The sequence below is a fragment of the Tasmannia lanceolata genome, unplaced genomic scaffold (assembly GCF_043159265.1).
Source record: "Tasmannia lanceolata isolate RefF3 unplaced genomic scaffold, GAP_Taslan_0.1 ptg000006l, whole genome shotgun sequence".
Lineage (NCBI taxonomy): Eukaryota > Viridiplantae > Streptophyta > Magnoliopsida > Canellales > Winteraceae > Tasmannia > Tasmannia lanceolata.
In genome coordinates this window covers 5,641,209-5,785,089 of record NW_027518683.1, presented here as the reverse complement: position 1 = coordinate 5,785,089, position 143,881 = coordinate 5,641,209, and the positions used below count along the sequence as shown (strand labels likewise).

General features: G+C 38.6%; 8 protein-coding genes and 1 pseudogene across 9 annotated transcripts in view; 5 read left to right on the top strand and 4 right to left on the bottom strand.

Moving 5' to 3' along the window:
- The window catches only part of LOC143879419 (glycosyltransferase family protein (DUF23)), a 2,260-nt gene extending 2,086 nt beyond the window's left edge, over window positions 1-174 (bottom strand). Inside the window, exon 1 of the mRNA XM_077381796.1 lies at window positions 1-174. This exon is cut by the window's left edge and continues 360 nt beyond it. The gene's annotated coding sequence lies outside the window, so the exon portion shown is untranslated.
- A 7,066-nt stretch (window positions 175-7,240) lies between these two features.
- Window positions 7,241-9,139, bottom strand: LOC143878152 (uncharacterized). Its single transcript, XM_077380459.1, has one exon. The coding sequence runs from the start codon at window positions 9,137-9,139 to the stop codon at window positions 7,241-7,243; it is 1,899 nt and encodes a 632-aa protein (XP_077236574.1).
- A 9,976-nt stretch (window positions 9,140-19,115) lies between these two features.
- On the top strand, window positions 19,116-26,680 carry LOC143878151 (ABC transporter B family member 15-like; annotated as a pseudogene).
- A 10,766-nt stretch (window positions 26,681-37,446) lies between these two features.
- On the top strand, window positions 37,447-44,429 carry LOC143879418 (putative multidrug resistance protein). Its single transcript, XM_077381795.1, has 9 exons — window positions 37,447-37,988; window positions 38,114-38,168; window positions 38,240-38,418; window positions 38,546-39,003; window positions 39,513-40,053; window positions 40,286-40,754; window positions 41,017-41,438; window positions 42,290-42,690; window positions 43,104-44,429. Exons 1-9 carry the CDS (start codon window positions 37,749-37,751, stop codon window positions 44,080-44,082), a joined length of 3,744 nt encoding a protein of 1,247 aa, XP_077237910.1. The 5' UTR covers window positions 37,447-37,748; the 3' UTR covers window positions 44,083-44,429.
- A 3,928-nt stretch (window positions 44,430-48,357) lies between these two features.
- On the bottom strand, window positions 48,358-53,045 carry LOC143878267 (spindle assembly checkpoint component). 2 transcript variants are annotated; one of them, XM_077380564.1, is made up of 9 exons: window positions 52,919-53,045; window positions 52,619-52,788; window positions 52,456-52,518; window positions 52,273-52,292; window positions 51,862-51,906; window positions 51,165-51,232; window positions 50,465-50,607; window positions 48,815-48,903; window positions 48,358-48,655 (listed from the first exon to the last, which is right to left on the bottom strand). In XM_077380564.1, exons 1-9 carry the CDS (start codon window positions 52,989-52,991, stop codon window positions 48,544-48,546), a joined length of 783 nt encoding a protein of 260 aa, XP_077236679.1. In that variant the 5' UTR covers window positions 52,992-53,045; the 3' UTR covers window positions 48,358-48,543. The 2 variants fall into 2 exon arrangements, with proteins under 2 accessions (XP_077236679.1, XP_077236680.1); XM_077380565.1 differs by having other exon boundaries at window positions 50,465-50,604.
- Window positions 53,046-58,169: 5,124 nt separating this feature from the next.
- On the top strand, window positions 58,170-82,642 carry LOC143879417 (paired amphipathic helix protein Sin3-like 3). Its single transcript, XM_077381793.1, has 23 exons — window positions 58,170-58,496; window positions 58,855-59,001; window positions 59,090-59,267; window positions 59,697-59,795; window positions 59,931-60,113; window positions 60,189-60,270; window positions 62,478-62,614; window positions 66,866-66,941; window positions 67,043-67,072; window positions 67,364-67,653; window positions 67,760-67,914; window positions 70,142-70,269; window positions 70,403-70,657; window positions 74,865-75,479; window positions 75,607-75,704; window positions 77,262-77,891; window positions 78,058-78,158; window positions 78,242-78,380; window positions 78,457-78,609; window positions 78,738-78,901; window positions 79,270-79,381; window positions 79,538-79,722; window positions 82,348-82,642. The coding sequence occupies exons 1-22, from the start codon at window positions 58,423-58,425 to the stop codon at window positions 79,697-79,699; spliced, it is 4,008 nt and encodes a 1,335-aa protein (XP_077237908.1). The 5' UTR covers window positions 58,170-58,422; the 3' UTR covers window positions 79,700-79,722; window positions 82,348-82,642.
- A 2,211-nt stretch (window positions 82,643-84,853) lies between these two features.
- On the top strand, window positions 84,854-112,509 carry EMB25 (DEAD/DEAH box helicase). The gene is made up of 16 exons (XM_077381792.1): window positions 84,854-85,406; window positions 85,766-85,941; window positions 88,654-88,767; window positions 91,633-91,741; window positions 91,838-91,924; window positions 93,071-93,189; window positions 94,489-94,669; window positions 94,801-95,400; window positions 95,673-95,951; window positions 97,368-97,568; window positions 100,658-101,023; window positions 101,185-101,421; window positions 104,574-104,794; window positions 105,889-105,988; window positions 106,086-106,232; window positions 112,331-112,509. The coding sequence occupies exons 1-16, from the start codon at window positions 84,924-84,926 to the stop codon at window positions 112,427-112,429; spliced, it is 3,519 nt and encodes a 1,172-aa protein (XP_077237907.1). The 5' UTR covers window positions 84,854-84,923; the 3' UTR covers window positions 112,430-112,509.
- A 4,333-nt stretch (window positions 112,510-116,842) lies between these two features.
- On the top strand, window positions 116,843-118,911 carry LOC143879415 (uncharacterized). Its single transcript, XM_077381791.1, has 3 exons — window positions 116,843-117,091; window positions 117,184-117,250; window positions 117,434-118,911. Exons 1-3 carry the CDS (start codon window positions 117,020-117,022, stop codon window positions 118,303-118,305), a joined length of 1,011 nt encoding a protein of 336 aa, XP_077237906.1. The 5' UTR covers window positions 116,843-117,019; the 3' UTR covers window positions 118,306-118,911.
- Window positions 118,912-128,741: 9,830 nt separating this feature from the next.
- Window positions 128,742-133,461, bottom strand: LOC143879413 (protein EDS1L-like). The gene is made up of 3 exons (XM_077381790.1): window positions 133,023-133,461; window positions 130,585-131,382; window positions 128,742-129,518 (listed from the first exon to the last, which is right to left on the bottom strand). Exons 1-3 carry the CDS (start codon window positions 133,356-133,358, stop codon window positions 128,805-128,807), a joined length of 1,848 nt encoding a protein of 615 aa, XP_077237905.1. The 5' UTR covers window positions 133,359-133,461; the 3' UTR covers window positions 128,742-128,804.
- Window positions 133,462-143,881: the final 10,420 nt, after the last annotated feature.

The window sequence follows — 143,881 nt, the reverse complement described above, 5'->3', positions numbered from 1 at the left end:
GTCTAGGAAAAGGTTTGCTTTTTTGTGCTCTTTATTTACAGAGAGAGAGACGATTGGATTTTTTTTCTCTATTTTTTATGCCAGATATAACAGTGAACAAGGAAAAACGAGAATTTGTACTAGAAGACAATTGATTCTGTGGAAAAAATGTTTAACGGTGCGAACATGGGTACGAAGGAGCAACAGACAGGGAGGTTTGAGTGGACAGCGAGTGCCCATCTTCTTTCCAATCTCCTTGTCCCATGCCTTCGCTTTTGAGTTTTGACTCACACACGGCCTACCCTACCCCACTCTCACACGAGGGTAAAAAACCCCATTTACTTGCAGACTCCAAAAGTAAATGTTGCAAGGAGGAGGCTAGAGCCATGAATCTAGTGGTCAAGATTAATCTCACACGAGCTAAATAACCCCTCTGTTCGATTTGAGAGAATGGCTCTCATACCATTATTTAATTACTCCTTGTTTACCATGGTATCAGAGTCATTGCTTCGTAGCGGGTTCAAAACCTAACAACTCCTTAATATTAAAAATTCATGAGTAAAGCCAACCCAGAAAACAAGGGGCCATACTTAAAATCCATGAGTAAGGCAAACCTAAAAAACAAGGGGCCATACTTAAAATCCATCAGTCAAGCAGGGGCGATGCCAGAAATTTTGCACAAGGGGGGCAAAAATTATAGTAATTTTTTTATCTATCTTAAAATTAAGATAGAAAAAATTTCTATCTGAAATTTTGCACAAGGGGGCAAAAATTATAGTAAATTTTGCACAAAAAAGGGAGATAAAAATGGTAAAATTAAAATTTTAAACTTATTTTCTATCTTAGGGATGATTGGAAAGGGGGGCATATTTTTTTAAAAAAGGGGTAAAGATAAAAAAATATTAAAACATGAAGGTATTTTTTTTTTTCCAAAAAATTAAGGGGGGCAATTGCCCCCCTTTCCTCTCATGTGGCATCGCCCCTGCAGTCAGGCCAACCCAAAAAACAAGGGGCTACACTTGAGGTGAGTGTCCAAGTGTAAATGAGTAGATAACAGCAACTGTAGCAGCTTAAGCTTTTGGAGTAATTGGTTGTTTCACATTAAAAACAAAAGATAATGGACATTAGTTTTCATATACATAAGTAGAACAACATTATAGCAAAACGGAGAGGTTTGAATCAAACATTGGCTCTCATTCATAGTGACGGCAAGGGACGGGCAAAAAACAGCTGTTATATTGGCCTCTCGATTAAGTATGAGGAACCCAGCAATGGTATTCTTGAAAGAGAGATCCAGGCAGCACTCCTAAAATATTTTCTACAGTGTGATTTTGTTGTTGATAGCCCTAAAGACGGTTGAGAATAGGGGTTTTGACTGATCCACTTCGGATCGGATCCACAAATGCCTTAGTCATGATCCATTCAAATCACTTATCGGTCGGATTGGACTCGGAGCATTCTTCAAATCCTACTTCCCATGTCTTGGTGACGATATCCATTGTAAATTGGACTGCCCATCATTGTGTCCTAGTAGGACCTGTTGGAAACATGGTTCCATAAAGTGGCCTATATTGACAGGCCTAATGTAATTAGGAAAGTCTTATAAGTTTTCTAAATGGGGGTTTAGACTAACTATAGATAGCTCTCAAAGAAGTCCTAAGTTAGTAAGAGTATTAGTGGAAGTGGGAAACTAAACTAGCCCATTCCCTAAAGCTTAAATACATGAGTTGCTTAATGGGAGCAAATATTCCATCAAAAAATTAATATCAGAACCGAGTTCGTCGTGTTCATTGTGTTCATCGAAGAGCGCTATCAACCGTCAGATCACGCGCATCATCAGAGCGTCAATTTGATCATCATGGACTGAGGTAATGGTCTTTCCATTTAAGAGTTAGGTAAAATTTTTATAGATCCAACTTACATTGTAAACAATTAAAATTTTCATAAAAGGGCAAGGGTGAGGCCGATAGTGAGCATGAGCCACAATGAAAATGGTGCAATGGGTTAAAGACGGGTTAGAGAAGGAAGAGAAGAGAGAGACTTAAAAGAAATGAATGACAAAATATTACAAATAGAATTATTTGAAAAAATACATGACTTTTTTTTTTTTTACTAAAATACCATTGAAATAATACTTAAATTTATAAAAAGATGGTGGGTATTTTCTGTGAAATAGTATAATAAAATTGGATTTAGGATTGTTCCACTGATTTTTGTTAGATGTTTGGATTCAATCCAAAAAAAAAATTCAGATCCTATGATAGGAATCCGAAATATATCCATGGATCATGGTACTTTGCATAGAATAGGATTGTCCCTCTCAATTTGCACATTCATTAGATTTAGTTTTATAAATGATATAGGTTCTTACAGAAGAAAGCCCTTGACAAAGAGCTAACCATCTAACGATATGGTTGTTATGGGTGAATAGGTAGGTGCTAAAGGCCACAACAAATCTACCATTGTTTTACTTGATAATATGTCTAGCTCCAACGTGCCCAAGTACGAAATATTCAGATATGGATTGTTTTGAACTTATATTTCAGAAACAGGATAAGACGTTAAGGGCACGTTTGGCTACCATGATTTTTTTGTATGATAAACCAGTTCTTCCGAATGGTGTGAGTGGCGAAAAATAAGGAAACAAAAATGAGGAACATAGTGTCTCTAAGTGATGAGAAGTGGCTAAAAATCAGGAGACAAAAAACTCTACTCAAATTATTATCCGCTTTTTACCTAATTTTTAGCCGCTTGCCACCTTCGCCTCAATCATGCCCTCCCAAAAAACACCAATAAAAAGACTTCCATTGAAAAAGCACATTAATTCTGAAATCAAAGTATAAACTCTTGTTTTTATGTATAGACCAAAACAAGAAAATCCAAAGAGATCCACATTCGAAACCCACAAAATTAAAAAAGAAATGAGACCAATCAAACAACACTAGGAACAAATGTTCCAAATAAATATATAAAGACAGATAACAACTCCTAATGGATGAAATTCATTAGGAAAAACAGAGACTCCATCACCTTAAACATCCCGAGTACAATCGAGCAAATCCCTACATGCCCCCATCGCTCTACACATCAGGGCCCCTACTAAGATGATTTTTCACTTAAATATAGCCCAACAAATGAATGGTTTAATTCATCTAATAATATCGGGGCCCAGCAAACGAAAGATGGGCCCTACACTGTTTTGTTTTTGTGGGTACCGAGTTTAAAAAGAATTAGGGCCTAGGGTTTAGAGAGATCGAGAGAGAATGGGGGGAGGAAGAAAGTTGGGGGACCTGGCTTTCAAGGCTTTCACCGCGGGGCTGGGCGTGGCCACTCTTTATCTCACAGCCACTTTCTCCGTTAACGTTTATAGAGGACTTGCTTGGCACAAAGCCCAGTCGGTACTACACTCTCCACCTTTCCCTCTCATACTTCTTCATCTTTATTTCTTCATTCATTTGTTTCTCAACCATGCATACGGAGACTTATAATACAAATATATAAAATTTTCTTGCTTTTGCTTTCAATGCCTCCTCATTTGAATCTCTAATCACAATATGCCCTTCAATGACGGATTTTCTTACTTTCATGTAAATTCTTAGATAAGCTGTTCCTGGGATAATTTTATCGTGAATAAACCCCCCCCCCCCCCTGTTTGTATAGCATACCCTATCAATTGGGGCTATTTTCGACGTGAACTAGAGGATAGCAAGCCCAATTTCCCTCTATCATTCCTCAAAATTGTATATTTACTTTTGCTCCAACAAGTCAATAGCCTTGGAAGACTCTCCATCATACTCTAGACCCCCCTTCCTACCCGACTCTGTTTTCCTTTTTCAGCCTCAGGATCTACCTATTGATGATGATAGCGTTTAAGCCTTCAATGCCCTTGTTCTGGTCATCTTACTATTTTATAATTCTCACTCTCAGCTATCATATTTGCCCTTTATCAGCCTCTCCAATCCTCCAAACTTACCTAGCCAGCTAAGCCCTATTCACCTTTACCTCACTTGTTACTTGTGCCTGCACAATGCCTCTAGCCTACATTAAGTGGAATTTTTGGCTGGTGCCCCTTCTCCGACTCAAGAAATATCGTTGAATATGCTCTAACTTCTTGGCTATCACGCTAGAAGTTCGCAATAAGAAATAGGCTTGATGCCAACGCTTAAAAAGGGGAGGTTTAGTGTGGGTAATATGTCCTACAAATGAATGACACTAGCTGATAAGGACGAAGATACCAGATTTTAGGGTTTTTCAGAGAGGAGAAAGGAAGAAGAAGAAGAAGAAGATCAGAAAGGAATATTTCATTCATGATTCTTCTCCTGATGCCACTAACATTTATAAAAACAAATCCTAACGGTCTATCGTATCTGTCAGACCTTGCACCCCACTACTGTATTCTATTCCCTTTATACCCTCTAAAGGAATACAGCCCAATACATCGATTATAACTCTACCTTCTACTAACAAAAGTACTGTTATGGTTGACATCACAATTACCAGTTAAGACCCACTTATTAACAAGCTAATCCTAAGCGTAATCGTCCATCCATACGGGCTTACACCTTACTCTGTTTCCCTTGTTCTGATTAATGCATTCCGGCGGATTCACTTCGAGCTCTTCCTCAACATTGATCTCTGTAATCAAGTCATCTTCCTGGTTCCTCTGAGTGTCTGAGTTGCTATCATTGCCTTCCCCATCAAAATTAACCTTGTCCTCAAGGTTCAATTGGGGATACACCAGCTGAAGGTTTCTGAGATCTTCCCAAGATGTATCTTCAGGGAGGAGGCCTTTCCACTGAATCAGCACTTGTTTGATAGGCTCCTTCTCTCGTATGATAGTTCTTGTTCCCAGAATAGCTAGTGGTGAAATGAGAGGGTGATTATCGAAACTTTTCTTAGGTAAAGTACAAACTGAGTTGCAGAGAGGACCCTGGAATGGTTTCAAAAGTGAAATATGGAAAACGGGGTGAATTTTGCTATCCTCAGGTAGTTTCAATTTGTATGCCACTTTCCCAATTCTTTCTACAATTTTATATGGGCCATAAAATCTTTTGCTCAGCTTTTGAGAGGGTCTGTTAGCGACGGAATGTTGGCGATAGGGTTGGAGCTTCAGTAAAACCCAGCTGCCGACTTCTAATTCTTTGTCAAGTCGTTTCTTATCTGCTAAACATTTCATTCTTGATTGGGCTTGACTCAGATTAAATTTGAGATTGGCCAAGATCACATCCCGTTGTTGGAGCTCAGAGTCCACAGCTTCGATATGAGAAGATCCAGGTATATATGTTGGGATAGATGGTGGTAGACGCCCATATACTGCTTCAAAAGGAGTCATTTTAATCGCTGTGTGGAAGGATGTGTTATAGGAATATTCAGCCCAAGGAAGCTGTGAGTGCCAAAGTTTTGGGTTATCTTGTGAGAATGCTCTGAGGTATTGTTCCACACATCTATTCAGGACTTCAGATTGACCGTCTGATTGCGGGTGATATGCTGATGAAAGATTTAATGAAGTCCCACTTAATTTGAATAATGCTCCCCAAAATTTGCTGATAAAAATGGGATCCCTATCAGAGACGATGGATTTGGGAAATCCATGTAATTTGACTACCATCTCTGTGAACAACTTCGCAACCTTCACTGCATTGTGGTTTGTTGGTAAGGCTCCAAGGTGAGCATATTTCGACAATCTATCAATGACAACGAATATAGTAGTGAACCCTTCTGATGTTGGTAAACCTGTAATGAAATCCATGGTGACATCTTCCCAAATCAACTGAGGAATAGGCAATGGTTGTAATAATCCCATCGGAGGAGTAGTAGAGTACTTGGTCTGTTGACAGACAAGGCAGTTCTTGATGAATTGTTGAACATCCTTTCGGATGTTGACCCAATAAAAACTTGCAGAAATTCGTAAGAGTGTGCGAAGGGTTCCTCCATGGCCGGCTTGTGGAGTATTATGACATTCGTGAATAACTCTGTATCGAAGTGGAGATGTGGAGCTGAGAAATATCCGATGCTTATGAAAAACAAGCCCATTTTTCACTGTAAATTCTGGAGTGGCAACGCCCTTTTTGAGTTGATCTTGTAGCTGAAGCAATTGTAGATCCGTAGCATTTTCCAATTGGAGCTGTGATGAAATGTCAAAAACAGGTTGTGAGATAGCCATTTGGAGTGACTTGGTAGATTCACTTGCTGGGCAGTGTGAAGTCTCTTCGACTCTGGATAATGCATCAGCGACCTTGTTCTCTTTTCCGGATTTGTAAACAATTGAGTAATTATAACCCAATAATTTACTCAAATATTGTTGTTGTGCTGGAGTTTGCACCACTTGATTCATCAGATTTTTGAGACTTCTATGATCAGTATATATAATGAACTGCTGGCCGAGTAAATACTGTCTCCATTTCTTAACTGCTTCGGTGATTGCAAACAGTTCCTTCACATATGCGGATGCAACGGACATTGTGGGGTTCATTTTCTTACTGAAATAAGCAATGGGGTGTCTCTGCTGCATTAAAACGGCGCCAATTGCTATGCTTGAGGCGTCAGTTTCAATCACAAACTCTTGTGAGAAATCTGGTAATGCGAGAACGGGAACCTGAGTCATCAGCTTCTGCAGATTTTCAAATGCTTCTTGAGCCTCAGAGGACCATTGGAAAGAATCCTTTTTTAAGAGGTTTGTGAGGGAAAAAGCTACCGTAGCGTAATGCTGAACGAACCTTCGATAATACCCCGTAAGACCAAGAAAGCCCCGTAATTGTTTCAAATTGAGCGGTGGTGGCCATTGATGTATAGCTTTGATTTTGTCTGGATCAGGTTGAACTCCCTCTCCTGATACTATATGTCCTAAATAGTCAATTTTGAATTTACAAAATTGGCATTTAGACATCTTAGCATAGAGTTTGTTGGTGGATAAGCAATGAAGAACAGAGGCTAAGTGTTTGATGTGATCCTGCAGACTTTGACTATAGACAAGGATATCATAAAAAAAAACGATAACAAACTGACGAAGAAATGGTTTAAAGATCTGGTTCATTGTATTTTGAAAGGTAGATGGAGCATTGGTAAGGCCAAAGGGCATTACCAAGAACTCGTAGTGCCCTTCATGAGTTCTGAATGCGGTTTTGGGGCAATCCTCTGTTTTCACTCGAATTTGATGATAGCCGGATCGTAGATCTAATTTTGAAAACACTCTGGCTCCATGAAGTTCATCCATTAGCTCATCTACGGTAGGAATGGGAAATCTGTCTTGACAGTGATCGCATTAAGGGCTCTGTAATCTACACAGAAGCGCCATGTGTGATCTTTTTTTTTTTACTAGGAGAACAGGGGATGAATATGGACTGTGGCTGGGAACAATGAGTCCAGAATTTAACATTTCCTGAACTAATTTTTCGATTTCATTTTTCTGGAAGTGGGGATATCGGTATGGTTTAACATTGACTGGTTTAGACCCTGGAAATAGGTGTATTTGATGATCCCATTCTCGGTGAGGAGGAAGTTCTGTTGGTGATTCAAAAACATCATCAAATTGGTGTAAAAGATCTGAAATAGGGGCTGGTAAGCTGACTTGTTTTTCCATAGGTTGCGACTGTAGAGATGGTGGACTAGTAGGATTCTCATTGAGACAGATCAATGTGAAACAAGATGCAATTGAATTGGTTTTTGTTAGGCTTTTGAAATGAGAAGCTGTGAGCGGAGAGGGGTTTAATTCTTCTTCACCTACCAATTTGACTGGTTGACCCTTCCATTGAAACTCCATTGTTGAGAGTTTATAGTTGGTGACGATGGAACCTAATTCCGCGAGCCACTGAATACCCAAGATGACATCGGCTCCCTTAATAGGCAGAAGGAAGATATCAATTGAAAACTCAGTGTGTTGAAGAGATAAGTTGACATTAACACATTTTTTTGTGCAAATCAGTGATTCGCCATTTCCAATGAGGACTTTGAAGGGAGGTGTAGGTAAAATAGGCCAATTCAATGTATGGGCGATTTTCTCCCTAACAAAATTATGTGTAGAGCCGCTATCAATCAAAACATGAAGAGAATGTTGTGCACTTACCCCTGTAACTCGAATTGAATTTGGGTTTTGGTGGCCCACCAAAGCATAGAAACTCATGTCACCAGAGTTATCTTCCTGTAATGCATCTGGAATTTCAGGTCGCTCAATAGGTATATCTTCAGCTAGTATACCCTCTGAATCATCATCAATGGCGGAGAGATGATATAATCGCCGCCTACAATCATGGCCTGGAACATACTTCTCATCACAGAAGTAGCAGAGTCCTTTGTCTCTTTTGATTTTCATCTCTTCTTTGGATAATTGTCTGGTACGAATGGGAAATTGGCGTAGCGGTGGGGCGGCAATAGCTTTAGCCGGAGGATGAGGAGGTGTAGGCAACAACCCGGGGCCATTCATGGGTGGAGACCAAACTGGTTTCCATCCTCGCTTTAATTCTTCATATTTTTGCTCAAACATTCTAGCTAGTGAAAATGTTTGCAACAATGATGTGGGTTGAGCGATTTGCAATTCTCTTTTCAAATCAGGTTTAAGGCCTGAGATGAAAAAACTAATGAGAAAAGCTTCTGAAAGGCCGCTAACCTTGTTTGAGGCTGTTTCGAACCGTGATTGGTAATCTGCAACAGAGGATTGTTGGTGGAGTTTGGAGAGCTCTCCTTTGGGATCTTCATACAGCGATGGCCCAAAACGCAATTGAATGGAATCGAGAAATCCCTTCCATGAATGTAAGAGATTGTTGGCTTTAGCCCATTGAAACCAGGATAAAGCCGGACCGTCCAGATGAAACGAGGTTAGTGCTAAACGTTGATCCTCAGGTATGCTATAGTAATGGAAGAATTGCTCCACTTTGAAGGTCCATCCTGTTGGGTCGGTGCCATCAAAATGTGGGACATCCATTCGAATGAACTTGTTGTAATGTGGTTGAAAGGGGATGATTCCATCGTCAGCTGCCTGTGAAGAAAGATCATCAGTGTTTGTTCGAACTGAGGAGGACGGTGGTTGGTTTGGTTGGAGCTGTTTGATCATTGCAACTAACTCGTCATGCTGCTGAGTTTGTGCTAGGCGGAGTTCATTGAGTTGTTGCTGATGATTTTTCAATTGTTCATCGATTTTGGCTTGGGCGCGCGTATTCTCAGCCATGAATGGATGTTGAGAGTAATCAATGGAAGCACCAATGATAAGGACGAAGATACCAGATTTTAGGGTTTTTCAGAGAGGAGAAAGGAAGAAGAAGAAGAAGAAGATCAGAAAGGAATATTTCATTCATGATTCTTCTCCTGATGCCACTAACATTTATAAAAACAAATCCTAACGGTCTATCGTATCTGTCAGACCTTGTACCCCACTACTGTATTCTATTCCCTTTATACCCTCTAAAGGAATACAGCCCAATACATCGATTATAACTCTACCTTCTACTAACAAAAGTACTGTTATGGTTGACATCACAATTACCAGTTAAGACCCACTTATTAACAAGCTAATCCTAAGCGTAATCGTCCATCCATACGGGCTTACACCTTACTCTGTTTCCCTTGTTCTGATTAATGCATTCCGGCGGATTCACTTCGAGCTCTTCCTCAACATTGATCTCTGTAATCAAGTCATCTTCCTGGTTCCTCTGAGTTTCTGAGTTGCTATCACTAGCCCTCTCACTCACGAAGCTAATCGTCTTTAAATCTTTCCACCTTCATATCGCCCAATGCTTTTATGGATTTCCCAACGCGTAGTAATTATAAGTTTGATATAGGATTTAGGCAGTGCACCTCTTTTAGCGTCCTAACTTGTATTGGAGTATGCTAAATGTATGTTCTCAAACCACACTCTTAAAACCAAACCTTTATCTCTGATTTACTGGTCAACACTGCCTCAGAACATATTTTTGGATAGATTGTAGGTCAATACATGTTGAAGAGACGCATTGTAGAACATATGAGTGTGATAGGCAAATTAAACTCGAGAAATATGAAGTCCTATTGGGTCCACACTAAAGCCCTCAACTAGGTAAGCCCGCATTGCTCCATCAAAAATAAATAGAGGAATGCAATTATCAGAACAGTTGGGGTGCAAAATATTTATTTATTCATCTCTTTAATCAATTAATTCCATGTTACTACTTTTCTTACAATAGGTGGTTTGCAAGCAAGACCATGTTTTCCAGCTTGACTTTTAACAAAGAGAGGAAAGAGCTACTGAAGATAATTCAAAACTTTGGATCCCTTGTACAGTTGATACACTTTGACACTGATACTCAATGGGCGATTTGAACACCCAATAGTAGGCTACTCTATGAAAATAGCTATTGCGAAAGATATTTTCGATGCCAAACCACCATTCCGATGAAGGATAAGCACATAATAGACAACCACTAACAAGAAGCGGCAACCTTTTATTGAAATTTCTCTTAGTGAAAGAGGTACAAAGAGCAGCTAGTTTGATATCTTGAGAAAGTAATTTGTTACTCTCTGTTCTTTCAATACAAAGGGTAAATATTTAGGGATAGAAGGAACACAATGACATGATCATGCAGGGTGTGGAAGAAAGGAATAACGGAAATGGGAAAATACATGTTTAAAGAAAATAAAATATACTGAATGGCTTGAAATGTTGTAAAGTTTAAAGCAATGGAAGAAGAAGAAAAACCATAGGAGAATAGAACGGAATCGTGGAATAGGGTTCTATTCCCATCATAGGGCATTCCATTCCCTCTTCTAAGTTCTAATAACAAAAGGTCATAAAAGTCTCTAACTTAAGTTACATCAATTATAACTGAAATAAATATGTACGTTTCTACAGATTTTTTTGAATATGCCATTAAAAAAAATGTGTTTCTACACTGCCTCTCAAGCTTGCGCGTGAATGTCAAACATGTCCAGCCTGCCAAGAATCCTTTGTAGATGAATTCTAGGAATAGCTTTGGTGGGAATGTCAGCAAGTTGATCATTTGATCTTACATTGGAACTGTACAGTATTATTTTCCACTTTATCTCTCACGAAATGACAGTCAACTGTACACGTTTTATTCTTTCATGAAGAATGGGATTAAAGGTTATGCAAATGGCTACCATTCAAAAAAGAAAAAGAAATCTTTCTCCCATTTTTATGAATAGAATCTTAAGCCACAAAAGTTTGCAGGTTGTATGTGCAATAATCACAACTTCACAATAGAGTTTCATGGGGTTGTCCCCTCTTACTTCCATTTCTAATAATTGAATCTTAAGCCACAAAAGTTTGCAGGTAGATTTGACTATCATAGCTTGTTTATTATCATCAACGTGACTAGATTACTCCCAAGAAAAAGGTGTAATATCCACTTGTAGATCACCTATATCAGTGTTTGAGCTTTCCCAATCTGTATCAACATATGCCTTTGTTTTCAAATGACCCATGGTACAGACTACATAACAATTTTGCCTTTTGCCTAGTGTTCCCTTTTAGGTATCATAGGATCCTCTAAACAACTTCTAGGTGCATGGTCCAAGGAGAGTGCATAAATTTGATAACCATACGTCCATACCTACAACAGAAGTAATGTTGATCGAGTGATGTTGAGATTAACAAGTTTTCCAACAAGTCTCTGATAGACTCATGGATCAGTGAGAGGCTTTCCCTACTAATTGTCCACGCTTGGTTCTATTCCATGTTGCAATTAGCGGGCTTTGCTCCTAACTTATCAATCTCCTGTAGTAATCTAAAATATATTTCCATGAATCCAGTTACTTCAATTCGGAGGAAATGTTTGAGAGGGTCAAGATCTTGTATGACCTTGCTGTCATTGTCTGTTATGAATATGATTATATCATATATGTATACCACTAAGATTGTGTTACCATCCCCTGCTCATTTCATCAATATGGAGTGATGTGATCTGAACCTCTTGAATCACTTACTAAGACATGAATGTAATGAAAGAAAACCATGGTTATGGTTACATCGCCATGCTTAGCATATTCTGCACGACTCGTGTAGAACCCCAATGTTTGTGACATGCACAAACTACTCATGTTGTTTAGGGACTGCTGACTGTATGTTTGGTTGGGTATATAGGGGACATGGTTGCATCATAGTGCTGGTTTGCTACTTTCCGGTGTATGTGAGTGTAAATTTGAACTTTGTTGAATCATAGTATAATAAGCTCATAAGGGCATACCTGTAATTATTACATAACGACATACTCGTGATTATATTAATTATGCCATTAATAGAGGGAGATGATATTTTCACCCCTCTACAGTGTTAGAGTCAAGCAATGTTGCTTGAAGCAATACACCCTAGGTATCTAGTTTGGAATACCTAGACTGCTGCCTCCAGCCCCTATATATAGAGATACACTAGGGTTATTGACTGGTTAATGGACTCTAGCCCTTGTAGGCCCACAACACCGGTCCATTATCTTATTGGGCTTATATTAGAACATACATAGGGTTATATTATATACCCAACGTGCAGTACGCATTCGCCCCCTTTTAACGTGATTTGACGTCAAAAAGCGTTGAAGTTGCCCACTGTTCCACCTTATAAGGGGGCGAATGCGTACTGCAGAGGGGTGAAAATATCAGCTCCCTTAATATAATGTTGATTTATAAGAGTGGTTTCTCACTTACTCGGTTAGATTTATGGGTCCAGAATCTTTGTTTTTGCTGCTTACAAGCAAATGTTTGCCTGGCAAGATCTGTTTGTAAGTCTCTTTAAAGCACTTTAAGCCATTTACTTTCTTCGTCCAGTCTTATATTATAGTCATTTTCTGTTTTGAGTGACTGGATTTGATAACTTTCTCTTTTTTTTAATGAAAACTTTCTCTTTTTGTTTGTTTGTTCGGAATTTCAGTATTTTGTAATTCCTTATTCTGTTGCTCACCCGTTTTGTACTTCCCATTGGTTTAATTGTTACGTGGTCTATGATCTCTGATTATGGTACCCATACTTCTTAACACACTGCAGAGTCATCAAATGCTTTTTTTTATTATATTTTCAGTTCTAAACTCCAATTTCTCGAACTGGCTTTTATTCTATACAGAAAATCGAGAAGGAAGAATCTGATGCCCAAGGCCAATGAGGGGAGCTTCTCATAACTCGAACACATGTATGGTTTTCTTCTTTCCTCTTCCTTTCTCCTTTTCGCTTCATGAACATTAGATGAGGCCTAGGAGAAACCAAAACACTGCCTATTTTTAGGCCTCAAATGAGTGGATTATGATCAGAGAATTTTCTCCAACACATTATAAGTAGTAACAGACTAGCCATGTTACATGTTACCTTATTTTCTGTTACAAGTGTGACACCCACCTTTTTTAGGTTCTGTAATACTTTATGATTGTCACAACTGAAAAGCCATGTTAAGGGAAAATTATTGATTTTTTGTTCACTTTTAGATTAATCTGATTATTTGATTATAGTATCTTGGCACATCCAATCCAAGTAGGGCCCACTATATGGATGGTCTGGGTCGTCTGAATGTACAGCCATCCATAAGGTGGTGAATCTGAGGGTGTGCACGTGCCCGGGACTTTCCTCATGGTGTCCTCGCCATCTCCTACCAGGGGTTTGGGTTTGGGTTTTAGTTTTGGGTACAACCTACAAGATATTAATACCAAAAAAAAAATCTAAGCTTTGGATATGACACATGCAGACAAGCTATTAATGCCGAACCATGCTGACTTTTTGGAATGGCAATTATTCTGCTCTAACATGTACCCTGATTGCCTGATAATTACCTCATGAATCTACTTACACAAAAATAACATTACAATCATTGTCCAGTATGACCCCCTCAAACCAGCCTCACGAGAATCAACATTGTTAAACGAAGTAATTTTGTTGCTTACATCAAAATTCAATTTAATACAGCCCTGGTCAGGGGCCACCTTAATGTCAGGAGGTTTTTGGGGAGGCTTGTAGTTCTTTCACACCTCAAACCAGCCATTAATGATATCACGAAGAGGAATGCCAGTAACTTGACGGGTCTTCAAGGCTCACTTAGCTACTTCCACAATGATTTTGTTGATTATTGTTCCAGGATTAGAACATTTTCTATTGAAAATATGACTGTTAGAGTGTTAGGTTCTATCTATAATCCAGGATATAGAAGCGAATAACAATTTCCATATGTGTGAAAGCCTTTGGGTATTGAACCTATGATCCATCAACAAACCAAAGCCCAATCGAGTTGGAAACATTATAGTGGATGTTGATATTCTTAAATGCTTTCTATGAAAGGCCTCGTTACAAAAAGAGCAGACCACATGTGAAAAAGTAGAAAAGACTAGGTAGTTGATGAATTGAGACTGAAATTATAAATTTGGATTCTAGCAGAGAACTAGGAGTGTTTTAGCACTTGGTTCAGCAGCGATAGCTGAAAATTCAGCTATATTGGACCCATTTGGACTGAGATCTTAGAATTCGACCTAAACTTGATGAGATCTTTATAGATCTGGTAGAATTAGGTGTAGAAAATTCTCTAATGACAAATGGGGGCACTTTTGGGAAGGAATTGAGCCAAGAGGGAACAAATACAAGTAAATATGGAAATATTGCTGCCTCAACTGTAAGATAAAACTGTGAATGATCATTCACAAAAAAGAAGAAGGTAAGACTGTGAATGGGATGACCTATGTATCTGCAACTCTCACCTTGATCTAGAGGAATTTAGCATGAATCTCTTAGATCTATAAGTGTAGGCGTCCCAACATCAACATATAACAGGTGTTAAGAACTGATGGAAAATGAACTTAAATGAGGCCCAGGGAAGGAGGGATTCCTCCAGAAGAGCTGTGGAGATGAATTTTTCCCTTACTTTTACTTCTTCAGCTCTCAAAGTAAGATTAACAGGATCCTCAGCACATCTTTTCTGAATCTCTTCAAGTTCACTATGCACTAATGGAGCTTGGATATCAATTCTGCCAAAAACTAGAGAATTCCAGATTTTAATGTCTTGCTTGACAATTTTCAACTTTTGGTAGAGTCTGAACATTGGGTTGCCTATAATATTTCCATTCCAAGCTTTTTCTACAGTGATGTATAGGGATTGATCTTCTAGCCACATGTTATGGAAGCGGAAGGGTTTCCCCCCCGAATGATGGTGATTTAGGAGATTCACAATAATGGCCTAATGGGGGAATGGTCCTAAAGGCCAGGAAGGAGAAAATTTGAATGAGAGTGGGGGAAAAGGTTTAGCCAGTCTTGGTTGACTAGGGATCTGTCCAACCTTCGGAGCTTAAATTTTCATTTGAGGATCATTTGCGGATCTATCATTTGAGCTTTAAATTTGGACATCTACTATTCCACCGAGGATAGTAGCATTTGCATGGATAGTGGCGCACAGATGTATAAATACTCAAGACCGATTGAAGAGGAGGAGCTTTCAAATACCAAGCATGTGCATTCTCTGTTTGAAGGAGGAGGAATCGCTTGATCACTTGCTTCTTCATTGCCCATTCTCTTATCAGGTATGGTACAATGCAATGAGAACTTTTGGTGTGGCGTGGGTCTGCCCTAAAAAGATAAATAGGATTTTAGTAAATTGGTATGGTGGCTGCTTTGGGGAAACTGGGCAAGCATTATGGAATGAGCTTCCATATGCTATCGTTTGGAGCATTTGGAAGGAAAGAAACAGTCGCATATTCGAGGAAAAAGCTTTGTCGATGGAGAGGGTCACTTTATCAATGAAAATCGAATTAATTTCATGGGTGAGAAACAAAAAGGGTCTGACTTACGGAACTGGTGAAATTTTACACAATTGGAGCGCTGTAATTTGGGAAAGAAAGATAAAGCCAAAAATCTCACCGAAATGGATAACACCGCCTGCGGGATGGATGAAGATGAACTTTGATGGAAGTTCCTTTGGGAATCCTGGGAGAGCTGGCATTGGAGGGGTGATTAGAGATTCTAGAGGGCAGATTAGGATGACCTTCTTAGGTCCGGCTGGTATATGTGATGCAAATGAAGCGGGAGCGAGGGCTCTTTGCTTCGGCCTTCGGTGGTATTTAGGAAACAATTTGGGTTCATTAATAATTGAGGGCGATTCTACGAATGTGGTTGCATGGGCAAAGAATGTATCTCCGGGACCATGGGAACTTCACAGAATTATTGCAGAAATTAGGGACCGGATTCGTACGATTTGCCCCCAAATTTCCCATCGAAGGAGGTCGGCAAATAACCTAGCTGATCAATTGGCAAAAGAGGGGGCATTCTTGGAATCGACCGCTATAATCATACCCGACTTTCATTTGGAGGATGTTAATGGGTAGTTTTGGATGTACTCTTTTTGTTGTTCTATGCTTCTGATGTAATACTTGATGGTGACAACTTGTCCCTGGCTTGTATTTTTCATCATTAGTAATATACAGTCATCTTTTAAAAAAAAATTCCAGGTTAGTTGTTGACCCAGAAATTTGAGGTCCACCAAGGAGCAGTCAGAAAGGCAATTGTTAAAATCTTCTAAGTCTGATCTGATTGGGGGAGCTCCACCTAGTCTTTCATCAGAAAATCTAGTGGTATTGAAATCACCTAGAGCTATCCAAGGATTAGATAGACCAGTGGCAATTTGCTTCAGATCTTCCCAGAGAACTCTTCTGTAAGAACCAGAATTAAAGCCATAAATTGCTGTAAGAAGGAAAGAGTGGGGGGTTTGCAGAAAAGATACTTCTCCATGAATGAATTGAGAGGAGTGGGAAATATACTGAAAATGAATGACCTCTGGATTCCACATGATCCAAATTCTTCCATTATCAGAATGGGTATAATTATCATAAGAACTCCATCCATCACAGATATCCCTGGTATATTCTTGCACTTTTTCCTAAGGGGCTCTTGCTTCCATGAGACAGATCAGAGGAATTCTTTCCTTGTGGAGTAGGTTTCTAATTTCCTCCCTCATTATTTGAGCCCCGAGACCCCTAACATTCCAGGCTCCTATCCTGATCATCATGAACAGAGGATATGGGGGTGGGGGAGTGCCCTATAAGATTTTGAAAAGTGACCATCTCTTGTTCATCAGAACTTGAAATAGAGTCATTTGCTTCATCCAATTCTCCCAGAATGGAGTACCGGTTGGAAGTGATGGGTCTAGGGGACGGAGATAATCTCTAAGATTTTGGGCTCGCATCAAGGATGAGAGGAGTTGAGTGGGAGGGGGAGGTGGGTTTATGTGAGAGAGAGCAGGGTACTGTTGAAGAAGGTGGATTAGGATTGGAAGCCTCCTCAGATTGGGTGATCGTGAGATCACAAGAAGTCTGAGGAGCTTTTGAGACCTGTCTCCATTGCATTTTTGCAGGGGGCATTTGGGATTTTTCTTTGGGGACTTTTGGGCAGGAGTTTGGGGCATGACTAAAGGTATTACAAGAAGGGCATGGCATGGGTTTCCAGTCATATTCGACTGGTTGTTTAATAATTCCTGAAGGGGTTTTCAGAGTAATGTGTGTAGAAAATTCTCTAATGACAAATGGAGGCACTTTTGCGAAGGAATTGAGCCAAGAGGGAACAATACTACTAAATATGGAAATATTGCTGCCACAACTGTAAGATAAAACTGTGAATGATCATTCACAAAAAGAAGAAGGTAAGACTGAATGGGATGGCCTATATATCTGCAATTCTCACCTTGATCTAGAGGAATTTAGCATGAATCTCTTAGATCTGTAAGTGTAGACGTCCCAACATCAACATATAACAGGTGTTAAGAACTGATGGAAAATGAACTTAAAATGAGGCTTAATATGGCCAATTCTTCTCTATGGCAGCGGGATCACATTATATAAAGCCTGAATTAAGATCAACTTAGATCTGTGACGATTGACAACAGATCTTATTGGAACTTTGATTAATCTTAAAGATCTCTGTATGATGACAGCCCAGGGAAGAATTTTGGGAAGAAACTTGGTGAAAAGTGAGCCAAATCAGAGCTTGGAGTTGACATTTTGCTCTCATATGTAAGCAAGTTCAGATTCATGAACTGATTCTGCCATATGCCTTTGGTTTCCCTCTCTTTGATTATAACATGCATCAATTAAGCTTGAATTATTCAGAAAACTATGCTTAAAAGCTGTGTTTAACAGAAACTATCCAAATTTGAGAGAAAATTGGAAGATCTTTCCGGATCTAGTTTCCGAATAGATGGATCTCAATCACAGAACCTGAGGGCAATGTTCTGTCTGGTTTTCCATAATTTGAGCGACATTGTATGGGGAATTTTCACAAAATCTGAGACCAGCCGTCGTTTTCTGATTTCTCGCCCTTCTTTCCATCGGCAAAAGAGTAGGAGATCATCCCATGTTTCCAAGTTTTTCGAAATCTCAGGATGGGGGAGACATTTCTAAAACCTGGATTTCTTATTTAAAATCCCAGATTCTAGAGAGAAGTCTCCTTATCTTTTCTCCCATCTACGATTTTGAGGAAATCCAAGATTCTAAAATCCACATATCCAAACGCCCACTTGGTGATCTTTAGTAAGCTAGAAGACGGCTCGAAAATTCACCAATTTGCACTTGATTTCCAGCACTTTTGCATAACTACGTGGGAAGATTCGTATGGTACTTGCTATACATTGAAGATTTCTTCAATAGAACTTGATGATATTCAAGGAGGGGGCATCGGCATCTTATAGAGTAGTAAATCCTTGAGTCAACAAGGGAGAAATGAAATAATGGAAGAAGAAAAGCTGAGAAATTCAGCTTGCAAGCCTTCCTTCTCTGTGCGGCTCCGTGGGGTTGCCCAATCCTGGTGGCTATTAGGGATTTTCTAAGCTTCTTTGGGGTGCCACGTCAGCCTGATTCTTCATTTGGTTGCCATTGAAGATCAAAATCCCCAGGAGACTCGCTGGGATGTCGGGAGCCTGTCGGCTGAGGTGGTATCTTGGCCGGTTCCTTGAGAAGTACTTCAAATTTGGTAGAAGTTTTCAAGTAAACCTCGAGATTTACTCGGGTTACGGTAGAAATCTCAGAATAGTGGAGGTAGACACATAAGGGGTCGATTTAAGATGTATGGCAGAGAGATATAGACACATAGGTCGATTTATCATGTCATTTTCGGGGCCCGTGGGATCATGCGATGCCAACGAAGCAGAAGCTAGAGCATTATTCTTCGGACTGAGTTGGTTTCATCAAAACATGAGGGGGCAACTGATGGAGGAGGGTGATTCGGTAAATGCTATATCATGGGCTAATGATCGATGCAAAGGCCCGTGGCTTATTCATGATTTGATTTCAGAAATTAGGGACCTGGTGCGAGCCATTCAGCCTCTAATCTCTCATCGGAGGAGAACAGCGAATGAAACAGCAGATGGGCTGGCAAAGGAGGGCGTCTGGCGGGAGGTGATGTCTATGATACTTGAACCAGACATAAAATGCACTACTTTTTGACAGCTTTTGTAACTTCTTCTGTTTTATTACCGGGAATGTAAGTGCTGTACGGTTGGGACATCTTGTCCCCCGATTTTCAATTCTTGATTAATATAAGAGTGCTTAGACAGAAACCGGCTGCCTAGCTGACCGAACAAATCCCTACATGCCACATGGCATAGCGTGTATGTCTTAGTCATGATTCATTCAATTTTTTTTATCAGTTCAATCTGATTTGAAGTGTTTTATGGATCCTTTGTTCCATGTCTCGGTCACAATCCATCCATTTTGAATCGGCCGTCCATTGGAGTGTCCTAATTCCTACTACTTACACTGTACACAATTAGAATTTTAAAAAGAATTTATAACGTGAAGTCTACTATTATTGTGTCTATGCACTTTATAAATACAAATGGTGTTTTACCCATGATTTATTTTTAGTAAATTACTGAAAATGGGAATAGTTAGAAAAAAACGCATATGGTTTATTTTTACTAAAGCATCCTTGAAGTAATACTTAACAAGTTAGAAACAATTGGAGGGTATTTTTGTAAAATAGTAAAATAAAATTGTTGCTGGATAAATAATAATCTTGGATCCTATGATAGCGATCTGAAATGTGTCCATGGATCCTGCTAATGTGTCTAGATCCTATCTTTTAAAGTTCGAATCGGGATGTTCCATTGTACTGTCAAGGTCCACATATCGGAAAAAAGGTAAATCTAAGAACATCCCCACCCACTACTCTTCTTGGCCCCACTACACCATTTTGGGTTTTTTTTTGTGTGTGCAAAGGACAGCGTACTCAATGAGATATTCTTAAATAACCATCTCTCATTTCAAAGTATATGAAGGGCACCTAACATATTTCTCGTTATCTGACTAACTTGTAGGGGTCCCTGCCAAATCCCAGCTTATCCATCAAAAAAAAAAAAAAAATCTCACAAGTAGGGTTTTCTTGATTGTTGCACGTTTCCATAAGTTTTTAATTCCGGGTCAATGCAATCCGGTTTTTTTATATAGATGATTGTGACTAATGTAAGCCATTCTCCTGGTCATACTCTACTAAAGAAATTATATGGAGCACGTTACAAAGATACACCAAATATGCCAAAACTCGGTGTTTTTTTATATACCAAATACACCATACTTGATGTGAAAACTATGGATGTCCAAAACCAGGTGATTTTCATGCAGACTTCCTGAATGAGAATTCCATGGAATATAGCGCATTTCTTTACATCAAGTTTGCCAATTATGATGTAAAACCAGATCTAAAACCCAAAAGTTGATCATTAGCATTAAACCCAATTATGACTAGGGAAGTGATATTTTCGCCCCTTTTTATCACCAGGGACACCCAGTGTCAGTGTATCAATGACAAAAATAGGCTTAATGTACTTGATGTCAGAAAAATCCTGTGGCTTTAATTGCAAAGTATATTGGCAATGGGTATCCCTGGTGATGAAAAGGGGTGTAAATATCATTTCCCTTCTGACTATTCCCTTTCGCATTTTCTTTTCAAAATTAAACTTGGGGAAAATACAGATAGACCCCTTCAACTATCAGACATTTTCACTTCTAACCCTATAGTTTCGAAGTCACCAACAACACCCCCTAAACTTTATGACACATTTAAGTAGACCCCCTGCTGACGGTCCGTCACTTTAACATGACAGAATGACTCAAACTAATCTGGGTTAATATTTTGAGGACAAAATTACCCTCCTTATTGATTTTAAGCCATTTGCAAAGCGAATAGGATTACGCTATTTGCTTCCAAGCTTGTTTCTTCCTAGTTGACAGTTCCTCCTCCTCAATGGCATCAAGTGGTTCTTCTTCAAGACATCCCCCGCCACAGACAACGAAACCCCACTCCATGGCTACATCAAACCCCGCATTTCAAGAAAAAAAATACTGATAAAGATAAAAAATGCTCTAAGATATTAGGGCTTATGTCCAAAGCATGATAATGATGTGAATGAAGACAAATAAAACCCCTCCATCGAGGGTTTGAATCAAACCCTAATTTTTCAGTTTTCAAGTATTAAACCCTAATTTTTAGTTGGCGAAGATGAGGGCATTATAGTCATTTTTTGCTCTTCGTCCACTCCGTCACGTTAAAAAAAACCAAACGAAACCTCAGGAAGTGTCGTTGGTGACTTCGAAACTATAGGGTTGGAAGTGAAAATGTCAGATAGTGGAGGGGGTCTATCTGTATTTTTCCCTTAAATTTAACAAAAGGGTGTTTTAATTCATTATTTTTATTTCAGAAAACGACAAGTCGTGATTGAGAGAAAAAATAAGCCTAACATTTTGTCAATACTCTACATTAAGACGGTAAAAGTGTTTGTTTGAGAACCCATTGCGAGTCAGAAAAATCATTGGTGATGATAAATAATCACAAAAATCATTCGCACCCCTTTTAACGCGATTTGACGTCAAAAAGCGTTAAAGTCTGCCACAATTCACGTTATAAGGGGTGCGATTTATCCTACTGGGTGTGCAAATTTTTCATCTCCCAAAATCATTATAGGATTCAAAAATTAAAAATAAATTAAAGTCCATTAATCACTTTTGAACTCATGAGGTTCTCAAAATCCAAAACAAAATTTGGGTCCTCTAATCAGTTTTTGAAAGGGAAATGATAAATGTGCCCCTTTTCATTATTTGGGACACCTAGGTGCAGTGCACGATGGCAATCAGGTCCCTTCAATCCTTCCCATGTGATGTACAGCTACGATTTGCAGTCATAGATAAAGTGCACCAGAGTGTCCTAAGTGATGAAAAGGGGCGTACTTATCATTTCCCTTTTTGGAATCCAAAACTAATTTCGGGTGCATAGTCATTTTTGGACCAGTTCTCAAAATACAAAACAAAGAGGGCTAACATTACTACCCTGTCTACCTGTATATAAATGAATCCATCTACGTAGGGCCCACTTCAAGAATGCTCGATATGTCTCTATCTTTGCAATCAGCACATCACTCTCTTTAGAAATAGTTATGAAGTCTTCTATCTCCTCCTTTTTTATTTCTTTAAATAAGCAATCATTTAAGCACTCGTAGCACATGCAAGGTTCAACTCACTTATTTTCATCAGCACCATTGAGTGCGAGTATTTATAATCGGGTAGCTCAAGGTAAGCAACCCAGAAAAAGAAAGAAAGAAGCATGGCCTCTGCTAGGGGTGCAAGTTTGGCCTGTCAGCCCTGACCCGCCCTGAGCCCGAACAAGGTCAGGGCTGGATTTTCTAACCCTGATGGCGGGTCAGGGTTCATTTTTTTTTACCCTGACTCAGGTCGGGCGGGTTTTGGGTTAATGCCTCGGGTACCCTGACCCGGCCCGGCGCAATCAGGGCCAATCAGGGCGGGCCAGGGCCAGCACAATACCCTGTAGGGCGGGTAATGGGTTGAGGTTTTCCGGCCCTGACTCAGGGTCAGGGCCGAGATAATGGGATCTAGGATTGGGCTAGGGTTTTGAAAAACCCAACCCGACCCTGTTGCAGCCTTAGCCTCTGCTCTGCTAAAACCATATCTGATCTTCTATTCCTTCCTTCTTTGTAGCTACACAAAGGGCGTCATTAATGACATTACACTAGTAATCAAAAGTCAACTTCAACCCTACACATATTCATGGAAATTAAAATCATCTAATAACTAAACTAAGCTCTTATTTTCACGGATTTTTTTAAAGAATTGCTTTCTTGGACGTATATAAATGTAACTGGGTTGGACCCGAGAGAGATAGAGAGACAAAGAAACGAAGAATGATGAATGACAGTGACAAAGGAGAGGTAATGGAAAGGAGAATGAAAGAGAAGGGGAGTTAAAAGCGGTGTTGAGGCAAGACGTTGGATACTTTGATCTACAAGTGGCGAGCACTTCTGAAGTTGTTACAAGTGTGTCTAGTGACACACTAGTAATACAGGACGTTCTCAGTGAAAAGGTATTGAAAAAGTCTCAAAACATGTGTATATGTCTCAAAACATATGTTATAAATTATGTTTTGAATGCTCCTTAGGCGTTAGATGAGTCTTATGTCTACATTATTTCTCTCCTCTATTGCTTTAATGGCTTATTCTAACTCTCGTTTTTTGGGTTGTTTGTGAATCAGGTCCCTAACTTTATTATGAATGGCGCAACTTTCGTGGGAAGTTATGTGGTGGCTTTTGTGTTGCTATGGAAACTCGCGTTAGTTGTGTTTCCTACTGTGGTACTTTTGATTATCCCAGGCTTGATGTATATGGGAGGATGTTGATGGGTATATCAAAGAAGATTCGTGAAGAGTATAACAAAGCGGGGAGCATAGCAGTGCAAGCCATATCGTCAATCAGGACGGTTTATTCCTTTGTAGGAGAAACCAAAACCATGAATGAGTTTTCAGCTGCCCTTCAAGGGTCTGTGAAGTTGGGTGATGAAACAAGGGTTAGCCAAGGGATTGGCCATTGGAAGTAATGGCGTCACATTTGCCATATGGTCTCTTATGGCTTGGTATGGGAGCAAATTGCTCATGCACCACGGCGGCCAAGGTGGTAACATCTTTGCCGTCGGAACTTCCATCATCCTCGGCGGCCTGTAAGTTTGCACCCTACCCTCCTCTATTATCTTATTTCATAAGCTAGTAAATGGGTGGACTCAGTTAAATGAGTTACTGAGTCGGTAAAAATTCAAGCACAGATGTAATAAATAAAACATACTTTTGAGAAATGATAGATGCAAGGGCCCTCTTTATGCAAGGGCCAGAGAAGGGCCCTTGAATAGATCCACATCATTAATTAAGTACCTCACCAATAAGCCAAAAGCTCCATAGCTGTTGAAACGTGTTTGGCAAGGCCCTTTAAACCTGTCACATACGAGGCTGGGTCCAACTAGACCCATACCTATGCGGGCCCCCACTCAGGACCATAACATACCACCATCCATGTCATTTTTAAAGTTGGTTGAGAAACTGAATTCGGTTGTACTTAATGAAGCGGATCTATTCAAGAGCCCTTCTTTAGGCCTTGCATAAAAAGGGCCCTTGCGAGTGTCATTCTTCACTTTATATAGGGAAATGATATCAGCACAATCCCATCTTTTGTTATTTGCACAAAAACATCTTGTCTTTTAGTATTTAAATAGCTGTCCAAAGGATATTACAGTGCAAAAAGCTTTCACAAGCCAACTAATTAAACGAGAGAAGAAAAGCTAGGTCCGTATAATTATTAAAACATGGTTATACGGTTATCATTTTCCTTTATATCTTAGTATTTCCATTCTTAAATTTAGGTGTAAGTCCTATAGTCCAGTATTTTTCAAAAAGCATTGTACGGCTTACACCATTCAATGATCCAAACCGTCCATTTGATGGACTACAACTTAAATAGGTCATGCCCCAAAAATCATTTCCATAGGATGGTCCTAGCCGCCCGATCTATAGAGGAATTGCATATTATGGAAACCTATATAAATAGGAGGGTTGAGATGTGGAAATGATTTTTGAGGCACAACCTACGTCACTACGTGCTTTATAGCCCATCAAATGGATGGTTAGGATCATTCTATGGTGAAAGCCGTAAAATACTCTGAAAAAATACTGAACAATACGAGCTTACATCATATAAAAAAAAAAGCTCCAAGTGTTGAGAGTCATCACTGACTCTCTACATATACACCGGAGGGGCAGGGCCGGCGCGGCCGTGATGCGGTGTGGATGCAGACGGCACGAACGGGCTGACGAGGTGCGGGCCCACATGGGTCCCACTTTAATTTGAGTAGAAGTTAGTAGTTGAGTCCTAGCTTAAATAGGAGTTCTACTAGTTTTAGGAGTTGGGTTTCCTATAGATAGAACAACGACCACAGAAGTAGTCGTGGGCAATTTAGAGTTATTTTAGAATTCTAATTAAATTCCTTTTCAAAAAAAAAGAATTCTAATTAAATTAGGAGTCCGGTTGTGTTTGAGTATAGAGTTAGAGTTAGAATAGGATTTGTGCCTAGTCTATAAAAAGAGGCAAAGGTGCACAAACGTACAAATAGAGAGAGAGAGAGATAGAGAGAGAGAGAGGCGAGTAATAGTGACGTTATTTGCAGAGAGTCCAAAACCTGCAAAAGAGGAGTGTGTGCTCTGTATCGTTGTGTTTAGAATGAAGTTATTCAAAAACAAATTTCTCTCTCTTTCTCCCCATCTCCTGATTGTGCTTGGTGTTTTCTTTTCTTTTTGCTTCTTGCTTTGTAATCTTTGAGTGAGCAAGGGTATCAAAGCTTGGTTTTTTGATCTCTTGTATTCTACACTAAGGGAGTGTTCATTTAAGATTGTGGCAACCGATTGTGAGTCCAATCTGATTATTGGAATCAAAATTACGTTTAAATTTGAGTCTAATAATTAGTTTAGCACTCACACTCACTTCTCAAAATCTCCAACCAATAGGGCCTAAAATCACATAATTTATTAGTTAAATAATGCAATATGTAGCAGTTTAGAAGGGAATTGCTAGCTTCCATCGCAAAAGGCATTTCGCAGCTGGTCTGTCACATGTGTGTCGCCTGTCAGACCAGCCACCTCGTGGAGACAATCTTCATTCACGAGATAGCTGATCTGACAAAGACCAGCCACAAAATGCCTTTTGTGCCTTTTGTGATGGACCCTAGCAAATCCCAGTTTAGAAAGTGAGTTTTCGTGCTGGAATCTTTTCCCTTGGTTTTCACTTTCACAAAGTTGATAAACTCGTTTTCATAGATAGTCGAGTCAACTGGGACGAGTTTTGAGTTAAGTCGACGGGTTTTAATATTATGTTTCCTTTTGGAACAGGGCATTGGGTGCAGGGCTTTCTAATGTGAAATACCTATGGGAGGCTTGCACGGCCGGGGAATGGATTGCAGAGGTGATAAAGAGGGTACCAAAAATCGACTAGGAGAAAATGGAAGGAGAGATACTGCAGAATATAGCAGGAGATGTGGAATTCAGGAACGTCGAGTTTGCATACCCATCTCGACCAGACAACCTTATCTTCCATGGATTTAGTCTCAAGGTTCAGGCAGGAAAAACGGTGGCATTGGTCGGCAGTACTGGTTCTGGAAAATCAACCGCGATTGCATTGCTAGAAAGGCTTTATAATCCCCTAGCTGGAGAAATTCTCTTTGATGGAGTCGACATTCAGAAGCTCCAACTGAAATGGCTGCGTTCCCAAATGGGGTTGGTGAGTCAAAAGCCAGCTCTTTTCGCCACCTCCATTAAAGAAAACATCCTTTTTGGAAAAGAAGATGCCACCATGGAAGAAATAGTAGCCTCTGCCAAAGATTCAAATGCCCACAACTTAATATCTCAGTTGCCACGACGATACAACACGCAGGTTAATTGGTTTTCTTTGTAGTAAAACTCGTTGACCCAACTTAAAACTCAGTTTTTGCGACTCTTAACTCGTCATTAGTACCTTGTGAAACAACCAACTACTCCAAAAGGTTAAGCTGTTAAAGTTGTTTGTGTTATTTGATCATTTATACTTCAACACCCCCCTCCTTTAATATGATGGCCGGAGTTGTTCAATTTGGAACCCAAGACCTATCCTAAAGCTTAAGTTGTTAGAGTTGGTGTTATTTAATCGTTTATACTTTAACACTACCCTAACTTCCGCTCTTATTAATAATAATAATAATATTATTATTATTATTATTATTATCATTATTTAACAGGAAGGAGTAGTTGGGTATCGAACCCAAGACCTATCATGAGAAAATAGCACCGATACCGTGTGGAATGACTAATCACTCCAAAAGCTTAAACAATTAAAGTTGGTGTTTCTCTTGGGTTGAACGTACACATGGATTTTTAATGTCTAGGAGTGGGGGGTTTTGAACGGACGAAGCAATAGCTGTAATAGAAGGTGAAACAATCAATTATTGTAAGAGTTAGAGTTGGTATTGTCTAATAATTTATACTTCAACTTGGACAAGTGGGTGTGAGGGGTGTTCAGATGTCGGGTGGCCAGAAACAAAGAAGCGCGTTTGACTCGGAATCAGAAAGAATCGTTCAAGAAGCGCTCGACCTCTCTCTCTCAATTTAGACAAAGAGGTAATCGCAAATGACATAATGTTAGGTGAATCCGCTCATGTGGGTTTGTCTTGATCCTATTAGGTAAATAATAGATTGAAAAGGACGGAGTGCTCACTTCCATGGGTGGCAATGTCAGTCTCTGCTCCTGTCTTTCTGTAACGTCAATGTTGGAAAAATGCTTTTTTTTCCTTCCTAAAAAATATTATCAAAAGGTTTTATTAGCCGTGTCCTTTCCTTCATCAACAAATCAGGAACCAGTATCTTCGAATGTCCCACCAAGCCCATGTGTTCCTTTGTCCTTTTTAAAGGCTGGCTACAGATTTCGTCATTCTCTTTATCAAACTAGGAATCAGTATCTTCGAATAAATAAGACAAAACTGCGTCCTTTTCAATAACCATTGCCATTACAGATTTTTCTATCCTTTTTATAGAGGAATACAAGATTAAAAAAGGTCCAAGCATCTCCACTACTAGCTTAGGGACTTCAACACATTGATTAGTCAAAGAGCTAAGAGACACATTCTTCTAAAATAGCTACAACTCACTAACCACTTGGCCAATTTGGTTGTGTAAATACTAGTTGGAAACAACTTTCAAAGGGCTACAACTTCCTAGTTTATGACATTTTCATATTCATCCATTTAATAGTCCAAAAGCGGGCTTGAAAATCGTGCAAAAACATTGTGGCAGGAATGCACCTGCATCAATCTACCCGGTTGAACATCAACTCATCCCAGTTGTAGTCAAAAGTGAACGATTTTCACTTTGATACCATTCGGATTAACAAATCGCAATCCTTTGGGTTGTGGAGGAAGAACAAGAAGTAGAATTCTGCCAAAATACTTAAAAACTTTTCTTTTTCAATATTCATCATCATTACCAATGTTTGCTATCCTTTTTATAGAGGAATACAAGATAAAAAACGTCCAAGCATCTCCACTACTAGCTTACGGACTCAGACACATTGACTAGTCAAAGAGCTAACAGACACGGTCTTCTAAAATAGTTACAACTCACTATCCACTTGGCCAATTTGAGTGTGTAAGTACTAATTGGAAACAGCTTTCAAATGGTTGCAACTTTCCAGTTTATGACTTTTCCAGATTTATCCATCTAATAGTTCAAAAATGGGCTTGAAAATCGAGCATAAACATTGTGGCGGGAATGCACTTACATGAAGTTGTATATTGGACCTCTTTGGAAATCACAGGTTGAAATTCTTTCTAATAGCAAAGTTTCATCAAGTATAATAATCTGATTGGAGTATCACATAACATCACTGTGCAAAGAAAACATTCATCCCAGCCTCAGTGTTCATAACATGGAGTATCACATAACATCATTGTGCAAAGAAAACATTCACCCCATCCTCAGCGTTCATAACATGTAGTTGTGCACAGGTTATATTCAGTTTAAGTTTAATCAATTAGAAAGAAAATTGAATATAAGATAAAAAAATAGAAAGTAATGCATTTGAATATAATCAGTCTAGTCAGTGTACAGTTAATGTAAAGCTGGTCATGTCTTTTCAAGCTCTACAAAATTGATGTTTTGAATGCTTAATGCCCCAAAGTAGAAGGTTAGTTTAATTATCTTCACAAAGAAATTGTAACCGTATGCAATAGCAAAGATTACTTTATATAGAATCCTTTTCAAGCTCAATAAAATTGATGTTTTGAATGCTTAATGCCCCCAAAGTAGAAGGTTAGTTTAATTCTCTTCATAAAGAAATTGTATGCGATAGCGAAGAGTACTGTAGAATCCCCAGACTATACATAGACAAATGAGAAATCTTGCATAAAAAGAAAAACGAGTTGAGGTTCCCAAGTTTATTGGTGCATTCAACAACTGCACCCAACTTTTCCTTGTATTCAAACGATTTTCATCAACAACACCAAAAAGTTAATTATTAGAATAGTAGAGAGGCAAACACGTACAATATCGAACCAATCGTCCATGATTGAAGTCCTGTAATTGAACGTAGGGCTGGCAATTTCACCCGGACAAGCGGGGATCCGCCCCGCTTGGGGAGGGGAGTCCCCAATTTGAGTGGGGAAGGGGAAGGGGAAGGGGATTTAAAAAATTCCCGGTGCGGGGAATGGGAGGAGAAGGGGATGGAGTTCGCCCCGCCCCGCCCTGCATTAATGCCATTTTTTTAGGTGTTTTTTTTTTTTTCTTTTGGGAAAACTACTAGAAACCCCTTGGATCAAAACATATCTACAAGATTCCACCAAAATTTTCATAATTTCCATTAGTACAGTTTTGTCCATGAAATAGCTTTTTATGTTTTCTTTTACCCATAATCCATTGGGCATTGTCCCTCATTATATTAGCATATTACCCTTAGAAATCCATAAAATCTCTCCATCGAACCATCACTGTAAAGCAACATTAAATTCTTTGAAAATCTCCCTCCCCCAAATAAAGGCAACATCTCTCTGATGAGTGATGAGATTTTATACGGTGTGCGCTCGTATAGTCCATTATTTTTCAAAAAGTACTGTATGGGCTACACCATAGGATGATCCAAACCGTCCATTTGATAGGCTACAATTTAAAAGTACTTTATAGGCCACACCATAGATCATCCAAACCGTCGATTTGATGGGCCACAACGTAAATAGCTTGCGGCCCAAAAATCATTTCCATAGGATGATTGCAACCCTCCGATCTATAGAAGGTACCATAATATGCAATTCCTCTATAGATCAGAGGGTTGGGATTATCCTATGGAAATGATTTTTGGGCCACAACCTATTTACGTTGTGGCCCATCAAATGGACAGTTTGGATTATCCTACAATGTGCCCATCAAGTGGAAGGTTTGGATCATCCTATGCCTATGGTAGTATGGTGTGCCCATCAAATGGACGGTTTGGATCTTCCTATGGTGTGGCACGTACAGTACTTTTTGGCAAGTGGGATTGGGAATTAGGGATCTACTAGGGACTATTGATCAATTAAATGAATCTAAGAGCAACCACCTTTGTCCCCATGTTAATAAAATGAATAAGACAAAATCTTAGCCAATGTGGGTTGTGTGGCTACTCTCACATGCAACAGCCAAGCCGCAACATGCTTGAAGTGATTGTCTCTAGCAAATCTTTAGTTTTAAACCTAACATTTAACAAAGTAAAGTGATTGTCCCCAAAGGATGCGGGGTGGGGAAGGGAGGGGATGGGGATTAGATATTCCCCATGGGGAGGGGAGGGGGATTCCCCACCATCCCCGCAGTGGGGAGGGGAAGGGGAGGGGGAAAATTCCCCGCAGAGGGGAAGGAGTAGGGGACCCCAACATCCGGCCCTGACCCGCCCCGTTGCCAGCCCTAATATTTGAACGGTTAGGATCATCTGATGAGTGTCATTTTTCGTGTCGGCCATTGTGAGAGTACCATAATATTGCAAGTTCATCTTTTGATTCCATAAATACATTAAGAAAGCAACATACATATGGTGGATGTACACTTAATTTAATTTGGTTTCATTACAGTCCAATATTCATGCATAGCCCTTACATAATCTGCAACTTGTTAGGATCTTTTATACGGACAGCATGGTAGCTTAACTTAGCTTAACTTGACACTGCTATCTAGCATTCAAACAAGAGGTACGCTTAATTTCTTTTCTTTTTTGGGTGAAATTTCCTAACATTTTCCTCGGTTATGATACCCTCTAGCTCGTTCATGTTAATTTTTTTTCAAAAAGATATAATAATAAAAATGAGAAATGCCATGGGATAAAAAAAAGGGCGGCCTAGTGCATGAGACTCCTGCCATTGCAAGGTCTAGGAGGGCTAGATGTAGGCAGCCTTACCCCTGTTTTGCAGAGAGGCTGTTTATGTGACTCGAACTTGTGACCACCAGGTCACCATGGAGCAACCTTACCGTTGCGCCATGGCTCGCCCTCTAGAAGTGCCATAGGATCGGAAAAGGAAATCCCCCCTCCCCATCAAACCCAAAAAAAGATGAGAACTATAAATTTGGCATCTCAGCCTACTCCATTACCTTTGTACATGGCATCCAAAAGTTGACCAATTAATTTTCCTAGAGTTTCTTTCGCAATGAATATGAGAAAACGAAAAAAGACCCCTGAAAGACTAGCCAAACATCGTCTGATGTCACAAAAAAAACAAACCTTACCGTGCACAGAGGGCTAGACTCGTTCCTAAACTAAGGAACAGTAACACTAGAGTCGCCCTCAATATAAGCTTTGGATATGCCACACATCGACAAGCTATTAATGCCAAACCATGCAGACCTTTTTTTAATGGCAATTATGCTGATCTAACTTATGCATAATTGCCTGACAATTACCACACGAACCTGTTCTGTGGGACACAGGAATGTTCCACATAATTGGGGAAATTATATCAAAACCAGTCTTAAAAATAGCATGAATGGATTCAACCTGATAGACTTCAGATTGATTGGATTTCCAGATAATCTCACCCCAATAGTCTTCATCAGGAATGCTTACTGACATCCTGGCTAAAAGATGGACAAACTCTTCAGAGACATGAATGGGCATGCCCTCACGAATAATCAGAGTTATCAATACGTTGTCACCGACATAGGATAGATAATTCTCGGGATAATAGCCCTCTTGATTTCTATGAAAGGCTTCATTACAAAAAGAGCAGACCGCATGTGAAAAAGCAGAAAACACTAAGTAGTTGATGAATTTTGGGAAGGAATTGAACCAAATAAAAGGGAACAAATACAACTAAAGATGGAAATATTGCAGCAGCAACAGTAAGATGAAACTGTGAATGTGATGGCCTATGGATATGCAATTCTCACCTAAATCTAGAGGGATTTACTATGAATCTCCTAGATCTATAAGGCTCTCTGTTCATTTCAGATTGTGACAACCGATGGTGAGGGCCCAACCGATTATTGGCCCAAAATTAAACATAATTTTTGGCTAATAATCGGTTGGGGCCTTTACCATCGGTTGTCACAATTTGAAACGAACAGGGCCTAAGTATAGACGTTCCGACATATAACAGGTGTTAAGAACTCAACTCAACTCAACTAAGCCTTTGTCCCAAACTAATTGGGGTCAGCTAATGAATCCTTCAGAAAATTTTCATGAACTGATGGTCAATATTTCACATTAAGATCACATTATATAAAGTCTGAGGTAAGGTCAGCTTAGACCTGTGACGATTGGCAGCAGATCTCATCTGAACTTTGATTTATCTTAAAGATATCTGTATAATGACATCTCAGGGAAAAATTTTGGGAAGAAACTTGGTGCAAAGTGAGCCAAAAGAGGGCCTGGAGTTGACATTTTGCTCTGCCATATGCCTTTGGTTTCCCTCTGTTTGATTATAGAACCTGATAGTATTCAAGGAGGGGACGTGAGCATCTTGTAGAATAGTAAATCCTTAATTCAACGAGGAAGAAATGAAATAATGGAAGAGAAAAAGCTGAGAAATTCAGCTTGCAAGTCTTCCTTCTCCATGAAAGTTTTGAAACAAGAACCTTCTTGCCAAGAAGAAGAGGTCCCTCCAAATTCCCAATCTGAGATCTAGTCTAGTTTCATTCAAATTCAAAATCAATGTAAGCCAATTACAAAAATGAGAGAAGGGCCTTTTATAGGCAGCCCATACATTCCAGATGACTAATCTACGCTTTCTTAAGCTAATGACTAAAAAGAAAATGACTAAACTACCACTAGCTAATGAGAGAGAAGAAATCATATACTAATAAGCTAGGATGGGAGGGGATGCTCCTGCATCATCCTTATGGCAGCATACTGTTAAATGGATTGTGCAACGATCTAAACTACTCATTTAGTGTTCTCCATCGTGGATAAGATGTGGTACCAAAAACTTCTTAAGATGATGAGTGTAGCCCTCTAATCTAATTGGTGTAAAATGGACGGTTCTGAAAAAGTCATACATTTACACCCTGTGATATGACATTGGAAACCAAATGCCCCCTATACATTGGAACATTGAAAATTAAATCAAGAGTAAACCTAGAGAAGGTAAGTAGATTACTCTAAAATGGTTTACCCTGAAATGGATTACTCCCTCGCATTTACCCTCAATTGGAACATAATGAAGAGTGGACTCAATTGGAACATAATGAAGAGTGGAGATCTCCACTTTTGTACCTTTTGCAGAATTACCAAGCTAAGTAAATTTCGTTGTTTTTGCTCTCTCTCTCTCTCTCTCTCTCTCTCTCTCTCTCTCTCTCTCTCTCTCTCTCTCTCTCTCTCTTGTTTTATTTATTACTCTAATCGTGTGGGTTTTCTGCAAATCTTTATGATTTGTCTTAAATAGGCAAAAACTAGGAAAACTGAAAACCACGAATTCCCATGTAGTCTCTTCTTTGTTTAGCTGCTGAACCTAAATCTGTCCTCATAGATCTATTTATTACAAAGTTGGCGTTAGGTGGGTTTTAACTATTAATACGCCTGTTATCTGAAGGTGCAACAACACGTCTCGTATGACTTCATCTGCTGACAAAGAAAGAAAATGATATTCCCACGCCATATGAAAGGTAAAATATAAGAGTGCTTCGACGAAAATGATTAAATTGCTCGTAAACATAAGAGTGCTTTTGTTCTCCTATTTTTACTAAAGCATCCCCGAAAAAAATGCATATGGTTTATTTTTACTAAATTGCTGAAAATTGGAATAGTTCAATATTTTAAAATCTTAGATTTCCTCCAAATCCTGGATTGGAGATGAGAGAAGGAGGAGACCGTTCGTCGTTTTCTGATTTCTCACCCTCTTTTCATCAACGAGTTAGGAATCTCAGGATGGGGTAGAGATCTCTAAAACTTGGATTCCTTACTTAAAATACAAGATAATGGATTGTAAAATTCAAAATTTTACACCGCTTTCAAACTAAAACCCGGATTCTAAAATCCACGCATCCAAATAGCCCCTCAGGTTTAGTATTCTTCTATCCCGAGTTTGGATCTCTCTCTGACTCTCTCTAGTGTTCCGAGCTAGGGATGGCATATTATATCCATAAATGTAACGTCTTTCTCTTTATCTGACTACCTTCTAGGGGTCCCCTACAAATCCCAGCTTACCCATAAAAAAAAAGGAACATCTCTCACAAGTAGCCCCACCAACTTACTTGGAATATTTTTTCATGATCGTTGCACGTTTCCATAAGTTTTTAATACGGGGTCAATGCAATGCGGTTTTTATAAATAGATGATTGTGACTGTGTAGGGCATTCTCCTGGTCATACTCGAGAAATTATATGGAGCACGTTGCAAAGATACACCGAATATGCCAAACCATCGCCTTTAAACATTATATGCAAAAATAAAAAGACCCATCTTCGTAAGAGCCCACCTCATGAATTACCCATCACACCTCATGAATACCCCATCATTCAGCCGCGTGTAATTTTGAAGGTCAGTACCGAATCTTCCAATCAGCATATTGTGTTCTCTTGGGCTAGGAAAAAGACAAGTAGGAAATCACTCACTGCGCATGCTTTGTTCGACTTATGTAGGGAATCTAACTTGGTAGAACTCGCCCCTAAAAGCTATCGGTTAGAGAGAGGGTTCCCATTCCCTTGTAACCTATCCACATCAATTTCAAATGTCCGATGTGGGGCTATTGCTTTTGCGTGGAACCTCAACATTTTTGTCATCCGCACTACTTAATGCGAATATAAAGTATATTTGGCCTTGCTACGGTCAAACCATATATCTTCTACTATTCCTTGGATTGGGTATGTTGCTTTACTCAAGGGCTGCTTGTTTTAGATTTTAAGGGCTGTCTGTTTTAGGTTTTGAGAACTCCGATTTGGATACAGTGAATCCTAGTTCAAATAGTAAGTGGGGTATGCTTTAATCCATATAGAGCTTTGTGCATACACCATACTTGATGTGAAAACTATAGACTGTACAAAACAGGTGATTGTCATGTAGACTTCCTGAATGGGAATTCCATGGAATATAATGAATTTCTTTACATAAAGTTTGCCTATCCTTTTCAGAGAGCTAAGATAATAATGCATTTTCACTGTAGTCAATTCTTACTTCTTTGATTGAATCCTTTTGCCACTACCAAGCTTTATATTACAAGTGGTGTGATCGGCCATTTACAGTCAATAAAGTAATGATGATGTGGTGAGTATGAAACTATGGACCACGGCCCCTTGGAGATGAGGGCATTTTATACAAACAATAGACTTAGCGCTAGTAAATCTCTTTTAGCTTGAGATGGTGGATGGAGATTGGAATTAAAAAATCGATTGTTGCAAGTTCATAGGTGTTCAGATCAGCACATAGATAAATAAATCGATTTTGACAACCGACTGCAAGCCCCAAACCTATTATTGGACTCAAAATTACATTTGATTTTGAGTACATAATTTTGAACCCAATAATAGGTTTGGGGCTCATAATCGGTCATCACAATAAGAGGAAAGGTCTTGAGTGGATGGTGAGGAGCGTAGGATAGATGTAGGGATTGTTGGGGAGAGGGTATTGTTGAAATGGGAGAGGGGGTATGGTTATGGGTAATGGAATATGTGTAGGTGTAGTTAGTAACATGACATAAAGGAGCTATTGCAATAGGGATGGTGATAGTTGGAACATGCATATTGACGATGAGAGATGCGTGATATTTTAGGCTTAGCAAAGGGAAATGTGGGCTTATCAAAGACAACATTCTGAGTAATAAAAATTCGGTTAGTGTCAGGGAGAAAGCATTCATAACCCCAATAGCACGTAAAACAAGCAGACCCGAATACATTGAGTTAGGGGAAGACGAGGGCATTATAGTCATTTCCTGCTCTCCGTCCACTCCGTTAAAAAATCCAACGAAACCTCAGTGGGTGTCATTGGTGACTTGGAAAGTATAGGGTTGGAAGTGAGAATGTCAGATAGTGGAAAGGGTCCATCTGTATTTTTCCCTAAAATTTAGGGCGATGATATTTTCACTCCCCCTGCATTACGTGCATGCTCCCCTTGTAGTGTGATTTGACGTGAAAAGTGGGCAATTTTAACGCTTTTTGACGTCAAATCACGTTATAAGGGAAGCGTGCCCGTAATGCAGGGGGTGAAAATATCATCTCCCTAAATTTTACATGAAGGAGTTTTAATTCATTAATTTTATTTCAGAAAACGACAGGTCATGATTGAGTGAAAAAACAAGCCTAACATTTCGGCACATACTCTACATTAAGAGTGTAAAAGTGTTTGTTTGAGAACCCGCCATTGTGAGTTGAGAATTCATTGGTGATGATAAATTATCACCCCGGATAATTCACACCCTTTTTAACATGATTTGAAGTAAAAAAGTGTTAAGTCTGCCACAATTCACATTATAAGGTGTGCGAATTATCCTGCAAGGTGTGAGAATTTTCAAAAAGTGTTAAAGTCTGCCACAATTCACGTTATAAGGGGTGCGAATTATCCTACAGGGTGTGCGAATTTTTCATCTCACAAATTCATTATAGGATTCAAAGTTAAAAATAAATTAAAGTCAATTAATCACTTTTGGACTCATAAGGTTCTCAAAATCCAAAACAAAAATTGGGTCCTCTAATCAGTATTTGAAAGGGAAATGATAAATGTGCCCCTTTTTGTTATTTGGGACACATGGGTGCCGTGCAGGGATGGCAATGAGGTCCCTTCAATCCTTCCCATATGATGTACAACTTCGAATTTGCAGTCATAGATAAAGTGCCTCACAGTCTCCCAAGCGAAAAGGGGCGTACTTATCATTTCCCTTCTTGGAATCCAAAACTAATTTGAGGTACATAATCATTTTTGGACCAGTTCTCAAAATACAAAACAAAGAGGGCATAACATTAATACCCTGTCAGCAGTATGTAAATGATCCATCTACGTAGGGCCAACTTCAAGAATGCTCGACATGTCTCTATCTTTCAGCCACTGTTAGTTTTGATGAACAGTTGCAATCAGCACATCACTCTCAATATTAGTTATGAAGTCTTCTTTTTTATTTATTTAAATAGGCAATCATCTAAGCACTCGTAGCACATGCAAGGTTCAACTCACTTCTTTTCATCAGCACCATTGAATGCGAGTATTTAAAATCGCGTAGTTCAAGGTAAGTAACCCAGAAAAAGAAACAAAGAAGCATGGCCCCTGCTCTGCTGAAACCATATCTGATCTTCTATTCTTTCCTTGTACCTTTTTTTTTTCTTCTTGTAGGCCCCTGAGCTACCCAAAAGGCGTCATTAATGACGCTACACTAGTAATCTAGAGTCAACTGGAATCCCTACACATATTCATTGAAATTAAAATCTCTTCTTAACTAAACAAAGCTCTTATTTTCACGGATTTTTGTTTTTTTAATTTTAAGAATTGCTTTCTTGGACGTATATAAATGTAACAGGTTGGAACCGAGAGAGATAGAGAGACAAAGAAGAGAAGAAGGATGAATGATAGTGACAAAGGAGAGGTATTGGAAAGGAGAATGAAAGAGAAGGGGAGTTCTGTTTGGATCATCTTTAAGCATGCGGATGGTGTGGATTTCTGGCTCATGATTTTAGGATTTATTGGTGCTGTTGGAGATGGGTGTACCACGCCTATCATGCTTTTAATCACGAGTAAGATTTTTAATCATATGGGGGGATTTTCCACTACAAATCCGTCCTTCAGTGAAAGTATCAACAAGGTATATATATATATATATATGTATATTATAAGGCTAAAGGTCTAAAATCTCCTAAAATACTTTATACCCATCTCTTAGTTTCTCTGTTCTTTGATGTTGCTGACATGAACAGTTAATTTGGACAGAATGCTGTGAATCTCTTGTACTTGGCTGCTGGAACATTCACCTGTTCTTTCTTAGGTATGTAATTCTGGGTTTCTATTTTCTCTTTTTGGTAAGAATTATGTTTCAAAGATAAAATTTTGTTGCAGAGGGATACTGTTGGACGAGGACGGGAGAGAGACAAGCTGCGAGAACTAGGGCGAGGTATTTAAAAGCGGTGTTGAGGCAAGACGTTGGATACTTTGATCTACAAGTGGCGAGCACTTCTGAAGTTGTTACAAGTGTGTCTAGTGACACACTAGTAATACAGGACGTTCTCAGTGAAAAGGTATTAAAAAAGTCTCAAAACATGTGTAAAAAGTCTCATAGATGAGTCTTATGTCTTCATTATTTCTCTCCTCTGTTGCTTTAATGGCTTATTCTAACTCTCGTTTTTTGGGTTGTTTGTGAATCAGGTCCCTAACTTTATTATGAATGGTGCAACTTTCGTGGGAAGCTATGTGGTGGCTTTTGTGTTGCTATGGAAACTCGCGTTAGTTGCGTTTCCTACTGTGGTACTTTTGATTATTCCAGGCCTGATGTATGGGAGGATGTTGATGGGTATATCAAAGAAAATTCGTGAAGAGTATAACAAAGCGGGGAGCATAGTAGAGCAAGCCATATCGTCAATCAGGACTGTTTATTCCTTTGTGGGAGAAACCAAAACCATGTATGAGTTTTCAGCTGCCCTTCAAGGGTCTGTGAAGTTGGGGATGAAACAAGGGTTAGCCAAGGGTTTGGCCATTGGAAGTAATGGGATCACATTTGCCATATGGTCTTTTATGTCATGGTATGGGAGTAGATTGGTCATGTACCACGGTGCACAAGGTGGGAACGTCTTTGCCGTTGGAGCTTCTATTGCCGTTGGTGGCCTGTAAGTTTACACACTTCTCTACTCTTTTTATCTTATTTCATAAGCTAGTAAACTCAAATGAGTTAGATATACTATATAAAAGCTTAAGCACAGTTTCGATAAATAATACGTACTCTCTACAGGTTACTGATATTGGCACTACTTTGTTTTTGTAAGTGCTCTGATTCACCTTGTCTTTTCTTTTTTAATTAGCTCTCAGAGATGATTTGAGAATTGTGATAACCTTTGACAGCTGATTAAATAGTAAAAGACAAAGTGAGTTAGTGCAATTATCAAGAAATGGAAGTGCCAATATAAGTAGCCTTTCTATTTATATTATTGTAATTTAGTAGTTAAATAATGTAATCTGTAGTTGTTTGTTATGTTAGGTAAGGTTTGGTGCGCGAATCTTTTCACTAGGTTTTGCCCTTCAGTGAGTAGATAGCGACTCATTTTGAGTTGGACGAGTTTTGAGTTGACTCCTCGGGTTTTAATACTATGTTGTTTTCCTCTATTGTGGTGTGGAACAGGGCATTGGGTGCAGGGCTTTCTAATGTGAAATACTTATCGGAGGCTTGCACGGCCGGGGAACGGATTGCAGAGGTGATAAAGAGGGTACCAAAAATCGACTCGGAGAACATGGAAGGAGAGATATTGCAGAATACATCAGGACATGTTGAATTCAAAAACGTCGAGTTTGCGTACCCATCCCGACCGGATAACCTTATCTTCCATGGATTTAGTCTAAAGGTTCAGGCAGGAAAAACGGTGGCATTGGTCGGCGGTAGTGGTTCTGGAAAATCAACCGCGATTGCGTTGCTAGAAAGGTTTTACAATCCCCTAGCTGGAGAAATTCTCCTTGACGGAGTTAACATTCAGGAGCTCCAACTGAAATGGCTTCGTTCCCAAATGGGGTTGGTGAGTCAAGAACCAGCTCTTTTCGCCACCTCCATTAAAGAAAACATACTTTTTGGAAAAGAAGATGCCACCATGGAAGAAATAGTAGCCGCTGCCAAAGATTCAAATGCCCACAACTTCATATCTATGTTGCCTCAAGGATATGACACGCAGGTTCGTTTTCTCCATAGTAGTAACTCGTTGAGCCAACTCAAAACTCAGTATTTGTTATCCTTAACTAGCCGGTAATATGCATCTTTGGACTGTGAAACAACCAATTACTCCAAAACCTTAAGTTGTTAGAGTTTGTGTTATTTAATCATTTATATTTCAACACTCTCCTCGCAAATATCAAAGAATGGTTAGAGTTGGTGTTATTTAATCATTTATATCTTAACTTGGACAGGTAGGTGAGAGGGGTGTTCAGATGTCGGGAGGCCAGAAACAGAGAATAGCCATTGCAAGGGCAATTCTAAAGGCGCCTAGAATCCTTCTCCTCGATGAGGCAACCAGCGCGTTGGACTCAGAATCGGAAAGAATCGTTCAAGAAGCGCTCGACTCAGCAGCCATTGGCCGAACTACCATTGTAATTGCACACCGACTCTCCACCATCCGAAATGCAGAAATGATCGCCGTGGTGCAAGGCGGTCAGGTCATGGAAACTGGCTCTCATTATCAACTTATTCAACACGAAGATGGATTATACGCTTCCCTTGTTAGACTCCAACAAACAGCCAAGGCAACACAAGGAGAGAGCTCTGTTTTTTCTTCTTCTCCAGCTCGTTTTGGAGTTCAAGACTGCTATAATACTAGTAATAGGATGTCCATGGCAAGCAGATCTAGCTCTGCAAATTCCGTGAATCGATATGAATTTGGTAATAAAAGTGATATGAACAATCAATCATTCCTAAAGTTTAAACTATTAGAGCGGTGTGGCTCTTCGCCATACCACATGTGGCCCCTCTTTTGGGCTGGTCGTACAAGTGAATTTTTATTATCAATTTTAAGTATCAAGATCATGTTGGATTTTGAACCCTAGAACTGTTGTGAGTCAATAGCTCTATTGTGAAACAACCAATTACTCTAAAAATTTAAGCTATTAGAGTTGGTGTTATTTAATCATTTATATTTCAACAGGTGAAGAGTTGGAGCACAAGCAGGACCTTCCTGTTCCTTCTTTTCGAAGATTATTAATGATGAATTTGCCAGAATGGAAACAAGCTAGTTTTGGGTGCACTAGTGCTGTTTTGTTCGGGATGATCCAGCCTCTTTATGCATATGCTTTGGGTAGTATGATATCTATATACTTCTTGAAAGATAATGGGGAAATCAAATCCAAGACAAGGGAGTATTGTCTCTTCTTTGTCGCTCTGGCCTTCTTCTCTTTAATCATTAACATTATCCAACACTACAACTTTGCGGCCATGGGCGAGTACCTGACTAAGAGGATTAGAGAGAGGATGTTCTCTAAAATCCTCACCTTCGAAGTGGGTTGGTTTGACGAGGACGATAACTCCACCGGAGCCATCTGTTCAAGGCTTGCCAAAGATGCCAATGTGGTAAAATCTCTCTCTCTCTCTCTCTCTCTCTCTCTCTCTCTCTCTCTCTCTCTCTCATTTCAGACAAAGAGGTGATTCCACTGGTAATGACAAAATTTTAGGTGAATCCACCCACATGGGTTTGTCAGTTTGTCTTGGTATTGGACAATTTGAAATGGAAGGAAATGCTAACTTCCATGGGTGACAATATCAATCTCTTTCATTAACAACTAGTTTAATTGCTTACGTCTATGTGTAACGTCAATGTTGGCATCTTTACTAAAAGAAAGTTGTTAAGAGGTTATACTAGGCGTGTCCTTTCCTTCTTTAACAAACTAGGAATCAGTATCTTCGAATCTCTCACCAAGCCCAAGTGTCACCTTGTCCGTTTTAAAGGCTGTTCACAGATTTCGTCATTTTCTCTTATTATAAAGGGAGATTTCCCATGCAATTAGGATGAGTGACCGTTCTATTCCTTACAAAGTACTTTCCCTAATTTATATAGATTAAGAAATCAGTACTAATTTCCAAGATGCTCAAGCCGCTATCAAACAATTGATATTCACACTCCCTTGTTTCAGTAAAGGCACTCCATTCTTAACTTTGTACTTTTCTGAGCAGCATAAAAAAGCAGTTTTACTTTCCAAGATGCTCAACTCCCAAGTAGAATTAGAGGTTAATAAAGTATTGAGTTGGAGTGCAGACATCATTCCCCATTAAATAAAGAAGTCGCTAGCAAAACCCAATAAAGAAATCACATTTACCAAATGAAGATAGATTTGAACTTCCTAATGGAACCTGTCTCCTGCCCCCTTTTTAGTAAACAAAAACCATAAGAGACAAAAAGGAATTGACTAACTGTTTATGCATAGGTTCGAGCCTTGGTGGGTGATAGGATGGCGCTACTCGTCCAGACATTCTCTGCAGTAATCGTGGCATGTACCATGGGATTGATCGTAGCCTGGAGACTGGCTGTCGTCATGATCGCAGTGCAACCGTTGATTATCATCTGCTTCTACGCAAGAAAAGTACTCCTCACGAGCACGTCAAACAAAGCCATTAAAGCCCAAAATGAAAGCAGCAAACTTGCAGCCGAGGCTGTATACAATCTCCGAACAGTCACCGCATTCTCCTCCCAGAGTCGGATCCTCACCATGTTCGATCGGGCTCAAGATGGGCCGAGAAAGGAGAGCATTAGGCAATCGTGGTTCGCTGGAATCGGACTTGGTCTCTCTCAGGGTCTCATGATTAGTACATGGGCCCTTGATTTCTGGTACTGTGAAACAAGATTTTATATGGTGCACAGCCATGAAGTACAGTGTATGTGGTACAGCCTGCGATATTTGATTCAACAGCAACTTTTTAATAGTCCTGCTATTGGATCAGACATCAAGGGCAGTACTAATGTTGTCAGGCCTGCACTAGACAACACGGCCACTCACCATATAATTTCTCCTACGAAACAGCCAATTGCTCGAAAAGCTTAGGCTGGTGTTATTTAATCATTTATATTCAAACACTCTCTCACGTATGACTGCTCCATACACATAAATTTTTACCCAACGGAACTCGTTAACAAAACTCTTTTTTAATATCAAGGAGTTATCGGGTTTAGAACTCAGCACCTAACCTCTTACCATGTGAAATTACTAAGCTAGTGTTATTTAATCATTTACACTTCAACAGGTACGGAGGAAAGCTCATCTCCGAAGGACAAATTACAGCCAAATCCCTTTTCCAAACTTTCATGATTCTGGTCAGCACCGGCCGAGTCATAGCCGATGCCGGAAGCATGACCACCGACTTTGCCAAGGGCGCCGACGCAGTTGGAACCGTCTTCGCGGTGCTCGATCGATACACCCGGATCGAACCGGAGGACCCAGAAGGAACCCAACCAGAGAAATTAACCGGTAGCGTGGAGTTAAGGGACGTACACTTTTCCTACCCTGCAAGACCAGACGTGATCATCTTCAAAGGCTTCTCGCTCAACATCGAAGCCGGAAAATCAACCGCACTAGTCGGTCAGAGTGGGTCAGGAAAATCAACCATAATCGGATTGATCGAACGGTTCTACGACCCACTAAAAGGAACAATCAGAATCGACGGCAAGGATATCAGATCATTCCATCTGAGAGCACTACGTAAACACATTGCATTGGTGGGCCAGGAGCCCACACTCTTTGCAGGGAGCATATGGGAAAATATTGCTTATGGGACTGAAAAAGCGAGCGAGGGGGAGGTTACAGAGGCAGCGAGGGCGGCAAATGCCCATGAATTTGTAAGTTGTTTGAAAGATGGTTACAATACGTGGTGTGGGGATAGAGGGGTTCAATTATCGGGCGGGCAGAAGCAAAGAATCGCCATTGCTCGGGCAATTTTGAAGAATCCGGCGATCCTTTTGTTGGACGAGGCTACGAGTGCTCTTGATAGTCACTCTGAGAAGGTGGTGCAAGAGGCTCTTGAGAGGGTGATGGTGGGGCGGACGAGCGTGGTGGTGGCCCATAGGTTGAGTACCATCCAAAATTGTGATCTCATTGCAGTGCTCCGTGATGGAGCCGTGGTCGAGAAAGGGACCCACAGCTCGCTGCTGTCGAAGGGGCCCACCGGTTCCTACTTCTCGCTCGTTAGCCTACAGAGGCCGGTGGGCAAGGAAGGTTCCAACTAGAGAGAGGAAGAGGGGGGGGGTGTGGGCAACAAAGAAGTGACACTCAAAGAGAAAATGTTTTTAGGTTTTTGCTAATTTTTGAGTTTGGAAAAGACTTTTCCTTTGCTTTTAGCATCTTTGCTCTTTGGGCTCTGTAACTGTTGTTCAGTGGTGGAAAAACAGTCGGATGGGTAGGCGTTTTTCTCATCCTTTCCCTCATTATCTTTCTTTTGACTGTATGGGAAAAACCAACTATGTACAACTGTTTTCTTGGTGGATATGGCACCCCACATGGACGAATAGTGGTGGTACTTCCACTAAATAATGTACTCCATAGTTCAACTTCAAGAGAATCAGCTTTATCTATATACTCCAAATGCAAGTGTCTCACTCACGCAATTCCCGGATTGATATGGCACTCACCACTGCACTCTTGGTCACATAGCTTTTAGTGAAATTGATCTCCTACGCCACTGTGCTGATTGCATGAAACTTTGTCCTACTTGGATGCCATTCCAAGAGAAAAATTTTGTGCTTTGAGATGACTTCTCGATTAGAAAGCATGTATAAACACACAGATGAAATTTTGGTATAGAGAATTAAAAGACGGAACAAATATCAATCGTATCCTATGCAATCCTAAAAACACCATAACTAGCATGGGAAATCTTAGGAGGAATGGTGACTTCTCTCTCTTTCTCTATCTTCCCTCTCTCTCCTCTCTATATTAGTAATGAGTAATGACATGCTTTACTTACTCCCCTACTCTCCGAGCCTATGCCGTGCAGCCAAATATTACTTACCATTATTCTCCGAGGTAATTTCTCAGGCAAATCATCTTCCCCCTGCTAATTACTTATTCCACTACTCTTAGTGCCCATGCCGTGCATCCAAACAGAATTATTAGGAATCTCGTTCGGAACCATTATAAAACCTCACGAACTCTTGAAATCTCAAGAACCCTTGAAACCCTGAACCTTTTTTTTTTAACCATCAAGAGTTTGCCGTAGGTCGGCTGGAGATAATTTAGTGTATACATAAGATTGCCATTAAATTGTGACTTATCAAACTTCCCTCCCCTTCCCTCTTCCTCTAAACTAGAGAACATGATAGAACCTGCCATAAGTTTGTGTCTTTCACTCTAATACACATCCATCAATTAAAACCCTTAATTCAAGCTCAAACCATCGTTTTAGCTAAAAAATTGCTTAAACTTTAGTTTAGGGCTCTGTTTATTTTTAATTCTGACCTATTTCTCAATCTAAGGAGCCAGTTTGTAGCATGAAAATAGAGAAACAAGACAAGAAAAATAGAAAGAAATTAGTGAGAATATCTGAAAAGAAATTGTTCTTCCAGGTTCAACCAATACTACTTCCACTCCTCCAGCCTTTGCTCAAGTGAGAGTTCAGTAGGTGAGTCTTATGTCATTTTCCATGAGAAATCACTACTCAAGACCATGTCCAAAAAGGTAGTCAAAACCCAAAACGAAAGCAGCAAGCTTTCCGAGGCCATCTCCAATCTTCAAACCGTGATTGCATTATCTTCCCAAAGCAGGATCCTTAACAGGTTCTATCACACTCAAGATGGCCCTAGGCGGGAGAGCTATATGAAGTCGGGCTTATGAATCAACCTCTCAGACCCTCATTGGGAGCACGTGGGCCATGGGCGCTCGACTTCTGAAATGAAGGAAAACTAGTCTCTGAAGGAGGCATTACAGCCCTCTTTCAGACTTTCGTAATCCCGGTGAACACACTTGACAGTCAGCCGATGCTGGTAGCATGACCATCGACTTTGACAAGGGCACCGATGCAGTGAAAACCATCTTTGCAGTTCAGGATCACTCAATGCGCATCAAGCCTGATGACACAGATAGACAGAGTCCTAAGTATAGAGAAAGACGGATTTCACAACACCGGAAAATCCTCTCCTCAAATAGTGAAACCAAAGTTTACACTAGCCCAAAATCAACAACCAAAGTAGAAGAAGAACAATGCCCAAACAAGATGTAAATCCAATATATATGATAGAAGAATACAATACAAGATAAGAAAAAAAAGAGAGAAGAAAGTTTCAAAACTAGGAGAAAATATGGGAAAGCTTCAAACACTAGCTTGCACACAAGAGAGCTTCAATGGAGGTCTAGGTAGATAGTGGAGAATCTCTACCAAAATGAAGTAAATGAGAATAGGCTTAGTCAATGGAAAGTAAAGAGAAAATAGATTAGGTAAGTGGTAGTGGGTATGAGAAAGTGGTGGGTTTGGAGTTCCAAGTAAGGGTTTGAATTTGAAATAGGTAGGTAGTGGGAAAAGATGGAGCAAACATGTGTGGCTCACACATGTGCAAGCTAGGCAAAATGACCAACATGCCCATGGACACAAAATTACAAATTTGTCCTCACTACATCTCTCAAAATAAAACAAAATAAAGCTAACCAAAAGATACACTTTAAAATTAACACTAAGAAATTGACTTGTAGTGTATAGCTCAGGGATGTAGACTTTGCTTACCCTAGGCTTAGCTCCTTTCACAGGTTGCCCTTTCCGTGACTCAAAACACAAGACATTTTTACCCATCAAAAAAAAAAACACAAGGCATGGAGTTGCCTCTGATATCAAATGTTAGGTGCCTAAACAATATGCCAAAAGCACCAGCACTGGTTGAAAAGTTAGGCTAGGCTCTTTAAACCCACTCTATACAAGGTTGGGTCCCACATAGTCCCACACCTAGGCAACCCCCACTTAGGACCATAACACCTAGAAGGCCAAACATGATCATCTTCGAGGGCTTCTCTCTCAACATTAAAGCTGGAAAATCAATCACACTCTGATGTGGGATCAAGTCTCTGTCCAACAAGTTCAGTAAACCAAGTGTTTTTCGACAAGCTGTATAGAGAAACAAGGACTAGCAGGCCTCTGCCGGCAATATCACTCCGAAGAACAATCACACTCCTGAATTCAGTGGCAACCTGAAGGTTCTGTTTGCAACAGACGTGGATAGGTTGAAATTCTGAATTCTGGTTGCTGCTGGTAAATCAAAAGGGATGGAACTGTAGCTTTAAAATATCTAGGAAATGGAAACAACAGATCAACACACAGTTTAACAGAATTTCCTATAGTTTTGTGGTGAGGACTGACTAATTGCAGGTTCTGTTTCAGAATTTAATTGAATTGATTTGTCTCAGGTTCTGTTTAGAACCGAACAGCACTTGGAAGTGAAGGAATGCTCAGATCTATTACAACAGTTCACAATCTTAGTTCGGATCAGGAACGTGATGGAATCTGGATTGCCACAGGCTTCAAGAGACAGAAGGATTTGAATTATCAAGGAACTCAGAAGACAGAACAGGATCTGCTCATCTCGATTAGGAATGGCTTAGTAGACCAGTGGTTTCCAGAGGTTTCAGCAGTATCATGCACAACGGAAGTAGTTCAATTCAGCACAGAAATGAAATAGGTCTGCAGTAAACTAGCTCGATTCTGAGCATAATAAGCAGCGAACAATCTAAGGAAACTAAGACGTGTAGAAATCCACAGTTCTCCAGCAAATTTTGGAAAAAGAGCTAGTTCCAAGCGGCAGTTTGCAGTTATTTTTTATATGACTTAAGTTTAGTTGTGAAGAAAAATTATTGAAAGCTGACTGATACAAAAGAAGATCTTGCACTGCCACGAGATGAAAACAACAAAGCAAGATGAAATTGGAGATTGCCTACTCCAAGTATCTCTCAACTCATCAATGGAGAAGAATCTCCCACTCCAAGAACTCCAAAAACTTTCAAATTCATAGTGTTTTGAAAATTTACAGCAAGGGTCTATTTATAGGCAAATTTCCACGCTCTTAGTGGCGGCGAGCTAAGATTCAACTGTCATGCCAGCTAATATACAGCTCCTTCAAGTGGTGAGGTGGCACAAAAGGCCAGCTAAGAACCAGCACATTTACAACTAATGTAATGATGGTATGACATATATTATATCCACACATTTTGCTTGCTAATGCTCCCATCTAGTCCCTTGTCTTTTGTCAAGGCATTGCCCAAGTCCAAGTCAAGTTCAAAGCCTCTTCATCTTCAACCTCTCTTACCTCCCAAGAGGCTTAGGATGTTCTAATGTGCTCACCTCGTCTTTTCTGTCAGCCATATACATACCCTCATCATACTCGTATGCCAGAGCAGTTCAGCCAAATCCATTATAATTGGTTCGATCAAAGGGTTTTATCTATGATTCTCTACGAGGGGCAATAAGGATTAGTGGAAGCATCATATCATTCCATTCTAAGAACACCATGTAAAGTTGTAAAGAATAAACCAACTCAGTAAATCAGCTATCATCAGAGAAGAACAATAGGATAGACAAATGAATCCTCCTAAGTTTCCAATGGCCCAGAGCTTACCAAAGTATCTGACTTGGTATATTTTGGTTCACCTCTTACCCATGTGTACAGCAAGAAAAAAGTTCAACTCCTTGAGGTTCTGCTAAACTCCATCAGCTACAAGAGTCCCAAGTCTCCCATGTTGTCAAACTGACAGCTTGGACATGCATACCTCCTTTGCAACTCCTCACCATAGGAAGCATATGCCTTTTCCGATTCCTCAGTCTGCTTGTTGCTAGTCAAAGAAGAGCATCTTGTGTAACTTTATCCATAGACTATGGTCTATGTATGTGTGGTATCTTAGTATAAGGTAATAATAAAGATACATATCAAGCAGATGATTTTGCAAGAATTTGTCCAAACACGGTTAAATTGCTAAAAAGGATATCGTGCTAAATCCTGCAGCTCTTTAGTTTCTTTCGTAACTGCATCCATAAGGAACACCCTTCTTTCACTGTTGGCTAGCTCCTGCAGGATCTGCGGTGATAATCTTCAATAAGCCACTTTGATTATCTGTGTTAGAATATAACTAAAAGGAAACAATTTGCAAATATTTATTTATACATCCAAGCAGATGTTCCATTGGATCAGGCTCTGTACTGGCACAACTGTACAAGTGATGCAGAATCACATACTAATATATATCAGCTGTAATTTTATTAGAGCTAAAAAGGAAAAAATGAGCTAATATTGGCATCCCCTTATTTTGATATTGGCACCCCTTTCTTTTTAAAATTTACTGTTATGGCTGGTTGTTGGGAATTGTAACAGCTAGAGGGGACGTTCAAAACATAACTGTACAAATTTCAAACCAAGGGTATGGAAATATCAAACCAAGGGTGTTTAAATATCAGTTTCAAGGATAAATTATCTAGTAAATTGCCTAGAAAATGTATTGATTGAGGGGGAGTATTTTTAGTGCCTAACAATCGATTCGTTACCACCAATTTGAGAGAAACCTAACTAAAATGTCAATCCATAGCTCCTCAATGGGGTTTTCATATGACCAATGAAACTTGAAGCAGCTTGGAATATCCTTTCTACCACATTCAACAACCTATAAGCTACTTCTTTTGTTCTTCCTCATAGACATATAGAAAAACTATAACTTCACTTTCAAGATATTAAGCAATAAGTCATTGTTGTCAATAAGGTAGTCAGGGGCGGAGCCAGGAATTTACACTTTGGGGGGGGGGGGGGGGGGGGGGGGGGGGCGCAAACTAATTTACACTTGCCCTCATTGGTCATTGGGAGGGCCATGGCCACTAAACTAGCTTAGAATGCATATACAGCCAAAAACCATAAAAGAGACTTTGCAAGTCATTGGGGGGGCCATGGCCCCCCTCATGCTCTATGTGCCTCCGCCCCTGAAGGTAGTGATGGCAGTTCTTAGGCATAGCATTGGTAACTATGGCAGTAATCAACAGAAGATAATTAGGTCATATGTTTGTCTCCATGAAAGCTGTAGAAGTATGGGGAATTCAGGATTTGTGACAAAATAATCTTACCAAAAGTCTTGTTGAGGCTTGAGATCGTGAACAATTGGAGAGTGAGACATTTGGGTTGAACACTCCAACTCAAGGTGAGTTGTGAGAGAGGGAATCTTCACTATTTAAAATCTAATTGAATGAGGTGGACAACAGTATGAAGGATATGTTTCCTAAAGAGTTACAAAAACATCTCAGAACTAGGAAAAGGACAATCACTAAGAAAATTCATAAATATTGAATGAGTTGCTGAAACATGCATATCAATTGCATAATTTTCTTTATTAGCTAACTGATTTCGTTCCCATGCAAGTGCTACTTGATTAAATGTTTCATACATTGCTTCATTGTACTTTCAGTCCTCCTAGGTTATGGTTTTTCAAGCAGGCATATGGTATGGGCGGTAAATCATTACCACACATAGGATGAAATCCCAAAGGCAAAACTAAGTAACTTATAAACCTTTCTGGGAAACAGAATTTAAAAGATGAAACAATCGTGCACACATAGTGCCGGTAATATACATAAATAACAAAGAATCAACTTCTAACCTCTTTATGAATACTTTGTTCTTCTTGGTACTCCTGTTCCTTTATATGTGTTTGGTCATTAATGCCCACAAGTTTATCCTCTACATCTTTTAAACCATCTTGAATATTGAAGAATCCTTGCTTTCCCTGTAACTTCTCTTCTGCTTTGGAAAAATTACAAAGCACCTTAAATTACAAGGTGGAAAACATCCAAAGAATTCACACTGACATGACATTATAATGCCCCCCCCCCCCCGCCCCCAACACACACACACACACACACACAACCACCACAAAAGAAAAGGAAAGAAAAAACATTTTCTCTACATATATTATGAAAACTGGATAAGTACTTTTATTAAAATTGATGAAAAAAAACCCTGAATGTTTTTATTTTGACCTAATTACCCTTGTAAACTACCACTTTTACCAATATATACCATTTAATTGAAATCACAATTTTTTTGATGAACTAATTGAGATCACAATATTAAGATGTAGGATTTATAAAACTTAATTTTCCGATGTCACACTTAGATTCATTGCCAAATAGCAGAATATACCAAGTTTCTATATAATAAAATGTTAACCCAAAAACTGAAAGACTTCCAATAATTGACTGCCATACTTAAATCTACTATGACATGTGCAGGATGAATGACCAAGAAAATTGTGCCGTTTTCTCATCAGATAAGTTTTGAGTAAAATCAATTCCACATACCAGCATACGATGGAAGTTCAATGTGTTGCCCTTTATCAAAAGAACCAACTGTCATCTCTTGAAATTTCCTGCAGAAGCAAAATAATTACTAATCAATCCATAATCATTTTTCCCAATAGCTGACAGTTGACTAACAGATAAATACTTGTAACAATCAGGTAAAGTCAATATAAAATGTAGAAGAAATAAAAGAGGCAACCTTTAATAATGCTCACCAGTCCCTATGACATCTGAAACAATGTCATTCAGAAGCAGTTTTCACAAGTACATCAATAAGTGGGAATGTAGGATATTCTAGGCCAATATAAACTGTCAGACACTTGGAATTTATAGATAAGAGAAACAAAGAAACTGTGTTCTTCAAATGGTAGTTTCACTTCAAAGGTAAAAGTGGACCTAATATGCCAATTTGTAAAAGCTGAATAACACTGATGAGCACTTATTAACAACGAGGGAGAAACTAAAAAGACATAGTATCGAGAGTTCGAGACCACTAATGCCCTAGTAGTTAAGATGAGTAGCTTGTCACTATTTTAAATTTCCATTCATCAAAAATAGTATAAATCATCATTTAACAAACTACATCTCAAATGCAACATAAAGCTTTTGAATATCACATACGCAAGTGTACACCAAAAAAGGCAATGGAAAGAACAAGAACGAGAACACATGCTGAGAGAGAGAGAGAGGGGTGTACCTTATTTTCTTGTTGAGAGCAAACATGTAGCTCACAAACTCATCTCTACATCAGCATGAGGAATGAAACGATCAGGCATGCACATAAAATTTAAAATTGAAGGAGGAATTTTGATTTCGTTTTAAAAAAAAATTAAGGATTAGATCCACTAATAGTAATTGAACTCTCCCCAAAGTTCCCTCCTGTGATATGAGTTATCACTCCTCGATCACATATACTACCACAGACAACTAACTGCCTTTTCCAAATGAAATGGAATAATCCTTACAAAAATTGGATCGTACATCCAGACACCATAGGTATACTAGAGTATGAAACTGGTGTTTTATCATTTCAAGGCACCGAAAAATATGCTTCTCACAGGAAAATAAAATGTAATCTCTGTTATTACAAAAATGATGAAATCCATACCGTGAAATTCCCTCCTCATTCTTCGCATAATTAGACCGCCATGGTACACAGATCCAGGTTCAAATCCAATATTTCCATGAATTCACAGAAAGAACAACAGAATCAGACAAAAGGAAACAACTCCGATCCCGTAGAGACAAAAAGAAAACCTGAAAGTTTCACGGATAATAAGAGATTACAAACCTTCAGAGCTCTTAAATCAGATCCGATCTTTGATATCTCTTCTTGAAGCAAAGAAGTCCTAGCCTGAAAGTAATTTAAACAGAAAAGTAGAAAAACAAAAAGAAATTCATGAAATCCGATAAGAGATTCAGTCATCGAACAAAACTGCAGAACAAATCCAGACCTCGAGCGCTTGGATCGAAGCTTTGTTCAGATCTGATTCGACTTCAGAGCCTCTGAGCTCCTGCTCGATCATTTCCTTGGAGCGTTTGGCGTTCTCTAGGTCTGCATTTGCAGCGTCTAACTCGGCCCTAAGCTCTGCAAATCGTTTTTTGAGATCGGAAACCCTACGCTCTAGATCTCGTGAAAAAAGAGAAGATAAAAGGAAAACGAAAGAGATCAGATAAAGTAGGGGGTTTTGGAAGAGCAGGAGAGTTAGCAAAAAGGGGGAAAACGTTAAAGAATGAAAAAAAAGGAATTTCACCTCCTTGGGATTTTTCAGTGGCGAAATCTCGAATTAGCGTGAGAAGTTGCTTTCGATTATCACCTTCCGCCATGAATGGAATCTGAAGCTGGTTCTTCCCGCGCTCGCACTAGACTTTGGTTTCGTTTAAGCCTTATATATATAAGGAGGAGGTTTGCTAGTAAAACGGGATCCCGTGCTGGAAAAAAGCACACGGAGTCCTCATCGTGACACGTGTGCAAACAACAAAAAGAAGAGCGCCTATCCCACAAAAGCAAATAAAAAAGGGTGACGATAAATTCCCACCCCATGTGGGATTATTCGGACCACTTTAACGTGAATTGATGTCGCAGACTTTAACGCTTTTCCACGTTCCAGGGGTGCGAATTTATCATTGCCCAAAAAACCCATTGGCCATATCTATTGTACCAGTTTTAGAAGTGCTTTCCTTGTAAGAAGCGACCAACGGAGGCAGGGGGAACCCCCTGTTTTTTTAATTCTTTTATTTATTTTGGTCTTAGACAAAACATCCCTTGATTATATTTATTTTGCATGCTCTTGCTCACTGTCGGTGTTTTTGGTGATATGAATGGTTGCTTTCGCTTCCCTCTGTAAGTTCTTCCGAGATAAAATTGTTACTAGTTCTGCCAATTCGCCTGGGTTGTATGGAGCCAATTCCCTTAAGAGGTGCTAATTACTTGAATTGTATGCATGGTTTTCAGATTAGCTTTCTAAGATTGTGTTTTTCATCTTTAATCCTTCTATGGTTTTGCTGTTGCAGAATAAGGATTTTTCTTTTTCCCTTTGAAATTGCCAAATTAATGTTGAGGAAATGTTGCACTTTGCTTGCCTGATGCAAACTCTTGCTAGGTACGTATGCTCCCATCACATGCACCAGCGTTCCCCAGTAATTCATAATCATGTAGGCTAATTACGGATCGCGTTCTACTGATACCCATTATTAAAGCTCAAGAAGAGATTCAAACATGGTATAAGGTGGGACCTGGAAAAACAGAAGACACGAGAGAGGGGAATTTGAACACCATCATCCTTCTTTGGTAGTTTAATGGCGTCATAAACTGTTTGTGATCATTGCATCCCAACTGTGAAGCAGAAACAAGGTTGTATACTTAAAACTGACCCAAGTTAGTTTTTCATCCTTTCAACATTATACCCCAATTTGAACAATCTTGTGGTAAGGAAAGATAAAGAATGGAAAACAACTTCCACCATACATTTGAAACAGCTCAAATCAAACACAACGTCCTACAAAAAGAGATAAAAGCATATAACAGATTAACAATGAACACATTTCATTCGCGTTAGATGGGATGCGTTAGGATTGAGAGATTTCGGGGCGAGCTGGGTTAGGTTGACCCACTCTATCCGAGGTTTGAGTTAGGTCAAGTTAGGGTTGAGATAATGCTACCTCGAGTTGGACTTAGGATATGGATCGATGGATACAGTTCGGATCTGGGTCACCTGGGTCATGATCCAAAATAATCTTGGATCTTAGGATATGGATCGATGGATACAGTTCGGATCCTATTCTTATCCTCAAATCCTGTTCATTAATGCTCTGATACTCTGGCCATCTGTGGTCATCCTTGTATTTTGTTAGAGTTCGATTACACAGGCGGACACTAGTATCAATCGTAAGAATCGACAATGGGTCCCACATAGGTACTCTTGAGCATAATCAGGACCGTTAATTTAATGGATGGTACGCCAAATCGTACTCAGTCAATCAACAATTGAACTTCTATTGGTGGAACCCTAAAAGATGTCAAATAGATCTTGGGGCTAGGATCTTCTGATCCAGGGGAGGCAAATGGCAATAGGCCGAACTTGTCATTTCCAATCAGATAAAGGGATCATCAACCTGTATGGGTGTGGCTCTCTGGCTTAAAGTATTCTCCACATTGGTGCGAGTTCGAATCCCCAAGCTTGCCCGATGCACGTGGTTTATGAGTGATTGCGCGTATCCGTGGGGAATAGTCATGCCCTAAAAATTGGAGTGGGGGATACTCTATGAAATCCTTAAAAAAAAAAAAAAGATCAAGGGACCATAATCATGTTGACATACCACGTCTGGGCCCAAAAAAGTTGCCGTTAAAAAGTCGGTTTGCATTTAGGAAATGATACATTGGCTCCCTTTTCTTCCATGGGCTACCTACTTGCAGTGTAAAAAGAGTAATCATAAATATGCTAAAGGGGTAGCTGGGGGAAGAAAAGGGGACAAATATATCACCTCACTTTTCATTTTATTAATGTGGGACCACTAATCTTGGATGATATCTTAAAATTTCCAAAATGGGCGAATACGAGGAGGCCATCGATTGGATCGCAAGGACGTTTGACATAGTACGCTTTTAGGGCTTCCCGCATCAAGTTTGGAGAGATTTGATGAGCCTAACCATCTAAACCGTGTAACTATGATCATTGAATTGGATGGCTTGGAGTAGCCTGACTTAAGGCCCATCCACATGCTTTACCATTAGGATCTCCCTCGAATGAGAAAGGGGCCTACAAGCACATCAACGACCATAACGAGAAGACTACTAGTAAGTAGCAAGTTGTGTTGAGGGCTTCTTGATTTGGTGGGCCCTACGATGGATTGGTTTTTTTCCGGCTAGGAGTCCAAAAACGGTGGATCCTCAGCTTCTACATAACCGTTTATTTTGCATATCAGTGATCCTACGATCAAGACGGTGTGGTGAGGATGGCCCACCACATAATGATCTCAGACGCAGTACACGCATGTTACATGCATGGTAGATGAAAGGATAAGGGTGAGATCATACCAGTGCAAATCCAATGAATCACATCATAAATCCAAAGTTAAGCATGCTCGGACAAGAGTAGCACTAGAATGAGTGACGTGCCAGAGAAGTTCTCTATGTCTCACTTTTTTGGGGGTTGGGCATGCAGCTCAATAGTTGAGGCTTTGTTTCTCAACCTTAGGTCGTAGGTTCAATCCCATCTTAGCTGCTTGGAAAAAAAAAAGTAGATGAAAGGACATGAAGCCCAGTTTTTTTTTTTTTTTTTTAAGGGAAGGGTTTTTGCCTTTGACACTCTCTGCATGGCCTGCTCCCCTGCACTGTACAATGAATTCCATGGTGTTTGCACATATTTTTCATTTTCTTTCCATTTGCTGACATCATTTCTTTTTTCCTTTCTCTCCAGTATCTTAAATCGACCCCATGTGTCTATCTCTCCTCTTTCTCTCTCTAACCCAGAGGAGAGAGAAAGACACATGGGGAGTTGATTTAGGATATATGGGGGTCGATTTATCACTCCCCTATAAAAATCATCCAAGAGTTTTGAAATATTGTCCATCCTCAGCAACCACTGGGTGTTAGACGGTTTGGATCATTCGACACAAGTGGACTTCACCTGTACTAGGTGATGTCAATGATCTAGCATTAATTGATAAAATAAAAGAATTATATTAACCTTGGATTCATTTTTAATAAAGTCCTAACCATAGTTAGCAAAACTTTTCAAAAAAAATAAAAAATATATGTGCTTTGTAGGTTTGCCGTTTAATACTTTACAATTTTAAACTAGTTTTAAACGTGTTAAAACATTTTACGACAAATAAATCTGGTTTTTAATTAAGGAAAAGTTTTAAACATATTAAATGCGGTTTTTAGTACCAACTTTACAATTTTGCTTTGCTCTAGTTTGTAAATAACAAGATTTTAAACTTTGTAAATGTGTTTCGTGTTTTCATTTATTTGACCATTTTTTACTACGTTTTTTTTAGCCAATATGGTATTAAAAGAATGCACTAATCAGATCTTAGAAGATTTGATATATTCTAACATTAATGAACAAGATTTGAGCACAACAGACTGGATTCAAACCGAGTCTATTGGATCCATATCCTACGGTCCAATAATATTTTAGAACACGGCCTAGTGTCATAAATCGGATGGAGCATCCTAGATACAAATGGTGGCAAGGTATAAAATAGATTTCATAATTATGTTATGTCTACTAATGCGCGGCATTTTCGTAGCATTAAAAAAAAAGAGAGAACGATTCACACCTGTTATCAGCCATGACCTTGGACGCCTGAGGGAGAAACTTTCCTGGTTTTGATCGGTCGGTGAAAATATGAAGAAATTCTTGTGAGTGGAGGCGATGGAAGAACGAATAGAAATGGAAACTGGCCATTTTTTGGGGGAAGATATTAGATTTTCGTGATTACTGGCCCTAGCGATTAGTAGAATAGAGAAGATGGCTTACCGACTAACCAAATGATCCGATTATAAGACTCTAAAATCTAGACCATCAAAATGATCAGGCGGTTTTGTAATGGGCGACTAATGCGAACTTAGGAGAAATGGTACATTTTGATAACCCTCTCTTTCATTTCTTTCATTCTGCCTCTCCTAATCCTGAGTTCTAACTATGGCGGACATTCTAGTGGCTGGACTGATTAAAAATAGGTTGGGATCCTAAGAAAGTAAGTTCTTAAAAACAATAGGACATGAATCCAACTGATAAGAGATAAGAGCAAATCGTGATCAAAATGTAAGTGGATTCGATCCTAAGTGAATCATCTGACACCAATGCATGTACTTGTATCCCGCTCTAACCCAAATATATTTGTGGGTTAACCGAAGAAGGGACGTGAAAATCCTTTTTCCGGGCTGTCTTTAACTGAGAAATTATATGATGAAGGGCCTTATATGTCTACTGTGTTGGATCAAAAATCAAGGATGGGATGATGAAGGGTCTTATCTCTTTAACAGCCGTTGGATCAAAAATAAAAAATCAAGGATGGGATGATGAATACGTGTTCATAGGTCCTTCATCATATAATTTCTCGGTTAAAGAAATTATATGATGAAGGCCGTACAAACTGTTAAAATGAGGTATGATAAAGACGTTATTACCCTTAATATTTGACGATCCAACAGCAGCTCCTAAAAAAAAAAACGTGAGCAGCATTTTGAGATAAACCCAGGGCATATACAATTTCTCCTCTTTCACTCCATCGTAAGCTAATCTACTGATATTTGCACTACCATGTTTTAATAGTCGTATTGACTCACCTTGTCTTTTACTATTTAACCAGCTGGAAAATAGTTATCACAATTTCCAAAGATGCTCTCAAAAGCAGATTAAGAAAGATAAGACAATCCCATCAAAAAAGAAGGAAGATAAGACAAGGTGAATTAGCGCAAATAACAAAACTTCGTAGTGCCAATATAAGCACCCTTAATCTAACTAAAAACATGGTTTAGTGAGAGAACCTCGAACACAAATCCTTCTCAGTTTTCCTCCGTATATGTAAATCTCTCACCCGCCCTTCCTCTCTGTTCCTTTTTTTATTCTTTTGGAAACGATCTCTCATTCGAACAGAAATTCCCTCGCTAGATCTGTTCTCTATTCTTGGCTCCCATTTTCTGATCGCATCGTTCTCGGGCCATTGTTTTGAAGGGAGAAAGAGAAATATTCTCCCATTCTTTTGCCTATTGTTTTTGTTGAAGGGGAAGTCTTTTTTAACAACGATGAAAAGGTCTCGAGACGACCCATTCATGGCTTCTCAACTCAAGCGCCCCTTTGTCCCTTCTCGTGGAGATTCGTAAGCTTCAATCTCTCCTTTTTGTTTCTTGTAATGTTAACTTATGCTTCAACATGCTTTTCTGGAATGGTCTTGCCTGTTTTAGGTTTTGTATGGGTAGGAAGCTCTTTTGAATTCTCTGATTATATGCCAATCAGATATTGTTAAATGCCCATTTTTTCTACTTTAGTTGTAGGTTTTCTTATGTTCTATTTTGGATTTTGCTTTGGTTGAAATATGGAAAAAGGGTTTTCAAGGTTTTGCTATATTCTGTGTTTCCCCCTTTTTTGTTGTTTTTCATTTCAATTGAAATTTAGGTTTGGATTTGGGTTTTGATCTATTAGAATTGATTGGATTTCGGTTTTTGTCGTTGATGAAGGTGTGGTCGAACCCAATCTGGTGGTGCACAGATACCAACTACAAATGATGCCCTAGCCTATGTCAAGGAAGTTAAGGAGATATTTCAGGATAAATTGGAGAAATACAATGAATTCCTTGAAGTCATGAAAGATTTCAAGGCCCAAAGGTTTTGATTCCTGGATATATTTTCCTTCTTTTTTGGGATGAAGTAGCACCATATGATTATTGATACAGTTTGCTTGTATTGTGTATAGGATTGACACCACGGGTTTTACATCGAGGGTGAAAGAGTTATTCAAAGGACATCCGGATCTTATTTTGGGTTTTAATACCTTCTTGCCAGAAGGATATGAGATCACGCTTGATGACGAGCCTCCACCAAAGAAACCCGTAAAATTTGAGGAAGCAGTCGATTTTGTAAACAAAATTAAGGTAATAACTTCATCTGTAGGATTTGATTTTGAGTATGATTTGATTTATAGCTTTAGGTCATGTTTGATAGCCATGAACATTTTTTCCATGTAAAATTAGTTTATCAAGTGGTGGGAGAGAGGCAAGGAGGGTGGGAGGGGGAGATAATTGAGAAGGCATGAGTGAGGAGAGGATGAGAAGTGGCTGAACAACAGGGAAAAAAAACTCTATTCAAAATAGAGTTTTTGTTTTCCCTATTTATTAGCCACTATGCACCATCTCCTCACTCCCCCTCTCCGCTTCTCCCTATTCCCCTCTCAACACTTTGTAAACTAATATTCCACGAAAAAAATATGGTTTCCCAACATGGCCTTAAGCTCGAAGGTTGGTTTCATTTGCTGTGGCATTGAATTGCTTTATATGATGTTTAAACTTGTTCACTATGTACAGACTCGGTTTCAAACTGATGAGCAAGTGTACAAATCGTTCTTAGAAATTCTAAATATGTATAGAATGGGGCAAAAGACTGCCAATGAGGTATTCCAAGAGGTATACATGCAAAATCTTGTTGGTTTTTCTCTTTTGTATCTCCCCTCTTTTTGGTTCTCATAATGGACTCCCTTTATAGAATCTCCGATCTTATCAAAGATTATAAATTTGGATGCTTTATTTGTTTGTTTGCAGGTAGCCTTACTTTTTCATGACCATGATGATTTGCTTGAGGACTTCACACATTTCCTACCTGATACTTCACCAACAGCTCCTATACATCTTGCTCCATCTGGAAGAAACTCATCTTGTATTATCTTACGTCGGGAAAAGAGGAATTCTGCTATGCCCCCGATCCGACATTTGCACACAGATAAAGTATGTTTCAGGAATTCCTTTGGATTTCTGTTTATTTCTGGATGCCTAACCTTTGGTTGTACATTTTGTTGTCAGAGGGAAAGCATATCCCATGGTGATCGTGATCTCAGTGTCGACCATCCTTATCCTGAGCACGATGAAAAAACTGCCTTGAAAAGTGAGTCCTTAATTGTGCCATTCAATCATATAAATCTTTATGTGGGTGCCATGCATTTTGTATCTGTGATTTATGGTCAAATATCTGGCATAACTCAACCTGCAGAAATGTCGATTTCATCTAAACCTGCATATTTCAATTTGCAATACTATTTGCTCTTGAAACTTGATGTCTTGAACAATTTTACATTATTCAAGGGGTCATGGTTTTGTTACCTGTTATTTGAGTTTTCTTTGGAACACGCAATCCAAAACATATAAATGTCAAATCATTTATTCGAAGGCTAAACTTATTGAGCTGACCATCTTGATTTTTAATGAAGGCTTTTCTAGCCCATGGGACTCTTTCCACTGTTTTGAAATTTTTTGAGATTATAAGATGTCAATATCATACAAGTAATCCTATTTTGATTATGATGATTTTATGTAGCCATGATTCTTCTGTTGAGTTTTGGGACGAAAAATACTCGATCTCGGCAATCTCAGTCTCACCACAAGTAGTCGTGCTTAACACGCTGTGCGCTACAGACAGAGTTCTACCAGTATATGCCTGTAGCCCAAAACCTATCTATCATCCCGTCCCTACAACCTTTGCCTATTGAGAGTAGTCCTTAGCTATTTGCCTTTTCTATTTTAGGTGTATTTTAGTCTTTTAATGTTCTCAGTTGCCTGTGTATAGACTAATCTGTGACTTTTTATTTAGTTTTTATGATTACTTGAATTATTATTGATTTGAGTTCTTCTTCTCAAAATTTCTTCCCTCCTACTCATACTTCTTCTTCTTCTTCTTTTTCTCTCCCTAGCCTACATTACAATGACATGATGAAAAATGATGAGCAAAGGTTGTGATGCTTAATCATGGTGGATAAGTTGATTATGACCGGGATTGATGTATTCAACAATCCTTATATATATGTGTGTGTGTGTGTGTGTGTGTACATATATATATTTGATATTTGAGTTATTACAAATATCATTTTTCATTCTTTTCTTCAGTCATACTCATGAATCATCTTGGGAGTTGGGTTGTGCAGTCTGGGAACAATCAAGTCCCTTCTTTTTTCAGTTTGAGGCATGGAAAGGATTATTTTATCACTGTCAAGAAACGGGTTTTCCTTTTTGTTTATGGGCTTTATTTGGGATACTATCCATTTTCTTTATTCAATTTTTCCTTTACTTTTCTCAGTATTGTGGGGGGCTTGAACCTGAAACCCTTGGTAGAGAAATATGGCTCTGTCAGGAAACAAATTTTCTTTTTTATTTGAGTTTTATTGGAGATTCTATCCATTTTCTTTATTCAATTTTTCATTTACTTTTCTCAGTATGGAATGGTGGGGGCTTGAACCTGAAACCCCTGATTGAGAGATGTGGCTCCATAACACCAATGTTATTATTTTCATTTATTTCTTATTTGATTTCCATTTATTTTATTAGTATGGAATGATGGGGTTGGTACCTAAAACTCATGATCGAGAAATATGTCCTGATACCAGCGGTCTTATTAGTTATATTTTTGGGTATGGGATGCTGGAACTGGAACATGAAACCTATGGTTGAGAATTATAGTTCCATACCACTAGCCCATGGCACACTTGATTGGGCTGTGTAAAAGCCCCCGAGTCAATCTTTACTTGCTTTAGCAGCTCGGTTTTGTCCCTACCAAGTCAATATAAAAACTCCTTTGACTTGCCCGAGTGAAAAATACCTTGACAGTTAAGGGAAATAATATCAGCACAACCATGTTTTGATTATTGCACTAACTCACCTTGTCTTTCATTATTTAAAGAGCTGTCTAAGGTTATTGCAGTTCCCAAAAAGCTCCAGCAAGCCTATTAAAAAAGAAAAGACAAGCTGAGCTTGTGCAATTTTTAAAACAAGGTAGTGTCAATATCAGTAGCCACAGGTAGGCATTGGCTCTCCCAAATCGACGAGTTCTTGTCCAAGTATGTGTTTTTAAGTTATGCTTATTTTTTATTCAAATATCCTCGTAAATTTTCATCCCTATATTTTCTTTTTATATCGGATTCTTTGGTGAACTTCTACTTGCATGGAGATGTTTTTTTTTGTTGGACTGAAGTTGTAGGTGTAAATGTTCAGTGTTTCTCCTATTTATCCTGTTCTTCGAACCCTTTCTGTCTAATGCATATTAGTTGTTCCTTTGCCCTTTATCTTCCAATAAAATCCCTTTCTATTCAATATTTGTGTCAGGCGTATACAGCCAAGAATTCCACTTCTGTGAGAAGGTCAAGGAGAGGTTACACAATGATGACACATACCAGGAGTTCTTGAAATGCCTTAATATCTACAACAAAGAAATAATTTCTAGATCAGAACTGCAAAATTTGGTAAGCATTTACTTGTCACTCTTTTAATCATCTTAAGAATTTATAGGCCATTTTAACAATATCAGGTAATTGCTTCTGCTGTTTATTTTTTCCTTCCTATGACTCATAACTTGTTTTGCAAAATCTTGTCATACCTACATTAAAGAATAATTTCTAGATCATAATTTTTGAAAATTTGGCGAGCAAAATGTTGGAAGACATTCTAGGGAAGGAAGAACGGCTGGCGAGGGTTGGTATGGGCGTTGACCTGCCATAGGAAGGTCAACTTAGGATCTGACTTGGTTAGCAGTGGGAAGAAAATATTTGTCGGATTTGGGAAATTATTTAAATTTAAGAACACTGGCCCAAAGGATTGATGGCTATCCGACCGTTGGATCATTTCAAATATTCGATTGGTGGTAGGAAAACACTTTAGGACGATCAGGCAAAATTAGATTTGTTATTGTTGCAGTGTGTGGGTGTGTTTTGGGGGGGAGTGTGGGTGTGTTTTGGGGGGGAGAGAGAGAAGGGGGGGGGGGGGATCTGTGGTAAATTCAGATCTGAAAAATTGATCACTGAACACAATCTGACTGTTACATTGACCCAATTTTCTGATGCATGTTAGAAAAATATTAAGCGAATTAAGATATCCAAATCTTTTCCAATTCTGACGGTTCGATCTTCAATTTGCGCAAAAATATCAGCTCTGCAAGATCCAAGGATGGACAGTTCATATCTTTTCGTAGGTTCAGATCCAATTGCTGGATCAACCTTAAACTTGGATATGGGTGGACGGTGTTGGAAAGCACGAAGACTTCATAATTTGAACTCAAATCTGACAGGATCAATGGCTAGGATTCACGATTAGGGCTGACTGTAGAAATTAATGACTAAGAAGCCGGGACGCCGATCAAAGTGCAAAGAAGCAAATGAAGAAAGAAGCAAATGATTGGAGAAGGTTGAACACTTCCAAGAACTGGACATGTTAGAGCATCACACCACTCACCATAGGCATCATGCCCAAGGCACCAACATCATCACACCACTAATTGGATCACGAGCATCATACCCGTGCCCGAAGGCAATGGAAATCACATCAAGCTGCAAAGCAACAAATTCAATTTTCATTCATTAATCCATGCTTCAAATGGCCATAGGCCTACAAATATATAGATTTCACTAACTCTATTTATCATGATTCATGACGCCATTAATGGAGAAGTGAGCCTCATGACACCATTTATCATTCCAGAATTTGATCAGATCCCTCTTGTAGACTCTGAACTTGACTCCCTAATTGAATTTATGTTTGTCTTAGAATGTCCCTCCAAACTGTTAGAGCACTGTGTCTGAATTTATAATTGGTCATCCAGTGTCCTGATAACAATGCATACTTCCTGATGATGATCCTTGACCAAAGGTTGATGGCCTTATTCCCCAGACCTCCATAACCATTTCCTGATTATAGCATTGTTCACTCCCATACCAGCCTTATTGGCTTGCCAACCTTCCAACTAACCAAATGTAGTTTCTTCTCATCGGTACCTCCCCATAAGAATCTCTTCTTTATCTGCTCAATTCTCTTGATGACACTCATTGGGTATGATAAATCGGAATATTTGCCATGATGGCTTTAATAAAGGTAATTCTTCCCCCTAGAGAAACCAAATTGCACTTCTATGTCTCCATTCTCTTCTCCACCCATTCCACGATCGGATTCCATTGTCTTTTTCTTGGTCGATGGATACACAAGGGGAGGCCCAGAAACACTTTGCTTGTGCTTTTCCAATTGGATAATACTATCTGTTTCAAAGTTAAGGAGGGGTTTGGCAGAGTGGAGTTGGTAGTGGATTCTTAGTTTCCTTAATGTAAGGGACAGAGCCAGTCACTGTTATATTTGAAGTATGTGCTTTCTCTTTTTCGTAGATTAAGTTTCTCTGTTGCTGCTCAAAAGAGTAAATGGTAATGTATTTTGAGATCGAGTCAATTTGATTCAGAAGTCTTTAGTCAACCTGAGGAGTGCTCAAACATTGTGAATCACCATAGCTGTTAGAGCTTCTACTTAGAGTGCTTGCTGTCCGGAATGCCACACTTCCTTGATCTTGGGGACCCAAAAGCGGGTTTTGGTAATTGTTTTGGTTCTTGCATGCATTTTAGTGGGGGGAAGGAAACAGAAACATTTTGGCTGTTTCGTGTTGGTTTCGGGAAATTTAAAACCATGACAAAAAGTATGCTGGAACTGAACGTGGTGACACTCAATCGAAATGTCTGTTTCAAAGGTAACGAGGGCGAGGGGTCTGGCAGAGTGTAGTTGCTAGCGGATTCTTAGTTTTGGGGACCCAAAAGTGGTTGTTAATTACTTTTCTTTTCTTTTCTTTTCCTTCATGTTTTTCTTTCTAGTCTTTGCTGCGAAGTGATAATTATTCACTTTGTACACATAGTTTACTTATAAACACTTCACACCTAAGTTGTAATTTTCATTTCATTTCGGCTGAAACGGACCGAAATTTCAGTTTCGGCCGGTTTCCGGTCCGTTTTGGCCGAAATTCCAGATCTGACCGAAATTTCGGACGAAACGGGCGAAACACCTTGTTTCGTCCGAATTGCGAGAGAAAGCGGATAAAAATCAAAAAAATTATCGGGAGTGCCATTATAGCTGTTGGGAGTGTTTTAGACCATTCTACCTTCATTTTATGACCGTTTTATAGCTGTTGGAAGGGTATTTTCTTTCTCTTCGCATCCACGGGCCTTCACCACTATGTATACCCCTTTAACCATTGATTTTCCACACTCTTCTCTCTCACCCCTCTCTTACAAACTTCATTTACCTACTTTCCCACCAACTAAGGTACAGGTGGCGACGACGATGAGGGCTACCACTCTTTTGATTGTGATGATCCTCAACCACCCTATTCACCATGATGTAGTGAGCTGTATGTATGAGAGACATGATGTGAGATGTGATTTAGATATGTGTTTTTTTTTCTTGTTTTTTATGTATTAAACTTGTAGTGTGAACTTTTTTAAGGAATAAAATTGATGTCTTTTTACATATTTGGTTCATTTAATTGTTTCTTATAATTTTTTAACAATTTTTGATTTTTTTTTTTTGGATTTTGTTTTCATATTTTTAACTACTTAAAAAAAAAAACCTCTGGGAAGCAGAATGAAAAGTTTCGACCGAAACACGGAACGAAACAGCCGAAACACTGAGGTGTTCCGTTTACAACTTAGCTTCACACTGTTCACAAGCATGCAGCTATGCACGAGTAAGTTCACAAGCATATATATATATATATATATATATATATATATATATATATATATATATATATATATATATATATATATATATGAGGAAACGGTTTCTGTGTAGCTGCACAGAGAACCTATCTTTGCATGGCTGCACAAACCATGGTGGGGGCCACATTTTTGGGGGGATCCAAAGCATTCATTTGGAAGGCCCTTCCATGGATAGGGTGTGCACAAAAAATCAGCCCTATAGGATCATCCTAACCCAATCAAAGTTGGAGGGGAAAATGGACAGACTCTGTTTCTGCCCATTTTTTCCCTCCACAAATGGCAGGGTTAGGATGATCCTAAAGGGCTGATTTTTCGTACACACCCTATCCATGGAAGGGCCTTCTAAATGAATGCTTTGGATCCCCCAAAAAATGTGGCCCCCCCATGGTTTGTGCAGCTGCACACAAACCATTTCCTCTCTCTCTCTCTCTCTCTATATATATATATATATATATATATATATATATATATACAACCGATGGTGTGGTTAAATAATTTTTTAATTGCATGCATGCACAGCTGTCTTTTAGAAATGATGGTAATTGCCGTATGGTAAAGTTAGTAGTCGGGTTTCTGATACTGGCAATTAGATTCCTTTTTGTTCTTGGATTTGTAGCGGAGATTATCATTGATATTTATTGTTCTTAGAAAACCAATATGTGGGTCAAATTTAGATTTCTTTTTTTTCTTCTTCTCATATTTGGTGCAATTTAGTGGGTATATAACAGGGATCCTTTTCAATATTTTAGTTTTATCATCTAAATAAACAAAAGAAGTTTTGCAGTTGAATTTTTACTTACGTCTTGGATGTGGGGCCACATAGGTATCTGTTTGCCATTCATTACACATGTTCTGTATCCTTGCAATTTTAGTTTTTATATTTCATTAGATCTTTTTGTGCTTTTTTATCATCTTTTGTTGCACATGTTCAGTATCGGTGCTGAAACCTACTGCATTTGTCCCTTCCAGATGGGTGATATACTTGGAAGATATCCCGATCTTATGGTTGGGTTCAATGAATTTCTGGCACACTGCGAGAATATAGGTAATTTTAAAACTTGGAAGTAAATATCGCACCCGGTTTCATAGTTTGTCTTTGGATTTTATTGTTGATCTTGTTTCTAATGGTGGGGACCTTTCTTGCAGATGGATTTCTTGCAGGCGTTTTCAACAAAAGTATGTTACCCAGTAGCTTTGCTATTTGTTACTTGTAATGATTAAAGCTCATCTCAAATGCGGTTTTGTATTATTATTGTTTTCTTTGTCAGATGTTTTCTCCAGATGTGGCCATTAATTCATTGACCGGGAACTTTGTGTAGACGGCCCATTAACTTTTCTATTTTTATGCTCCTTTGAGCAGAGCTTATTATCAAGCATGTCATTAGGTCATTTGTTGGAAATTGTCAAGATATATGAGCATTTCTCCTTTTTGTTGTAAAACGTAACTAAGGTTTTTGGTACTTGTAGAGTTTTTGTGGAACGAAGGACATCTGGATAGACCTTTGAAGTTTGAGGCTAGAGATAAAGAAAGGGGGTGTGAAAGAGATGACCGGGAGAAAGATAGAGACCATATAAGGGAAAGGGATAAAGAAAGGGAAAGGTTTGACAAAAATGTTCCTTTTGTTCCTAAAGATTTCGCAGGTCACAAGGTTTCTATGTTCTCAAACAAAGAAAAGTATATTAACAAACCAATTTCAGAGCTTGACCTCTCGACCTGTGAGCAATGTACCCCCAGTTATCGCCGTCTTCCAAAGAATGTAAATGAAAATTTGACATTAAGCTTTTGATTTTTATTGATAAAACATGGTATTTTCACTTAATCATGTGATTCTCTGGCCTTCTTTTCTTGCTTGTTACTCACAGTATCCAACACCTCCTGTGAGCCACTGGACAGAGCTTGCTACAGCCGTATTGAATGACCATTGGGTATCGGTGACATCTGGAAGTGAGGATTACTCTTTTAAGCACATGCGCAAAAATCAATATGAAGAAAGCCTATTTAGATGTGAAGATGATAGGTACCAAATTTGCTTCAATTTTTTCAGTAATAATGTTTTTACTTACAAGTTTCTGATTTACTCTGACGGATGATAGGTACTCATGTTGACTGACGATATTTAAGTAGTCATTTTTTATGAATGTAGCCGCAGAATAGATGAAACAAAAATAATGGAAATAGGTTTCCAAATCTTTCTTAAAGGTGTTAATCCTTTTTTTTTTTGAATCATAGGTGTTAATCATCTTAAGTCATGTATTATGGGAGATCTCTGTACCTCCTATGATTTCTTTTCCATTCCCTTCTAATAAAGTTGTTACCGAAAAGGGAAAAAATTGAAGAATAGTTAGCCCTGTATGCTGAAAAAAAAAGAGAGACCTGTATACCATGTCATTTTCTGCAAAAGGAGAAGAGTTTCTCTTTTATTTGTTTCCATTCTGAGCTGCTTCACTTTTAAGGCATATTGATTGCTTATAATGATATTCTTATCCTATATATATATATGAGGAAAGTGAAGCTACACCGCCGGTGTAGCTAACTTAGCTACACCGCCGGCTTAAAATACATTGGGCCCACATTGTTTTGGTGATCCAAAGAATTCATTTGATTGGCTCTCACATAGATAGGGTGTCCACCAAAAATCAGCTCCATAGGATCATCCCAACCCTACAATTTGTGGAGGCAAAAATGAACGTGTAAAAACCTTCACAAATTTGTCCATTTTTGCCTCCACAGTTTGAAGGGTTGAGATGATCCTATGGAGCTGATTTTTGGTGGACACCCTATCTATGTGAGGGCCAATCAAATGAATGGTTTGGATCACCAAAACAATGTGGGCCCATTGTATTTTAAGCCGGCGGTGTAGCTTCACTTTCCTCTCTCTCTCTCTCTCTCTCTCTCTCTCTATATATATATATATATATATATATATATATATATATATATATATATATGCGCTCTAGCGCAGCTAAGCTTAGCTGTGCTCAAGCACAGAAACAGGGTGGGGCCACATTTTGGGTGGGATCCAAAGCATTCATTTGATGGGCCCTTTCATGGGTAGGGTGTCCGCCAAAAATCAGCTCCATTGGATCACCTTAGGGTGTCCATTTGTGGGGCCAAAAATGGGCAGATTTGTGGACAAACAGTATCTGTCCATTTTTGGCCCCACAAATGGACACCCACTGGTGATCCAATGGAGCTGATTTTTTGTAGGCCCCCCATCCATGATGGGGCCTTCCAAATGAATGCTTAGGATCACCCCCCCCCCAAACGGCTGAGAAAAGGGTTGCTGCGCTCGAGCGCAACTAGGCTTAGCTGCGCTCGAGCACAGAAACAGGGGGGTGGGGCCGTTTGGGGGGCGATCCTAAGCATTCATTTGGAAGGCCACATCATGGATGGGGGGCGTACCAAAAATCAGCTCCATTGGATCACCAATGGGTGTCCATTTGTGGGGCCAAAAATGGACAGATACTGTTTGTCCACAAATCTGTCCATTTTTGGCCCCACAAATGGACACCCTAAGGTGATCCAATGGAGCTGATTTTTGGCTGACACCCTACCCATGAAAGGGCCCATCAAATGAATGCTTTGGATCCCACCCAAAATGTGGCCCCACCCTGTTTCTATGCTCGAACACAGCTAAGCTTAGCTGCGCTAGAGCGCATATATATATATATATATATATATATATATATATATATATATATATATATATATATATATATATATATATATATATATATATGAGCTTGCAGTTCCTGCGGGTGCCCTCAGCTAAGCTTAGCTGCGGTGGCTCTTTAAAAACATAGGGGCCCCACATTGTTAGGATGATCTGAAGCATTCATTTGAAAGGCCACATCATAGATAGGGTGTGTACAAAAAATCAGCTCCATTGGATCATCCTAACCCCTCCAAAAGTGGGGGCAAAAATGGGCAGATTTGTGGACAAAATGTGTCTATCCATTTTTGCCCCCACTTTTGGAGGGGTTAGGATGATCCAATGGAGCTGATTTTTTGTACACACCATATCTATGATGTGGCCTTTCAAATGAATGCTTCGGATCATCCTAACAATGTGGGGCCCCTATGTTTTTAAAGAGCCACCTCATATAAGCTATATGAGGGCACCCTTAGGAACCCTTTTCTCTCTCTCTCTATATATATATATATATATATATTCTTTACTTATGTATGATTGTTTCATTTTGAAATAAATGATTATGACATCTAGTGTTATGACATGATGTTAGGTTTGAGCTGGATATTTTAATAGAGTCTGCGAATGCCACGACTAAGCGTGTGGAGGAGTTGTTAGAAAAGATGCATGACAATACAATCAGAGTAGAAAATCCAATTCGTATTGAGGATCATTTTACTGGTACATATATATTAGCATATTATGGATGAAAAAAAATCTATAGTCTATTTGTTATTTTAAGATCAATTGTCTCTATAGTTCTTATCTCTGAGCTCTCAATGTCTATCTTTCTCTCTCTTTTTTCCCCTTTTAGCTCTAAATATAAGGTGCATTGAACGATTATATGGTGATCATGGGTTGGATGTGATGGACGTACTGCGCAAGAATGCTGGTCTTGCATTGCCTGTTATATTAAGTCGCTTAAAACAGAAACAAGAGGAATGGACAAGGTGCCGTTCAGATTTTAATAAAGGTTGGGCTGAAATTTATGCTAAGAACTATCACAAATCACTTGACCACCGTAGCTTCTATTTCAAACAACAAGACACAAGGAGTTTGAGCGCGAAAGGTACATTCAAATCTTGATATATTATATTGTATTTGAGGATCGCATTCAATTTTCAATATTAATGTTGTATGCTTGAATTGTTTGAATTTTGAACACTTCCTGCAGAGTATTTGTTGGAATTAAGTATTGAAGAGAAAAATAATCTCGTCTTGAAGCATGTCTAGTTTTTTGTCATTTTTCATTTTCTGGTGTGTTTTTTGTTGGGAAATGATATTTACACTCCTTTGTTTTGATCACACTTAGGGGTGCAACTCGGGTCGGGTTGGACCTGAGCTAGCATTCCCTCAACCCTAACCCGACCCAACCCGAGCCTTCGGTTGAGGATGGTCGACGACCCTAACCCAACCAGCCTCTAAATCTCTCAACTCTAACCCAACCCATCTAACCCGAGATTGGGCCGGGTTGAGTCGGGTTGGGTTCCGGTTCACCTAGGGCCAAAGAGAAAAATACAAGGAAAAAACATAACCCAAAGAAAATCAAGAAAAAAATTAGAGGATGGAGGTCGAGTTGCCAAGGCCTCAACCCTAACCCAAACCGAAATAAAATCTGGTTGGCTTTTTCCAACCCTAACCCTAACCCAATCCGAGGAAATGCCAACCCAAACCGAGCCAAAAATTGGGTTGAACCCGTCGGGTTTGGGTTGAGTCCGACCCAAGTTGCACCCTTGATCACACTTCTCACTTTATTAAACACATTTGATTGACTGTTGATATATTCTTGGGAATTGTAACGGCTTTTAGCAGTTTTTAGAAAAAAGTGTTAAATAAGGGATTGGCATTACTAAAACAAAGAAGTGTGGATATTATTTTCCATTTTTGTTAGTATAATTTTGAGCATATTGGTTATTCACTTATTCTACTTTGGGACGGGCATATATGTTTCAGCTCATGTTTTGATTTCTTACGAACTGCAGTTTCTTTAGACTGATCGTGTTTATATATAACCTTGCTTAAAGGACGAATATTTTAATATGGTCTGACTATTGGATGCTATCAGATTTATTGTAAATAGTAAAATGTTTTGAAATTTGAAAGTAATTAGATAAAAATGTATATCTTTGAGTCTGGAGATAGGGGAATTTGGGTAGAAGAATCTCATAGTAGCTTTTCGGTGAAGTCTTTTGTGTGTCCCTTTTGGGGAGGATGATTCCATGTCTTCTATTGCTGGGTTGTGGATGGCTTCTGTTCCTTCTAGAGTTCAAGCTTTTATGTGGGGCACTAACAAGCTTTTATGTGGAGCATCAACACGCTTGACAAAGTGGAGAAGAGATTTTGCTTGGCTAATATGCTTGCTTTCCAGGATTAGAGCCGGGTAGATCCCTTTTACCTTCTTCATGAGCTTTTTTTCTAACGGATTCATTTAGCCGACCGCAACTAGCTTGGGACAAAGGCTTTGTTGAGTTGAGTTGAGTTGAGTTGAGTTGAGTAATATATGCTTGCTCTGTAAAGAGGATGAAGAATCTAGTAACTACATTTTTATCCATTGTAGGGTGGCATGTAGTGTAGAGTGCAGTTCTTTGGTTAATCTTAAATAGGCTTTTCCAAGTTTTGGCCTTGATGTAACTCTTCTTCTCTTTTAAGTATATTTTGGTCATTTTCTCAAAAATAAAAATAAAAATAATGAACATGTGAAAAAAGAACGTTTGAAGGCATTGTTCTGAAATTAAGTGACAGAGTAAGAGCATTTGATCAAATCAAATTGTAAAAAATTGGACTGCATGATTTTTCTGCCTTTCTAGAAAATTATTAATTTACAAAAAGTACTTGAAAATATGGAAAACTGAGAGAACTACCTGATCAACTGTGTTTTAACATTTTACGTACAATTTTAGTAAATTTATAACGTTCCATGATTTTTTTTCGTTTTGTATGAACCATAAATGCTATCTAAAACTATCACATTGGGAATAGTCATTCATATGAACGTGCTTTAGAATGTTACAACTTCCTCTCATCTTTCCTTCAATGCACAGAATAAAATTTTCATTAAAACTGTCAACAGAAGCTCTATGAATCCCATTTTGGGTGACTTTTTGGTTTAAGAGATTTGAATTTGAAATGTGAATATTTTATAAGGTTCAACTCTGATCATTGGATTTGAGTTGTAATTCATAATATTTTAACATCACCAAATGGTACCATAAATAAACTCGAGAAAGAATATAGGGATAAGATGGATTTGAGTTGTAATTCATAGTATTTTAACAGCACCAAATGGAACCCTAAATAAACTGGAGATAGATGATAGGATAAGATGGAGTGCTTTAGAGATGCACATGCATGTATCCATATTATCATGTTGATGTTTTGCATCTCAATATGAGTAAAAAAATAGAAAAATAATAAATAATAAAGAAGTTGAAACTGTGCAATTAGTCATTACTTATTTACTTGAAGGATGGGATGGAAGGTTGATTTTTTTAATCCGTATCTCCTTATCTTAATGTATTTAGGATCTATCCTAGCCAGTCATGGCATTTTAGGAACTCTCCATCTATATCAGTGTTTCTAGCTTACAAAAACATCCTTGGCTTATGAGAGAAATTCTACGCCACCGCTGACTTTGTTGCAAAATTACTGAAAGAAGCTCTGGTCTTTCTAAGTTTCTTGTAATATCGAAGTGTTAATGATAATGCCCTAGGATTTGTAAGAAAATACCCAAACCCCATTTTACATAATCTGTTATTCATTAATCTGATATACGTTATTCTTTTAATCATTTATGCCCTATTCATCATCAATCATTGGACGTGTGTAAAAAATGTTTTTGATTCAACTCTGTAATTTTTTTAGTTTCATAATAATAGAAGGCGGTCTTAAGAGTACCTCAGTTTGAAGGTGCTCCATTTTGCGATAGGAGGTTGTGGGTTCAAGCTGGCTTACCGACCAAAAGAAAAGTGATAGTTATAATAAGCGGGCACCAGTAGGCCACTACTACAAAGTGCTAGACAGCAGCCTGAACATTTTTATTGTAGCTACTTACAAGTTGTTAATGTAAGTTAGATCCAAGGATTTGGCTTTTTAATTTTTAAGATTTTAATAGCACCAGAGTAACCATAGAAAAACAATAAAAAAACCCTCGGAGAAAGTTGATAGAGTACCCCTAAAAAGTGCTAGAAGTAGCCAGAACATTTTGTATTGTAGTTGCGTACAAGTTGTTATTGTAAAGTTAGATCAAAGGATTTGTTATTTAACTTTCAGGATTTTAATAGAACTGGATTAACCATAAAAAAACAGAGGAAAAAATGATAGGATAAAGTGGAGTGCTTTAGAGAGAGAGAGAGAGAGAGAGAGAGAGAGACACACACACACACACACATTCATATGTAACCATTATTTTCATAATCTTAAAGACTAGGGAAAAGAAAAGAAGAAAAAGAAAAGTAAAAACAAAGTTCAGACTGTGAGACTTGTCTTGGCTTACATTATTGAAGGATGAGATATAAGAGATGAAGCTTTTTATCAAAATCTCTTGATCCAAAATATATTTAGTGTCTTTCTAAGCCAGCACGATACTCTAAAACCTAGCCATCTTGAACCCAGTGATTCTGGCTTACGGAACTTCCATTGTTAAAAAATTCCACCACAACACTTACTGTTACAAAATTGTTAAAATGACCTCCTTTTCTACATTTTCCGGTAAATTCTGTAAACATTATAAATTTACAGTGTATCAAATTTTCAAGAAAATGCCCAAATGCGTTCTTGGTTAATCGATGATTCATTATGAATCATTGGAAGTATTTAAAAAATGTTTCCGATTTTACACTACGTATGATTGTTCATAACAATCTCAATCTGACCAATCATATATTTGTCACAATCTTCTGTTTCTGCTTAAAACTGCTCCTTGGAATTATATACTTGGGACAAAATCAGAAGTGGATAAAGGGCATCACAAGTCCCAACAACACTGATTACTGTGATAGTCTTATTTTTGTCCTCTGATTTTCGAGGAGACCTTCAAAATGCTGCATTTTCTCAAAGAGCTCTACATGCAATGAGATGAGATGTGTGGTCCCTTCAAAAGTGACACTGCTTGTGGAAAATGTGAAGATTTATTATATTTTCTTTTGCCAAACTTTTGTACCTCACTTCTAAATTTCCTTTTATTGAAATTTTATCCATATCTGTATGTTTTTTCATCATTGCTTGGAGTTTTGCAATATTGTTCTGATGATTTATTTGTCGTGCTTTTCACTGCACAGCTTTATTAGCTGAGATCAAAGAAATCAATGAGAAGAAGTGTAAAGAAGATGATGTACTTCTTGCTATAGCTGCGGGGAACAGGCGGCCTATAATTCCAAATATGGAGTTTGAGTACACAGATTTGGGCGTCCATGAAGACCTATATCAGGTCATCAAATATTCAAGCAGTGAGGTTTGTACAACTATGGAGCAGTTGGATAAAGTTATGAGGATTTGGACTACCATCTTGGAGCCCTTGCTAGGTATTCCACCCCGACCTCTTTGTGTAGAAGACGCAGAACATTTATTAAAAGCCGAGAATCATGCTGTTAAAAGTAGTGTAGCAAGCATTGGAGAAAGTGATGGAAGTCTTCGCACAAATGGTATCATCACTAATTTTAAGGAACTAAACCCTGTTGGCAATGGTGACAGCATTCCAGCAGAACAAGCTAGCTTATGCAGGGGTACATTGGTAAATGGAGAAAGTGTGGTAAAGGACGATGGTTATCATGATGAAATCTCAGGAGTCAACATACAAGCTGTGTCTAATGAACCCACAATTGACTCGAAGTCCGACTTGGTTGCTAATAGAGTGGAACAGAACCTGGGTAGAACCAGCTTGGAAATTACATCAGGTTTGTGTATTGGTTCAAAGCAACTGGTTCTTTCATTGGTTTTCCCGTAGTGAGAATTATTTTTTCCCTTGGATTTTGAAAATTGGACTAGGCTGCTGAGATATTTCTTTTTTATTATTATTGCTAGGGTTTCATAGGACACCTTCCAGACCTGGTCATACTGCCACTGAGACTGGGCCAGATACCAGGCTTAACAATAACAATGAAGTTCAACCTTCATCAGAGGTATGAGTTCATAATTTTGTTTTTTCAATTACAAAGGTCCTAACCGCAATGAAGTTCAACTTTCTTTTTTTATTTTCAAATACAATAAATGGACATTTTTGGGTCCATCATTTTGTGTTGGTTTTGCAATTTGAGTTTGTTTCCTCTCTAATTATTATGTCAATCATGTATCAGGTAAGTAAGCTTACTTCTGTTCTTTCCTTTTGAAGGAGCTGCTTTTGTAGAATGCCATCCATAAGTTAAATATTCTAGAAATTTAGCATGAATAATGATTTGTTGCTAGTTGAGGGCTCGCTGAGCTAACTTTCTGATTATGGCGAATTCATTTATGCGTAGCTGTTCAAAATGAACTTGTAATAATCAGTAAACTGCAGAAATGTGGAAACTCAGAAGTGTAGAACATATAGAAAAACTGTAAAAACACTGAAGATATTGATATTGTATATGACAAACCATCAGTGGATTTGCAGATCATAGGTCCTTTGGGAGAATAATTTTGGACAAACTGAAATATCAAAGGAAAGAGGGGAGTTGGATCTTTCACAAAATGAACCTCTGAAAACTAAATTAAGGTCTCATAAAGATAAGGTCATTGATAATACCTTGGGAGAGGATTTGTGTGACTAACACTATCTTTGAAAAAATGTTGTCTTGTTGAGTACCTGTGTCAGGCTCATGCTAGCATGCTTATTAAGATGAAATTTATGTATCACTTTTTTTCCTTTTTCTTTTTCTCCCGTAGCCTTTTATATAATATGTACAAAATTTTAGTGTAATATTTATGTTTGCAGATACACGCTTCTTTAATATATACAAAATTTGCAGATACATACTTTTCTTTTTATTTTCTTTCTATATTATCAATTTACTATTCGACGTGTTGGCATTTCCAGTTTCTAGGGTCTGAAAGCCTCGTTCCATGACACCGATGTACATGTCCACGTCTAAGTAACATAGGAAGAGATTTAATAGAAGACAAGAATTCTTATTTTCTTGTCGAGGGTTTGGTTTGATGGAAATGGTAATCGGTTCCTTGATTCTTAAAGCGCAAACCAAAACAAAGAAAACGTGTCCGGAATATCGGATGGAAGAAAAATAACCCATAAGAGAACTTTGGCAAGTACAGTTCTAAGTTGGCCATGCTCAGAATTGCATACCTTTCTCACTTCACCATGTATACATGTGGTATGAATTATCATAAAAACGATGTTTATATCAAATCCATTTTGTTTAGTATTCTGTTTCCATGGCACACATTCATTTTGGGAGTTTGATTTAAGGCACTTAAACCTGATTTGACCACTTGCAGAAAGCCTCAGACGTATTGGGCACAAGTATTATCCGTATAGTGATCGAATTATATATAGTTTGGTAATGTTGATAGATTTCAGTTTCTTTTGGTGACATGTCTTCCTCTTGGAGAAGTCATGCAAAAAAGTGTCTTATGTTTGTTGCTGTATACAGTACGGAAAACACATGCTGCTGATGTCAATGATATAGACACCAGATCTAGGAGTTTTCCCTAAGCAGTTATTTTTTTTCTTTGTTGGGCTGTAGGGAGGTGATAATATGAAACCTGTTATATCAAAAAATGGGGCATGCATGACCGAAAGTTTCGAAGTTGAAAGAGAAGAAGGTGAAATATCACCCAATGGGGATTTTGAAGAGGATAATTTTGTGGTTTCCGGTGATAATGGTGTGGATGCTGTGCCTAAATTCGAGAATAATGCTGCCAGCAGTCAGTATCAAGTCAGACATGGAGGAGGAGAAGAAACCTGCTGTACGGAGGCTCAAGGAGAAAATGATGGTGATGCCGATGATGAGGGTGGGGAAGGTGCTCAAAGATCAACAGATGACAGTAAGAATGCATCCGAGGGTGGAGAAGAAGATTCAGGAAGTGTGTCTGGTGATGGTGAAGAGTGCTCCCGTGAAGATCATGAGGAAGGGGAAGATGTGGACCATCAGGATAATGATGCGAAGGCTGAAAGTGAAGGCGAGGCTGAAGGGATGACTGGCGCGCATGATATTGATGGAGAAAGCACGTTATTGCCATCTTCAGAGCATTTTTTGCTCACCGTGAAGCCTCTTGCAAAGCATGTGCCTTCAGAATTGCTTGACAAACAAAATAAAGATTCTCAGATTTTTTATGGAAATGATTTGTTCTATGTGCTTTTTAGGCTTCATCAGGTAAGGGCCTCTCTCTCTCTCTCTCTCTCTCTCTCTCTCTCACACACACACACACACACACACACACACACACATGCACACAGATATATATATATATATATATATATATATATATATATATATATCCTTTTTCTAATTTCATTTTTGTAACCATTCTTTTTGACAGACTTTGTATGAGAGGATACTCTCAGCTAAGATGAATTCATCTTCTGCTGAAAGAAAATGGGGAACTCTGAAGGATACAACCTCTCCTGATCCATACGCGAGGTGAATTTTCTTAACTTTCGTTATATTGCTCTCTAACTTGAAATCAAGATTCATTCTATTTAGAATGTCTTTCTGACGTGCAGATTTATGAGTGCATTGTACAATTTACTTGATGGCTCTGCTGACAATACAAAATTTGAAGATGATTGCCGAGCTATTATTGGAGCTAAGTCCTATGTGTTGTTCACATTAGACAAGTTGATATATAAACTTGTCAAACAGGTATTTTCCTTATGGACCATCCGTTTTTCATAGTTTTTTTCATTAACATTTTTCTGATTTGTGATATTTGTTTCAGCTTCAATCTGTTATGTCAGATGAGATGGCCAATAAGCTTCTCCAGCTCTATGCATATGAAAAATCACGGCGTCCTGGAAGATTTGTTGATTTAGTATATCATGAAAATGCTCGCGTTCTTCTTCATGACGAGAACATATATCGATTTGAATGTGTAGGTTTAAGCAGCTTTGCTTTCTTTTCTGATATTAATATAGTCTGCAATTTATATCGTATTAAAATAGAAAATTTATAAGTGTGTATTTGTTTTCTAGAATATAATAGTCTTTATAATTGTTGCAGTCATCCAGCCCAACCCATTTGTCTATCCAGCTAATGGAATATGGGATTGAGAAACCTGAAGTGACTGCTGTTTCCGTGGATCCTAATTTTGCTGCTTATTTGCATAATGAGTTCCTGTCAGTCGTTCCAGGCAAAAAGGAAGTGCATGGTGTCTTTCTTCGAAGGTATGGACATAATTGATCATATTGTTTATGTTAAAAGTATAAAAGATTAAATAACACCATCTCCAACGGCTTAAGCTTTTGGAGTAATTGGTTGTTTCACATGTGGTATCAGAGCAACAGTCATAGGTTCAAGTCTCCTTGACATTTAAAATCCACATGTAATGGCCAACCCAAAAAGAGGGGCCACATGTGTGACATGTAGGCCAACCCTAAAAAGAGGGGCCACACGTGAGGGGGAGTGTTAAAGCATAAAAGATTAAATAACACCATCTCCAACGGCTTAAGATTTTGGAGTAATTGGCTGTTTCACAGTTTAAATAGTCTCACTGTTGATAAGTTATGATGATGGATTAATGTTTGTATTGCAGAAACAAGCGAAAATATTCATGTGATGATAAGTTTTCTGCAACATGCAAGGTTATGGAGGGAGTTCATTTGTTTAATGGGTTGGAGTGCAAGATATCTTGCAATTCCTCGAAGGTATATTTGTCAGTGCTCAATGTTGTAAAGTTCAAATTTTAACATTGTTTTGGATGCTTCATACCTATGCGTGCTTGTTTATTTTGACTTGTGAAAATTTAACACTTTGTTTATTTTTAGTCACTTAATTTTTTTTCCCGAATGTGCATACCACAGATGTCTTATTTTCTAGATACAGAGGATTTCTTGTTTCGCATGGGAAGAAAAAGGAGAAGAGGTCTACTTGTAGCCAGCTCATTGTGCCATGAGCAAGCAAACTCATTAAATGTATACGCTAAAAGGTTACAGCGGTTCCATAGATTTCTATCCGGCTCCTAATATGCCTTGCCATGATAGAAAAGGTATATTATGATCTTTCCTCCATGAACGTACCTGAAAGTGCTTCTTTAATTTGATACTCTATTATTTTATTAATTTATATTTTTCCAAATTTAATGCTTAGTTTTTTGGTGCATATAAAAAGTTTGTTTCTTAAGTGTTTATTCATGATTGGTTTCATTTATGTACACAAGCATCCAATCCAAACTTGCATGCATGCCATTCTGCTCACATTTATATCGATACACTATTCCATAGTTTCTATACGACACTAGAAAGGAAATTGAATGAAAAATTGTTCTTTGGACTTACCAAATTTGACTCACCAGCTGAGGGGAAAAACTGGCAACTGTGTTGAGTTGATGAAAATTTGCTAGAAAACAATGAGAAAATGGAAAAAATCATGAAAATAAAAAATAAAACTAAAAGAAGAGGGTGGAAAGAAAAGGAGTGAAGAAGAGTAGAAAAGGTGACCTTGTGCGCAAAATTGGACCCGAAATTCAGCATAAGAGATCTGCCAATGAAAAAGCTGATCAAATGGCGAAGGAAGGTGTGGAGATGGAGATCATAGAGGTATCAAGGATTTCTTGATGATAGTGGCTTGTAATTTGTTCTTTTAGCAGATCCAAATCTGGTCTCTGCTCGCTGATAATTGTTATAATCAGCTTGTCCGGTTGCAGTTTCAGTACAAGTGGATAAGTGTGTCAGTAAGGGTAATGGGATACTGGGATTCCAGGATATCAGGCTTGGAAAGGGATGGGATGTAATGTAGTAGCTATGGGGACATCTTGTCCCCAACGATGTATGTTTGTTTCAGGTGTTTGAATAAAATTGTCACTTTTCAAAAATAAAATAAAATAAAAATCTATTTGGGTTTTTTATTGATGAGACAAGGGGAATTCTCAATTTTGTGTTGTGGGGGCGAGCTATATACCATTCAAGAAAAAAGGGTGCGGCCTATATGAATTGCATGTGGGTGGGTGGGTGTATCTGTGTGTATTGCATATGCAGGAAGTGGGGCATTCCCCTAATTCGTTTAGGGTGGGGGGACTAACCTCATTACTTCCAAAATACGAGCAGGCAAAAGTACAAGTAGTGGCCACCGGTTTGGTGATCCAAAACCTTTCATCTTCTTAGCCCTGCTATGGATAGTTCCTTCATCAAAAAGGGTGCGAGCCATATGAATTGCATGTGGGTGCGTGTGTTTATCTGTTTGTGTGGCTTATGCAGGAAGTGGGGCACTCCACTAATTCATTAGGGTGGGGGGACTAAGCTCATCACTACCAAATTATGGCCAAAAAAGGGTGTGGCCTACATGAATTGCGTGTGGGTGGGCTGGTTTATCTGTGTGTGTGGCATATGCAGGAAGTGGGGCACACCGCTAATTCATTAGGGTGGGGGGACTAGCCTCATTACTACCAAATTACGAGCAAGCAAAATTAAAAGTAGTGGTCACCGGTTTGGTGATTGAAAACCTTTCATCTTCGTTGCCCTGCTATGGATGGATCTTGCCCCCAAAACCTTTCATCTTCAGGCTTTGTATTCAATGAACTAACGATTCTTTGACGGTCAAGTCATCATTGTTTTGGATAATCATCAGTTATTTTGAATTAGGATCTTGATTTCAGCAACTTCTGTAAACAAAAACAAGTTGTAATGATCAACAGATGAGGTGGTGGCAGTATGCAGTACATCTCCCTTACCAAGCCACTTCAGTAACTTAGCATTTCAAGCACATGGATCTGTCACAATTATTTGGGAACACTTCTGCCAGTGGAGTGGACTTGTGACAGTGACAGTGTGTGATCACATCATCCAAATGGTCTCAATAGTCTGTTATCTGGAATCTACACTGTCTGCGACTTGAATCAGAATGTACACTTGTCACTCATACTATATCTCTGTGATCATGATTTTAAATTAGAGACCTTTACACAATGGTGGACATAGGAACAAATCAATGTGCCCTGGTGCCCGATGTTACCATGTTTTTTGATACAATTGGAAAACCTAATGACCCTTCAAATCCCTCAAGTAGTAATATGGTGTTCAGCTGATGAATCTTATCCTTCTTGTTCCTTGTATATTATGGCCCTGTTCGTTTCAGATTGTGACAACCGATTGTGAGCCCAATAATCGGTTGGAGGGCTCACAATCGGCTGTCACAATCTGAAACGAACAGGGCCTAACAGTAGGCCCATCGGTATGTGGTTGCATTTTTGACTAAATATCATCATTAATAACGGCTTTCCTCCCATCTAATTTTTTATCTCGTCGTCTTCATTTTCATTTCTTTACTGATCTTCTGCTCTTCTTTTTCTAAACCTTATTACCCCAAATTTTGCAAGGAAGTCCAATTTCATCACCAGAGTTATATTTTAACTTTATTATACCCTAACCCTTATCCTGATTGCTCACGTCATATATGGCTCAAGTGTTCACTATACCATTATGGTTGTTCATAGTCAGAATGCAGATGGCAAACGTAGTGTGATCAAATGATGCAATTACTTTTAGGGACCTCTCAAGTATGAGGAGTGAATTAGAGAGGGACCCTTTCTTTTAGCTCAGCATTTTGTCTGTTAAGTAGATTGGATTGTTTCAGCCTTACATTTTGCTCTTTTGTTTTCTTGTCTCTTCCCGTGTAGGAATTTTCTGATCGGCTAGTGATGGTCAAAGATACATCAATACAGAGCAGATATATACAAAAGACAAGAACAAGAACAGAGAAACCAATAGAGAAATCAGGATGGAACATCACCAATTGGGAAGATGCCTTGCAGATATAGTAATATCTTTTGTAATTTTGTTTAGTGGCATTTTCAGCCACCATGTATATATAGATAATAGTATATCATCCTTCATGTTCTTTGTTTTTTAAATGATCATCCTTCATGTAACCAGCCCTCTGACATAGGTTTAATTCATTATTTTTTTGTGCTCTCTCTCTCTCTCTCTCTCTCTCTCTCTCACACACACACACACACACACACACACACACACACAGATGGGTCTACTGCAATTCCATTGATCCCATCATGATCTGGTGATCACTTATAATTTCTGAGATAAAAATGTTAAAAAATCCTAAAAATTGTACTTCTTAGATCAAAGAGTTGATCAATGGCTTGGATGAAACCATCAAGATGAGATTATAGTCAATGGGCTGGACTAAGCTAATGTTGCCCCACTAGATCTACTGACGATCACCCTAAAGTGCGCCACATGTATGGTGTGTAAAACCATATTACCAAAATAAATAACGACTCATCTTTCTACAATAATTTGAAATGAAAAGATTATGCTCGCATTATGTGTCCCCATCTTGCTAACGCGGTAACGTTTTGCCAGTTTATACAGGTGGCCCGTTTGTGTGCGTTGATTGCCTCTTATGTTGGTTTCTCAACAACCACTCTTATGTTGGTTTAAATTTTTTTTAAAATTTGAATTTTTTAAATAACCCTATTTCTTTCCCCAAATTAAAAAGCGGGGAGTGATAAATCGACCCCCACATATCTTAAATTGACCCCATGTGTCTCTTTCTCTCTCTAACCCAGAGGGGAGAGAAAGAGACGTGGGGGTTGATTTAAGATATCTGGGGGTAGATTTATCACAAACGCTTAAAAAAAAAAAATCATGTTCATAGATACGTTCTACCGAGAATTATTCCCTGTAATAAAAAAAAGGGAAAATTACATTTACACCCCCTCTAGTTTTCCACTTCCACTCCTATAGTTTAAAACGTGACAAATACACTCCTATAGTTTCAATTTGTTTCAGGTAGGCCCCCTCAGCTGAAGGTTCGTCCATAGATTGAAGGGTTAGGATGATCCGATGGAGCTGATTTTTTGAGTACACCCTATCTATGTCAAGACCCATCAAATGAACGCTTTGGATCATCCAAACAATGTGGGCCCACATTATTTGGATGATTTTTTGGTAGTGTTTGGATTCGGGTATGGGCCCACATTATTTGGATGATCCAAAGCGTTCATTTGATGGGTCCTGATAGACCTGGCAAAAGTGACCCGTGCCCGCGGGTCGACCCGACCCACCCGCAAATTTGCGGGCACGGGTCTAAGTTTTAGTGACCCGTCAAAAACTAACCCGCGGGTGACTCAACCCGCAAAAACACGGGTCGAGTCGGGTCAACCCGCGGGCACCCGCACTTTTACAGTATTTTTTAATTTTTTTGAGAATGTTATCATCACTACTGTTTTTTACGAGGGAACTCCTCACTTTATAAAAAGTACGGTATGGCCTGCACCATAGGATTATCCAAACCGTCCATTAGATGGGCCATAGCCTAAATAGGTTATGCCCCAAAATTATTTCCATTGGTTGATTCTAACCCTCTGATCTATAGAGGGTTAGGATCAACCCTCTAACATTCAGATTGGAGGGTTAGGATCATCCTATGGAAATGATTTTTGGAGCATAACCTATTTAGGCTATGGCCCATCTAATGGACGGTTTGGATCATCCTATGGTGTGGGCCATACCATACTTTTAATAAAGTGAGAGTGCGCTCATAAGAAACAGTAGTGTTGATAACATCTCCGTCTGTTTTTTATTTTATAAGAATTTGCTACCAAGCTTCTCCTATGGCAATTTCTCGGCAAGTGGCCATCGGGGTGTTCAAAGATACGAATGTTGCTAGGCAAACGAAAAAAAGTAATCATTACACACAAAAAAAAGTAAAAAAGCTAAAGTTATAAAGTTTTAAATGAAAATTACCTAAAAATGATTATAAAATTATAAAATTAAGAAACAAATACCAATAAAATATAGAAGGTTATGAAAATTACGGAAAAACAGATGCTGTCACCGAAATTTTTACCCGCAAAAATGCAGGTCATTTCCTCACCCGACCCGTGGGCCCGCACCCTCATATCCCGCGGGTTGACCCGGCCCGACCCACCCGTTTGCCAGGTCTAGATCCTGACATAGATAGAGTGTACCCAAAAAATCAGCTCCATCGGATCATCCTAACCCTTCAATCTATGGACGAACCTTCAGCTGAGGGGGCAAACCTCAAACAAATTGAAAACTACAGGGGGGTGTATTTGTCACGTTTTAGACTATAAGGGCGTGGAAGTGGATATGTCATAAACTAGAGGGGGGTGTAAATGTAATTATCCCATAAAAAAATCAAACCCCGAAAGACAAGTGGTGCACACAGTATACAAGCTCCCGGTGAAAGTTCTACAGTCTCTCTCCCGCTATGCAAGCTTTTGCCTTTCCATATTCCTCTTGGGAGTTATCTCCTTCATTTCTCTCTCTCATTTCTCACCACTGCATTACTTCTTTTCCTCCCTTCAACATCACTGCTCGAAACCTAGGGTTTCGTCGCTCAAAAACCCACCCCTGCTCCTCTCGTTTTCCCCTTTCTTTCGCTTCTCCCAGGCAGAGCGGCCTTTCAAAAACAAAGAAGCAGCAATTCCCAGACACTGACGAGGACGAGGACGAGGATGAAGATGATGAAGCTGCAGAGGAATACGAGGAATTCGATGAAATTTTGGAGGAAGAGGAGCAAGGGGAAGATGAAATTCCTACACCCGCAGCAGCAGCATCACAGTCTCGCTTCGAGGAGCATAAATGGCAGAGAGTCGAGAGCCTCCGGTCGCACGTCAGAGAGTTCGGTGAGGGAATTATTGATCTCGATGAACTCGCCGCCATTTATGACTTCCCCATTGATAAATTCCAGGTTCGCTTTATTATTATTAAGAATTCTCTGTTGTAACATGATTTATGCAATGTATATGAGCAATAAAAGCCTGTTACTAATTATTAATCTAGGATTAAGTAACTGATGGCCCCAATTTTGCATTTGAGTGAACCGGAGAAGCTGTTTGATACCCGATCACATCCTCATTGGCGTGGATTTCTTCATGTTTCAAACCAATTGCCCTTCTGCATTGTTTGATGGCAATGTAGAGCCAATTTGAGTTGAGTCCGATAATCAGTTTTGGAATCACAATCGGTTCTCAAAATGCAAAACAAACAGGGCCTAAGTCATTTTTTTGCCATCTCCCATGGTGCAATTGTTTTGCATGTTTTCTGCAGCGGTTAGCTATCCAAGCATTCCTAAGAGGATCATCTGTTGTAGTTTCTGCACCTACAAGCAGTGGAAAGACTTTAATAGCAGAAGCTGCAGCAGCAGCCACAGTAGCTAGGGGAAGACGCCTCTTCTACACGACCCCATTGAAGGCTTTGTCCAATCAAAAGTATCGAGACTTCCGGTAGAGTACTCTCTTTTCTTTAGTCAATATGCTCTTTCATTGTTTATGAGAAGTTTCTACCTTGGCATCATTATATTGTTTGTATCTGCAACCATATTTTCCTTCATTAAATGTCAGGTGAATTTTCCTGGCAAAGTGTCGTGTATACATATTATACTTGCATATACTCATAATATAACCATATAAATGGTCACATCTTTAAAAACTGAGTTAAAGGCCCCTTCTTTTTATTTGATAAAGATTATTTCCCTTGTAATATATTGGGTGAAGTGTTACCGACTTTCAGGTTTGTCTTATTTTTTTTCTCTCATCGACATTTTGTTGGTTATTAGCATCTAGAAGCTTATCGTGTCTCAATTGCATGCAATGAGGCCTTTCAAAACTCACATAAGTAACTCAGTAAGTGTTGCTGAAGGAAGAAGCCTTGATTGTGAACTTAAGGAGACAGCACCAAGTGCAAAGCTGAAACTCATGCCTTAGATCAAGTTAAATTAACTATCAGAAATCACATATATTCATGGGAAGCAAATCAGTCACTAAGCCTGGGGAAATAATTTAGAACTAGCTTCCAACACAAGCTTCAATGTCTTTCTAAACCATAGGAAATGTGCAGAATATGAATCTCTATGGAATAATAACAGGGAAAAATGGAAAGCATTGAACATTTTTTAATAACATGGAAAACATGGAATTAATAACAGGGAAAAATCCTCAGCAAAATGCGTCTCCCTCCCCTGTCCTTCTCTCTCAAAACCCCCAACCATTCTCCTCCTTTTTTTTTCTCAAAACCCACTGCTCAAAAGCACCAATAAAAATCAAAACTTCTATAAAATCCTTCCATGTTTTTTCTCCAAATACCCCATCTTTAACGTCCCCTCTCCAACCCCACCAACACCTAAACCCTAAAAAAACCCTAAAGCCACTCTCTTTTCACCACCAAACCCTATTAAAATCCTAAAATCCTTCTCTTTTCTCCTAAAATCCATCCCCATTGCTGTCTTTGCAACAACCCTAGTCTTCGCCAGCCTCCAAAAACCCTCTCTTGCAATCCCCATCTCCCAACCCACTGTTGAATCCAAAACCCTAGAATAAGAAACCCTAGAAACCCTACGGCTCTGTTTGGTTGCAAAAATTAGGGAAGACGGCTGAGCATTTCTAGGAATATGAAATACCAAATGTTGTTTGGTTGTCATTTTTTAGCTCAAATCCCATTGGATTTCTAGACATGGAAGAGACATAATTATTAGCTTTTGGCTTAGGTGGCGCCTATGTGGCGGGATTGTCCCCTCCCCTACTTTTCCAATGCCAAACCTTGTTTTTGGTAAATTTTAGAGGGGAGAAGAGTAGAATATGATATACCATGTGTAATCATTACTTTTTTCTCTCTTTCTCTTTCTTCTACTATTTATTTTGTTAATGACACCCCTCCATTCTCCCACATGCTTTGACATCTAACCAAACACACTACCAAAATTCCCCAAAATTCCCTCTAATCTTCTCTTGACAAGTCTACACATATCCCACCCTTGTCACCTCCTTGTTGACTACTACTTCCACTAAAATCTCATCTAACCAAACAGAGCCTACCTGAAACCCAAAAGGAGAAAATCCTCTAATAACCAGAAGAAGAGGCAGAGAAATGGGATAAGAGAGAGAGAGAGAGAGAGAGAGAGAGAGAGAGAGAGAGAGAGAGAGAGACAACAAGAAGAAGAAAAAGAGAGAGAGGGAGAGAGAGGGATATTAGAGAGAGAATACCTTTCAATGCCCCTTCAATGGCGACCCTTCTTTTCAGAGAAGAGGGCAAAGGTCAGGTGCGTGGCGGGGATGCGTGACTTTTTGAAGTTCACCTTTAGAGCGTGAACATTCGGAGCGCCGTTTTTATTTATACTCCGGACTTCAAGTTCGCGCCTAGCATAAAGGTCGTGACTCGATGGAAATTCCAACTAAGGGCTCATTTAAAAGGTCATGAAAAAAGTCATACGCGACTAATGGCGGATTCTTTAAATCCGTCAAAGATCCATGAAATGTGCCGCGACTAAGCCCCCCTTATGATGCATAGCAACCCTTTTTTAATTCTCTTCTAGCTAGTGTTATATTTGCTAGCCTAGATCAAGAGGTTTGCCAAATTGAGTAAATTTGCTTTTGTCTTCCTCAGTTTGCTGGATAGTTACGTTGTGTATTTTGGTTGAAATTTGGCCTCCCATAACATCTCCCCCCCCCCCCCCCCCCGACACACACAAAATCTTGTATACTTGTTATATGCGGAATCATTTTTCATTTTTTCTATCCCTAATATTCTTCACGAGATTTGATTTCTCTGTTTGCTTTTTCGTCGTGAGTTTTGATTTCTCTGTTTGCTTTTTTGCATACCTTTAATTTCTGTTGTTAGGGACTCATCTTTGGACTCCAATGCAATTTGCTGTAGACAGTAGGGGGAAGTATTCTTCTGAAGAAGTCACATAACTATCATTTTTTGTGGTGAGATTGGATAGAGCACCACCATTTAATGAAAATGTTCAGGCCCTGTTTGCATTGTTTGTCATGCATAAAAACTATTTCTTGTTTCTTATCACATACTAAGATGGGACTTGTTGACAATTATTGAATTTGTATTAGCAATATCACACCTGATTTCTTAATTGTATAGAGTCATGCTGCCGATGTAGTTTAAAAACCGAATTATCTCTGGTGTGTTTTTCCAACTTGTTTCAGAGAGACATTTGGTGAAAGCAATGTTGGCCTTCTTACTGGAGATGCTGCAGTCAATAAAGATGCCCCAATATTAATTATGACAACGGAAATTTTGCGCAATATGTTATATCAGAGGTACAACTTTTAAGTGATTTAATGTATTTACTTTATCTTAAAGTATTAGGTCACAGATCCTGATATTTCTATAAGATGCAAACTTCTGCTCTATATCCTGTGTAGATTTAGCCTTCACACTGTAGGCATACTCTTGCAAGGAAACAGTGCTGGTAGTAATAATTTTTTCTCTCTCAAATTCTTTATTTGCTACACATTTAGCTCTGCCTTTTATATATGCAGGTTAAAATCTGCTAATGACACCCTTAAGTATGGTTTCAACTAGAGCTTGCCATAAAGCATTTATCATATGGATTGATGTATCACCTTAACAAGAGACCTTTTACTGCGTAGTTGGATATTAGCAGATCTTCTGTAATTCAATCTGGAGGCACGGATTTGAGATTTGATCGTCTCGGTGGGGTTTCTTGGATTCAATGCAATGGTGTTTTTTTTTTTTTTTTTTTTTTTTTTTTTTTTGAGAGAGAGAGAGAGAGAGAGAGAGAGAGAGAGAGCAGATTTGTTGTGTGAATTGACTCACTGCACTCACTATGTATGCAAGATCAGGTCTTGTGATGGTCAAGTAAATCCGTACATCCTTGGGTCCTCCAGTAGATCTCCACCTTTTGAATTAAGAGGGCAGTTGAATTCCATGGACGTGTCAAATGGCTTTGACCCAAGTTTTCCAGTCTCCTATATGGCCATATTTTATGGATCCATTTACTAGAAATATTTCCTGATCCAAGAGAAATTATTGACCAGTTCCAAAAATCGGCAAGGTAGAGAGTGCGACAGAGGGTCCCAAAAACAGCTGATAGTGCATCATGTTGTCATGAAAATTGTCATGCTGGGTTGTAATGTTTATGATTAGTTCTAGCAGATTTTTTACATAAGTTTTTGGGTCAATTTTAATTACGTTTTGGTAGACACTAATAAGATAAACGTGAATAGTGCTTTTTGGGAAGAGCTTGAATCTTTTCGATTCGCAACGTCCAAGACTTGTCTTTACATCTAATTTGGAAACTTGAGGAAAAATTGGAGTTTAGGAAAGAAGTTAGGTTCTTACTGAAGGCTTAGGAAAGACTCTAGAAAGTTTTAGGTAGATATGTATAGTTTTCAATTAGAGAAAAGGTAATGGGTTAAGTTTCTTTGATTTTTTTTTTCTTATTATTTAGGTTGTCTTATTTTTAGGACGATCAAAGGAACGAAATTGATCCTAAAGCAATAATTCATATGCAACTAGCTTTTGAGAGGTTATGGTCTTTTATGCATCTGATTTTTTATGGACTTTTGGACTGGTCATGAATAGTTACGATTTTTTTTATAAGCTTTTTGTCTTCTTTAATTTGGATTTATCTTACATATAGTTGGGTTTCTCTTTTTATCTTAATTCTGTCCATGGACTCTAGTCAACTCATTGTTGCACCCTTTAATTGGCACCAATCCAATATGAAAAGCCTATGGTGAACCCTACCAGCAGAGTAAGATTAACATTTTCTTTCACTTTCACCGTTTATATGTCTAAGATGGCCTTAGCTTGAGGACGGTGAAACAGAAGATCACATTCTTATACATTGCAGAGTCGCTAGAGAGGTATGGGGCAAATTACTTGGCATATTCGGCATTTCTTGGGTCTTCCCTGAAAAGTTGGTGGAGCTTCTTCAATGTTGGGACCTTGTTTCTTGCAAGCAGAAAGGCAGAATGCTCTGAAATGTGTCTTTCCTAGCTACTATATGGGTGCTATGGAAGGAAAGGAATGCAAGAGTATTCAAAGGCGTTTCTCGGAACTCGGAGTGTCTTTTCATCAGAGTCTTAGCCCTCATGATCCCCTGGGTGAAGATCCTCCCATCTTTCAGATTTGTCTCTGCCTATGACCAATGGGCTAGATGGAGAATAGTGTGTGGATCGGTGATCTTAGTAAAAAAACCGATCCAAGAATGGGTACCCCCGGCGTCGGACATTGTGAAATTTAATTCTGATGGATAAAGTTGGGTAACCCGGGCTCGGCCGGAATAGGAGGGGTTCTAACGAATAGTGGAGGAGAGGTGTTGTGGTCTTTTGCTGCCCTATTGGAGTTGCAGATGCCACGGAGGCTGAAGTGAAAGCGGTTCATCAAGGGTTGAAGTTGTTAGCTAGAGACTGGGTGCATAATGTTCTTGTCGAAGGAGACTCTTTGAATGTCATAAGGTGGCTCAAGAAATCCCAAAATCCTCCATGGCGTTTCGACCATTTTTTCGACGAGATGTTTGACTGGATGGATAGATCTTCTTGGTCCTTTCATTACGTTTGGCGCTCTGCTAACCAAGTGGCCGGCCATCTTGTCAGGGAGGGACTGTCCAACGATGAGCTAGCACTTTTCGATTCACTGCCCCCTTAGCCCTCTCCTTTTCTCTTGTTCTTAATTTTTGTTTCTTCTTATCTGCTTTGTATCTTGATCACCTTGGTCTTTTTTTTTCTTCAGTAAAATCGGATACCATTATCAAAAAAAAAATTGATGGCCTTAGCTTGACGTGCTTAGGCTTGCACTGCTGACAATTTGTTTTTCTTAGACGTGGTTCACAAATTAGTTGCTTGTAATTCTTGGTTGTCATTTTTTTGTCTACTTTTACTTTTTCCCTCTTTTGTACATTTTTTCTTGTTGATGTAGGAAAAGAGTTCATATTGTTTCCATCTATTCTTTTTAATCTCTATAATGATTACAGTGTTTTTGGGTGTCATGATCATTTGTTAATTGATAATTCATTTATGTCTCATGTGTATAATAATATTCCTTTCAATAAAAATTATTATTAAAAGCCTCGTCACCCCATGTTTAGTTTCTCATTGTTGAGTTGATGGATTAAATCAGCAATGGTTGTTAGTTTGTTGCTGGTAGTTCTTTTGCAGTGTCGGCATGATTTCCTCTGGGAGTAGATTGTTCCATGTTGATGTGATTGTTTTGGATGAAGTACATTATCTTAGTGACATATCTCGGGGTACTGTCTGGGAAGAGATAGTAAGTACTAATTCCACCTTGTATACCACTTGTCTAGAATTTTCTCTCATTTTAATTTTCGCATAACTAAGTCTGGTCACTGTGCAAAAAATCCAGGTTATTTATTGTCCGAAAGAAGTTCAACTTATATGTCTTTCAGCAACAGTTGCGAATTCTGATGAGCTAGCCGGTTGGATTGGACAGGTAGTACATATTTCAGATCAATCGAGTCTCAAGGGTTTAGGAAATAAGATATTGTTAGCATGTTACACAATAGATCATAACCGCATATCTTAAATAATAAATGAAATGTAATGAGTTGGTACTTCATGCAAGGTGATGGTTCCATCATGTAAGAGATATTTATTACTTGTGTATGCATGTTATCTGCATTTTGACCTAATTTCATGGAGCCGTTCAAATGGCACAGGTGTTCCATTGTTAGAGTCAGTGTCTTTATTGATGGATGTTTACTGGTACTAAAACGAGGGCTCCAAAATCAAAACAAAATAGTGGAATATCAGTTTCCAAAATATTTCTAGCCCAGAAAATGAGGGATGTGGAAGAGATAAGGTGGTATGCTAACGTATCATTTTTTAATATAATTACCGTCATGTGAACTTTCCTTGACACTTATGATTGGCAACATGTTTGTCCATACTGTGATGCAAGAAAATAATTGAACAAGCACAAAATAATGATTTTCAAACCAGAAATAATCAGAAACAAGTAGAGTGAAGAAAGGAAGTGGACATTAGAATCGTTCAAATTGAAAATTAGGGCTGGAAAAGCTTTTCAGTGCATAAACTTCAGAAAAATTATTCGCAACCCATCAAAAGAAGCTTAATGCTCCTCAAATCCTAATCAAAATGATGTCAGCGAGCTCTTGATTTTCCAACACCAAATTGCCCTAAACCAACTCAGCTAGGCAAGTTCCAAACAATTTAACCCTAGTTCAATACCCTGCTTTTGGACACACGACTTGCATAAGATGGGCCCCACAGATATCCGATGAGAAAAATAACATTGATTAATAAAAATACCTTTCCCCTATTTTTGGCTCAAAACAAGCTAGGCGGGACGCCCTTGATACCATCATCTGGTCCTGATTATTCCATATGCCATCAAATTTAAGGCCTATTTCAGCCTCTTTTTTTTCTGCTTGACTGTCATGAGTTTTTGCTTCATGGTGGTCGGCCTTAGGTTTTTGCTCATCATTATGAGTTATTGGAAACTATAGTTTTGCTATGAGAGTTCAGTTCTTCAAAATTTCCCCTCTCATTATTTTAATTTTTTACAAATATTGAAATGCTATAATTATTATACACCTTTCTCTTTTTAATCCTCCAGATTCATGGTACAACAGAGTTGGTAACATCGAGAAAGCGGCCAGTTCCATTGACTTGGCATTTTTCCATGAAGAATTCTTTGTTGCCACTTCTTGATGAGAAAGGAACAAGCATGAACAGGTACCTCTCTGTTATTTTTCATGGCTCTGATGAGCTTTGATCTACTTTCCTTATTTCTTTTACGAAATGTGCTAATGTGTACATATTAGATTGCCATACTATCAATCAAGAAGTTTATTTTGACAGATTCTATTTGGTAAAACTAGTCTAAATCTTTGACTTGTTCGGTCTATTAGATTGCCATCTTACCAATCAAGAAGTTTATTGTGGCAGATTCTGTTTCGTAAAGCTACAGTCCAAATTACTAGTGATGGACAGGTGTAGCAATCAGGCTTTTTAAATTTCCCCGAAATTTCCTAGAAATGATCGAAATGTTTCCATTTCCATCTCCACCGAAACGAAATCTACATTATTTCCTTTTACGTCATTATTTCTCCAAAATTTGACCGAAATTCCTAAAATTCGACTGAAATGGTTGGAACAGCAAAAAAAATGAAAAGATATTATTTGCATTTCATTTATTTTCATTAATGTAGAGAATGATATTTGGTAGGCAACGTCATTGAACAATACACCTACATGGGATGTCAGATCGGCATGGGACCAATAATACCTCTTAACTCTATGTGGTATTGACATAGTGTTGGGGTCCTTAGAGGGGAGACTGGTCATTGTACTTTGTTATTCTTCTTTACATTGTACTTCTTTATTGACTTTATTGTTCTAGACATGCGCAACAACTCATGTCACTAGGTGCGGTGTGATAAAAGCCATTATGGATGGTTTTGTTGCTTGTGTGATGGTTTCTAAGTATGATTTGTGTTTATTCTAGCATTTCCCAAAGTTTCATATTAAAAATTTCATCATTTACACATGTTCTTTTTTAAAACATATAAAAATGTCTTCATTTGCATATATTTCATTAGATTTCCATGATTTTACAAGATTTCCCCGAAACCAAAATGTTCCCGTTTCCGTGCCGACCGAAACCGAAATTTAAAACCCCGACTTCTAAAAGATCTGCATATCATGCTATTTAGGCATCTCTTGGCAACATATCTCTCTGATTAAAAGTTCTGGATCCTGAATTATGCTCTAATCTAGATCCACTGCAGTCACTAGATTCGGTTGAAATTATATGCTGCATCAAGGATCTATTAATAGGCTTTCAAATGTATTGAATGTTAAGCTACTCATAGTCTCCTACTAATTCGATCCAACTTCGATTTTATAATTTTTGTCCGTTATTCTTGCCCTCTTTTGTTCTGGAACTTATACTTTGAATTTCACTAACCTTTGATATTTTTTTGTTGCATTGAAACAGGAAGCCTTTGATATTTTTTTGTTGCATTGAAACAGGAAGCTGTCACTCAATTATTTACAACTTTCTGCTTCTGGAGTTAAATCATACAAAGAAGACGGATCGCGGAGAAGAAATTTTAGAAAGGGTGAAAATGGGCAGGACTACGATAGTATTTCTAGTACGTCTGGATACTCACCATTATCAAAGAATGACATAAACACAATACGCCGTTCACAAGTATGGTTACCTTTAGATTGCATATTATTTCTAACTTCATATTTTCATTTATGGGATCCTTCTCCGGTATTTCTATACTCCAATCTAGAGAAAATCTACTGCAGTATCCACAGAAACTTTTTATTTTTCAGGTTCCTCAGATTAGAGATACATTATGGCACCTTAGGAAGAAGGATATGCTTCCAGCTATTTGGTTTATTTTTAGCAGGAAAGGATGTGACGCGGCCGTTCAGTATGTGGAAGATTGCAAGCTTTTAGATGAGTGTGAAATGGGTGAAGTTGAACTGGCCTTGAAGAGGTTCCGTATACAGTATCCCGATGCTGTCAGAGAGTCCGCCGTAAAAGGCCTTTTGCAAGGGGTTGCGGCACATCATGCGGGCTGTTTACCCCTATGGAAGTCATTTGTTGAAGTGTTATTTCAGCGTGGCCTTGTTAAGGTTGTCTTCGCTACAGAAACACTGGCAGCGGGAATTAACATGCCCGCTAGTACAGCTGTTATTGCATCTCTTTGTAAAAGGACTGAATCCGGGCGAATCAGTTTAAGCCCTAATGAACTACTTCAAATGGCTGGGCGAGCTGGACGTAGAGGTATTGATGAACGGGGTCATGCAGTTCTTGTTCAAACTCCCTATGAAGGAGCCGAAGAGTGTTGCAAGCTTCTATTTGCTGGACTTGAACCTCTTGTTTCACAGTTTACTGCTTCATATGGAATGGTGTTGAATCTCCTCGCAGTATGTATCTATCTATTATAAGCAAGGTCTTAAATTTCGGTTTTGGTTTCGGACATAGCCGAAACCGAAATACCGAAATTTGGTAAAAAAAGAAGAAGCAAATTTCATCTTGTAAAAAGAATTTAAAAATTGCATTTTCCCGAGATTTTAGCTTCGAAATTTCGATTTCAGGCTTTTCGGATTTCGGTTGAAATTTAAAACCTTGATTATAAGTTCACTGTTACTTATTCTTGAGACAGTTTAGTAAACAGTTGCAATGTTCAATATTACAGGGTGCAAAAGTTACCCGTAGAACAAAGGAAACAGATGTCGTTAGTGCTTTTCAAGCCGGACGGACACTGGAAGAAGCTCGGAAACTAGTTGAGCAAAGTTTTGGAAACTTTGTTGGAAGCAATGTTATGCTCTCTGCCAAGGAAGAGCTCACTAAGATACAGCGAGAAATTGAGTTACTGACTTTAGAAGTTAGTGAAGATGCTGTTGATAGAAAGTGCCGTGATCAGTTATCTGAGATAGCATATAGGGAGATTTATGATCTACAAGAAGAATTAAGGGTACATGTACTATACATTGACATATAATTGCTAGTATTGACAATTGTTTGCTTGTCTAGTTCTCACTTCGTGCCTCACCATGTAAAGTAATTTTTTGTTTGCTTGTCTAGTTTCATTAGCTGACCCCAACTAGTTTGGGACAATGTCTTAGTTGGGTTGAATTGTATTGCACTTTTCTATTGTTCATGATTTAGATGTCGGAGGCAAGGTTTTAAATTTCGACCGAAATCTGAAACGCATTCCGAAACCGAAATTTAAAACCTTGGTCGGAGGCAATATTTTCTCTTCTTGGGCTTTTAAGTATATTTGACTAGAAATTGCAACTCTGAAACTTGAGAGTGACTGCATTGCATAAGTAAGTTATCAAATACGAAAAGAATGACTAATCTTATTGCCTAAGAAGAGAAAATATCGCATTTTAGTCGTATTGGCCCCGTATCGATTGCATTCAGCTGATACATCTCATATATGTGCCGACACGCGTGTGATTTTTTTTTTTTTTGAAGGGCTTTCATTTCTTCCTGTACCAGTCTTGAACCCAACACGTCATGGCAACAGAGTACTTATTGCTTCTACCACTAGAGCATGTAGGAGATTGGTAAATACGCTTACGATTTTGATGAGCACCGACACGGGGGTCCATATGCTTCGGAGTTGAGGATCCATATTAGCCACTATGTATTTGTTAACCCTGATTATCTCTGGCCAGATTTTAGTGTTGTACTGTAGTGTGTCAAATTCACCTTCTTTTAGTGCAATATTGAGGTGGTATATGTCAGTTAATCAAACATATTTAATAGTGCTCTGTGTCGAGTAAATATTGGGGATTGTAGTTTGGGGTAAAAGCAGGTAGTTGCCCAATCCCATTAGTAGGAGTGATGGGATACCATTGATATGTTACTGGAGCCACAATGAATTTGTATTATTCAAACAAACAATATCAGTGCACTATACAAGTAATACATGCCATCAAATGAATGTATAACCTGACCCAAATATGTATAATGAGGATTAAGTTGTAAATAACCTGGCCGAAGTCTGGATTGACCCAACTCTTCTCTCTAACAAGCTCTTATGTTGGAGAGTTGTCTCTCTGCTTGAGTGGCAGTGTAAAAAAATATATGTTATTTGGTCATATCTTTTACTTCATAGTAACAAAGTAGTCATTTATTGTTGTTTTTTCATTTTAGGGGTCCCTTACCTGTCATTGACATTTCAGTTTATGCAATTTCACATTTGTATCCGTTTTCTGAATATGCTTTTGTTGCACATCTCAGAGTTTTTTGTTTGCTTCTTAAGAAAATTGTTAACCTGAGCTCTTCAACTTGATCTTCCACAAGTACTCTTTTTTTCTTTGGGCATGTGTGATAAAGCATTTTCCATTTCTGAGAACAACTGCATTGATCTTCTTTTCAGGCAGGGAAACGACTACGAACTGAAATGCGAAGAAGGACAGAGTTGGCAAGAATGAATGCATTGAAACCTCTATTAAAAGACTTGGAAAGTGGACACTTACCCTTTATGTGTTTGCAATATATGGATAATGAAGGAGTTCAACAGTTTGTCCCTGTTGTTTATTTGGGAAATGTTGATTCGTTTTCCAAAGTCAAGAATACGGTGAGCATTACAGGTTTCATACAGTTTATTTATTCTGCTAGCCTTGAATAATAGAGAAGCTTATAATGCATGCAAATTGCTATGGCGCCTTACCACTTATGATACCGTGTTTAGAAATGTAAAAAAGATTCTTTCTGGAGTTTAATAACCTTTGGCATGTTTCAGTTTTAAATATGACTGGTTATGCTCTTTATTCTGATTTTTTCTAATTGACATGGCAAGAGGCCATAAAAGACACTATGGATTTGATTCCATTATTAATGGTGTACTAGTAGATGATGTGTCCAGTTGTGTATTATATGAAAGTAACCCCCAGATTCTAGTCATTTATGTAGTAAATACTTATTGGGATTCATCATTATTCCTCCACATCATTTTTCTTTTATGTTTAATTGGTTTATCCCTTTATTGCCCTATGCAATGGCATTCTCATTCTCTGCATACTGGAATTGTGGTCTATAATCCATATAATCACAGTATTAAAGATGCCATCACCATCAGCTCGTAGGACTGGACTTACTTTGGTATTGGTTTTTTTCCTGGTGTTTACTTTGGCCACGATAAGTCTATGATCTTTGCATGGTAACAATGCACATATCCATCATTTCTGGGCAGGCCAGGCTCTGATGCTGATGAGCCCTGTAAGTGGGAGTCTTGAGAGAACTCAAGAATGAGAATTGAGCAGAAAGTGATCTGTGAATCCAAACTTGCTAAAATAGGAACTGTCTATAATAGAATTGTACTGCTTTGTGACTCGAGCAACTCTGTGAATTTGGTACTTTTATACTCACCAATTGTCCTCTATGGGTTCGGTAAAATGCCAAGCACTTAAAGTTATGGAACATTCTGGGTTAAACATTGCTGTAGCATAATAAAGGAACTTACTAGTTTGTGCTTGGAGGCCCTCATCAAGAACCACCATGGAAAGATAGGTTATTAGGCATATGAGAGGGTTGAGAGTACATCAGCCTGGTTCCTTAGTTTATGCGTACCATAGTTCGTTATTTATTGTTTTACTAGGCTATAACTGTTGATTGTATATATGTATTCAGTGGTTCTTTTGGTGTATAGGGTAGTCTAGTTATTCTTTCATTAGTTGTTAGGTTACTTTGGTCCTTTCAATTACATAATTTGAATTCGGGTGTGTTTCTTCTTGATAGTTCTGTTCTGTTGAAAGTTGAATTCGGCTGGGGGGGGGGAAGGGAAGGGGAGGGGGTTGTGGGTAGGGGGGAAAGAGAGACTATGTTCAATGTATTCGGGGTTCCATTGGAGAAAGAAAGAGAGAAAGAAGAGAGGAAGAAGAGAGGAAGAAGAGAAGAGGTAGAGGAGAAAGAAAGAAAAGATAGATCAACTTCTCTACCTCTCAGCCATTCAAAAAACAAATCCTCTCCCTCTCATAATATGTATTATATACTCATCACTAGGGTTGCATGTGAGATGGCAAGAATGCCCCTAATCGGTTACTCTAATTACACCACTTCTTCAACAGTGGTAAATAGTTCAAAATCTTCTTATGGGGATATTCTTATTTGTGAGATCCCACATCGGAACGGGTGGGAAGTTTGAAGTGCTTTATATGTGACGTGCTTGGGATTTCTTGTAAGACGCGTTTTCCTTGCGAGAAAAACAAAACCGGGCGGGCCAGTGGCCTTGAACGGACAATATCTACAGGGGGGTCGGGCCGTTACAATTTGGTATCAGAGCCAACCACGCCGTACCCTGGTGTGCCAGCGAGGACGCTGGGTCCCCAAGGGGGGTGGATTGTGAGATCCCACATCGGAACGGGTGGGAAGTTTGAAGTGCTTTATATGTGACGTGCTTGGACTTTCTTGTAAGACGCGTTTTCCTTGCGAGAAAAACAAAACCGGGCGGGCCAGTGGCCTTGAACGGACAATATCTACAGGGGGGTCGGGCCGTTACAATTTGGTATCAGAGCCAATCACGCCGTACCCTGGTGTGCCAGCGAGGACGCTGGGTCCCCAAGGGGGGTGGATTGTGAGATCCCACATCATTGTGAGATCCCACATCGGAACGGGTGGGAAGTTTGAAGTGCTTTATATGTGACGTGCTTGGACTTTCTTGTAAGACGTGTTTTCCTTGCGAGAAAAACAAAACCGGGCGGGCCAGTGGCCTTGAACGGACAATATCTACAGGGGGGTCGGGCCGTTACAATTTGGTATCAGAGCCAACCACGCCGTACCCTGGTGTGCCAGCGAGGACGCTGGGTCCCCAAGGGGGGTGGATTGTGAGATCCCACATCGGAACGGGTGGGAAGTTTGAAGTGCTTTATATGTGACGTGCTTGGACTTTCTTGTAAGACGCGTTTTCCTTGCGAGAAAAACAAAACCGGGTGGGCCAGTGGCCTTGAACGGACAATATCTACAGGGGGGTCGGGCCGTTACATTATTGGATGAATGATAGAGCTCTGATTTGTATTTTATTTTTAGCTTATAGGTTGTGATTTGGATATGGATATGAACATGGATAAATGGTGTGATTTGGCACTTCCTGAAATCCAGGACATATACACGGGTGTCTCATACTCAACTCAACTCAACTCAACTAAGCCTCTGTCCCATACGGTACTCAACTCAACTGGTGTGTCATACGATGAGTTTAGAAAATACGTACATAAATAAAACTTAAAATACTTATATTTGTTATAGCATCTACAAGACTTACATTTTAAATTGCAAATATGCAACGCTAACAAGCAACAAGCATCACAGTTTAATTCACCTTGAGTGTTGTATATTTGAACCATGATAGTTAATGAGAAAACAAAAATATCCATCAAGTATCGGTATGAGTATATGTATCGTATCATGTTGGACATGGGGTATTGTGCCCATACAAGTATCCTTGTATCATATTTTATAGGTTGAAAACAATCAATTCCTCAAATATTCTGTCTTTTTATGCTTTGGAAGATTCTATGATTTTAGTAAACACTCGATTCTTTGGTTATCCTTATATTGTCCTTCTCATTCTTATCTAATTTTTTTTACATTTCCCTTATATTTTCTGCTTCTAGTGTGTGGACTAGTATATATTTTTCATTAATATCTCAACTTTCTCCTATATGACAGGTTTACGTGGATGGATCTTCTGCACTAAATGCCATGGGAGTTCAGTCATCTTTGGGAGAGATCGAAGGACAATGTGATGGCAGACCATCTTATTATGTGGCTCTTGGTTCAGACAATTCTTGGTATCTGATTACAGAGAAGTGGATCAAGACAGTGTATAGGACAGGCTTTCCTAATGTTCCTTTATCTCAAGGTGAGGCTTTGCCCCGGGAAATTGTGAGGGACCTTCTTGAGAAGGAAGAGTTGCAGTGGGGAAAACTCGCTGATTCTGAATTTGGGGCTATCTGGTGTATGGAAGGATCTCTTGAAACATGGTCTTGGAGTTTAAATGTGCCGGTCTTAAGTAGCCTTTCCGAAGAAGATGAGGTAGATTTATATGCTTAAAATATTTCCGTTCACAATTTTCATTTATGAACCATCAACTATGTTCCATAGCATACCGCGCCGTTGCTCACATTTAATTGCAAGTGACATGGTTTAAACAAAAATGATAGGTAAAGGGCTTGCTTAAAAAATGATATTTCCAGGTGCTACAAATGTCGGCGGAATACCATGATGCTGTACAGTGTTACAAGGAACAAAGAAGTAAAGTTTCCCGTTTGAAGAAAAAGATAACAGGTACCAAAGGCTTCAAAGAGTTCAAGAAGATCATTGATGTGACTAAATTTACCAAGGAAAAGATTAAACGCTTAAAGGCAAGATCAGATCGTTTAAATAGTCGAATAGAGCAAATCGAACCATCTGGTTGGAAGGAGTTCCTGCAGGTATTACAAAGCCCTGTCATGTTTTCTTTATGATGGCATATGTGAAACTACCCGTTGCTCCAAAAGCTTAAGCTGATGGAGATGGCATTATTTAACCTTTTATACTTAACATTCCCCCTCAGTCCCTCACATGTGGCCCCTCTTTCTAGGGTTGGCCATTTTTTCTATCAAAGAGGTTTGAACTCGGGACCGTTGGCTCTGATACCATGTGAAAAAACCAATTATTCCAAAAGCTTAAGCTGATAGAGATGGCATTATTTAACCTTTTATACTTGAACAGCATTTAAACAAATCTGTTCGTTCAGCTGCTACACTAGCATCCATAGGCACACGTTTTGTTATGTCTTGCCTTTCTCATTTTCTTCACCATATGTTAATAGGGAATTGAAAATTAAGAAAAGAGTTTGTTGAAGGCTAATCCATAATTTCCTACTCAAGTTTGTACAAGTTAAAGGCTACTGATATTGGCACTACCATGTCCTAATAATTGCACTAACTCACCTTGTCTTCTCTCTTTTCATTGGCTTCTAAGAGTTTATTGGGAACTGTAATAACCTTTGACAGCTGTTTAAAAAATAAAAGACCCAATGTCAGGAACATGGCATACGCAACATAGTTCGTTTATTCCTTAACTACTTCGTTTATTCCTTAACTACTTTTTTCTTAGTTCTTTGAAGCTATTCTCTTTTAAATTACATGTAAAATAAAAATGCCCAAAAATTCTATCCTGAGTAATTAAAAGTTCACTTTCCTAGAAACTTCTTACGGAACTTCGAAAAACAACATGACAGACAAGAAAACTTGCTAAATTATTGAAAAAGTCTCAAAAGTAAAGTGCTTCCTTCATTGTAGCAAGAAATTACTGCAATAATTATTCCTTTTTAGTCATGTTTCAGGAATGAAAATGAGAATTTCTTGAGCAAGAAACCCCAAAGATTAAAAAAAAGTGAAAGGTTGCTTGCCAAGGATTTCTTTGACCAAAATTTTTGAAGGATAGAAATAAATGCTGTGTTACTTGCATGGGAATTGGGGAATTTTCAAAGAGAAGTGGAACAAAAAGGTAGCAATGAAATTCTTGAGTAATTTTATAAGAATGCAACTTTCCATGAATTTTTCATCCAAAAAAAGCATAAGAAGGAAAACTGTAGGTTAATTTCAGAAAGGAAAAACAGAAAGAACTAAAACATATAAAAAATTCACCAATAAACCGTGCAGAGAAATTTATTGGGTGAACATATTCCCAAAAGGAAACAAACAGTACAGGGGAATTTCTGCCTTAAATCTTATGAGAAATTAACCTATGAAAATTTTACAGAGATTGAATAAATATATAAAAAATTTCTTGCTTGATGTATTCCATGCTAATGATATTTCACATTTGGTTAAGATTCTATCCTTTCTTTGGCTTTTCAAATTTTGAGATTTCCAATGAAGAATAATCTGCTTTCTGTTCCTAGTGCCAGCAACCAGTATTCATGGTAGCCTTTTGTTTTACTGGTGAGAATTAACTGTAAAATTATCTTTTGTTTTTGTGAGATTTCCCCATGGTGGTTTTCTTTGTGACTGGAAGTCTCCATATATTTTGAAACTCTTTTGGAAGAAATTTCGAAATTAATTCCTGACTCTTTTGTTTAAGTGGATTTGGCTACTGCAGAATTGATGAAGTTTCCATATATTTTGGGCGCGTCAATTTGCTGTTACCCCCATCCGTTTGATAAAATTTTGAGTTAAAAAAGGAATGTACCAGTTTAAAATATTGACCTGTACATATTACTTTCAATTTAAAAAAAAAACATATTACTTTTGTCAATGCTCAATACAAACTGATTGTTACCATTCAAAATATATAAAAAAAAAATACAAACTGATTGTAGAGGTTTAAAAAAAAAACATATTACTTTTGTCAATGCTCAATACGAACTGATTGTTACCATTCAAAAATAAATAAAAAATAAAAATACAAACTGATTGTTGAGGTTGTGTTTCCAAAATTGTTTAATAAATAGAATAAATTATTTAGTTTGATGTTTTTCTAGATTTTTACCATAGTTGTGCTTATTTTGCAAACAGTTATGTTTTTCATTATTGAATAGTAAAGCGTTCGAATATGTATGGCCTACACCAAACACTACTAAGCGAAATTCTTCACAAAATAAAAATTCAACCAACAACAATTAATCAAAAACTCACTCACCCAACTCACCTGTAAAACTGATCAACAAAGGACCAAATTCGTTGGGGATTGAGCTCATTCGGAACTAGAATCACTCATTCAAATGAACATACAACAAATATGATGCCTTCATGTGTTACATTTCAGTTTTAAAGATTATGCCATCTTGAAATGCAAATTAAAAATGAAGCAGTTGCCTTATTTAGGTACAGCAGCTTTTATAGTGAGCTTTTTGTTCAATTAAGTTTCAGTCAGTGTTAATTGCTGATATTCTTCAAAAGAATAAACTCATTATCCATGCCTAAAACTATATCATTAATATGGAAGTAGGTATTTTTATTTTGGGAGTTTTATAACATCCATGTCTTTAAATTTCTGCCGAAATTTCGGCCAAAATTTCTTAAAAAATGTAATTTTCTAAAGAGAATAGTGTTCCTGCGCAGCTGCTCCGATAGCTTATCTGAGCAGTTGCTTCAAAAACTCATGTGGCCCACATTTTTGGGGTGATCCAAAGCATTCATTTGAAAGGCCCTTCCATGGATAGGGTGTGTACCAAAAATCAGCCCTATAGGATCATCTAATCCAATCAAAGGTGGAGGGGAAAATGGACAGACTGTTTCTGACCATTTTTTCCCTCCACAAATGGCAGGGTTAGGATGATCCTAAAGGGCTCATTTTTGGCACACACCCTATCCATGGAAGGGCCTTCCAAGTGAATGCTTTGGATCACCCCAAAAATGCGGGGCCACATGAGTTTTTGAAGCAGCTGCTCAGATAAGCTATTTGAGCAGCTTCGCAGGAACACTTTTCTCTTTCTAAAATTTATTTTTTTCCAGCGAAATTTTGGCACATAGTGAAATTTGTTTTTTTACCGAATTTCGCTCGAAATTTCAATATGACCGCCGAAATTTCGGTTTTGGTCACAGCCGAAATCGAAACCGAAATTTCAAACCTTGATAGCATCCCCTTTGCATAACAGATCAGCAATGTCATACATGAAGCCCGAGCATTGGATATCAATACACATGTGCTATTTCCTCTTGGTGAAACTGCGGCAGCAATCCGAGGAGAAAATGAACTCTGGCTTGCAATGGTACTCCGGAATAAAATTTTACTAGATCTAAAGCCAGCACAACTAGCTGCTGTTTGTGGAAGTTTAGTTTCTGAAGGAATTAAAATTCGTCCTTCGAAAAGTGACAGGTATTGTCTTTATTTTCATTGCAACATGCACATAACTGTACTTCAATGGTTTCCTTCCGTAAACTGATCAAACCCTTAAAATTGAAGAGAATTAGTGCTATTAATTCTGTGTGATTCAAAATAATACTGTATCACATTCTCATCTTCAAAATTCTGAGTTCCTTGAGCCTCCAGGTAAAATCTTAACATTCAAACCTTGGAAATTTCGACTATGAAAATATTCAATCTCTTAACTCTCTTATTGTCCCACAATTCTAATCAGGGTTGGAATTCAAAAGTTTAAGGAGGCAAAAATGTCCATCCAAACTTAATATGAATTTGCAGTCTAAAAAATACTTTTCAGAAAGGTATGTTAATTTCTTCTAAATCATTTATTAATGAACTAGGGCCTCAAAAAAGGGACAGCAATTGATGTCCTTGACGAAGTTGATTTAGATACGACAATGCTGCTTGAAAGAACCATTGAAGAGAGCAATACACGTCACTTACGACGATGTAATTTTCTAAATCTAATCTGTAACATTGATGACAGACCAAGTTACAATGCCTTGTTGACCAAATCAAAATTAGAAATTACCCATTATAAACAATAGCGATAAGTGAAACCCCTTTTTTAAGTCTCTTTGGAACTTGGATAGCGATGTGGCCAAGCAAACCCAACATTAGCGGTTCTAACCATGACTAAAATGGTTGATATTGGCAAGCAAGCATGCATTTGGGGATCTTTATTTATTTTTATGATTTTTTTTGAATGGCTTAGGGATCTTCATTTTTATTCATAATTACTGTGTTCATTTTTTTTATAAAATCTTCAAGGTATGATTTGATTTCAGGCTTTATGTTTTATTGTGTGAATATAGTGTGTGTGTGTGTGTGTGTGGGGGGGGGGGGGGGGGGGGGGGGAGGGATCCTTAATTTTTTATATTAATTATGCCGCGGCTGGTCAAAGTGCTCAAGGAAACATCATGAAATTGTAGATGATGGAATCATTCGAAAAAAATGATGTAAACTAGGTGGATTACCAAAGCAAATTAAATTTTAACTGAAGGATTTTTTTTTGTTTTTTTACTAAGCTTTTCATTCGTTGGCTGCAGCTATATATATGAACCTTCATCTGCTGTGATGGATGTCATCCAGTTCTTGGATGAGCAAAGGAGCTCTTTCTTGCAACTCCAAGATAAACATGGGATAAATGTGAGTAAATTAGAGAACAGTCTCACTCCTATATTTTCAATTTTTAGACTAACTTCAAAAGATGTTGTAAAGATAATATGTTTATGTTGTTGTATAGATATCCTGTGAATTAGATAGTCAATTCTCTGGCATGGTTGAAGCATGGGCCTCTGGCTTAACTTGGCGGGAAATTATGATGGACTGTGCAATGGATGAGGGGGATCTAGCTCGTCTCTTACGGCGTACAATTGATTTATTGTCTCAGGTATCTTCTCATACCATTAGGATGCCATTTTTTGCTTTGTATCATCCTATAATGACTTTCGTTGTGTATTTCTCAATATGAGCTCTTATTTTTAATTTCTTGTTGGGAACTTAGGGCACGTTCGGCAAGGCTTCTCATTCTCTTGATTAAACGGGCAAGAAACGGAGTGATGAGAATCTTTAGAAATGGTTATTTATCGCTTCGAGAAATACTATTTTTTAGTCGAAATAGTTGGTGAAATTTTAGAAACGGACCTTAGGTCACGCAGCCGAATGAGATTTTTGAGAGTTTTTTGGCTTTCCTCATTCTCTGCCCCTAAAAAAGGGAAGATCCCGTAAAAGAATAGTTGCCGAACACGCCCTTAGGGTACATTGATCCCTATGTAACATGTGGAATTACTAATAAAGTAGTTAGGAGTAAGGGCTACTCAAATATACTAATATTCTTTCACGTTCACAAAGAAGATTGGAGAGCATAAATAATGTTCAATTCATGTATCATATTTCACTTTCATCTGCAAAGCAAAGGTAAGGTTGCTCCATTGTGACCTGGTGGTCACGGGTTCGAGTTACGGAAACAGCCTCTTTGCAAAGCAGGCGTAAGGCTGCGTACATCTAGCCCTCTTCAGACCCCGCAATGGCGGGAGCCTCGTGCACTGGGCCGCCCTTTTTTTATACTCATCGTGCTAAGGTAGTTCAAGGATATTCTTTCTTCTTTTGGTAAATAAGTAGAATCATGATTAAGGTTAATGCCAACTATAACTCCCATTGTAGTTGAAGAAAATTTCATGGTATCTGAACCTAACATCTAGGGTTTGTCTTCTGGACAAGAGAAGCTTGATTTTGTCTCAAGATTAGGATCAACCACTAGCAACTAGTCTAATCTGAGATTTTGACATTTTTAATTAAGTAAATTTTCGCTAAGGTAACATACCTCGTCGTTTGACTGATATTAGCATCTGAATGGCTGATGTTAGCACTTAAGAATGGGTCATGAACGTAGGCTTTTCAGTTGTTTGGATTTTCTGGGATTTATGGTACTTTTTCCAGAATAGTTTACTTAGTTGAATGGGTTTATGGATAGATTTTAAGAAAATTTTTGAAGCATGGTTTTTGCTTCCAAACTCATCTTGGCTCAAAGAGATGCAAATCTAATTGAAAGGGAGATTTGCATCATCATTTTAGAAAGAATCTTTCATTTGGTTTTGATTTGAGAGTATGGTGAACATTTCACCACTATGCTCTGCTGCCACAAACATTGCAGACCTCAATATCATCTAATGCATCATCTACTATTTTATGTTTTCAAAGTCTTATATCCTATTAGTTCTCTGTTCATAATGTAGATAGGACATCCCTGTCTCCTACTAAAGGAGTTTCTATCACCCATTGTTTCTGAGCCTTTTGGTCGACTTATTTGTGATGTTTACCATGTGTCAAACCTCTCATTATTCATTTTTGCTTATCTTGACACAACTTTCATCTCATTTCCCTTGACTATAAATCTCCTCTAAATGTAATGAACTGTAAAAATAGAGATAGAATAAGAGAAAATTGTAGTCTAAAGTCTAAACCCAGTTGGTACAGTATAAAATTGTAGTCTAAAGTCTAAACTCTGTCTAAACTCAGGCTAAAGTCTAAGCCACCAAGGGATTAAGTTGCTACATAATGAATATCTGAATAGGGTGGTGGTGGAAGGGGATGCTCTAAATGTCATTAGGTGGCTTAGAGCTTCCCATAGTGCACCGTGGAGATTCGCCACATTTTTTGATGAGATGCTGGATAGAATGGGATCTTCTTTGATCTCCTTCAACCGCATTAGGCTGTCAGCGAATGGAGAGGCTGACAAACTTGCTAGAGAGAGAGTCCTAAGGGAAAGAATTGAGTTATTCGATTATCTTCCTCCCTAGTCTTTTTTATCTCTGTAATTTTTTTGTTTTTTGGAGCATGTTCCCTCTTGATTGCTGTACTTTAGGGACACCTCGGTCTCTTTTGTTTTAATGAATTCTCATTTGCCATTAAAAAAAAAGGTCTAAACTCATTTTCTTCCTTGCATTCAACTAAAAAAATGTAAAATACAGAGGACATTGATATTAAGTTCCTTGTGTTCAATAAAAAATGATAAAAATACAGAACACTTTGATATTATATAGAGTTTTTTGCAATGACCAAAATACCTGTGAAACTACTAGTTACTCCAAAAGCTTAAGCTGTTGGAGAAAGGTGTTATTTAATCTTTTATACTTTAACACTCCCCCTCATGTGTGGCTCCTCTTTTTTAGGGTTGGCCTACGAGTGGCACATGTGGCCTCTCTTTTGGGTTTGGCCCTTGCATGTGGATTTTGCCATCAAGGAGGTTTGAACCCAGGCATTTGCTCTGATACCATGTGAAACAACCAGTTACTCCAAAAGCTTAAGCTGTTGGAGAAGGTGTTATTTAATCTTTTATACTTTAACAATACCCTTGACATGAATTTCAACTGGTTCTAACACACTCAATCTAACACGGTCCTTTAGATGTTTAAGTTTGTTTAACAAGTGATGATGATGTTCAATTGTAAGTCCCTTGGTGAAAACATCTGCAGAATCTTCATGACTATTAATCTATCAAGGAAATACTTCACTACTTTCCACTTTGTCATGAACTAGGGGTGCAGCTCGGGTTGATTTTTAGGAATTCACGTTGAGATTTTACCTTAAGATCGGCCGGGTTCGGATTGACTCCTATTCATTTTTTAGCAAAAAATCAATCCGGCCCGACCCAAGTTGCACCCCTATCATGAACTAAGTGGAAGTCAATCTCAATATGTTTGGTCATTGCGTGTAAGATCAGATTATGTGATAATTTGATGGCAGAATGGCTGTCAGAAAACAATATATGGGTGTATGACTTGAGATGGAGTTCTTGCATTAGATGTCTCAGCTACATGAGCTTTGTAGTAGTAATGGTCAGCGCTCTACACTCGACTTCCATACTTGATCATGCTTTTGTATTGTGGTTCTTGTTGCACCATTCATCAATACATATCTTTTTGTGTCAGGATTGCCAACTCAAACTCCATCTAAGTAACCACATATCCTAATTCTTTTATCATGACTGGTGTCGTAAAATATTCCATACTCTACTATTCCTCTAAGATATCTCAAAATACGCTCAACAGCCTATATATGTGTTCTCCTCGAGTATCATGCAAATGAAGATATACTTGATTTACGACATATGTAATTATTGACCTGATATGTGTAAGATATTGTAGAGCCCTTTTGTTTGTAAGTATCTCTCTTCGTTTGTACTTTGACAATCTCAGTCCCCATTTATTCTAATAAAATTTTGGCGACCATTAAAAAAAAAGTGTTATAGAGCCCCTAACATACTTGTCTAAGTATGTGTATTCTTAACTTTCATCCCTTCTCTAGCACCGAATTTTTTGTTATAATCAGGAGTATCCAAAGGCATGCAATTACCATACAAAATATATCAAGCAAACCAAGTGCATACTTCCATTGGGATATATACTTTCCATTTTTTGTTCTTTCACTTCCACTCCAATAAAAAAATAAAGAAGACCCCTGTTCTTCATGTCGAAGGATTCTTTCAAGCTGTTTTTGAAATTTTTAATGCCACCACTTTGGTGATGAACTGATGATATCATCAACATTTACCAAAATTAAAACTATCATTGACTGCGTATGTTTGACAAACAATAAGTTATCGCACATACTTCTCTTGTATCCATTGTGTTCTCCATGTCTGATGTAGTTTGTCAAACCAGGGCCCGAGAGCCTGCTTGAGACCATAAATGGCATTCTCGAGTCTACATACATTGTTGCTCCTATTTGCAACTTCAAAGCTTTTTGGTTGTTCTATGTAGACTTCCTCCTTAAGAAACCCTGAAGAAATGAATTCTTCACATCCATTAGGCCAAGAGTCCATCCAAATATGTTAGCGAAGGGATGAATTGTATAGTCGTGCTCCTGACTACTAGACCAAATGTCTCATCATAGTCTAGACGATACCTCTGATTCTATCATTTGTCCATTAGTTGTCGTTTGTGTCTGTCAATGGTTCGATTTGGCTTCTGCTTGACTTTGTAGACCCATTTGAGCCTACAATGTTTCTTACATCTGGTCTTTTAACTATCTCTCTTGTTTCATTTTTATAAAGGGATCCCATTTTCTTCTATAGCTTCTATCCACCTATCATAAGATTTAGCCTCTAAATTTCACAGGGTCATCAGCCCCTCTGGCAATGTGTGTTGCGGCAATAGCACTTGCTTGTCCTTATTTTGACAAACATAGTGCTTGGCATATGGCTCTATAAGTGTCGGTTACATGTGTAGTAGGTGTTGATTACATTGTGGATGCCTTTGGGGCAGCCATGCGGCTAGATGCTTCAGTTTCCTCTTAATTTCACGTCAATGGTCTTATCATAAAAGTGGGACTCATCAAACAACACATTACGTGAGACTACAGCCTTTCATGTAGTGAGGCAGTAGCACCTATATCTCTTATTATAGTCATTATAGCAACGAAAATACAAGCAATGGTCTCTGGAGAGAACTTTCGTCCAGCGGATGACTAAACACGAACGTAACATCGGTAGCCCCAGGAGCAATGATTGGAGTGGCCAGGATCTGTATCCGTGAGAAACTTTGTTGGGGATGAGTTCCCAAGTGTGGTTATTGGGCGCAAGTTAATGACATGAATTATTGTATGAAAGGCTGTAGTTCATAAATATTTTGGTTTGACAAAGTAGAATAACATGGACAGCCCGACCTCTCTGATGTACGATGCTTCTGTTTCGTTACTCCATTTTCAGAGGAGTGTTTGTGCATGAAAACTGGAGATATATATTGTGTTCTAAACAAAAGTCCCAGAATGCCTGAGACTGATAGGTATGCTTACTATTGAAACATATATATTTATTTCATGTTTATTTCAGCTGTGTTTGATGTAACTAAATTAGGGACTTTTTTGTTACCGGAACTTAAAGTGAATATAAAAGAGGAAATGTCCCGTGATGGGAATAGAACCCTATTTCACAATTTTTCATCTCTTCTGCTCTTGTTCTTCATCTTCTTGCATTAAACTTCATGGTATTAGAGCATGCTTGGACTAAGATGAAAAAGATCTTATCCAGCCCTAATTGAGACACAAGAGAGTGAAGGAGATCCAACGACTTACAAAATGGGGAGAATACTCTACGGATGATGTCATCAATTGTACGATCCCATACCTCTCTGATTTGGATAAAAATAAATTGAAAAGATTTTTTTAGAAGGGAAAGTAGTACCCATTCCCTTTTTTATGAGATTAGAGAATGGGATTGATGTGACTCCATTTCAATCGGTATATTTGCGCAGGGACAGTTAATTTGACTGTATTTTGACTAGATATGGGGTATTTTACTATTTTTCTAAGATTTTTTAGGAAATTGAATGAAAATTAAAATCAGCAAGTTTGTGGATGCTTAGTTGAAGGTTTGAGGCTAGAAGATGTCTAAAGTAGATCTCCGTGCAGTTTTGTGACCATTTCTACCCCTCTTCCCACCCAGGGAAATCGTCTGATGGACTACCTGGAGTCCAGGTCACGATCGTGAGATTAGATGTGGATTGAATTACTTGGAATGGTCAAATCAATTGACATAGTACGGTAAAGGTTGTCAAGGTTCCAATTCATGTAGTCTTGCCTTCATGTTTTGATTTTGATGCATTTTTAGCTTTATTGGTCAATTGATATAGTCCATCAGCCAATGAAAATGTTCATCGGTATGCGTTTGCAAGTGTGACATTGGTTCTTTGAATTGAATAAATGAGAATGATCAGTGGAGGATCTGTTCAGAAACCCAACTATGATGTTTCTACCCGGCTAACAGTTATGCCACCAGAAAAGAAAGGATATCATGTAGAATTGTGCTGTAGAAATGAGCTTATGAAGTTCTAAATTGGCCATCTGATATTTTTTGGCATCGACAATCTAGCCATGTTATGGCTCTTTCCGTTTCTCCCTATTTTGGTAGTTGTAGTTTGAAATGGTTTGCTTGCATGATAATATATACTTGTTCCTAACACATCCATGTTGGTATATGGTTGATTTCAGATTCCTAAATTGCCTGATATTGACCCGCTGCTGCAAAAGAATGCAATGTTCGCATCCAATGTCATGGACCGCCCACCTATAAGTGAGCTTGCCGGATAAAGTGGCCAAACAACTAGTCATTTAGGAAGTGTATGTATCTATGCTAACTTATTCAATTTAATATAATGCCCTTTTGCATATACTATGATTTTGGTGTGTCCAAAGTCCAAACTATTTTTCTCTAACAAAAATGTGTTTACAAATGACGAAAAGAAAATCATATCCTAATTCTTCCTAGTTGCTTGCCACTGTTAGGATTAAGAGCTCCATCTACAAATTTAGCAAATTTATTTGTTGAAAATTTGAAGTTCTGGTCAAGTTAGGGTTTAAGTCCTTTACCTATGTATTTATCACAACCTTAAATTATTAAGAAAAATTATCGAAAGAACCCTTGACTAGAAAGTTGTCAACTAGAATCCCCACAAATTTTTGGATAATTACTAAAATCTAAAGTCATATGACCAAAATAGCTTTTAAAGTTTTTCTGTCTATTTTAATTTTTCTTTTGGGTAAGCAAACATTAGAGGTACTCAGGGAATGCAATTCTATGCTTGAGCCCATAAAGCCCATAAAGATTATCCAAATTTTGGGGCGATTCTATTTGTAGACGAGGGTATTTTCAGTAGCTTCCTTTAACTCAATTTATCATACACTTGTTTGCTGTCTACAGTAAAAACTTATGGTTTTGTCTCTACGTCTCATTATCAAAAAAGTATTTTGATCATGGAGGACAGAGTTCACTGACTAGGCCCATGAGACGTGATTGAGGCTTTGAGAGCCCAAATAAACTGACTAGAGTATGATGGGCTCATGTTTTTGAAACTATGCGCCATAGGCTGTGTTAACTGATGTGCATGTTTATGAAACTATGCACCGTAGGCTAAGTTATACTGGTTCTTCTGAAGGGACGAAGTACCCATGTAGGATATGTGTAGGATTTCAGTACTTACAAATTCTTTGTGACACGCCTGGAACCCTTTTAATTTTATTTTTTTCTTCGAATGCTATTACCACAACTTTACAATTATCATCTTTTGAGTTTTATCCAGCCTAATAATAAGTTTTTTCATGAAAATAAAACATTATATACTTTTAACCTATTTTAAATTTCAATATATACAGCCAACTTATTATGTAAAAAACTTAGAAGTTGAGAATTGATTAAAATATTTTGGCGAATCCATGAGTTTTTCCTTCTGAGGTTTGCCGAACCCAACATTCGATATCCGTGTCCGGTTCCAGTTCCGACACTCGTATGGGTACTGATGTAACTTAGACCTTATGGTTAAATCTTCTTTGGAGAGTTTGAAAGATGCCTCATCCTCTGAATGACATTCTACATGAGTTAAAATCTCAAGCATTTCAGGATAGAACCAGTGTAATTGCATGGTACTATTCTTGAAGCTCGCAGTTCACGTAAATGTGGCATGTGTATTGTGATTGGCTCTGTTGTTCCGATGAACGCAAAGCGTCTAATGCCGTCCTTGGTGGAGATGAGCTATTGGAAGCAGGGTTCATTCGAGCCTCGAAAGCGCCTTACAGGGCCCCGGTACTATTTCAAAAGAACAGGAAGCTTTCGGTTGTGTGTAGACTATCGTGTGGAACTAGTTTCGTCGGCATGGTATGGTGGTTGCCCAGCCCAAAATGGCCTTGATCCAAACATGAATGTGCTACTTTACCAGCAGGTTAGCGCCGTGCGCTTGGCAGTGGGTCCAATGGGCTAATGCCGGGCTTTCCTTGAACGAAAACTATGCTCTTCTTACAGTAAAATGATATATTCGCCCCCTTTAATTCCCCGGGCCACCCCCTTCTATTTTAAAAAGAGCAGTCATACTTCATAAATACACCAAAATCTCCTAAAAGAGTGTTGCCCTAGGAAGAAAGTGGGCGAGAATATCAGATATTTCCTGCCAAATTAGTATGATTAATCTGATGGGATTTTGTCACCTTTTCTCCCTCCAATACCTTGTGATAAATGATTAGAGAAGAGATTGAAGAATCACTTTTGGCAAGTGGTCCTACCGTGCTTGGTTTTAAAATGAAGCCGACGCGTGGCTCTGAAAAAGATTTTTTTTTCACGCATGTCGCGTATACACCGATAAAAATGGCTGATTTTCCCATGGCTTTTAAAAGGAGCGACTTTGTCCCTACTCCCCATGTAATATATGTTACACGTTGGTACGGTATAACAGCGCTTTTCTTCTTCCGATCGATGTGTTTGCCTTTTTCTACCTTGCGATTTCCGCCAAACCCACAACCCAAGTCCATCTGTCTTGAATCGTACCATCCTCTCTCCCATCTCGCCGTACACGTGTCTCCAATTAAGATGAATTACGACAATGTTAAGCCATCGTGGTTCGGCAAGCAGATAGAATTACTGCAATGACCTTGGTCTGTTGCGCAATTACAAATAGACCTGCTGATAGAATAATAAACTGACCGAAATACCCTTCCTCATATTTCTCCTCTGTTCTTTTTTTTTCCCCGAATTTTAATTAAGAGGAGTGCTCGGAAGGCACCTACGTGTGAGCGAAGAACTTCGTATCCCTCTTTATTCTATGGTATTTTTTTATTACGATAATGTCCACATCATTTTATAAATGACATTTACTCCCTGCTTTAAGGCACACCCCAATATTAGGGCATGTTTGGCGACCCTTAATAAATATTCCGCGGAATATTAGTATCTAATGTTAGTGGGAGACATGGGAAGAGTGAGAGACATGGGAGGAGAGGGAGACTTCAGAGTGTGGGGGTGGTGAAGGGAGCATAAGAGGCTCCTAAAAAATAGGGTATAGAACCCAATTTGAAGTAAGAGAGGGAGATTTCAGAGTGTAGGGGGTGAAGGAAGCATAAAAGGCCCCTAAAAATAGAGCTTTTTGGGAACCGTAACAACCTTTGAGGCTGTTTAAATAATAAAAGACAAGATGAGTTAGTGCAATTATTAAAACATAGCAGTGCCAATACCGGTAGCCCCAATGAAATTCTCGTGCAAGCTAAGGAAAACGCTTGAACGGCTATAGCCCAAATAGATCACTGTAAGAAAAAAGTTTTGTAAAATAGATACAATAAATATTTGCACCCTATGAGAGTCCGAGAGAACAATGTCTCTGCAAAAAAACATGATGCTACTACTCTCCACGTATTCAAATGGCTTGGCCAAGTTGTTTTTTTATTATAAAGTGACAAGAATACCCCTTTCAAGTTAAAAATTTTAATTGAATTTCTCTGATCACTTTCTCTAAGGCGGGCTTCGTTTCTTTCGACATAAAAATGGATGTAAAATTTGTTAAAAAATTACATTGACAAGTTAAAAAATGATGCTACCGTTTCTTTCGGCATAAAAATGGACGTAAAATTTGTTTTCGTGTTGTAAAAATGAACATAAAATAAATTTTACGTCCATTTTTACGTCGAAAGAAACGGAACCTAAGATAGAAATCAATGGAAGTCTGATCCCACGACCAATATGAAATCCCGCACAACTAAAGGCAGTCTGCCAACGGTTGGAAAAAAGTAATCTAGATCTTAAAATAATGTTGGATTTAGTTTGATCGAGTCCTCTCACGTGGGACACCCTTCTGCATTCTACGTGGCAATCAGGTCACTTCATTCCCTAAATGTGAATTACATCAGCCCCTTTGCAGTCATTAATACACTGTGAGCCGGGTGTCCCAAGTAATGAAAATGGGCGCATTTATCATTTCCCTATTTTTATTTTTTTTACACGTACTTTATGAGATTGTATTACCTCCGTTGCAACTAAGTTTTTTTTTTTTTTTTTTGAACAGTCAGCCTTTTCGTGAAGTGCTGAGATAAATCTCTCCAAAAAGCATGTCTTCCAATCTCAACCCTTCACCATTTAGGAAAGGGCTGAATATTGGGCGACACACTTAGGCCTTGTTTGTTTAATTTTGAGTGCAATAATTGTTTTTGAGTTCACAATCAGCTGTCATAATCTTAAATGAACATGGCCTTACTGGCTGCACATGGGCCCTGTTTCTTTTAGATTATGACATTCAATTGTGAGTCCCAAAAGACTTAAAATCGGTTGGGACTCACAATCGGTTGTCACAATCTAAAATGATTAGGGCCAAAACAATCTCATCTTCGAGCATCCAATAATATCATAGGGGCAATTCGTTACAATAGCAATGGTTTTTATAATTACAGACTACTAAATTATCCTCTTGGTGGAAATATCATTTATAAATCCCTTTTAAAAAGGAAAATGATAACACACAACCATGTTTTAATAATTAATAATTGCACGGTCTTAGCTTGTCTTTTCTTTTTGCTCGTAAGAGCTTCTAGGAAATGTAACAAAACATAGTTGTGGTGATTTCGTTTCCCCTTAAAAAGGTAATATAAGGGGGTTACTTCCGTGAATTTTTAAAAGAAAAGGGGCATTTTAGTAACCCGAGCTATATATTTAGGAGAGGGAGGGTCTAGTTTCGAGTAAGAGACATAACAAGTGTGGGAAGAACTTGGGCGAATCGTAGGGCTTCTTTTATCCGCTTATCTCTCTCTCTCTCTCTGTTTCTCCCTCATCGTTTGCCCTTTGAATTTTCTTTCTTCTCTAGGGTTTATCTTTCAGCTTTCTAGGGTTTTTGTTCGGCAATCTTTTTAACGTGTGAAAGGGAAGGAGAAATGGGTTCCGATTCGATGACAAACCCCTCCTCTGTTTCTGCATTCGCCAGAGATATTGGAAAAAAGAAGAGGGTAAAATCAATTACGGAAAGAAAAATTTCTTATCATTTCATTTGATTTCTTTTTTCTTTATTTTCTGTGTATAATTTTCCGTTTGTTTACAGACCAACAGGTCGGCGAAATTGAAACAGTGGAAGCTTGATGCGAGGCGTGAGCAATGGCTTTCTCAGGGTATGTATGCGTATTTTAATTTTAGGGTTTGGATTAGGATTACCTATCTACATTTCAGTTTTCTTGTTTTCTTTTCTGTTTTTAAGATTTGGATATAGAAAGATGAAAATTGCAGAATTATGTTTAGGGTTTTGTTTTGTTTTGATTCCCTTTTTTTTTATGTGGGTGACTGGGGATTTGCAGTCAAGAACAAGAGTGGGGTGGAATCGGAATCGGAATCGAATGTGGGTTCTTTTCCTCCTCCAACTATGCCTATGACAAATGGCCAAAACCAGTCTTTAGGCAATTTAGAGACGAGATCAAGAGCCGATGAGCATGAGGGCTTGGGCCTGCATTACAGTGATACGGAGTCCCCAATGACTAGCCCTACCAGTAGCATTTCGGGTAACGTCTCGAGGAAGGAGCACCCTAGCACTAGCAGTAACAGCAGCATTGGGTGCTTCTCTGGAAACGTTAGCGAGGAGGAGGAAGAAGAAGAGAATGGGAGCTTGGACGATTGGGAGGCCGTTGCTGATGCCCTAACTGCAGAGAATTCAGAATCTCCAAAGACAACTAAGAACAACACTGTTGAATCCACTGATCCATCGAAATCTCCGAACAACACTTGTAGCATTGGTGTTTTGAAATCAGAGAGGAAGGGAAATATTCCTAGGGCTATTACTACTACTAGTACGATGAATTGTCGTGCTTGGAGGCCTGATGACACATTCCGTCCGCAGAGCTTGCCTAATCTTTCGAAGCAGCTTAGCTTTCCGATGAATGGTAACCGTCACTGTGGCGGTGGGCCTGCGAATTGGCGTTATCGTGGCATGATTTCTCAGCCCTCATCATGCCCCATCTGTTATGAAGATCTAGATTCCACAGACTCGAGCTTTTTGCCCTGTTTGTGTGGTTTTCGCCTTTGTCTGTTTTGTCACAAGAGGATTCTTGAGGCGGATGGGCGTTGTCCGGGCTGCAGGAAACAGTATTGTACCACCGAAGGGGAAGTGGGCATGAATGGACGTGGGCCGCCCTTTTGGCTGGCTCGTTCGTTTAGCATGAATCTCAGATCTTAGAGAGGGAGAGGCATCACTTCTTGACTATGTATGTTGGGTCCTTTGTTTTGTGTCTCGTGTGTTCCAGTTACCATGAAACTTTCTGATTTTGGTAAAGAAAGATGTGAATATAGGTTTAGGGCATGAAAGATTAAAGAACATTTACTGGGATCTTTTATGAGTTTGGTTCTCACCTGTATGGTGCATATGCGGATGTAGAGGATGCTTGTGGGTAAGTGAATAGAGAAGTGGGTATATATAATAAATACATCAAAACCTAAACTTTATCCAGTGTTCTGACTGATTTGTTATTTCTAAATCCTGTCTTTTTTATTTCCAACAAATAGTCTGCAAAATAACAGGTGGTATCTGAAATTACAATAATGATGCACATGTAACCCTCCACGGAGCTGCACTGAGACATATGTAAAATCAACTGAGATACACAAGTTGCTCTTCTGTCACTTATTCTCACAAGGAGAGTATCATACGATCATCGCTTTATGTGATCCTATAGTAGAAATTAATGGTGGTTGTCTGTATCAGTTCTTGTATATAATTTGTATTGTTTATAAAATTGTCAAGGAGGTACCTATCAAGCAATGTTATTGTATATTTGTTCTAACCTTCAATGCCTACCTGTCTGTTTGCAAGTTGGGACTAAGGAAGATTTCTAGTCTTATGGTACAGCACCTTCCTGTACCATTCTTTGTGATTGCTTACTCTTAAGTCCATGATGCAGGTTATTCTTGAGGAGTGGCGACATTAATGATGCCTGTTTGTTGCCCATGTTCCTCTAGAAATAGTCACTTTTTGCCTCGTTTGTGTGCCAACTATTAAACATTGTCTTAGGATATGTTTGCAATGTTAATATTTCTCGTCATTTTGATAGGAAAGGAGATCGTGCATGTTGGATCCTTGGAGGCAAGGTTTGACAATTAATGGATATCTAGTATGCTTATCATTAAAAAAATGGAAATCTTGTATGCACTTCTGAAATTAACTGTAGTTGTCCAGACCGTATGATACCCACATTGACCTCTTGTATATTCTCATTATTGTCTGTAACATGTTCCTTATGCTTGCTAAAGTTTTCAATTGACATGTCAGAGTTGCAATTGTAATTCGCTACCAAAATTGATAGTCTATGTGTGTGTTACTTGATATGCAATATATATTTTGGCTGAGGTGCTTTGGATTGAATTTCCTAAAAGAAAAATAGTTGATGATGTATAATTCCCAAGTCCTTTGGAATGAGGTCTTGCAAACCCAGTTCTTAACTCACCCTTCATTCTCATTCAAGTATCAAATCCCATGTGATGTTCTAGAGACAAATTAAAAGGAATGCACCGTTATTAGGTTATACATGGTGGTGGTCTTCTTGTCCTAACTACTATAGCTCAGCTAGTATCAAAAGATATCCTTATCGTCTCAGCCTTGGTCCATATGATAATTCTTAACTTGGTTCATTTTTCAATGAAGCAAGAACACAAACTCTTTCCCTCCACTTACTTTGGCTTTTGTTTAGTCTAGGGTCTGTGTTCCTTTACATTTCAAAAGTAGATTTCATCCATGCAATGGACTTTTTGAGTCTTTGAATAAAACTTTGTGCCTGTGCTATACCCAATACTGAGGCTTTTGTTTAGTCTCTGTGTTCCTTAACATTTCAAAGTAGAATTCATACTTGCATTTGACTTTTTCATTCTTTGAATAAAACTTGTGCCTATGATATACCCAATGCCATCCTTTTTAATTGAGACTGAAGTGGTGAACTGGTGATTGCATTATTTTGTTAGCTGTTCAGTTATTAGTGTATGACTTCCAACTGAACATTATCAAACCATGCCTATTTTCTTTTTCTGGGGTGTATGGCATGCGGAAATTGCCCTTGCTATATGGACTCCTCTGGTTTTTCTTGGATGTCAAGAAACAAACCCAGTACACTTTGTATTTTGAACGCGAATGGCTAAGAAGCCTTATAACTGCTAAAAGTTTCAGTGCGAGTTTCTTATTCTCATAAGGAGAGGATCATGAGTTCTTGTAGCATGGTGGACCTGGAAAATCAACTGAGAAAGAATGCTCGAATGGCAATAATATTGTCCGGTGTTTTCGAGAGATTGGAATTGTACTTTTGGATTTTTGAATGCAGGGGAATTGGGTTGATGGATTTCAAATGTGGAAAATTAGGGATTGGGTTTTTGAGAGAGGAATTAGCATTCTGGGTTTTTGAGTGTGAGAAATTGGATTTGAGGTTTTTGGATTGTGGGAATTTGGGTTTCGTGATTTCGAATAGGCAAGAATTGAGAACTAAGGTTTTGATGGAGAATGAAGATGTGATTGGGGATTTGAGTATTCAAACGGGGGAAATAAGGGTTCTGCACTGTAATTTTTTGGGAGTCTAATTATGGTTTTCAAATTGAGGTATTCATGGGTTTCAGTTTTTGAGAATATCATGTAGAAAGATTTGGGCTTTGAATGAGAAAGCAAGAAGATTAGGGTTTCAATAGCTTAGGATAGTGAATTTGGGTTGTATAGGGTCTCAAAAACTCTGACAGAGAAGAAGATAAGATCCTTTGCTATGTATAAGGTTTCAACGACTATGATAACGGATGATGCAAATCAGTGGTTCACGGATTACGTTTCTGTGAAGAGAAAGAGAGTAGAAGGAAAGAAAGGGAATAAGAAAGGAATCAAGATCAAGAAAGTGATCCAGATCAAGAAAACAGATTAAGATCAAGAGAGGGGTAATATAGGGGTAGAAAGGGGAGCAATTTATAAACCCAATCGAGAAGGATGACGGAGGAAAGGGAGAAACAGAGCAGAAAAGAGAAACGAAAAGAAAGATGAAAGAAGAAAGAGGGGAGTGGGAAAAAGGATGTAAGAAGGGAGAAAGATGAGGAGAGGGGGTGGCTTACAATCCCAGTCGAGAGGGATAGGGGAGGGAAGAGAAAATTGACCTTATATGATGCATCACACTTCAGAAAAGCTATCACACCCGATCAATATAAGAAAGCATCAAATTTCATTCATATTCAAAAATTTTAAGGGCTAAGAGGCCTTTCATATTTATTGAATATGCAAGCCATATGAAAATTGTAAAACAGACTCTTAATCCTCGCTACAAAACATCTCATAGTGTAATTATGACTCCTATTATACTTAAACTACTAACTTATTGAAATAAAACTATTACATGGATTCTCCCTACTACAAGTAAACTAGGACTCTTTAGATCCTTTGGGACTTTAACACATCATTGAAATGAACCCACTGAAGTCCCACAAATAGAGGTTGTAATGGGTCCTTCTGGTCAAGGCTTTAAACTTCGGTTTTGGTCATCAACGAAGGGAACATTTCGGTTTTAGTACAAAATTTCAGCCGAAATCTTGTAAAATCACGAAAACATTTCGGTACGTAATCACAACCAAGGTCTAGGTAAGATTCTTCACCATTGGTTTTTCTTTTTATTTAGTGTCGTATTTTTAGAAATATCTTAAAGGAATCTCGTGTTCTTCTCTCTTTTTTTCAGGGAACTTGATTTTTGTTAGGGTTCCTGTTGAAATGTCTACATGTTGATAGAAACCTTGCTACATGGAAAAGGCATACGATTTAGGTAATTGGAATTGCCTTGATATTTAATGGTGTGAATCGGATTTGGGATTAGATGACGATCTTGATTAAAAGATGCATATCTTCAGCTTGGTTCTCCATATTGGTTAATGAATCTCCGAAAGGTTTTTTTTTAAATCTTCCCGGGGGTTGAGACAGGGAGTTCCACGGTCTCCTTTTCTTTTCACTATCATGGCCGAATCCCTTAGTAGGATGCTTGCCAAGGGCAGGATCTGTGGTCTCATTGTGTCGATGATACCCTGATCTTTTGTAAAGCGGATGAGGATAAGGTGCTGAAATTGAAACTGATCCTTCGCTGTTATGAAGTAGTTTCTAGACAGAACAAACTTAAGAAAAAGTAAGTTAATGGGCATCTATTTATCTAATGACAAAAGAGATAGATATGTGGAGTTGCTTGGGTGTTCAGTGGGTGTGTTTCCCACCAAATACTTAAGACTCCTCTGTGAGGGCAGTAAGAAGAGAATTTTGGACCAGATTGTAGAAAAAATGTCTCTTCGTGGAAAAGGAATCTCGTCTCGCTTGGGAAAAGAATTAACTCTTATAAAGGCAGTTTTAGTCATTCTTCTGATTTGTTACTTATGCTTGTTTAGATATCCTACTAATGTTATTAAACATATAGAGTAGCTTCAAGGAAATTTTCATTGGAGAGACTCAATTGAGAAGAAAAAAAATTCATCTTTTTAATTGGGACGACGTATGCTGGTTGGAGGTTTAGGATTACGAAACCTCAAATTCATGAATAAAGTGCTCCTGTGTAGATTTGGAGAGAGAGAGAGAGAGAGAGAGAGAGAGAGAGAGAGAGAGAGAGAGAGAGAGAGAGGGATTGGCCTAGGAACGTGGATGTCGTTTGATAATTGTAGGAATAGTGATCTTGTGGTGTTGAGGCATATTCAAACAAAAGTCCATTTTTCAAAAGGAATCAGATACAGAGCGTATAAAGGTGACAGGATTCGGTTTTGGAAAGATATTTGGTGCAAGGAGATGCCTCTATTGGAAAAGTTCCTACCTTAGTTTTGACCTTGTCAACTTGGACTCCCCTGAGTCGACTCCCTTTCATGTTGGCCGTGTTCTTGTTCAAGTCCTCATTTTCCCCTACAAAGTCAATCAAAACCCCTTTGACTTTCTTGAGTTATGACTGCGTCAACCAAGTACTCAGCCGCATCAACCGAGTACTCATCCGTGCCGAGTCGACTAGGATTTGTTTTGGCTGCATTTTTACCTGCATTTGCATTTTGAAACACTAGTTTCAGGTTCTCTATGTTGTAGCCTCTGACAAAGAAGCCACCATCCAACCATCTTTTGTTCAAATTGGTGGCAAGATATCTTGGAAGGTCAAGTTTTGCTGACACTTCTTTGACAGGGAAATAGATAGGGTTGCACCGCTTATGAACATCTTGGATTCTATTTTCAACAGGAAGGAAAATATAGGATTTGGGCCTGGAAATCTAGAGGGATGTTTATGATCCAATCGCTCTACCATCATCTCATGCCAGTCATTCCTCTTTGAAGGTCGGTCCCGGGCGAGCTGGTTTACTCTTTGCAGGAAGGAGGAATCTTTGGATCATTTATTATTATATTGTCCATTCTCTTATAGCCTTCTGGCTGGATGCTATTAAACCTTTTGGCGTGGGCATTTCAAAAGATTATCAAGAAGGTCTTCATTGGGTAGGCGGATTGTTTGGCTGTGCTGGTCAGTCCATGTGGAAGTTAACCCCTTGTGTATTGATTTGGTATATTTGGAAAGAGAAATAACAAGATTTTTTAAGAAAAGGAAAAGAGGTGGGATCAAGTTGCTCTTGAGATCAAGTTAGACATGAAAGAATAGGCAAGAGAAAAGGTTGGCCTTAGCTATAGTGTCGGTGATATTTTCAAAAACTGGCATGCGGTTCTATGGGAAAAGAGAAGAAAAGAGAAAATCACTCCAAAATGGAATCCACCTCCAGTGAGTTGGGTCAAGTTGAGTTTTGATTGAAGCTCTCTTGGTAACCTGGGTCGAGCCGGTATTGGAGGTTTGATTCGCGAATCTAAGGACGTAGTCTTAATGTTTTTCTCGAGTCCGGCTGGTTTTTGTGATGCAAATGAATCTGAAGCTAGGGCTTTACTTTGTGGGTTAAGATTGTACATGGAGCAGAATTTGGGCTCTCTTATCATCGAAGGAGATTCTTTAGATGCTTTGGCTTGGGCCTCAAATAAGAGTAGGGGACATTGGAAGATTGAAGATATAATTGCAGACATAAGGGACCTTGTGCGCTTAATTTGCCTACAATTTCAACACATGAGAAGATCAGCCAATGAGACGGCTGATCATTTGGCAAAGGAAGGTGTGGAGAAGGCAAGCGTAGAGGTGGTTCAGTGCCTTCCTCAAGGTGGTGTTGGATAAGTTATTCTGGATAGCCTCTCTTATCAGCATTCAAAATTTTTTAGAGTGCTTGATGGCCTTTATCTTATTGGAGTTGTATGTCTTTTTTCCTTATTGCCAGGATGGGGCCTGTTACTTGTTCTTGTAAGCTAGGATAGCGATGTACTCTGTTAGGGATAGCTTGTCCCTCTGTTGTTCTTCCCATTTCTCTTGAAATAAAACATGTTACCTTTCAAAAAAAAAAATGGATGTTTTGCAAGTAGGCTTGTGAATTGTGATGTTCACGGTAGGTTGAAGGTAGGGTCATAGGTCCATGGAGGATTGTCTATTCGTTCTTTGAACTGGAGTTGACCATAAGCTTGCAGTATGTACAGATTGTGCACTCCTACAGGCATAATACACTCGTATTGACAGATTGTGGTGTTCAGCTGTACAATTTTCTGAGCCTGCTTGTTTTTCACCATAAAATCTCATTTTCAATTTTGAACTTGGGAAAAAAGTAGTAGTAGAAGTAGAAACTCTCTTGCAGGCAATTCCACAATTCCCTTGTTAAGTATACAGAAAGCAGAGGCAGTCACAGAGTTCATTTTCAAGGGACAACAGTTTTCAGGAAGTCCTCGTTGTGGGTTGTGACACTATTTAGAGATGGCGCTGATCCATTTGTAGTTACTGTCCTGTGTTTTAGAAGTGGTGGATTTGGGTGGTTTATTCTGTGTGAACGGATGTTGTCCACTGTTTTCCCATTTCTTGCTGTATTTGGAGACAAATTGTGATTGTTTTAAAAAATGCCATATTTATTATCATATGGTAGGAGAAGGAAGGAGGCAAGTAAGGTTTTCATCTCAGCTTTTCACCATGCAAACTGTGGAAGAAGAAGCAGATGAGGCGGTTGAAGAGAAAATGTAGAAAAATAAGGCAAAGATCCAAGTAGAATAAAGTCTGGTTGTGATGCTTTCTCTTTTCAGAATTGTTTGGATGTTTTGAATCATTTCTTTGTTTCGTAATTTTTTGTGGATTTACTTCTTTTTTTTTTTTGAAATAGCGATTTGTATAAAATGAAAAGAGAGCACCCGGGAAGGGGCAACCCAGAGAACAAAAACAAGAAAGAAGAAACAGGAAAGAAGAAGAAAAGAGCCAACAAAAATTACAAAATTATACTACGGGGGAAGATGATCGAACCAAAGAATACTCTCCCCCTCAACTCCCTGCTTGGCTAACACATCTGCCTTTTGTGGATTTACTATCATATCTGCTTTGATATACTTCTAGCTTCTTAGTTGACGCCCTTCAATGTAATGAGGATGGGCTGGTGCTTTGTACATGGTGTGGAAAGACTGAAATATTGCAGCTCTTCTATCTGTTCAACTGAGTCTTCACCTGTATAGGTTTTCCGATTTCCTATTTCTTCGTGATACTGCACCCATATTTCCAAGAACTCTGTGAAACCTCCTAAGTGTAACCCCCTTGCTTACTGAACTTATTTTAAGTATTAGATTTCCAATTTCTTTGTTAGTTTCAGATTGAAGGTGGTCTTAGTGTGTTTTGGGCTGTCTAAAAGAAGAAGAAAAAGGTTCTTGAGGGGGTTTCACATTGAGGTTTTGGAAAGCTTGAATCTTCTTGATAGAAATAGGTGTGGCTAATGATAAAAAAGAATAGGTTTGCTTATTTTTCACATGAGCAATACATAACCTTACTCTTGGTGGATTTGCCTTGCGCATCTTGGTATTGAGATGGTTTCTTGCTACAGAACGTTGGAATCCCCCTACCTTTTCAGCCTTCTAATCTGTATTTAAATATCCTTGTTTCTTATCTTAGTGGCACATCTTTCACTTTCATCAAAAAGAAGGGAGAAGGAAAAAAAGGGCAGGTTGGGTAGAATTGTCACTGAAATCAACTCTTCAGACATCGTGGAACACCATTACAAATATGCTAATCACATAAAAATTATACTAGTATTCCAGATAAAAATTGGGAATAGAACCTACCAATAAAATGGCGGTAGAGATTTTTTAACTTTTCAAGGGAATACGGAATGCTTTGGTATCGTATCTTCTCAAGGACTCTTTTTTTTTTTGGTATCTGCATCTTCCCAAGTTTATGCTGTAATTTTTTCCATTGTGCTTTCATTGTAGTTTATCACTTTAAAATGCCAATATTGACATGCTACAGAGATTTGCTTCTCTATTTTATAAGTTCAAGTGTACCTGAATCTTGGATTTATCTGTGTCCTCAATTTTTTCAAAGTAGGTAACTTCTCTCATCTTTAGGGCCATGGCCCTCTATGGAGAAACTGGTGAGCTTCATAGGTAATTTCTCCTTTCATCTTTAGGGATGTGGCCAACTTTGGAGAAACTGGTGAGCTTCTTGCAACTTGTTTTCACATTTTTAGCCATGAAAATTTGTTATGCTCAAATCAGTCCGAAGACAGCACATGCCTGTTTTGGCTCTCCACAGTTCTTCACCATTCTTGTAGTCTGATTTGGAACTCAAGGGGCATCTGTATTTATTGGGATAGACATCTCTATATATTATGGGGTATATCGAGCATATCCCATGTCATGTTCTACTGCGTGGTTACTTGATCAAATAACTGAGATACTTGGTATCCAGCATGATGATTTCTGTTATCTTTGCTTGCTAACTTGTGATTACAAAATCCTCTGCAAAGGACATTGTTCATCGTCTACTGACAATTGACAACACTTAAATTACTTCTCATCTCAATATAAATGCTATCAGATAGGGGATACTTCATCTGTCTGGGGAGCTCGTCTTGATATAGCAGTGTTTACTTCATAGACTTTTTACTTTTTTATATTTCCTTTTTTTTACTCGATACAGGATGGAAGTTAAGATATCATTGCTAATTTGGCATAGGTATTGTATCAGAATTCACACACGCACGCACGCACACGCGTATTTATGAGAATTTTGCTGTTTGTAGGATTATACTTTATTGTAAGTCAAGTCCTGAAGCACTTGTGCTGCTCAGCCATGGCACTGGGATATGAGACAGTTCCCTCACTTCATGCTAGGTATTTACTCGTCGACATCTACATTTGGTTACTAGTCTGAAAGTCTCTCACTCATTAGAAGCAGCCGTTGATATTCACATGCTTTAGATATTCTCGCAGGAACTGCGATAGTTTGTGTCCTGGATTCTCCATCAGAAAATTTTCAATAAATTCCATTTGTAGGTTGTATGACATCGATTGTGTTGAGCTCTGGCTACCCCCTTGTGCTGGTGTTCCCAACATTTGAGTATGTATCATCATCCCAGATATAACTGATTTGATAGAATGACAATTGAAACTCATGAGCTGGAGATTTGACTGTCAATTAACATGAGCACTGTTATTGTAAATAGCTCTGAAGAATGATCACTGGAGCAATTTTAAAGAACAGAGGATTTTGGTCTTTTCTTTTTTAGATCCAAGAGACCGTATCAACTAGGATGTTACATATTTGTTCAGCTATTATGGTAAAAGGGGAGATGTAAATACTTTTCATGGTATCATTTGTTTCTAGAGTCTATTGTATTTAGGGCTGCAACAGGGTCGGGTTTTTCAAAACCCTAGCCCAACCCAAGATCCCATTATCTCGGCCCTGACCCGCCCTGACCCTGAGTCAAGGCCGGAAAACCTCAACCCATTGCCCGACCTACAGGGCTCAGCACGGCCCTGGCCCGCCCTGTTTGGCCCTAATTGGGTAGGGCCGGGCCGGGCCGGGTTGGCCCTGATTGACCCTAGTGCAAATTCCTATTAAGAGTGCCAAAAATAAAGCAAGCACATATCATATAGAACAAAATGATCAATAAACCGAGAAAGCGAACAAAATAAGACTATGAATTCAACAACATGACGGGCAACAGAGATAATTAATAATAATAATCTAAGGGCAGTGATAAATCAACCCCCCAAAATGATAAATCGACTCCCCATGTGTCTATCTCTCTCCTCTTTCTCTCTCTAACCCAGAGGAGAGAGAAAGACACATGGGGAGTCGATTTATCACTCCCCTAATCTAAAGAAATATCAATCCAAGATAATATAAAACATTAACAAAAGAAATATGCACAGATGGTTAAATTCTATAATAGAAAACTTAGGGTCGGGTCGGTCGGGCCGACCCGAGGTATTAACCCTTAACCCGACCCGGCCTTGAGTCGGGGCCTAAAAATGAACCCTGACCCGCCCTCAGGGTTGGAAAATCCAACCCAGACCCTGTTCGGGCTCGGGGCGGGTCAGGGCCAAACTTGCACCCCTAATTGTATTTATTAGGGAAAGATGGTTTTTTTGTACTGCAGCACACTCTGTGACAATCCCTAACCTTTTGACAATGGACTTTTTCCCTCTTGAGCTGTGTTTAATTAGACACCGGTAAAATCCAAGGACTGTTCCCGAGGCATTATACATGTGTATACATTATATATAGGGAAATGATTATAGCACTTCACTGTTTTGATATGTGGCGCCAACAGAAGAGGTTTGTTCTTCCTTGCTATTATTAGAAAAAAGGTACATTTCTCCCCTCATGACATGTATTTTGCAAGACATGACACCAACTGATGTTGTTGAGGGAGAGTCTTCCACCACTTGACAAAGGTGGATTCCTCCAGCAACACATCTCTACCCACCTCCCCACTAGTAAGCCACCCCAACATCTCTTTTTCCAGTTCGAGCACCCTCCCCTTCGTCTCTTCAAAGGGTTTGTTGTTGGCATTGTCTACACAGAGCTCTTCAACCTTAGCCCAGAAACATGACTCTGAGCTTGAGTTTGCTGGCATCCGCTTGGCCCGCTCGAGCCACTTCTGGGTGTACCTATAACGCCTAGGCCTACCGTTGATCAAGTAGGGGCCTGTGTCTTCATTCTTGAAGTGTCGATAGTAGTTGGCAATGTCGAGTGGCTCAACTAGGCGCCGATAGCTGGTTCCCAACTCCACCCACTCCGTCCTTGCCTCGAAGTTGTCGGGAAGTTCATATCTTTTTAACATGTCGATGATTTCATCCCACAACCCTGCTAAGTCTAACCTCTTAATATTAACGTCGAAGTCTCCAGTGTCCTTTTGAAGTTTGAATGCGTCGTAGTAACCCACTCCACGTATCTCACATGTAACTCGGTACCCATGTATGAACTTTAGTGCTTCTTCAATCTTGCTGGAGTTCGCACGGATCTTGGCTTGGTTTCTTAACTTTTGCTTCTCTGATTCTCCTGCCGCGTGAAGGCACAGTCTAGCTTCCACACTCTGAAATGAAACACAACAGGTACGGTGTTAAGAGTAGTCATTATAGGATTATGAATAGGCGAAAAAGCAGGTGATCACAGATGGAAGTACATCTACTCCCATTAGCGAGAGTTCTGTGACATTGGGTGAATATGTATTGCTTCCATCACTTGAACTTGAACCAATGATTATGGGTTATACTAGATTCATTCCCTATATTTACGTCTACAATTTTCCAGGTCTGGGGCGTGCTTATATTTTTCCAGTGTCACGTAAACAAACAAGTTTTCAGTCCCCTGCAGGAAGTTTATTCATGTTTCCAGTGTTCGAAATAAATTTTAACTTGAAGATTTCTCTGGTGATGGAGGAGTGTTGGGTGGTTAGATGCTTAGAGAAAAGCTTATTGAGAGAAGATAAAAATAGATAAAAAGGAGTGATGTGAAAACTGGTTTATGGCAGTAGTAGTTGTTCTCCATTTTTGTTCATCTGGTGGGGTGATTGTGCAATTTTAGCTTTAGTATGGGGTTGGTCACAGTTTGGGACGTCCAGTTATGGACATCTAGTGTGAGGGGTTTAAGCAGAGAAGAACTGTGAAAACTATGGGGTCAGTTATGGACGGCATAGATTTACCTTGGCTAAGCTGTCCTTTTTTAGTTAAAGCAAGGGCTGCACCGTGCACCTATCGAAACAAGGGATGAGGTCATTGTCCCTAGTTGCAAATCTTCATTCTCACGTACTCTTCGGGAGTCTTTGGCCACCAGGAAAAAATATTCCATGAAATATTAATGGGGCCAGTTGTGAGAAGTGAGCTAAGAGGGGAGAGACTTGAAGGGTGTGAGTGAGGGAAGCATGAAAAGCCCCTAAAAAACAGGGGGGGAAAACCCTTTTCTAAGTAGAAAATTTTTCACTATGTTCAGTGGTTTTTTCATGTTCTCTCCATGCGTGCCCTCTCAAGTCTCCCCTCCTCCACAGCTCCTCTTTCACAATTGGGCCCAATGTATACTCCATGGAATAATTTTTCATGGCTGCCAAACATGCCCTTCATGTTGCCTGAATGACTCTAGCATCGAGTTTCAGTAACACTTACCAGCCCAAGCTGTTGCAATGCTGTGTGGACCAATTGCATTTCGTCGCTACTTCCATCTTCCAGAGACAGTGGGAGTTCTGCCAGACTATCTAAATAAACAATGTCTTGCATTTCCAAGCTCTCTTGCACCTCCGACCCATAAACCAGATGCTCCTTCAAGCTCCTGTATGCAATCTCTGCCACATCTTCCTCAGGACCCAATTGAAGAGAGTAGAACAGCAATTGCAATACAGCATCCCCATTCCTGACACAGACTAATCCACCATTTCCAGTACAAAAGATGTAGGTTCCAACAGGCCTGTAAGGACTTAGTTTTACGAAGCCGGGTATGGTTTCCAGCAACATATTAGTTGACCCCATTGACGAACATGCATTGTAGCTTGCAACAGATGAGGCGTTCCTCAGCACGATGCTAAAGAAAGACACTGCTTGTGGTGATTTTCCAATCGAATTAAGGTTGAAATAGACAGAATTCGGGTCGAAGAAATGGAGAATTGGGTGGAATTCTGGTTGGATGGATGATGGATGGGAGAGAGACATTCGAGGAATAATGTCATAGCGCGTGATGAAATGTAAGAAGCAGGAAGACCAGTTCTCTCGCCCGAGAGCATGGGCGAAGATCCGATCTCCGATGAGTGGAGATCCGAAAGTGATACAAAAAGGAAGTCGTTGGTTGTGAGGGGTTTCTAATTTTAGAGATTGTTCGAGTAACCAGAGGGTAGCAAGGATAGCAATTGCACCACCTGAGGAATGGCCTGTAAATACGAGTTGCCTCCTCTCAGCCACTGCTCTACGCACCTGAAAATACCATACATAAATAAATAAAACAAAAATATATGTAACGGGTTCAAGAACGATAATTCTAAAACAGAAGTAACGGAGAATGTTATAAACTCAAATTGGTTCACAATGTGATTCATCAGCCTCTTAACCCACTTTTAGTGGAGGGCCAGTTGTCTTTTCTGTGCAAGAACACAATTTTGAGGATATATTTCTTCATTAATTGTGAGAATAGAAATGCTACAATTTATAAGCCTTCTAGGAGTAAACGACCAACCCTATCACTCATAAAAGCTAGGGCCAACTAAGAATATAAGTCAATGAAAACTTACGCACAATCCTTATCACCCATAGTCCTACTACTTAAGAACTCTTATCCTACCTTCCTGATAATATCGTATGACATAATTGTTGAGTTGGGTGTCTTGAATTTAACTCGATTGGGTCTGAAATGTTGTGTGCTACACGGAAGCGGCCTGTGTCGTTTGGCCCGGCCCAATTTAAGCCCACTTTGTACAAAGGGTTTTGGGGCTTATTTTGTTTTCTTGTCTAAGAAGAGGGTTCAGAGATCAAAAGGGTGAAAAAAGGTGTGCTAGGGTCTCTTGTTGGGTTTGGTGAGAGATACTGCTTTTCTCTTGTAATCTCCGGTTCTTATAGTGAGTTTTCTTGTTGCCTCTGTTGTGGATATAGGCTTTGCCGAACCAAGTAAATCTTTGTGTATTTGTGTGATTGCTTGTGTTTGTCCATTTAGTTTTGCTTTGCCATTGAAATTGCATATTGCTATATTGGGGTTTTCACAACAATAACGTTACGTGCCTAAATGGGACCCACTTGGGCCGGAATAAATTAGTTTAGATTTATTAGTGGGTGGAATTTGCTTTGTAGTTGTTTTGGATTTTAGGACTCTTTAAGATAAGGATTATCTAGATTAGGGATTTTCTACAAATAACTTTTACGTAGCCTTTTTTGAGGAATGAAGAAATTTATCTCCCAAATTGTGTTTTTGCACAAAAAGGAGGAATGACCCTTCCCTCGAAGTGGGTCAAGAGGCCAAGCTTCCCTCTAAGAAGATCAAATCCATTGCGAACCGATTTAGGTTCGTAACAAATAAGTAATTTATTTACCATCCTAAGTAAATTTTGAAAATGAAGAAGGCTATTGATTTGGGAAACAGACTCCACACTACCTTATTTTGGCATGGGAGAACAAGTTGTACTTATAGATACATTGGTGAGGAATATTACATTTACAATTATGATTCTCACATAAAGCTTGTAAAGGAAATACATATAATATATTCAGGAAAGAATCCTAAAGGGATAAAAGGTAGAGAAGCTGGTATGCTTACTACATTTCACTCTATGGGAATTGCAATCGGATGTTGTATGAGGCAAGTTGTCTTGAATGGCAGAAGACTTGCCACATATGCAGGGGCAAAAGGAAAGTCCTCAATTTTCTATTTTAACAAGGTTTGATTCACGCTCTATGTTGTAAAAATTATCTACACTTGAGGAAAGAGGGGAAAAGGGAGACTTTGACTGTCGTGTTCGCATATTTATGATCCATGGCTCATCCAAATGGGGCCCAATCTCATACATTTGTGTATTGGAGAGAGAGAGAGAGAGAGAGAGAGAGAGAGAGAGAGAGAGAGAGAGTACCTGTTGTTCTAGAGCAGAATTCCTCATAATCGTGTAGAAACAGCGGAGGAACTCCGGGTTTATGAAGGCGGTTTCAGAGCTGCTGCCAACTACTCGAAGAGAAGGGAAGAGAGGGAGATCAATGGTAGAATCTGCAGAGGAGGTGAACCAGTCAGTGAAGGACCAAGAGCTTGGAAAGGCGAAGATAGCATGGGCACTATGGTAGGTTGTATCTTGAAGAAAAGGAGGGGGAGATTGATGAGCAACAGTAGCAGCTCTCATGGCAAGTGAGCAGCTCTTCTTTATGATATCCTCTTCAATTCCCACTCTCTCTCGCAAATTTCTGCTCCTCTCCATGGCTATCTTTGATATCCTTCTCCACCCCAAAGCAGCAAGAGAGAGGGCTTGTTCTATAGTATAGTGTAATGTAATACCTGTGAGAGAGAGAGAGAGAGAGAGAGAGAGAGAGGGTTTGTTCTATAGTTTAGTGGAATACCTTTGAGTCAACGTCAACGACCCTGGTGACTTTTCGTCCACTCCCAGCCGCCCCTAATCAAACCGCATTCCAGATGGGGTCCAAAACATCAGCGTTATGGTGCGGCCTCTTTTTTGGTGTGATCCGGTCATCCATTTGGCAGACCCAACTGACATGTAGGGCTGGCAATTTCACCCGAAAAAGAGGGGATCATCCCCGTTTGGGGCGGGGATTCCCCGATTTGATAGGGGAAGGGGAATCTAAAAATTCCCCGGTGCAGGGAGGGGAAGGGGAAGGGGAAGGGGATGTAGTTGTCCCCGCCTCGCTCGCCCCGTTAATCAATGCCATTTTTTAAATATATTTTTAAGTGTTTTATTTTAAGGAAAACTACTAAAAACTCTGTGGACCGGCTACAAGATGTCCCCAAACATAAACTTAGCTTGTCTTTTCCTTTTAATTAGCTTCTGAGAGCATTTTGGGAACTATAATAACCTTTTGACAGATGTTGAAATAATAAAGAGAAGCTGAGTGTATGCCATTATAAAAAAATTGTAGTGCCAACATCGGTGGCGAAAATAAAATAATAAAATAATAAATTGCATTTTTATTTTGGTTAGGGACTTAGGGTTTCCTTAATTCCTTCCCACGAAAGAAACATTGCTCAGGTTAGGGACACAGTTCACTTTTTGCATTTTGGTGATTCCCAAGCTTCTGAACATTGCTCAGGCATCTATTTGGGTTTATAACGCCTGTTGGTGCGACTACTGCGAGGGCACTCAAGAGTCAAGTCAGTACTTCAAGGGATTTTGCTATCTTTTGAAGAGTAAGAAATATATCTCCTTCATCTACAAGTATGTTAGTTTATAACATTTTTATATATTGAAATTGCATCAAGTTGATTAGGGACACTCATCATCAGTGTATCAATGACTAAAGAGGGGGTGATGTTGGAGTGGGGCGGGGCGGGGATTTTGTCCCTGAAGGATGCGGGGAGGGGAAGGGGATTAGATATTCCCCGCAGGGAGGGGAAGGGGATTCCCCACCATCCCCGCAGAGGGGAGGGGAAGGGGAGGGGGGAAATTCCCCGCAAAGGGGAAGGGGTAGGCAACCCCAACATCCGGCCCCGACCCGCCCCGTTGCCATCCCTACTGACATGGCAACAGAAAGAATTCCCTCCCCTCGGATAATGCCACTTGTTAATTAAATTTGTTACACGCTGGTTGCTAGGGAAATGAAAGGGTTTGATTTGCCAAACAATTGGTCTGGCCTACAGATTATATGGTTAGAACTACTGGTTGATGGGGTCCCACTAGGTGATAGCATTAATCTAATTTTTTGTTGTTGTTGTAGTTTTATCGTAATTTTCTCTTTATATAATGTGTATGATGTAATTGCTTAAAATCTTGTACCTGTTGTTGAGTCTTACAAAATTTTTGTGAGTTGTTAGGAATGCAGACCGACCAAATGAGTCCAAGCGAAGTTTACAACATACAAGAATTTTTTATGCATTACGTTAGGCCACTTATACACATGTCCAAATGGTAATGAAGCCCATATTTGTTTTTTCCTGAAAACACAGACCTTTTAATTTCCGGCCACTCCCCAGTGTCTACTCTTTTTATACTGCATGAGGTGGAAGACCATTTACCTATCTGCGTGTAACGTTCTATTTGAGGGGCATTCCTTATTTGTTAAGATGTCTAAATGCGAAGCTTTGGAAGGTCTTAGGTGGAGGAGTACCTTGGCCATATTAGACATGAGTAATATCGTAAGTTCGTGAAGTAAATTAACTCACCGTTGCCTACTCTCTTAGGAAATGATGTTTTAATGGGTCCCAAAGGTTGAGATCGAGGTGTTCTACAAGTTGAAGGAGGTTGCATCATCAACACCAGTTCTCACCTACATGATATCAGCAAGAAGTTTGGGCTTGAATTTGATGCCTCCGGAGTAAGTGTTAGATCGAGGAGTGTTGATGCAAGATGGACTTTGTTCAGATCGTGTAACAGAGGCCAATTAATCGACGGATTGATGTTGTTCTCAGAAGTTTTCTAATTTCCCTTCTACTTTGGCCAGGGGCTCGAAGATTGGTTGCACATCAGCTTCCTCACCTCGAGCTGCATCCTCGTTGAATGGATTGATTTCGAGCCTCATATTGTAGGGTGGATTTCGAAAGATATGAAAGATCTCCCTCCAGACTTTCATCAAATACGGCTTTCCACAGAATTCCATATGTATTTATGAGATCGAAATTTCGTTAGATTACCAAAAAGTGTTGTGGGTTTACAGGCTTGCACATCAGCCTTGATACGCTCCTTCAAGCTGCTCACGAAACAACCAACTTGTTGACCTGGAGGCAATCGGCTTGCTCTTATTAACAATTTTAAAAACCGGGTTTGGTAATCTCTTACCAAAGTGGTTTGTCGTAATTTCGTTAGATTACCAAAAAGTCTTGAAACTAAGTTGGACCATACTTACTATGAAGACCTTGTTTGAAATCCTCCCATGAGATGATTTTATTTTCCTCCTTCATCAACTGAAATCATAATTGGGCATCCTCTTCCAAATTGAACGATGCTATCGATATTCTGTCTTCCTAAAGTTCAATGAAATTCAAAGAATTGTTCAGCTCTAAAAATCAAGCTTGTTGGGTCTTCCGATCAATTAAAACAAGAAAAAAATCCAACTTCACCATTCTAGGAATTAGGTGAGAATTGGCTGAGATGTCTTGAGTCATCGGTCCATTACTGTTTGCTCGAACATTCCGAGTTTGGTTGTAGGAGCTATCCCCTTCCTCAAGGAGTCAACTATTGGACATTTGATCAAAACGAGCATTCATAGCAGAAAACATCTCCTTCATCTCCTTGAGTATCCTTTCCTGGCCATTAGTTAAAGAGCTCGCCTCTAAAAGTCCCAACTCCATGCCAGTCTTTGATACCAATTTGTTAAATGCAAATGTAACAAATCGCGTAGTGGGCCAATTAAAGACGGATCGATGTCGTTCTTGGGAGTTTTCTACTTTCCCTTCCCTATTTTGAATATAAAGATATAAGGAAGAAGGAATAAACAGAAGAAGAAAGCAGTTGTATGTTATGCCGAAATCGATTGCTAGTGAAAGGAACCTTGTCTTCACTAACCTCTGTTATATTAGTATAGGTGCGAGTGTTGGAATTTGGCACATAGGGATTGTTGGATTCGGCAAACCTCAAAAAGATTGATTTGTGAATTCGCAAAAATATTTTAATCAATTATTAAGATCAAGTTTAACATCTGATGGGGGTGGGACCAGCGACAGCATGCTGAAAAAGAGGAAATGATATCTGCACTCCCTTATCTCTACATTAGCACTACTTCCATTATTTCAAAACTTCAGATTGTACTTATATTGGAATCATATAGCCACCAAGAAAAGTATATGAAGAGAGGAGTTCCAATCAAGGGAGTGAGGATATCATTTCCCAATAGAAAACTTGAGTAATGTAAATCAGCCATAAAATAAAAAATAATTGTAACTTTCCTATATAAACTAGGTAAACAATATCTAAACTACTGCTGCCACTTGTCTCTTGTAACGTGGTGGGTTCGCGGCAACCACCGCCGCGGCCCCTCCATGTGTACATTTCTTCTACTTGAGGACAAAAATTCCGTACCCTCTCTCTCTCACATATGTAGCAGCTACCAATATTTAAAGCACTACTATATTCGGAATTATTCGTTCGCATGCTCATTCTCATACATCTATTTTAATAGTTAGACTATCGAGTTATAACTTAATTAATTTGAACATATATAATTTACATGGGAATTGGCAGCGTCCATTGCAAAAGGCTTTTCGCGGGCTAACCTGTCGCACGTCAGACCAGCCACCTCATGAATGGAGACAAGGCTTTTCGCGGCTGGTCTGTCGCACGTCACCAGCCGCAAAAAGCCTTTTGCGATGGTGCTTAGCAAATCCCAACTTACATTAGTTATCATATGGTATCTGTGTGTACATGAGTATTTTAAAAAAGTATAATGGGAACCGAATTATTCGATGATCCAAGCCATTCATTTATTGAGACCCAACATAAATACTCAATGCCCCAAAAAATCATCTCCATGGGATGATCCAAACCCTCCAATTCCTAAACGTTTTTATAATGTGTCGTCCCCTCTAGCGATTGAAGTGTTAGGATCATCCTACAGGGATGATACTCAGGGCATGGCCTATTTACCTTGGGGCCCAACAAATGTATGGATTGGATCATCAAATAATGTGGGTCACACTGTATTTTTTAAATACGTCCCTGTACATGCAGCCATGCACCTGGGATGATCAGAACCATTGATTTCGTGGACCACCATTAAGCTACAGTGTGCAAGTCTCAAGCAGAATGCCATTTTTCAAATGTTTTATTTTTTTTGTAAGTTTTGGGTTCTGTTTCTTTATCGAATAGGTTGGCCGTGGTGGTTGTATTGTATAATACTCTCTTGAAAGCATTCTTAAAACCTCAATTCCCATTAAGGGGGCTTTTTTAACTATTCTAAAACACAACTAGTCTCCACCTTTCCTCTCAAGAGATAGAGAGCTACTTTTAATCCCCCTTCTTCCGACTTTAGTGAGATCAAAAGGCACAACTAATAGGGTTTCCAATCACTGAAAAGTGATCATTTACTGCTTAGATTAGACTTAGGTCCTTAGCTTATCTGTTTAGATTTACCGGAGAAGAAAGAATGAGAGTTGGGTCCTTGGAGGAATTAGTCCTTTTTGGTTGATGGAGGGATGGAAGAACCAAACCATACAAATATGGGCCTATGAGCACACCCACTTATTTGTTAGGAACAGACCAACCAATCCTAACCCATTTTTATATTTTTTTAATTTCTGTTCAGTTAGACTTTTGCGAAGACCTTAGCAGTTCACTAGTAAAATAATCAAGATTTTACTTTTCGTATGTATAGTTTACCTAGTCGATCCGCTTTAATTTTCTCTTATTACTTTATTTTACAATTTGTTTACAGGGTGATGATATCCCGCATCCTCTTCTTCTTTTTTTTAATATTTTCACTCATTTATTTTACACTTGTTGGCTGGCTGCTGTCTGGATTCTGTTTGGGAATCACAATGGCTACTAGCAACGAAACAAAAATAGAGTTAAACAAAGAGCATGGCGGAGATTGATTCTCCCACTCTAAAATTTTATGAAAAATGATTTGAAGAGGACAATGTCCCACCAGATGCATGCCAACAAAGAAGTTTTCAACAAATGGATGGGTCAGAGTAAACTTTTGCCACTTTTGTTAGCCATTTTAACATTTTGCAAAGGAAATAGGAGTAATGCTTCACTAGGGCGTAACCTAATCATAATTATTGTATATATGTCTTGTATTCTGACAGTGATTTATCAGTCGGGATGTTTTTTAAGCAGTATTTCAAGATTTTTTTTATGTAGGGACAGGCACATAACTCACTGATTGGTTTTTATGCGTAAGGGATGAAGTTTCGGTATTTTTCTTGGCTGAAAGAGATAGAAAAGAGTTTGTAACTCTAATAATAGACATAGTAAAATTCGTTTCTCTTATTGTGTTACTCATCAAGTTTGATCCTATTTTGAGAGAGATAGATCTCTCGGTTATTTTTTCATATTAATACAATGTAGGGCGCCACTGGCACTAAGGCATAGTGAGTCCAACCCTTGATTAATCAAAATACCCATGTTTCAAGGGTAAATTTTCGAAGTCTTACATAATAATCTGTAGCCGGATTCTCCCCGCCCGAATAATAGAGTGTTGGTGGAAAATTCGGAGAGAGGCGATCTGCCGGCTTACGGTTAACCGATATTTTATCGGTCGCCGGCCGAACTTTCCGAGGAATGGGTCTGCGCGGGGAGACCCCAGTCGGCATTTTTCGGATGCAGATGCTTGTAACTATGTTAGTAGAGGTGGCATTTATTTAAAATTTATCACTTAACTAGGAGATTTTGGCCATTTCCAACATTGATTTTATTTATTTAAAAAACGCAGCCCCCGTTTAGAAAGTGTTATGAAGAGCGTTTTTTAATCTTTTTTATTTTTTAATGTGTTTCTGAATTTAAAACTCACAATTACAAGCCAAACATTGGGGCAGTAACTTGGCATTTAAAAAATTTAAGAGGTCTAGCGAACTCCACACGGGAACTTTTATAAGGCACTTAAGAAAGCTTCTTCCAAGAAAAATCCTATCGCCAACCTCTGTTGAAAAAGCTTACTTTTCTTCAGAACTTTCATTCCCATTGACAAAACCTTTAAATTTTTATGACAATTAACTCTTCCCCCTCATAAAACTAAGAAAACATAGGATCATCTACCGTCCAATTAAATCTAAAGAGTTAACCATAAAAAAAATAAAAAAATAAAATAAAAACTCAAAGAAAACAGACCAATTTGGACAATTCTAGCATCCAATTAAATGGACGGTCAAAATTACATCTGAGTATCAGTTCAAATTCAACACCAAAAAATAAACATTAGTTGAAAGTCTACTGATATTGGCACTACCAGGTTTTAATACCTGCACAAACTCAGCTTGTCTTTTCTTTTTTAGTTGGATTTTGAGAGCTTTTTGGGAAGTGTAATAAACTTTTTTTTTTTGTTGATAGCTGTTTAAGAAAGAAAAGATAAGATGAGTTTGTGCAATTATTAAAACACATTAGTATCAACATCATTGGCGTATTTGACATTACGATTGAACTAGTTCCAGTCCCGTGCGATGCACGGGGCGAAGAAAAATTAGTATTCTAAAAAACTATCTATAACCCTCTTAGGGCTGGTGTAGACACCCCATTTTGACTAAGCCCTAAATCTTCCCGGCTCATACCAAATCCGTCCAAATCTCATCGTTAAGGTCCCAAACTGCGCCCAAGGCGGGATTAAGGTCTCTTCTAACCCCCTGCAAAATTTCAGGAAGATCCGAGAGCGTTTGCCCAGCAAACGGGCTGAGAGAGTATATGTAGTGCAATTAAGGGGTGGCCCACTAGGTTTTGATTTTTATCTCAAAATCCTTGCTTTTTAATAAAAATCTAGGTCAACCTAATGCTTCAAATACCCGTGAATACATTTTTAAAAGCCTTAAAACCCTAGAAATACCTATGCAAAATTTCAGAAAAATCCGACGAAAAAATTCGAAAAAGACAAGTAGAGTTGGTGCAGTTATCAAGCGTGGGGGGTTGCATTAGCCAGCTGGGGTCGCGCATGTGTGCGCTTATCAAATGAGTGCTGATATCATTTTTTTGAAAAAAACTATAAATACCAGTGTAAACCCTCATTTTCAAGGATCTAAGCTTTTCCTAATTTTTCTAGAGAGAGAAATTCTGAGAATTCTGGAGAGAGAGAATAGATCTCGGTCGGAATCCTTCGTCTTTTCCGATAAGATTTTGCCGGAATCCGGTTAATCTCTAGTTAAATCTAGCTAGTCTCTTCACCGGAATATTATTTCTTCAAACCTTAGCTTCTTCCCCCAAATCCAAACCCTAGTTTATCTACTTTCTTCTCCGATCCAAACCCTAACCTGTTAAAAACCTCAAATCTACTCATTTTTGAAACCAGAATTTTCTCCATTTCACTCTTCTGCTCCGATCAAGGCTATTTTTCCGATCACCTTCTCTGACGAGCTCAAGCTTCGGCCACCTCCGAGCACATCATTTCCTTTTATCTTTTTTCTTCAAGTTTCCAAATTTCACCACGGGAACCCTAATTCTTTCGATCAAATTTATTTTTCGGCAAGCTTATATTCTCCGGCCGGATTCACAGACATTCTGGAGCTCTAAATCCTTTAGTTTCTCATCCAAGTGAGATAAAGGCAAGATCATATCCTCCAGAAAAAGGTATTTTACTTTTATTAAAAAAAAAAGTGTAGTTCTTTGACTGATACTGTGATATAATTGCTGAATGATAATGATGATTTTGCTTCAAAGATCACCAGATCTATGATCAATTAGTCCATCGTTTAGTAGATCATATTATGCTTTAAAAAGTATGTTTATATAATCTGAGTTTTTAGGATGGATATGCAAAGTATGATTTGTGTATTTCATTTATCCTGGTATTTTGAAATATAGAAGAGCTCGTAAGTTAATTGAGAATTCAATTTGAAGAGTAAATTGCATTGTTTCAGATACATCTGTACCAACAGAATTAGCATAAAATTTTTGAATTTCTGTAAAGGTGTATCACATGCTTATAAAGGGTTTTCTATGAAGGATACAGGAGATATCCTGTTAGGGTTAAGATTAGGATGTGTTAAATCATTTCATTTAGAATTTGAAGCTATGCATTTGTTCGGTATACCTTTGAATCATAGGGTTCTAATTTTATCCCAATGGATTCATTCTTGCTCTACAATTTATGAAAATATCTATGATTTCGCAAGTTCTCTTGTTATATCAATGTTTCTCACCTTCATTAATTGATTCAACTTCATAATAAGAAGACTTAGTTTTGAAAGTTTCTTTATGTCCCTGTTTTCAACCAATGTTTTGATATAGTTCAGTCTTCGAAATAACCCCTGTTTCACATAGTTTCACTCATAAAACAGCCCCATTTTTTTTTGGCACTGTTCTGCTTATGATCTGGTCCCTGTTTTGTGTATCACAAAGTTAGCCCCATTCATTTGCAATTTAACTCCTGTTTTGTGTATCAAAATCCAACTCATGTATTTCTGTGTTTTAGCTCAATTTTGTCTTTATGTGTGTTTAGTTCATAGCTTATTTCAGCTCAAGTATATGTATATGCGTGTGTGAAAGAATATGTGTGTGCATATGACTTTTTGTAAGTGAATATGCTTATGAGTATGTGTGTGGCTATGTTAATAAAAAAATGGGTTAATTGTATTGAAAGAAATATAATTGTAGTGAAATCATTATGGTATGTGATGGTTGCATTTTTTTTAATTCTCATATCAAAATTTCTAAAAAGCTTCTTTTATCATTTCCATTTATATAGCTTTCATTTTTAGATCTCTCTTCTTCTTTCGGACAGAATGATCATGGCTTGGTGATGATAGGATAGGACTAATTAATTTTTTTTTTTATCAAGTTTATGCTTAGTTTGTTTCTGGGTATTATCCTATTAACTTGTCGGTTTTTTCTATTTTTTTGAACAATCTTAAACTCAGTTAATAAGCATATGCAAGCAGTATAGTTGTTTTGGTTCAAATATATGCTAGCTAAGTATTCAAATCAGCTAAGTACAGAACCTGAACTAGTTAGTCATAATTTGAAATTAAAATCTGTAGACTTATATATATCCTCTTTGTTTTTGACATAAATGTGCTGGTGCTCAGTTATGTTCCTTGAATGCTGATTCTCATGATGCTACCTAGTCTAACTCCAATGGCTCCTATTTGATTCAGTTCATTTTAAGTATTTGTTCAGCCTAGAGAGATAATTTTTTTTTTTTTCTTTCTTTCTCAAATCTTTGAATTGTTTGATTATGATGGAAGTTCAAGTTCTTCTTTGTTGATGTTTCAGATCATATATGTTTCACTAAAGTGAGAAAGTTGGATTTAGAATTTTAATATCATAATCCCATGTGTGTTTTGAATTATGTAGGCCTTGGGTTAAATGTCATATTTTTATGTTTTTTTTTTAGAGGTCTAATTACCTGAGAGCAGTTATTACATAGCTCGAGAACATATTTTTTGGGTCTCCATATTATCAGGCTGGATTGTTCACTAGAAAGTTCTTTCCAAAACCACTTTAAAGCACATGCCCATGTTAATTTATTTACCATATAAGAACTCAGATTCGTATGGCATTATATGCGAATGTCCATTGTTTTGGCATATAAATCAGTCTCTGTTTGGTTTATAATTTTTCACTGTTTAAGCACATAACCTGTCCACTGTTTAAGCACATAACCTGTCCACTGTTTTAGTATATAATCTGTCCACTGTTTTAGCATATAATTTGTCCACTGTTTTGGCAAATAATCTGTCCATTATTAGCATGTAATATGTCCACTGTTTTGGCAAATAATCTGTCCATTATTAGCATGTAATATGTCCACTGTTTTGGCAAATAGTCTTTCCATTATTAGCACATGATCTATCCACTGTTTGGCACCTAATTTGTCTATTGTTTGGCACACAAATCTGCTCCATTTCACACATAAATCTGTCCCTTTTTGCATACAAATCTGTTTCAGCTCTGTCCTAGAATCTGTTTTTGATTCGGTTTCTTATTTGGTAGAAAGTCTGCACAAACCAGTCCATAGTATGGCACAAAATCTATGCACAATCCAGCCCCTATCTGAATGAAGATATCCAAAATCCGGTCTAGATGTTGGCATAGTTCTGTCCATTTCAGTCCCTGGTTTTGTGCATAATTTAGTCAGCTATTCAGACCTCAAATTAGCCCTTATTTTGTGCATAATTCAGCTCATAATTCAATAC

Coding starts and splice junctions, on each gene's coding strand:
- LOC143878267 (XM_077380564.1), bottom strand. CDS start 52,991: ATGGCGGAAGGTGATAATCGAAAGCAACTTCTCACGCTAATTCGAGAT. Junction 51,907..52,272: donor AATGAGGAGGGAATTTCACG/GTATGGATTTCA, acceptor ATGCTGATGTAG/AGATGAGTTTGTGAGCTACA. Junction 48,656..48,814: donor GAGCTGCAGGATTTAGCACG/ATATCCTTTTTA, acceptor GACTAGCAACAA/GCAGACTGAGGAATCGGAAA.
- LOC143878152 (XM_077380459.1), bottom strand. CDS start 9,139: ATGGCTGAGAATACGCGCGCCCAAGCCAAAATCGATGAACAATTGAAA.
- LOC143879413 (XM_077381790.1), bottom strand. CDS start 133,358: ATGGAGAGGAGCAGAAATTTGCGAGAGAGAGTGGGAATTGAAGAGGAT. Junction 131,383..133,022: donor ATTCTGCTCTAGAACAACAG/GTACTCTCTCTC, acceptor TGGTATTTTCAG/GTGCGTAGAGCAGTGGCTGA. Junction 129,519..130,584: donor CATTGCAACAGCTTGGGCTG/GTAAGTGTTACT, acceptor GTTTCATTTCAG/AGTGTGGAAGCTAGACTGTG.
- LOC143879417 (XM_077381793.1), top strand. CDS start 58,423: ATGAAAAGGTCTCGAGACGACCCATTCATGGCTTCTCAACTCAAGCGC. Junction 59,002..59,089: donor AAAGATTTCAAGGCCCAAAG/GTTTTGATTCCT, acceptor TATTGTGTATAG/GATTGACACCACGGGTTTTA. Junction 60,271..62,477: donor TGAAAAAACTGCCTTGAAAA/GTGAGTCCTTAA, acceptor TATTTGTGTCAG/GCGTATACAGCCAAGAATTC.
- EMB25 (XM_077381792.1), top strand. CDS start 84,924: ATGCAAGCTTTTGCCTTTCCATATTCCTCTTGGGAGTTATCTCCTTCA. Junction 85,407..85,765: donor TCCCCATTGATAAATTCCAG/GTTCGCTTTATT, acceptor TGTTTTCTGCAG/CGGTTAGCTATCCAAGCATT. Junction 94,670..94,800: donor ACACAATACGCCGTTCACAA/GTATGGTTACCT, acceptor TTTATTTTTCAG/GTTCCTCAGATTAGAGATAC.
- LOC143879418 (XM_077381795.1), top strand. CDS start 37,749: ATGAATGATAGTGACAAAGGAGAGGTATTGGAAAGGAGAATGAAAGAG. Junction 38,169..38,239: donor ATTCACCTGTTCTTTCTTAG/GTATGTAATTCT, acceptor ATTTTGTTGCAG/AGGGATACTGTTGGACGAGG. Junction 42,691..43,103: donor ACATGGGCCCTTGATTTCTG/GTACTGTGAAAC, acceptor ACACTTCAACAG/GTACGGAGGAAAGCTCATCT.
- LOC143879415 (XM_077381791.1), top strand. CDS start 117,020: ATGGGTTCCGATTCGATGACAAACCCCTCCTCTGTTTCTGCATTCGCC. Junction 117,092..117,183: donor ATATTGGAAAAAAGAAGAGG/GTAAAATCAATT, acceptor GTTTGTTTACAG/ACCAACAGGTCGGCGAAATT. Junction 117,251..117,433: donor TGAGCAATGGCTTTCTCAGG/GTATGTATGCGT, acceptor GGGGATTTGCAG/TCAAGAACAAGAGTGGGGTG.